Below are 106,809 nucleotides of genomic sequence, written 5' to 3'. Positions count from 1 at the left end.
TATCTACGGTTCCTGGCGGACCAGCGCCAAGTGGTGGCGGGTGCGCTTTGGGATTATCATCACATATGGCTACAGCAGTGCCATATGTCGAGGTGGATGGAGAGAACGCTGAGGCGAGGACTTGTGTTGCAGTTTGCACAACCCCACCCTCCGTTTTCCGGTTTGGTACAGACCCTATTGTCAGGGTCAACAGCAGTGACAGCTCTGGCCGACGGGATCCAATCTCTGTTGGCGAAGCAAGCCATCGTTGTGGTCCCAAAGGAGGACGCAATGCGTGGCGTTTCCTCCCGGTATTCTCTGGTGCCCGAGAAATCGGGGGGGGGGGGGGGGGTGTCAGACCCATACTGGACCTGTCCCATGGAAGGTTCAGAATGTTGACCGTCTCCCACCTGTTAGACGCTGTCAGGTAGGGGACTGGTTCACCTCCATAGACCTGTAGGATGCGTATTCGCATCCCGATCTTCCATCCTAGGGCTTACCTACGCTTCCTTTGCAGGGCTTAGCATATGGGTACCAGAGGCTGCCGTTCGGCTTCTCTCTGGTTCCCCGCATCTTCACCAAGTGCGTGGAGACCGCGCTGGGGCCTCTGCGTCATCGGGGGTTACGAATTGTATTCTACCCTGGACGACGTTCTGGTCCTTGGCCGGTCAGGGTAGATTGCCAGGTCTCATACCAGGCAGGTGGTGTCTCACCAGCCTGGGTTTTGCTGTAGACTGGAAGTAGAGTACTTCTCTTCCGAGTCAACGGGTGGAGTACTTGGGCTCAAGGTCTATATGGGCATCCCTCTCAGAGCAGCGGCGAGTGGTTGGTTCTTGGCGCGCTCAGGAGGTTCCGTCCTAGGACGGTTACGGCGCTGTCCATGATGCCCCTGCTGCTGTGGTCCCTCTTGGCCTCCTCTTCATGAGGAGGATACAGAGGTGGTTTTTTCCAGTATGGAAATGGACCCGGTGAGAGACATGTGGAAGCGGCTGAAGGTTCCCATGTCAGTACTGGGGGACCTCGTCTTCTGGGGAGGGTCTGGTGCCCTCACCTGCGGGGTCCCCTTGGGCAGCAGGCTATCACACGTCATGGTCTTCACTGACGCCTCCCTCATGGGATGGGGGGGACGTGTTGGGCCAATGCAGTAGGGGGCAGCTGGCAAGACCATGCTGCCTGGTCTGCGCTACATTCAATGTGTTGGAATTGAAGGCTGTCCTTCTGGTCCTCAAACGGCTCAGCCACCTTGTGGTGGGCAAGCATGTTTTGGTCAGGACGGACAACACGACGTCAGCGTCGTATATTGTCAGACAGCTAACAATATACTCGTTATCACCATACATAACGCTTATATTGAAACACGTTGAGATTAGGGCCGTTCTTTCAACCTGAAAGTGCACTTTCTTCAACCTCGAAGTAAACAAATCACAGAACGGTAGCCAGTTAGTAGGTATCAACGTGAGCTCCCGGGACGGTAGCTAGTTAGTTAGCACCATCCAGGTATCAACGTGAGCTCCCGGGACGGTAGCTGGTTAGTTAGCACCATCTAGGTATCAACGTGAGCTCCCGGGACGGTAGCTAGTTAGTTAGCACCATCCAGGTATCAACGTGAGCTCCCGGGACGGTAGCTAGTTAGTTAGCACCATCCAGGTATCAACGTGAGCTCCCGGGACGGTAGCTAGTTAGTTAGCACCATCCAGGTATCAACGTGAGCTCCCAGGATGGTAGCTAGTTAGTTAGCACCATCCAGGTATCAACGTGAGCTCCCGGGACGGTAGCTAGTTAGTTAGCACCATCCAGGTATCAACGTGAGCTCCCGGGACGGTAGCTAGTTAGTTAGCACCATCCAGGTATCAACGTGAGCTCCCGGGACGGTAGCTAGTTACCCCCCACCATCCAGGTATCAACGTGAGCTCCCGGAACGGTAGCCAGTTACCCCGCACCATCCAGGTACTACTATAACGTTAGCTCCCAGTCCAAGAACGGTAGCCAGTTACCCCGCACCATCCAGGTACTACTATAACGTTAGCTCCCAGTCCCAGAACGGTAGCCAGTTACCCCGCACCATCCAGGTACTACTATAACGTTAGCTCCCAGTCCAAGAACGATAGCCACGTAACCCTCTGCTGGCGCGTGCTGTGCACTACAATCAACTCAGTGTCAGTGTAATAGCAGTCTGTGACGTCACGGTATTGAGAATCATACCGGCGGGATCTCGGAATACCCTGGTATACCGTCATACCGCCCAAGCCTAACTCGCGCTCCGTCTTCTACCGCGGCTTGCGCTGGGGAGTGGCGTATGGTCGAGTGTGGGGGCAGAACATTGTTCAGCCACCCTCTCGTGGAAAGTTCCTGCTTGGCGCTCGGCGTCTCAAGCCTGTGGAACGTTCTCTGTCTCCGAGTGGGACCTCCAACTGGTCCTGGGCCGGTTGTCGGAGGCCCCGTTTGAGCCTCTTGAGCAGGCGCCATTGGATCAGCTGTCTTGAAGACCGCGTTCTTTTTGGCCATCACCTCCGCTAAGCGCGTGGGTGAGCTGCATGCTCTCTCGGTGCGGCCTGAGTGCCTGTCTATTCGGCCGATAGCGGTGCGACTCTGAGGCCTAATCCAGTCTTCGTGCCGAAGAATATCCGGAGCTCTTTTCGCTCCAGGGATATTGTGGTTTAGGCGTTCGTCCGCCTCCTCACGCTAGTGAGTTGGAGGCGGGCCTTCACCTGTCGTGTCCTGTCCGTGCACTGGGGGTTTACCTCAGGACTCGGGCTCTCAGGGCTTCCGTTCGACTGTTTGCTTGTTACGGTGGCCCTTGCGCGGGTGAGGCGCTGTCCAAGCAGCACCTGTCACATTGGTTGTGCGGGGGCGTTGCCTTTTGCTGCACATTGGCTGGACAGGTCCCCCCTCGGGCTGCTGCCCTGTTAGGGGGGGCCTCGGTGGAGGACATCTGTGCTGTGGCCTCCTGGTCCTCCCCGGGTCCCTTCGTTAAGTTTTACCTCGTGGACATGACTGGGGGTTCTGTCTCCCAGGCGGTTCTGAGGTCTGGGACCTCTCCTGCGTCCCGCCATTGGTGGGCTAGCAGGGGTGTGTAGGTGTGTGCCACGGGGTGATTTGTCACACGTGGTCCCGCCTGTGCTGTGCGTTTTTCAGGGGTCTCTGGTTCCCCCTTTTTCGCACTTTGGTGGAGTTGACTGCCTCCCCCCCCTTCGTTAGGACGGGCGGGTGGACGGGGCTCCCCTCCTCCCTGGTTGGGGCTTATGGGCCCTCAGGGGGTACACTTGTCTGCTCTGCCCCATATCTCATAATGGCGAAGAGCGAGACGCGATTGGCCAGTATGATAATATAACGAAAGGTTATCCTATAACCTAGTTATATGAATACTGGCTGAGCGTCTCGCTCTTAGCGGTATTAGAGGTCCCTTGGTTGGGTTTTCGGTGTTGGAAACTTTTTCTGAGGAAGGTAGAGTGTGACCATGTCCGGCGTCATATAGAAGGACGCGGGGGCGTGGCCTGGTCACGTGCATGTGAGTGCAATTGTTTGTTCGTGAGCACAGTAGGTGCTAGGAGATAAGAGATATCTCATAATGGCGAAGAGCGAGACGCTCAGCCAGTATTCATATAACTAGGTTATAGGATAACCTTTCGTTCTACCAACAGGTCGAAAAGTAGCTTGCGGTAAAAAGGCTAATTAACAAATTCCAATCTGGCTTCAGAACATCCCATTCCACTGACACATGCCTTCTCTATTTGAACGACCACATCAAACACGAGGTGGTGCGAGAAAATACTGCGGCATGGTCATGCTGGACCTCCAAAAGGCATTCGACACTGTCAATCACTCCATTCTGATTGATAAGCTAAAAGCAATTGGTTTTGATCAGTGAGCTGGATGCAATCAGATAACAGATGGTGGCGGTAAACGGTACACTATCAGTTCAAGAAATCTGCTTGTGTTTTGCGTCGTGCCGGAGGATGTCACAGTAAAATCTTAACTGTCTACGCTAAGTCAAGTGGAAGCAAGATGGCGCCGCTGGTCTTCGTCTCATGAAGCAACGCGAGGGAAGGACCACGGTGTAAACCACAAGATGGCGCCGGTGTTCAAGACTGATTGATTGATTGATTGAAAAGTTTATTAACAGATTGCAGAATGGGTACAGTACAGTACAGCTCAATACATACAATTGTTAAGAGGATGCAGACCTGAGAAAGACTTTCGTCTTGTTTCCATCAGGGTCCTCCATTTTCAATTCATCATATGACACACACGACATACAGATAGACAGTACTGCTACATCTATACATTTATGACATACCAGATTTTCAAATACAGTACGGTTTGTGATACTAAAAAAATCCAGAAAAAGAGTGTATATACATTTGACATAGAAACTGTGCATTGGGGGAGGTGGGGTGGGGCTGTACATTGGAGGGGGGGAGGGGACACTGTACATTGGAATACTGACCTACATTTGACATAGAAACTGTACATTGGAGGAGGTTGGGTAGGTGGGGTTGGGTGGGGCTGTACATTGGAGGTGGGGGGGGGGGGTTGGGTACTGTTACATTGGAATACTGACAAAGCCATGCTTGGTCTTTATTGTACAACTGGGTTAGGACATTTGTAGGGGCCAGTTTTGAATTGCAGTCTCCCGTAGGTGTTCTTTGAGAGTGTTTTTGAAGGTGGGTAGTGATTCACATTCCTTTACAGCTTTGGGTAGGGCGTTCCACCATTAGCGGCTCGTGGATGCTTCGCCACCAGGGGCGCTATACCAAACATTTTGCAAACATGTACAAGGCACGCATTGGCGAATATTATCACCATTGCCATCGATCAATATATGATCAGTCAGTCAAATGCAACCACGTTTACAATAGCCCAACACAAACACGCACAGCTCTCTCTCTCTCTCTCGCTCTCTCTCTCTCTCTCTCTCTCTCTCTCTCTCTCAGATGATGTCAGATCCATTCAATAATAAACACATTTGTATGTCTCTTCATTTTAAACAAGTTACCATTCATTGTCTGAGTGGTTATGCCCCACATGCGGCGAAATTAGAGAGAGAGAGAGAGAGAGAGCGAGAGAGAGAGAGAGAGAGCGAGAGAGAGAGAGAGAGGGAGCGAGAGAGAGAGAGAGAGACTCACTGTTTAGTTGACACGTCCAGGGCAGGAGGGCTTGCCTTGATAAAGTGTATAATCCACTGTTGATGTATTCCAGACCACTGTCCACTGTGTCCAGACTGCATCCGCCATATAGCTTGTTAGCCAAGTGTTAGCTTGTTAGCAGCACCACACAACACAAGTACTTCCTTCCTTTGTCCATTTCCGCGTCGAACAGACTGCAAACTACCTGGTGTTCTATCGCCATGCTCTAAGACAAACTCTAACCTTAACCAACTTTGAAAGAGTGCCTAAGCTTAACAGTCTAAAGAACTTGCAGTCACGGCACGCTCTAAGACAAACAGCTGCATGCATCTCACAACAACACAACTATCTCTACCACCAACGGACCAACCTAGGAATAAGCTAGAATTGGAACATTAGAAATTGGATTCGGCCAATCAGAGATCGTCTCTGTGAAATTCTGCTACGGAAAAAAATACTGGCGTCGGCCAATCAGAGAGCATCTCCGCGAAATGCGGCTACAGAAATTCTTGACGCTACTGGCTAGACCGCTTCAAATCGCGCCCGGATTCCAACATAATAGTCATATTTCAACGCACAACGCGTTACGCACTGATTGGCTGTGACGGATACAGCGATCAAACCGTGACGCGCACTCAGAGCGCTTTCGCGTCTAGCCCGGGCCGAGAAATACAAACAAAATAAAAAAAAGTGAGTCACTTCCTGTTCAAGAAAACGATTTTTTTTTTTTTTATATAATAACGTTATATTGTGCATTGGAAACACAAACATACTTAAAATGAGTAAATATTATTAATTTTAAACATGTTTATATTATTTATAGGGCTATAAAACAAAAAACTAAAAACTTATTTTTCTTCTTCTCTCATATAACCAGGGTAGGGCCTGAGGGGGGGCGGCGCCCGAGCGCCCCTAGTGGTAGAGCCGCCACTGCGTTCCACATTGTTGTGGCATAATTGCGAAACGTGTTTAGTCCCTTGTTTGAGCCGAATCTGGGTTTTACATGATTTGTGGAGCTCCCTCTGGTGTTGTGATCGTGGTATGCACTGACCTTTGGGAAGTATTTTGACATGTACATGGGTACCTTGGTCGTGTAGTGTATCTTGTAGACAGACAACGTTTATCAACAACAGCATCTGGAAGAGGGCATCTGCGTAACGTTCTAAACTCACGTTCTTCACTATTATATTTGCAAAAGCCATATGGTTGGACACTTGTAAGAAGTAGTGTTTTTTTTTTTTTTTTTGAAATTATCTTTTTATTGATTTTCACCATGGTCCATATAAACAATATCTTGATTTCGCCTTCTGCTGTACAAATTGCATCAGTTGTTAATAATTATTACTTAACTTAAAAGTTGCAGTGCAGAAGTATCATTACGTGCGTGAGGACCCATACAGTCAATAACATCCTATACTTTTTTTTTCTAGACAAACAAAAACGATAACAAAAAATAATAAATAACAAAACGCAACAAGACAAAATTATATGTTATGGTACCTCTCCAATACATCTGCATTTACCATAAAGAAAACAAATAAGCAAATAATATGTTGGGGTGCATCTTCCTGATACTCTCCTCCATTTACACAAGTTTCACTTAACAATTATCCCGAATGATCATTTCTATACACCTTAAACAAATGAAGGTCGTAACGGTGTAATGTACATTATCCATCTTTCCCATTTCTTCCTAAACTTATCCTGTTGCAACCTAAAAGAAAAAGTAATTCTTTCCATCTTAAAAATATCATAAATAATATCAATCCAATCATCCACTGTAGGAATTTCTGTTCTTAACCACTTTCTAGTGATGGCTTTCCTGCTGGCCGCACTTAATATCTGAAATATATATCTATCCCCATTTTCTAATGGCCTGGCGCCGAAGTATAGGCTTTCCAATTTAAATGGGATGTCCCCCTGGAATACTTTTTCAAAGATTGTATGGACCTCCCTCCAGAAAGGCATCAGCAAGGGACATGACCAGAATATGTGGTAATGATTTGCCTCTGAGAGGCCACACTGTCTCCAGCAGTTGGAAGATTTGGTATGGTGGCTCCCTTGAGCTGGAGTACTAAAGAACCTAATCAGGGATTTCCAACAAAATTCTCTCCATACTGGTGAACTTGATGTTTTCCATTGTATTTCACATAAATCCTCCCATTCCTCTTCTGTTATATTTAGGTTTCCCTCCCTTTCCCACTTCTGTTTTACATACAATGAATTACCTTTCGTCTGTTGTAATCCCTTATAGAGTCTTGAGATGGTTTTTTGGTTCGAGTTCGAGACATAAGCCCCTCTGAAGACTTTTAATAAAATATTTTCAGAAAGTGTTTGTTTACTTTGCTTCAGTAGTTGCTCAATATGGTGCCGAACCTGAAGATATCTGTAGAAATCTTCATTTTTCAAACCATGCTGCAACTTCAGATCTTGAAAGCTCTTCATTGACCCCTGATGTAAAAAGGTACAATATGCTGTTAGGCCTAGAGTCTCCCACCCTTTAAACCGTACGTCCATTCTTTTGGGTACGAACTCTGGGTCATACGCACACCATCTCAAAACTTTTATGGCTTCTTTTGAATTTTTTGGGGCTGTTACCTTACTCCACAACTTAAGTGGTAAACTAATCCATGGATTTCCCATCTCCCTTAAATCATTCATCAAAGCCTTATCCCCAATTGCAGCTTGAATTGGATACTCTGCTGTTACCGCCATCTCAATCTCCTTCCACCTGGCAAAATATTCTGGACTACACCAACACGTCATTGGTCTTAATTGAGCTGCAATATAATAGTCCTTCAAACATGGAAGTGCAACCCCTCCCCTGCTCTTTGCTAGTTGTAGACTCTTGTATCTAATTCTAGGTCTCCGCCCTTGCCAGATGTACCTTGAAATAAGTTTATCCCATTCCTGAAATTTTTGGTCAGGTAGGTCTAGAGGGAGGGCCTGGAACAGATAGAGTAATCTCGGCAAAATATTCATTTTTACCGATTCAATTCACGATCCAAAATTCAGAAGAGGTATTGCATCCCATCTCCTTATGTCTTCTTTAATCTTTTGATTCAGGGGGAGGAAGTTAATGGTGAACAAATTTGACAAATCTTTTGGTATATTTACTCCCAAATATCTCATGGATTCTGCTTCCCATTGTAATTTAAATTTCGTCTTTATATTTCTTGAAGGGCTATATTTAAAACTAAGAATTTGCGTTTTCGTTACATTCAATTTATACCCTGAGAATGACCCATATTGTTCTAAAAGCAAAAATAACTGTTTAAGTGAATGTTCTGGGCTTGATAAATACACTAATACATCGTCCGCAAATAAGGAAATTTTTTGTTCTCCCCCATTCATATCTATCCCTTTAATATTTGTATTCTGTATAATCCACTGACTCAGGGGTTCAATAAAAATTGCAAACAATAAGGGACTAATTGGACAACCCTGCCTAGTCCCGCGTTCTAGTCCGAAGGAACTAGACACTGTCCCATTTATCTTAATTCTTGCTCTTGGTTTATCATAAAGAGCCTGTATTGTTTTAATAAAACTGCTATGGAAGCCAAATGTATCCAAAACCCTGTATAAAAATGACCAATTCACACAGTCAAAGGCTTTTTCGGCGTCCAGCCCCACCAACACTGCCTCTAGATTATGCTCTTTTATATGATTAATTACATGTAAGGTCCGTCTGATGTTGTCTTGCGTTTGTCTTTTGCGGACAAAACCTGTCTGATCTAGGCTGATGATTTGTGGTAAAAGTCCCTCTATTCGCTTTGCCAGTATATGCGTAAAGAGCTTATAATCTTGGTTGAGAACACTTATCGGCCTGAATGAACCACACTCAGATGTATCCTTTCCCTCTTTTGGAATCAGTGAGATTACCGCTTCCCTCCAGGAGGGGGGTATTTTACTCTCCTGAAGGACCCAATTAAAGGTGGATTTCAGCACCGGCATCAGCGAATCTTTCATTAATCTGTACCACTCTGAAGGAAATCCGTCAGGTCCCGGGGCTTTACCTGGTTTGAGATGAGCTATGGCCGCACTAATTTCTTCCTCCGATATTTCAATTGCGAGCTGATTACTCTGTTCACTGGTTATTTTTGGAAGATGAATTGTCTTAAAGAACTCCTCCATCTTTGTTTTGTCAAATTGGGGTTGGGAATATAATTTCTTAAAAAATTTTTCGAAACAGTTTTGTATATCACTTAGTTTGTGTTGCATAAGGTTAGTCAGAGGGTCTTTAATTTTATGAATTGAATTCTCCGCCTCAATTTATACGCCAACAGTTTACTTGCTTTTGCCCCCCCCTTCATAGTATTTCTGTTTTGTAAATATCAACTTTCTTTGAATATCTTCTGTATGAATCTCATTTATTTCATTCTTTTTCTTATTTATTTGTTCTCTAATTATCCGGTCTACTGTGTCTTTATGGTTTCGTTCCAATTGTTTTAATTCTGATTGTAAATCGTCATTTTTTTTTTGCCGAGACCTCTTTAAATGAGCACTGTATCCAATTATTTTACCCAGCAGAACTGCTTTACATGCATCCCACAGTATCGGAGGGGAAACCTCTCCATTGTCATTCTGTTCCAAGTACTCTCTAATATCCACCTCAATTTGATCCTTCATATGATTCAGGGCGAGGGTATTTAATCTCCACAGAGTATTTCTCTGATCCTGTACTAGATTCATTTTTAAATAGACAGGGCTGTGATCCGAGAGGTCCATAGTGCCTATTTCACAGTCACCAATCATGTGTAAGTCTTTACCAAAAGCAAAGAAGTAATCAATCCTTGAGTACATCGAATGTGGGTTGGAGAAAAATGTGTAGTCCCTCCTTTGTGGATTCAACTCTCTCCAAACGTCTATTAACCCAATATCCTTCATTGCGGTATTTATTTTCTTGTTTGTCAGTTTTGGCTGAGTTATGCGTGTTTTGGATGTATCAAGATTAGGATTTAATCTAATGTTGAAGTCCCCCCCGCAAATCAGGACCCCCTGAGTCTCTGCTATTATCAAATCAAATAGAATCCTATAAAATTCCCATTTCGAGTTAGGTGGGGCATAAATGTTTAGTAAAGTTATCAATGTCCCGCCCAAATTTCCTCTTATCAAAACATATCTCCCCTCCGTATCTTTCTTTTCAAATGTGAGTTCAAAACAAAGTTTGCTGGAAATTAGTATCGCCACTCCCCTCCTGTGGCCCGCCGGATATGAGGAAGAAAACTGGTATTTAAAACCCATTCTCTTCAGTTTTGCATGCTCTATGTCTGTAAGATGCGTTTCCTGCAAAAAAGCCACTTCCACTTTATCTCTTTTCAATTTAGTTAATATCTTGCTTCTTTTGATTGGATTGAGTAAACCGTGCACATTATACGTTACAATTTTAACTGCTTGCATATTGTCCAATAGAATTAAACACAATTATCGATAGTGAACTCACTTTATCAAAGTTAACCCCCCTGGGGCTGCAAAGAACAGCAGCCACCAAAAAAACGTAAATGAGCAAAATCATAATACAAACATTAACAACAAAAATGACTTCCATTTGTGGGGTCTTCCTTATGACCCTAATTGAGCCCCGACTGTAAGAGGGCTTTGAGGGATAACCTCTCCCCCCTATTGGTGGGAGAGGGCCTTCACTTGTCAGCATTTTCCAGTCCATGCTGCTGTCCATTAGGTTATGTGCAGGCTAAGGAAACAGCCCCGACCACACATGTATATTCGTTAGTTATTGCCCACAGAGTACTCTTCTCATTTGCAGTAATTATTCACAGTCTGTCCCGAATGTCCTAGGCTGGGCTCGGAGTTTTTAAAATATATTGAAACTCAATCTCTCTTCGGTGGGCTCACCAGATAAACGTCAATTTCCATCACTTTCCATTCTACTTACAGTCACTCTGAGTCCTGGTCCTAACGCCTGAAAGCCTGGAGTTTATCTTTGTAGTTTCCCCTCCCGTCAGCAGCTTCTTTGTTCCCCGTTTTCTTGCTCATGCTCCACGATAGGCGCTGGACCTGCTCCAACAGAGACGCTGGTTGTTTGATGACGGTCACTTGGAGCCCCCTCTTGGCCATGTCGCTGGTCGCATCCACCGCTGATCCATATAGCACCATCCCCTCCTGGTAGAAAACTCTCAGCCTGGCCGGGAACGGAGTTTGAAAACGAATATTCTTCTCCTTCAGCACCGATTTCGCTTCGCCGTATTCCCTTCGCCTTGTCAAGACATCGGGGGCATAGTCATGGTCAAGGTTTACCCTTCTCCCGAAAAGTTGAAATCCCCGCTTCTGCCATGCCTGTTTCAGTATTTCTTCTTTCATCCTGTAGCTGGCCAGTTTGACTACTATGGACCTTGGAGACACTTCTGGTGGCGGCTTCTGCATCATGGCGCGGTGCGCTCTTTCAACTCGTATTTCGAACGTGGCCGGGAGCTCCAGGTGTTCTCTAAACAGGCTTTCTACATAGGAAACCATTAACGGAGTTCCGTCTTCTGCTCCCTCTTTAACTCCGTGGATTCTAATGTTTTCACGCCTGGAGCGACCCTCCAAGTCAGTCAGTTTAGCGTGCATTTGTATCTGGAGTGACAACAGTTCAGATACCGCCCCCTCCGCCGCTTGTATCCGTGTCTCAGCCGTCTATTCTCTCTTCCGCCATCTCGATTCTAGTGTTAGTTTTCTTTATTTCTTCCCGAATCCTCTTCAGCTGCTGGCTGTTGTCTTTCCTGAACTCTCTCAATTCTTTCAGTATGAGGTACTCTAGTACTCTAGCGAGGCCTTTAACCTTGAACTGGAGAGCCTGGACTGGTCAGATGAACTCAATGGTACACTGGTTGAAGAAACATGGCTTGGTTTCAAAACCAAATTCTCAACAATACTAAACGACATGGCCCCCCTAAGAACCACCAGGGTAAAAAATCGCGCTGAGCCGTGGATGCACTCCGAAATACTGGCCGCTATGAAAACCAGAGACAAAAAATGCTCTGAGTTTCGTAAAAGTCAGTCAAAGCTTACTAAAAGCACGAGCAGTGAACTCCAAGCCCACGTGACTGAACTCAAACTAGAAAGAAACAGACTAAGAAACGACGTAAACTCCATGATCAAAACTGCAAAAAAGAATTTCATCAATGACAAAACTGAGGAAAACAAAAACAAACCACGTGAACTTTGGAAATTACTCAATAATCAACTAGGATGCAGTAAAAAACTTAAAACCAGATTCTCAAACATAAACATAAAAACGGACAACACGCTCATCACAGACAAGCTGGATGTAGCCAATTACTTAAACATTTTCTTCACAAACATAGCCACAACACTGGTAAACAAACTACCCTCCCACTCAGGGCTTTATGGGGTAGAACACATAGTAGCTTACTACAAAAACCTAGGGGTCCGCAAGGACGACTTCAAGCTAGAAATGGTAACAACAGATGAGGTACTCAATAAACTGAGCGCCCTCCAACCTAACAAGGCCACTGGCCATGACAACATCCCCTCCAAATTCCTCAGAGACTCAGCAGCCGCCATCACCCCAATCATCACACACATAATAAACCTCTCCATAAAACAGGGACACGTCCCCAAGGACTTCAAAATTGCGAGGGTGACCCCTCTGCACAAAAAGGGCAGCAAATTAGACCCAGGCAACTACCGCCCTGTTTCTATTCTCACCTCCATCTCGAAAGTCATGGAAAAAATAGTCTACGAACAGGTCGAAAAGTACCTAGCGGAAAAAAATCTAATCTACGAATTCCAATCTGGCTTCAGAACATCCCACTCCACTGACACATGCCTTCTCTATTTGAATGACCACATCAAACAAGAGGTGGACGCAGGCAAATACTGCGGCATGGTCATGCTGGACCTACAAAAGGCCTTTGACACGGTCAATCACTCCATTCTGATTGACAAGCTAAAAGCAATTGGTTTTGATAGTCTATCAGTGAGCTGGATGCAATCCTACCTTGAGGGCAGGGAACAGATGGTGGAGGTAAACGGTACCCTATCCCCCCCTCTCACAGTGAGCTGTGGTGTTCCACAAGGAAGCATACTAGGACCGCTACTGTTCCTAATTTATGCAAATGACATGTCGTCAGCTTGTGACTGCAACTTGTTCCTGTTTGCGGACGACTCAGCCCTGCTGGTCTCTGACAAGAACAAGTTACAGGTTGAAAAAACCCTCAGCTCTGAACTAGGCAGAATCTGCATATGGCTCGCTGATAACAAACTATCATTACACATGGGCAAAACAGAGTCCATTCTCTTCGGTTCAAATAACAAACTCAGCAAGACCGACGGCTTCTCAGTTACAGTGGGTGACAATATTGTCACAAGGAAAGATGAAATTACCTACCTGGGTTCCATCCTAGAGGCTAATCTCTCCTGTGACAAAATGGCATCCAATGTAATAAAAAAAGTCAACCAACGAACTCGATTCTTGTACCGGATCTCCTCTCTGGTAAACAAGAATACCCTGAAGACTCTGGCAGGAGCACTCATTCAGGGGTACTACGACTATGCTTGCACCTCATGGTACCAAAGCACCTCAAAGGCGCTAAAAACAAAATTACAAACATCTCAAAACAAACTGGTCAGACTACTGCTTGACCTTACTCCTAGAACCCACCTCACCCCTGCCCACTTTGACAACCTAGGATGGCTTAGAGTAGATGACAGAGTACAGCAACTTGCAATGGGCCTGGTCTACAAGATACACTACACGACCAAGGTACCCATGTACATGGCAAAATACTTCCCAAAGGTCAGTGAATACCACGATCACAACACCAGAGGGAGCTCCACAAATCATGTTAAACCCAGATTCGGCTCAAATAAGGGACTAAACACGTTTCGCAATTATGCCACATCAATGTGGAACGCCCTACCCAAAGCTGTAAAGGAATGTGGATCACTACCCACTTTCAAAACCTCTCTCAAGAGACACCTACGGGAGACTGCAATGCAACACTGGCCCCTGTAAATATCCTAACCCAACCCCCTCCAATGTACAGTCATTTACCTAGTATGGTCTTGTCAATAGTCCAATGTACAATTTTGTTTGTTTGTACAGAGTCCCCCCCCCCCCCCCCTCAATGTACAGTTTTGCTTGTTTATACAATGTGCCCCCCCCCCCCCCCCCCCCCCCACCCACCTCCAATGTAAATTACCCAGTATGGTTGTCAATATCCCAGTGTACCCAACCCCCCCCACCCAACCTCCTCCAATGTACAGTTTCTACGTCAAATGTATATACTCCCTTTTCTTGACTCCTTCTGTATCACAAACAGTACTGTATTTGCAAATCTGGTATGTCATAAATGTATAGATGTAGCAGTACTGACTATCTGTATGTCATGTATGTCATATATGTCCTGATGAATTGAAAATGGGGGACCCTGGTGTAAACAAGACGAAAGTCTTTCTCTGGTCTGCATCCCCTTAACAATTGTGTGTATTGAGCTGTACTGTATTGTACCCATTCTGCAATCTGTTAATAAAGTTTTCAATCAATCAATCAATCAGGTCCAGGCCCGCTCCGCCTGTTTGTTCTCCGTCGCCGTCCAGCGTATCATTATCCTCCGTGTCACTGCTGGTCGGTGGGTCATTCCCCTCCATAGCCCTGCTCGCCTCGTGAGCTAACTGGTCTTCTCGTTCTGCCCCACGTATTTCAATCTGCGTTGAGTTCTTTGTCTTTCTAGGCATTCTCAAGGCGCCCAATCTTGCATCCAGTTGTCTCAAAACTTTTAGTTGATTCGAGTCGTATTGGGCTACTTTTAACTTAATTGGTCGAGAGCATGTTTTCCTATGCTGCCATCTCCTAGCTCGCTCAACCGGAAGTCCTGTAGAAGTAGTGTTCTAACAAAGGGTAATTTTGTAAACGTATTAGAAGGGTGATAGGAGTGAGTCACAACCACAAGGTGTCGCCCTTTTTCCATGTGTTTAATTTGTAACGTTTTGAAACACCGTATTCTTCTGTAGTTTAGATCCCCATTCATGCATGTATTGAAATAAGAGCTTTGAGGTTTAAAAGTGCAATTTCATTTATCAACCTTATTTGATATATCAAAAAGCAGGGTAGCCGGACCAGCACTCACAGGTTCAATGTTTTTTAATGGCAGCCTGAATAAATAGCAGACATGTTTCGGACAATGTCCTTCTTCAGTGATATGGCTAGCACTGGAAATACATTCAAGGTGATAGTTAAATACACCTGGCAGGTAATTACATGACATGACACGGCAGGAAATTACATCACAACGCAGGTGTGCCTGTGCAATGTGACCAAAGGAATGACCTATCAAAATAGAGTCCAATCATAAATGATAAATTATACATATATATAGATATATCTATATCTAACACTATATTATAAACAATACAAAACAAAACAAAATTACCAGAAACTTGATAACATATAACATGCCCATTAATTTCTAGGGCTAATTGAGCCACTTTACATATTTAATTAAATAGTTTCAAATTATACATTGGGCATCCTTGTGAAACATGCCTCTAGTTTAGCAACAAACAACAACTTTAATAAAACCAGAAATAACAAGTAAGTGTAAGGAGGTTAGAGGAAACAGGTTAAAACGTTCTCTTCATTCATTCCTCTAGGTTCGATGCAATTGAACAGGTGGATATAATAACATTCACGTTGCAACAGCAACTTGTGTCTGTCTCCACCTCGCGCTGGCCTGAGTACTAACTCTAGTCCCATATATTTGAGATCGTTGGCGGTATGTTTACACTTAGAGAAATGTCGAGCTACCGACAACTTGACATCTGAATTTCTCACAGCACATTTGTGTTCACTTATTCTTGATTTAAAGGCTCTCGTTGTTTTGCCCACATAAGAAAAATTGCAAGGACATTTTAGCAAATACACCAGATTGGACGAATTACACGTAATCCGTCCTTTGACTGGTATATTTTTCCCCGTTTTAGAATGTGCGAAAAATGTATCTTTAATCATGCCCTGGCACTGTACACAGGATTGGCAGGGAAAATTCCCATCTGGGATATTGGACATAAAATGAGAAGGTTTCTTTAAGGGCAAATCAGTTTTGACTAGGAGATTAGATAAATTCGCTTGTCTCTTATAAAAATAGTTAGGCGAATGCTGAAACGCTGTCCCTATAAGAGGGTCGGACTGCAGAATATGCCAATGTTTATTGACAATACTCCGTGTGTCTCTCGTGATAGGGCTGTAAGTAGACACAAAAGACACTTTGTTTTATCTTCTTTCTTTCTGGGGGTGAACAACGTGGCCCTATCGATATGTTTGGTTTTGTTAAGGGCTTTGAGTGTCAAATCGGCACTGTAGCCTCTCTCGTGGAAACTGCCTTATTTGATACATATAGAGTAAAGGGGAATTTAGCCTACATTAAATAAGTCAACTAGCCTGGCATAAAATAAGTCAACCAGCCCAGTTAAATAAGTCAACTAGCCTGGTATAAAATAAGTCAATCAGCCCAGTTTAAATAAGTAAACTAGCTTGGTTAATTAAGTCTACATTTATAACTAAGCAATTAATTAAGTAATCACACTTCAAGTAATAATAGTAAGGCTTATACACTTATTAGTCTCGCATATTAACTTGACATTTACACATAGTCTTCGACATGTCACGTAAAGGAGAGATTACTGAGCTAGAACAAGAAGATGACACAATAGCTCAAAAGGAACAGATCATCGAACAGGTTGAAGAGGAACCCAGAAACACAGAAGATTCCCAAGAGCAGCCCGAAAGGTGTAAAGACGGCGACACTGCTGAAAGGAATACAAGAAAAAGTGGAAGAATCATAACTCTGACAGAGAATGAATGAATGAATGAATGAAAACTTTATTTAACAGATTGCAGAATGGGTACAATACAGTACGGCTCAATACATACAATTGTTAAGGGGATGCAGACCTGAGAAAGACGTTTGTCTTGTTTCCATCAGGGTCCCCCATTTTCAATTCATATAGACATATATGACATACATGACATACAGATAGTCAGTACTGCTACATCTATACATTTATGACATACCAGATTTGCAAATACAGTACTGTTTGTGATACAGAAGGAGTCAAGAAAAGGGAGTATATACATTTGACGTAGAAACTGTACATTGGAGGAGGTTGGGTGGGGGGGGTTGGGTACATTGGGATATTGACAACCATACTGGGTAATTTACATTGGAGGTGGTTGGGGGGGGGGGGGGGGGGGGCACACTGTATAAACAAGTAACACTGTACATTGAGGGGGGGGGGGGAGGAGACACTGTACAAACAAACACAATTGTACATTGAACTATTGACAAAACCATACTAGGTAAATGACTGTACATTGGAGGGGGTTGGGTTAGGATATTTACAGGGGCCAGTGTTGAATTGCAGTCTCCCGTAGGTGTCCCTTGAGAGAGGTTTTGAAAGTGGGTAGTGATCCACATTCCTTTACAGCTTTGGGTAGGGCGTTCCACATTGATGTGGCATAATTGCGAAACGTGTTTAGTCCCTTATTTGAGCCGAATCTGGGTTTAACATGATTTGTGGAGCTCCCTCTGGTGTTGTGATCGTGGTATTCACTGACCTTTGGGAAGTATTTTGACATGTACATGGGTACCTTGGTCGTGTAGTGTATCTTGTAGACCAGGCCCATTGCAAGTTGTTGTACTCTGTCGTCTACTCTAAGCCATCCTAGGTTGTCGAAGTGGGCAGGGGTGAGGTGGGTTCTAGGAGTAAGGTCAAGCAGTAGAAGGGCAGAGAGATGCAAGAGGAGAAAATTGTAGGACTCCAGCGAAGGTTCCAAGCCGTATATAAGAAATGGAAAAATAATGTGAGAGACGCCAAGGAGATACTATCACTAACTAAGACTGGGGAACTCGAAACAGTCATTACTGATATCCGTGGTTTCTCCGCTGACGTCCACCGCGCATATGAAGAATTACGACAAGTTGACACGCCAGATCAGGAAACCCGTAGGAGAGTCGATCTGTGCTCCCAAACATCCCTGATCATCTTCAAAAGAGCCTCAAGCCGACTGTATGGAACACCTGAAGATGAAGATGACTATCCTGAAGACAGTTCTCTATTCACAGGAAGCAACAACTCTTACTTCTCTAACTCAAAGAAGACCTCTGTACGTTTGAATGGGTTCACAGTAAGAGTGACAGGGGCGGAGCTAGGGGGTGGCTACCTGGGCTCAAGCCCCGGATGTATTCTGAAAAGCCCCGAATCTATTTAATTTTTTTTTTTTTTTTTTTTTTTTTTTACAATTAATCATTGTTACATGAAAATATGTTTGCACCAGATTTAGCAGAAGCTAATTTCCATCTGTGGTCTATCCAGCTGCTAACTGTATTTGAGTGAGTTAAGTCTTGGTGTTATGGTAGACTCAGACCTAAGCTTTAAATCACAATCAACAAGTTGACAAAAACGTAATTCTTCCACCTTAGAAACATAGCTAAAGTACGGCCATTTATAAATCAAAAGGACGCTGAAAACCAGATCCATGCCTTTATCTCAAGCCAACTCGACTACTGTAATGCACTCCTTACCGGCCTCCCGAAAAAATACGATGATAACTATTTTATTGCAATGCACTATTGCATTATTTTATTCTATTTGACTAACTATTTTATTGCACTGCACTATTTTACTTTGTATCAGTGAATCATAGACACCTGGCCATAAGAGCATTCGGAGCATCTCTGCTCTCCCACTATTGAACTTGGGGGAGCAAAGGTATGATCATGCTCCACCACTTTTTGATTATATGAAAAATATGATATATCCCCCCCCAATATATAAATCTAACCATAACTACGTTATGGTTAACTGAGTTTTATAGTGAAAAGAGCAGCTTTATTGGTCAAGATTGAAGGCTCTATATTGCAGGAGATTGCACGTACAGGTTGATTAAATTCAAAAGAAATCTGTCGTGGAGGGGGGCGTGCCTGACCCCCTCCAAACCACCCCTTGCCTGCAAAAAAAAAAAAATTATAAAAAAAAAGAAAAAAAAGGAAAAAGGGGGGGGGGGGGGGGGCCCATCTGGGCTAAGCCCCGGATCTCCTACAATCCTAAATCCGCCCCTGAGTAAGACGTCAAGAAGCTGCTGCCGATGTCGCTGCAGGCCAAGCTGTTCTCAAGCTCACAAAAGAGCAAGACCAAGAACATAGTGAAATACAGCGGCTGGAAGAGGAACATACAGCCCTCCAAAGAACCCTGGATGAAAGGAAAAGAAGGGTACAGCAACTGGAGGAAATAAAAAGTCTAAATGCAGCCCAAGCGAGAATCCAAGTGTACAACCAAGTGGCGACTACAGAAGAAGAAGAGAAGCTAAGCATCGAAGTGGATAGTGAGAGGAGAACAGTCAACCAAATGCCTGCTCCTACAACTCCTCCTTCCCCATATGTGCTCTCTGCACCAAGAACTGTAGTCCCCCTCCTGGGTGAAAGTACTTCAGAGCTCGTCAGGATCCTAGCTGATGCAGTGAGTTCAAACAGAATCCCCATTCCTGAACCTGTAGTATTCAAAGGGGATCCATTATTATACAGTGACTGGAAACTATAATTTCAAACTCTGATAGATCAGAAGAACATCAAGGAAAATGAAAAGATCTACTATCTCAAGTTTCAAGTTCAAGTTTCTTTAATATTTGTCATACAGAAGTACAGAATACTTTTATACAAAATGCTTCTTACTGTTACGCTCCAGAGACTGTGCAAGACAAGATAAGTATGAAATAAAATAACATAGTAAAATTAGAAGTAAAAAAATGAGGTCACAGTGTTCAGTTTAGACATATGTACAATGTTCGATGCAGAATAGACGTAGTTACCATACAATATACAATACTGTGCAGTGTACTAATATACAATACTATATAGTGCAAGTATGTAGATGGAGATGCAAGAAAGGCGATCGATGGCTATTTCCTACTCGACACAGAGAACGCTTATGTTGCAGCGTGGAAGCTTTTGAACGAGAGATATGGAAACCCATTCACTATCGCACAGTCCTATAGAGAGAAGCTCAACGAGTGGCTCAAGATCGGACACAAAGACAGCCTCGAGCTCAGAAGTTTCGTTGATTTTCTCCGCAGTTGTGAGGCGGCTATGATTCACATAAAGGCCCTGGAAATCCTGAACGACTGTAATGAGAATAGGAAGATTATCTCCAAGCTTCCAGACTGGTTGATGGCCAGGTGGAGTAGAAAGTCTGTTGAAATGGAAGATCGGAATGACCATTTCCCAACTTTCAGCCAGTTCATCGCGTTCCTGAATTACGAAGTAAGGATCGCCTGTCACCCAATTACCTCCATGCATTCAATCAAACAAGGCGAAGCAGAGCACCCAAAGGACAGAAGGAATAGGACCGTCGGAGCAAAGGTACTGGCTACAAGCTCCAACGAGAAGACGGTCATGACATGTGTCTTCTGCAAGAGGGATGGACACACCTTGCTAAAATGCAGAAGGTTCATGAAAGAAGGAGAACAAGAAAAAACCTCCTTCGTTAAAGAGAAGAGGCTGTGTTTCGGTTGCCTTAAGCCTGGCCATCTCTCAAAGAATTGTAGCAAAAGGAGTGAATGCGACGTGTGCCACAAGCGACACCCTACATCACTGCACTCGGATAGAGCCAAGGAATACAGGAAACCTACACACGTCAGAGAAAGGGAGTACCAAGATAAAGAGGAAACTAAATCGACGCCTCCTGAAATACCCACTACAGCGGCTACGACTCACAGAGCTATCGTTGGTAATGTTGGCGCGATCACCTCTGCAATCATCCCAGTCTGGCTCTCGTCAACAACCTGCCCAGCAGAAGAAGTCCTTGTGTACGCGCTGCTGGACTCCCAGAGCGACTCGACCTTCATTCTAAGGGAAGTCGCCGACACGTTGAAAGCCAACAAAGACCAGATCAAGTTACGACTCACCACGATGACTGCACCCTCTACAGTAAACTCTCTAAAAGTGAGTAATCTACAAGTCCGTGGCTACAATACAGGCAAGACGATATCCCTGCCACCAGCCTATACAAGAGAGTTCATCCCAGTCAACAGAGCTCACATTCCAACGAGAGAAAAAGCAAAGTCCTGGTCCCACCTGGAGCACCTTCAGAAAGACATAGCACCTCTGTTGGACTGCGAAGTAGGCCTGCTCATCGGGTACAACTGCTCCCAAGCGCTTCTACCTAGGGAAGTTGTATCCGGCAAATCGAACCAGCCCTACGCACAACGGACGGACCTAGGATGGAGCATCGTGGGATGTGGAAGTCCCTGTGTTGATTTCGGAGATGCCATTGGAACGAGTCATCATATAGAAGTAAAACAAGTGACACCGGATGTTGAGTCTTCAATCAACCTTCGAACAGAAGTACACTATGTAAATCGGCTCAAAGTGAAAGAAATTACCCCTACAGAAATACTAAATGCCCTAGAGTCCGACTTCTCAGAAAGGTTCAAGGAAGATAATCCCATCTCACAAGATGATCTGAAGTTCTTATCAAAGCTGAAAGAAAACATCACACAGAAGGAAAACGGTCACTTTGAGATGCCCCTGCCGTTCAAAAAGGAACAACCAGAGTTACCTAACAACAAGATCAGCGCGATTCACCGCCTGAAAGGTCTCGAAAGAAGACTGAACAAAGATGGAAATTATTACAAGGACTACTGTACCTTTATGGAGAATATCATCTCCCGTGGTGACGCAGAAAGAGTCCCTGAGGAAGAGATAGACAACAGCCCGGCCTGGTACATACCTCATCACGGGGTGTATCATCCGCAGAAACCAGGAAAAATACGCGTCGTATTTTACTGTTCTGCCCGCTTCCGAGAGACTTCCCTCAACGACCATCTGCTCACTGGTCCTGACCTAACAAATGCACTGGTTGGTGTCCTGTGCCGCTTCCGAAAGGGCTCTGTCGCAGTCATGTGCGACATCGGAAAGAATTTCCACCAGTTTCAAGTAAGAAAAGAGGATCAAGATTATCTACGCTTCTTATGGTGGGAGAATGGCAAAATGGATACAGCACCATCAGTCTACAGAATGAAGGTCCACCTGTTTGGGGCAGCCTCGTCCCCAGGCTGTGCCAACTTCGGCCTAAAACATCTGGCAGCGCATGGAAAAGGCCAGTTCAACAAGGAAACCAGACGCTTCATCCAAAGGGATTTCTACGTGGACGATGGTCTGGCAAGCGTGGAATGTGAAGACAAGGCTATAAGACTTGTCAAAGAGTCAAGAGAACTCTGCAGCACTGGGAGGTTGAGACTGCACAAGTTTGTCTCTAACAGCAAAAACGTCATGGCAAGCATCCCAGAAGAAGAATGTGCTGTAGTTAAGGAACAAGACATGGACTTAGGAGAACTACATGTGGAAAGAGCTCTTGGAGTAGAGTGGTGTGTTACATCCGACACCTTCCAGTTCAGAGTCCAAGTAAAGCCCCATCCACTGACAAGACGAGGTGTGCTCTCTACCGTAGCCTCCATATATGACCCCCTGGGGTTTGTGGCACCCTTCGTCCTCCTCAGGAAGCAAGTTCTCCAGCAGATGTGCAGAGACAAAGTCGTCTGGGATGATGAACTACCATAAGCCCTAAGACCTCAGTGGGAGTCATGGCTCAGAGACCTCCCCAACTTGTCCGAGACACACGTACAAAGATGCTACGTACCTTCAGATTTCGGCGACGTCAAAGGCTACGAACTTCACCACTTTGCAGATGCAAGCATCACAGGATACGGCGGATGTTCCTACCTTCGAACAATCAACAAGTCTGATGAAGTCCATTGCTGTCTAGTAATGGGAAAGGCAAGAGTTACTCCAACGAAAGTTACAACTAGGGATGTCCCGATCGCCTTTTTTTGCTCCCGATCCGATCCCGATCATGTGATTTTAAATATCTACCGATCCGATCGTTTCCGATCCGATCTTTCACATTAGTAATTAATTTTTACGCATTTTTGTCAGAAACTGGCGGAGCAAGACAAGCCCCTCTGTTGCCTAATACTAGATAGTCCCTCGAGGGGCGCGAGCGCGGAGGCTCTTGTTATTACATTCACCCTGAGAAATGTGCTTCTGCTTCATATGAGAAATATTAAAAGTTTCAATATATGTTTGCACATTAGTATACATTCAGTGTTCGACTTACGTAATGATCCATTCTGGTCTGAAACGCCGACGATAATCCTCAGTCACAGCAAATAATTGACGTTATCCTCCAGGTGAAAAGTTAGTCTGAAAACTTCGCCTCCAGCCTGCTGCTTCATGAGTTTTTCCTCCACGCGGAATCATGTCCTCCTTGCAAACATTGCAACTGGCTTGACTTTCTATTTTAAAATGCTTAGTTCCAAACCTCTGACATTAAGTCTAGCTGCTCAAGTCAGTGGATAACCGTGTTTCGAGAGCGACGTGTTGTACTGTTGTTGTGATGTGAGCGTGTAGCCGGTCTAAATTAAAGGGAATGTGTTTGTTGCAACGGTGTAAATTAAAGGGAATGTGTTTGTTGTGGACAATTATTCTGCTCTGTGTGACAATAAATACATTAATTATGATATATTATATGTAATTTAAAACCAAAACTAAGGCCTCCGTATGAGTTTAAGACATGGACATGGTCATGTTTGTTGAATATAATTTTTTTTTTGACTGCCGATTTTTATTATTATTTTTTCCCGATCCCAGATCCTCTGAAAAGCACGTGATCGGTGCCGATCCCGATCACGTGATCGGATCGGGACATCCCTAGTTACAACAATACCAAGACTCGAACTCGCTGCAGCAGTTGTTGCCGTTCGAACCAGCGACATGCTCCGGAATGAGCTCGAAATCCAAGATCTACAAGAGTCCTTCTGGACAGATTTCCAAGTTCTTGGCTACATAAACAACAATGCTAGAAGATTTCAAACCTTTGTAGCCAACCGTATCGAAAGAATTAAGTCAAGTACAAAACCTGAACAGTGGTTCTATGTTGCTTCTGAGGACAACCCCGCGGATCACGCCTCTCAAGGTTTGACTGCAGATCAACTTAAGTCCTCAAACTGGTTCACTGGACCAAAGTTTCTTTGGCAAAAGGGTCCACTCCTCAGAGAATGCAAGAAGGGAGAGGTCAACGAAGATGACCCGGAACTTCGCAAGGCTCTTGTGTGTAACACTGAGACAAAAGAAGAGAGATCTTTACTAGACAACCTGAAGAAGTTCTCTGACTGGACAAGAGCTGTAAAGGCAGTGGCAAGGTTAAAACGAATAGCCAAAGAACATAAAGGTCTAAAAGAACGCACCAACGAAAATACAAGTATCGAAGAAAGAAAAGAAGCTGAGCTTGCTATCATTAAGCTTGCTCAAGAAGAGGTCTTCCTGGCTGAGATAAAAGGACTCAAGCAAAAGCAGGAACTTGTCAAGACCAAAGGACGTAAGCTACAAAGGCTAAGCCCCTTCCTGGACGAAAACAGGATCCTCAGGGTGGGAGGGCGTTTAGGCCAAGCGGAGCTACACCCACACATAAAACATCCGGCGATGGCGAGCTCCCGTAGCTCACCGCGTACCTCGGCGCTATTTCTGCGTCGGGCACAACCGTGCTCGTCACGGATCTGGGGTACACGAGTTCGATTCCCGGACCCGCCGTATTTTCTCAGAGTGTCTTCCCCTACTCTACATCCCATTCAACCTGTTTCTGTCGGTCATGCTTGACCAGAAAAAGCGATAAACGCTAAAAAATGAAGTTAAAAAACAAAAAAAAAAAAAACATCCGGCGATACTTCCACAGAAAAGCCACATCTCATCCCTACTCATCAAACACCACCACGAAAAGATCCAACACCAAGGGCGTGGAATGACCACAAACGCACTCAGAGCTAATGGATGGTGGATTATGGGATGCAGCAGCGCTGTTTTGTTGCACCTCTACAGATGTGTCAAGTGCCGAATGTATAGACGACCCCACGAAGAACAGAGAATGGGCGACCTACCTCAAGATCGGATGGAAGCAACTCCACCTTTCACCTACACCGGGATAGATTGCTTCGGCCCAATCTGCGTAAAAGAAGGAAGAAAATATCTAAAAAGATATGGACTTATACTCACTTGTCTATGCTCAAGATCCGTTCACATAGAAGCGATTGACGATATGACTACAGATTCATTCATCAACGCACTCAGATCATTCATTGCGATCAGAGGAAACGTTCGCCAACTCAGATGCAATCAAGGAACCAATTTTGTTGGCGCAAGAAGAGAATTTACAGAACTCATGAAAGGAATGAATGAAGAAAGACTGAAGGCTCTGGGATGTGAGTTTCTCATGAATCCTCCAGCGGCAAGCCACATGGGCGGTGTATGGGAGAGGCAAATAAGAACGATAAGAAGCATATTGACTACCATACTGGACCAGTCCTCACAAAGGCTTGACAGCACCTCTCTCCGGACGTACCTGTACGAGGTCATGTCCATAATCAATAGCAGGCCGCTCTCCGCTGAGTTTCTGAATGACCCATCCGGACCTGACCCTTTAACCCCGAATCACATTCTAACGATGAAATCTACAATCATTCTGCCCCCACCTGCAGTGTGCGAACCATAGCATGGTCTTTGGGTGAGCCACGGCGCGCGGACTGTTGGAGGATACTGTGATCGCAGCCTGCAGCCTGTAGCCTGTAGGCCTTGTGTATGTATGCATGTATGTGACAAATAAACCTCTTGAATCCTGTCATATTCAATCAGTTTCAGTAACTACAGAACACATAATACTAGACAACTCACTTGTTGAGGTCCGGCCATCTGGACGGGCTTCCACGGCACGGTCACCGGGCGCTGTAATACTAATAATAGTCCCTACCGGAGCAGCACCAAGCAGGTGTAATTGTAACGGCGTCGCCTGTATGATCCCACGGCCTGCCTCCTGCTGCTCTGTCAGCTTCACTGTCTTCGTGAAACCAAAATTGGTTAGGCTTACTTGTTTTCGTTTAGACATTATGCATTCCTGAGTGACCTTATTTACAGGCTGTCAAAACGATCACTGTGTCAACAAGTCACAGCCACAGGTTACAAAGTGGGTCAAGTTTGATTTGTACCGTGCGTGCGTGCAGCAGGCTGCAGCGCCGCCGCGCTCCGAATGGTAATTGCAAGAATAGCATGCATGTTGCCATATTACGTGTGAATTAGTGCGCAAATCATTAATCATACATCCAAAATAGCATACGTTTATTATTATAGACAGTGATGATACAGAAAAATTTGAAATGCATGGCAAAAGTAGCATTTATTTTCAGTAATTTAGAGACCCCCAGGGGAGCTTTAGAGACCCCCAGGGGAGCTGATGTCTGATCTAGGGGAGCTATAGCGGACCGAGCTCCCCCCGTGGATCGCACCCTGCCCACCTGGACAATTCATCAAAGAAGATTTGTACCTACAAAAGAGGTGGCGCCGAGTTCAGTATTTGGCCAACGAGTTTTGGACAAGATGGAGGAAGGAATATCTTCTCAGCTTACAACAGAGACAGAAGTGGTGTAAAACCAGAAGGAACTCCAAAGTCAACGACATCGTCCTTCTCCAAGATGAATTGACACCACGCAACGAATGGCGACTAGCAAGAGTCACTGAAGTCTACCCAGGACAAGATGGTAGAGTCAGAAAGTTGAAGCTGCTAGTAAGCCACACCACATACGATAGCAAAGGGAAAGCTACAACCAGTACAGTGTAGTTAGAGAGACCAATACACAAGATCATTACATTGATAGAAGCAGACTAGAGCACTAGTGAGTTATTTAACATGAAGTTATTTTTGGCATTTACACATTTTCTGCTTGCCTTTACTCTAAAATAGGAGTTTTTGTTTTGTTTTGCACTGGAAAGAGATCCTTACCTGGTTGAATCCAATTGATCTCAGAGACATATTCTTTGAAGTATCCACAATAAGAAATTCCACATTCTATAAGTATGTGCAATAAGACATTCCACATTTATTGGTATGTGTAATTGGTGGGAGTGTAACTGCAGCTATGGTTAACAGTTGGTTAATATAGTTATTTATGTTTACAATTTATATGCTTATTTTTGTATAATAGTAATAATACACTCAATCGCTTTTCACTGTATTTCTTATTTGTTTATATAAGATATATATTAGTGGTGCACTATTTTTCTATTTTGTTTGCGCAATTACCACATCTCACGAGAGTTAACACACCTGGTATCCGGTGACGTGTTTCCGCCCTCTCGCTCTCTTGAGTTGGAACCGTGAACTTGAATGGTAATGGACTTACCTGGCGTTCTAATAAGCAAAGAACAATTCATCAAGTCAACTTAACAAGATAATCTTCCAAGAAACGGACAGAAGACATACTTCCATAACGCATCGATGTTCTCATATACTGGCACGCAGCCAATAAGGTATTGATTGTTGTAGATAATAATTGTGGTATATGGTACAGTGACGTTCTGACCATGGGTTTTAATGAACTTGTAATATTAATGGTATCTTTTGTATGCATTTGTATTTCATGCCGATTTTACGGTTTGGATGAGGTTGGATGGAGCATCTTCATTAAAATCAGTTCAAGAAATCTGCTTGTGTTTTGCGTCGTGCCGGAGGATGTCACAGGCCTGGTCTACAAGATACACTACACCATTAAGATACACATGTACATGTCGAAATACTTCCCAAAGGTCAGTGAATACCATGACCACAACACCAGAGGAAGCTCAACAAATCATGTTAAACCCAGATTCGGCTCAAACAAGGGACTAAACACGTTTCGCAATTATGCCACATCAATGTGGAACGCCCTACCCAAAGCTGTAAAGGAATGTGAATCCCTACCCACATTCAAAACCGCTCATAAAGAGCACCTACGGGAGGCTGCAATTCGAAACCCCCCCACCCCCTCCTAATAGACAGTCTCCTCCCCACCGCATGTATATATTCTCTCCCCACCATATGTATATTTCTCTCCCACCCACCCCCTCCTAATGTACAGTCTCCTCCCCACCGTATGTATATATTCTCTCCCCACCGTATGTATATTTCTCTCCTACCCACCCACCCACCCCCTCCTAATGTACAGTCCCCTCCCCATCATATGTATATACTCTGTCAGGATCTATGGGTAACAGTACTGTATATTTGCATATCGTATATGTCACAAATGTAACAGTACTAAATACCTGTATGTCATAATAATAATAATAATAATTTAGGACCTGCTCCGAGGTCATCAATTGGCACACATGCGATGCATGCATGCAATTCGTATCTGCGATTAACCCATCCCGTCGTCCTTCCCCCCCAAGGGCAGCCGGGAGCAGACAGGCGTCAACGTGAGCCGCGCCAGGGGACCAATCCAAGTGCTCCTGTCCGTCTTCGTCAAGGACGCCACAGCGTTAGCGATCTTGTTGTTGTGCATGTTTTTCCATTGGGTTTATCTTATCGGGGGGGAAACCCTTGCGAGCACGGGGAGAACATGCAAACTCCACACAGAAAGGCCTGGGAGATACCCCACCTGGGTAACTGGCATCATGGAAACCTGGTCCCCAAGCGGGAATCGAACCCTGGACCTTCTTGCTGTGAGGCGACAGTGTTAACCACTACACCACCGTGCCGCATTGCATGTCATGTATGTCCCTATGCCATAAATGTCACTATGAATTGAAAATTGGGGACCTTGATGTAAACAAGACAAACATCTTTCTCTCAAGTTTCAAGTTCTCAAGTTTCTTTAATAGTTGTCATACAGAAGTACAGAATACTTTTATACAAAATGCTTCTTACTGTTACGCTCCAGAGACTGTGCAAGACAAGATAAGTATGAAATAAAATAACATAGTATAGTATGTAAATTAGAAGTAAAAAAAATGAGGTCACAGTGTTCAGTATAGACATATGTACAATGTTCGATGCAGAATAGACGTAACTGAGTTACCATATAATATACAATACTATGCAGTGTACTAATATACAATACTATATAGTGCAAGGCAGAAATGGGATGAGGTGCAATTTAGGTACAATTTACAGTAGGTGTACGAGTTGTAGTGCAAATCCTTTATCAATAAATATAAAGTGTGTTTGTGTGATCTAAAGTGTGGAGAGTGGGTGCTGCAGTGTGTTGTTTGTTTAAGTGAGTGTGTGCGTGTGGGTGTGTGTGCTGTGTGCATTTTATGGTTGTTGCATAGTGTTTATTGTTCGTTTAGCAGCCTGATGGCCTGGGGATAGAAGCTTCTTCTGAGTCTTTCTGTGCTCGCCTTAAGACTCCGGTATCGCTTGCCTGACCGCAGCAGTTCAAAGAGGCAGTTGTTCGGGTGGCTCGAGTCCTTAATAATTCTCTTAGCCTTCCCCCTGCACCGCTTGTTGTAAATGTTCTGGAGGGTGGGGAGCCCCCCTCCAATTGTGCGTTCGGCTGAACGTGTCACTCTTTGTAGTCTCTGGTCTGCATCCCCTTAACAATTGTGTGTATTGAGCCGTACTGTATTGTACCCATTCTGCAATCTGTTAAATAAAGTTATATTATCGTACTTGGCTTATCGCGTCCCGCTCTTAAGCCTATCGAGATATACCTCATCTCATGTACCTATTGTACTTACACAACGAATAAACTAATACACCCACACCTGCCGGGTCCCGCCCCTACGGAGGCGTAGCCTATAAGATAGTAGGCGTGGTCCCCAATACACCCTTCCTCTATTTTCGTTCCCAGCATAGCGGATGCAATGCATTTTATGTAACTAGTGTTATGAAAAGATTAGAGAAATTACGTAATGTTGAAAGCTTACCGGAGGTTTGCTTACCCATGGCATCTTCGAGGCATGTTTCAGCGACACAACGGGCCTATGTTGATGTTTCCTCATCTGACGACAGCAGATCAAGGGGCAGCGTACATGGTTTGGCTATCGGGCCGGCTTGTACAACGGTGAGCCCTGTGTCATTAGGCATCAATGTTGGTATTGGTAATGCTGTGGAGTATGTTTCGGCGCCAGGGCCGGGGTGGCTTGGTGAACGTTCCACTGCAGTGGACGTTTTCCTGGCAATCCTGGAGCACGCTGCTAACGCTAATGCTACTAATGCTACTACTGCTAATGCTAATGTTGACGCTGAAATGGGTCGTTGTTCTAATGATCCCCGCCGCGGGACAATTCCGCTTTTCCCTCCTCTTACCCGCTTCATTGATGAAGGTCAGTCGGTTGCTAATGTGGGGGGTTTCGCTGAGTCCTATTTACCTTTTTTACGGGTAAACGGGCTAACAACTGGGTGCAGGCCGGGTGTACCGTGGCTACATAGCCAGGTAGCTTTAATCCTGTGCCCAGGCGGGGATGAACGATGTCCCACCCGGCCGATGCGAGACCGCATCGGCTCGGAGGGTGGCAGTATGGACGGATGAGTGGTATACTGCTGCAGGATGGTTTGTAGCGGCGGCCAGTGTTATGGCTCAGCTGGCTAGTTTCCTATCCACATTGGCGTCGGGTAGTAGGGCTATGGGTCCAGCCGACATTATAAACATGTTGCATGTTTGTGGTGTTATAGAGATCTTGACTCAGTCGCAAGCTATAACTGCGGGGAGGATTAGGATGCTGTCAACGTTTGTTGTTCGGCATGTTTGGTTGGAGCACTCTCCTCTTGGGGAAGAGGATAGGTTTTCTCTCCTCACGACTCCTTTTTCCACGGAAAGGCTTTTTGGTCATTCTGTGGAGGCGCAGGCGGTTGTTGATCTGGGTTCTACATCGCCTCACGCTGTGCAGCCAGAGGTGGGAGCACGGTCTCGTCAACGACTGTGGCGAGATCCTCGACAGGCGGCTATGTTTCCCCCGCCAGTGGTGCCCTGGGCGGAGAGTCAACGGGGTTCCACAAGGCCGACAGCCTTGGCGGCCGAGGGATCAGCCATTTTGGGTGAATTCGGTTTGGATAAAACAAGCCGTCGTCACTTTGCCGCCAGCAGCCCGCTCCCCGTTCAATCCTCTCTCTGTTACCCACGGAAGCGGGGCTCTGATCGTTCTCCTTTGGCTGCGGGCCGCAAACCTTCTTTGAAGCGCATGCGGCCCCATTCTTCACTTCTCATGGGAACAGGGGCTGACACCCAGTTGATGGCTGAGCCTGGGTCTGTCCATGAGAATGTTGTGCTGTCGCGTGGCGCCTGCACCACACGTTGTGTGATGGGTGAGCCTGGTGTTACGGCTGCCACTAGCTACAGTGGTCAGCAGGGGGACTCGAGGCCTCTTCTGTTGAATGCACAGCAAGGGTTACCCCGGCCTCGTCTTCGCCAGGCGGGGTATCGCGCTGATGCCTCCCACTCCCGTGAGAGCGGCAGTGGTCTGCGAAGCAGAGGCGAGCATGATTTGGGTGGTAGCAATATCACTGCAGGGCTTCGGCGTGTAGGAGTCCATGGGGTCCTCATGCCTTGCGTGTCTAGCTGCGGAACGACTCCTCAGCGTGTGCTAGAGGGATGTTCAAGGGGGGAGGTGTGTCAACCAGTTTGATGACGGCTTCTCCCATATCAAACCGGCCCTTTCCGTCGGGGTCCCCCCTTGGGTGCGTCGCACAGCGGGAGGGACCAGGCCAACTATCTACTATTTCTTGCGGCCCAGCGTCAGTTGATGGCGGGTGCGCTGTGGGATTATTTTCACATATGGCGACAAGAATGCCATTTGGAGGAGTGGATAGAGAGAACGTTAAGGGAGGGGCTTGTGTTACAGTTCGCACAACCCCACCCTCCGTTCTCAGGTTTGGTGCCGACCCTATTGTCAGGGTCAGAAGCAGTGACAGCCCTGGCCGACGAGATCCAATCTCTGTTGGCGAAGCAGGCCGTCGTCGTGGTTCCGAGAGAGGATGCGATGTCAGGCGTCTACTCCCGTTATTTTCTGGTGCCCAAGAAAACAGGGGGGGTCAGACCTATACTGGATCTGTCCGCGTTCAATCGTATGATTGTAGCGAGACCGTTCAGGATGTTGACCGTCAAACTCCTTCTGCTTGCTGTCAGAAGGGGAGACTGGTTCACCTCCATAGACCTGAAGGATGCGTATTTTCACATCCCGATTTTCCCTCCTCACAGGAAATTCCTACGGTTCCTGTTTCAGGGCGTAGTGTACGAGTACCAGAGGATGCCGTTCGGCTATTCTCTGGCTCCCCGCACATTCACCAAGTGCGTGGCGACTGCACTGGAGCCTCTACGTCGTCGGGGGATACGAGTTCTATTCTATCTCGACGACATTCTACTCCTCAGTCGTTCGGAGGAGGTTGCCAGGTCTCATACCAGGCTGGTGGTGGAATTCCTCACCAGGCTGGATTTTGCTGTGAACTGGAAGAAGAGTACGCCTCTTCCCAGTCAACAGGTGGAGTACTTGGGCTTGACGCTGAGGTCGAGGCCCATGATTGTAACCCTCTCGGAGCAGCGCCGGGTGTCTATCAGTCGCACGCTCGGGGGTTTCCGTCTGGGAGGGACGGTCACGGCGCTGCAAGTGATGCGTCTGCTCGGTATGATGGCATCTGCTCACACGGTGGTTCCTCTTGGCCTTCTCTTCATGAGGAGGATACAGAGGTGGTTTTTCTCTATGAGAATAGATCCGGTGAGGGACAAATGGAAACGGTTGACGGTTCCTTTGTCGATATGGGGAGATCTCGCCCATTGGAAGAGGCTGGGTATCCTCACCATTGGGGTCCCCATGGGCAGCAGGCGCTCACACGTCGCGGTCATCACCGACGCCTCTCTCAAGGGTTGGGGAGGGACGTGTCGGACCCAAGCAGTGGGGGGCAGCTGGCCGGCGGTTCATGCCGGTCCATCTACCCCGCACATCAATGTGTTGGAATTGAAGGGGGTCCTTCTGGTCCTCAAACGGTTCGGCCACCTGGTGGTAGGCGAGCACGTTTTGGTCAGGACAGACAGTGTGACAGCAGCGGCGTATATCAACAGGCAGGGTGGGACTCGTTCCATCCACCTGCATCGGGTGGCGGTCGAACTTTGGCTATGGGCATCTCACAGGCTGCGCAGTCTGAGGGCGCTCCACATTCCTGGTGCAGAGAATATGGGCGTGGATATGATGACTCGGGGCGGTCCTCGTCACAACGAGTGGGAACTCCGCCCCGACATAGTCAGACAGATCTGGGATCGGTTCGGGGAGGCCTCGGTAGATCTGTTTGCGTGCCGACACTCTCACAAGTGCCCTTGTGGTTCTCGGTCAGTCGAGCGGATCATCCCCCCTTGGGGGTGGATGCCTTCTCGATCTTTCCATGGCCGCCCGGTCTTCTGTACGCCTTTCCTCCTGTACATCTGTTGGGTCAGCTGTTGGAGCGGATACGGAGGGAGCGCAGGACGGTGATCCTGGTCGCGCCGGACCGGGGCACGGCAGTGTGGTTCCCGGTCTTGATCCAGCTTCTGGTCGCTCCTCCTTGGGTTATTCCTTGGTCGGCGACGGCCCTCTCACAGCACAACAGGTCTCTGTTCCAGTACCCGGTGTTGAGCCAACGCCTGCTGGTGTGGCTGGTGGGAGGGTGAGTCTGGAGAGGATGGACCCTTCTGTGGTTGATACCATCCGGAATGCACATGCTCCCTCCACTGTCGCGCTTTACGCGGGCAGATGGCGTATGTTCCAAGAGTGGTGTAAGGCGGGGGGCCGGGACCCAGTCTCCTGCCCCCTGGATGCTGTCCTGAGTTATCTCCAGTCTCTCCTTGATAGACTGTCGGCTTCGACGGTGAGGGTATATGCGGCAGCTATATCCTCCTATCATAAGGGGTTTGAGGGGACTGTCTTGTTCAGCCACCCTCTTGTGAAGCGTTTCCTGCTTGGCGCTCGACGCGTTAAGCCGGTGCAACGCTCTTTGGCTCCGACTTGGGATCTTCAATTGGTCCTCGGCCGGTTGTCCTTGGCCCCGTTTGAGCCGCTCGAGCAGGCGCCGTTGGGACAGCTGTCCTTCAAGACCGCGTTCCTGCTGGCTGTCACCTCCGCTAAACGCGTGGGTGAGCTCTGTGCTCTTTCGGAACGTCCAGAGTGCCTGTCTTTTCGGGCCGATTGCGGTGCCACTCTGCGACCTAATCCTGCTTCATGCCTAAGAATATCCGGAGTTCCTTCCGCTCCCGGGATATTGTGGTTCAGGCGTTTCGTCCGCCTCCTCACACTAGTGAGTTAGATGCGGGCCTTCACCTGTCATGTCCGGTCCGCGCTTTGGGAATTTACCTCAGCCGCACTCAGGACTTCAGGGTTATCGACCAGCTTTTTGTCTGTCACGGTGGTTCTCGTGCGGGTAAGGCACTGTCGAAACAGCGCCTGTCCCATTGGTTGTGCGAGGGCATTGCTCTCTGCTACACGTTGGCTGGGCAGGATCCCCCTGGGGGCGTCAGGGCGCACTCCACTCGTGGGGTGGCTGCCTCTGCCGCTCTCCTGGGTGGGGCTTCGGTGGAGGACATCTGTGCTGCAGCTTCATGGTCCTCCCCGGGCCCCTTCGTAAGGTTTTACCTCATGGACATGACCGGGGGTTCTGTCTCCCAGGCGGTTCTGGGGTCTGTGGCCTTTCCTGCTTCCCGTCCTTGGTAGGGTAGCAGGAGTGTATGGGTATGGGCCACAGTGTGTTAAGTCACACGTGGTTCCGCCTGTGCTGTGTGTTCAAGGGGTTCTAGTTCCTCCTTGTTCGCACTCCGGTGGAGTTGACTGCGCCCCCCCTTCGTTAGGGAGGATGGGGTGACAGGACTCCCCAAATCCCTTGATGTGGGCTTTCGGGTCCTCAGGGGGTACAATTGTCGGGCCTCGCGTCCGCTCTTACCCCATATCTCGATAGGCTTAAGAGCGGGACACGATAAGCCAAGTACGATAATATAATGATAGGTTATGTATATAACCTAGTTATATGAGTACTGGCTGAGCGTCCCGCTCTTAAGTGGCCCTGAGTCCCCTTGAGGGATCTTTTGACTGGGAACGAGATTTTGGCGAGGAAGGGTGTATTGGGGACCACGCCTACTATCTTATAGGCTACGCCTCCGTAGGGGCGGGACCCGGCAGGTGTGGGTGTATTAGTTTATTCGTTGTGTAAGTACAATAGGTACATGAGATGAGGTATATCTCGATAGGCTTAAGAGCGGGACGCTCAGCCAGTACTCATATAACTAGGTTATATACATAACCTATCGTTTTCATTCATTCATTCAAACAGTACTGTATATTTGTATATCTTGTATGTCATAAATCTCTGGATGTAACAGTACTGTTTATCTGTATGTCATGTATGTCATAAATGTTACGATGAATTGAAAATGGGGGACCCTGATGTAAACAAGAGGAAAGTCTTTCTCTGGTCTGCATCCCCTTAACAATTATGTGTATTGAGCCATACTGTATTGTACCCATTCTGCAATCTGTTAATAAAGTTTTCAATCAATCAATCAAAACCCATTCTGCAATCTGTTTTAATTAAGTTTTCAATCAATCAATCAAAACCCCTCCCATATGCCAAGTTCAAGTTTATTTATTAGTTGTCATACAAAAATACAGAATACTTTTATATGAAATGCTTTTTTCTGTTCTGCTCCTGAGAGTGTGCTAGATAAAAAAATAAAATAGATAGTATAAAATAGAAGTCAAAAGTACATAACAAGTGTAAACAAGTGTTCAATATACAATATACAATACAGAGTAGAAAAAAATTAGTAACTGAGTTATAATGCAATATACAGTACAATGCAGAAATGGGATGAGGTACAACTTAGGGTAAGGTGCAATGGGGTATGAGTTGTAGTGCAAATCTCTTTACCAATCAATATAAAGTGTGTTAAAGTGTCTAAAGTGGGTAAAGTGGGTGCTACAGTGAGTTGTTTATTTAAAGTGAGTGTGTGTGTGTGGATGTGTGTGCGTGTGTGCTGTGAGTGTATTTGATGGTTTGTTACATAGTGTTATTGTCGTTGAGCATCCTGATGGCCTGGGGATAGAAGCTCCTTCTGAGTCTCTCTGTGCTTGCCATGAGACTCCGGTATCGCTTGCCTGACCGCAGCAGTTCAAAGAGGCAGTTGTTTGGGTGGTTTCATGCCCAAATCCAAACCATGCATCAGACAAAAACTTTTTTTTTTGATAAAGCGCAACACCAATAGGAGCATTTTGCCTAGAGATCGCAGTTTGACGATATTAGATAATCTTAAGCACTCTGCATTAAAAAAAAAGTTTGACTCAACAGAAGTATTTTCCGACCTCAGTGGGGTCATAGGCCCTATGCCTAAAATTAAATTGGGAACCCCTTTTTATAAAGGGGAAAGTGAAATATTCCATATTAGCTATTTACTGTGCCCTTGCCTTGAAATGGTGGCTTGCTATATGTGTTTTCAAATGTTATTGATTAGTAAAAGCCTACAATCAAAGGGCCCTGGTCATAGTTGGGCAGGGGCTCCTAGATGGGGTCATTACGTCATCCGCTAGCGGGCTCCAAAGAGCTTTGACCTGGATCTCCTCTTCTCCTCCTGGCAGAGAGACGGCGCGCCGGAAAGCAACGGGCTAGTAGTCGAAAACGAAGAGTAATACAAACTAAAGTTCAGTAACTACATTTGTACCCACCGTGTCTGTTTCGAGAAGTTGCCGTTATTTGCAAACGCGGGTAGTTAGCCGGGGTAGCTTTGCAAACACTTGTTTTTGCGAGCGCGTCGGCCTTGTCAACTTGGCTAACGTTAGCATTAGCATCAGTTAGGCCTTCTAGCTGTGGCTATATTTCGCTGGCAAAAGCAAAATAAGGTAAGGGGGATATATTATTTTTACTTGCATACGTGGATAGATCACATCTTTCAACATATATGTTTTCCAACTAAGATCTGACGGCTCTTGTGTTGACCAACTTACTAGCTAGCCTAACATACCAGATAATAACATTAGCTGAGTTAGCTAGCATGTTAAGTGTTTGCTATCTTGTCACTGGTGTTGTTAGCCTGCTAGCTCAGTTGGCTCACTAAGGTTAGTGAATTTACCATGGGTATTTCGCTTGTAAAAAATAAGATGACGCCAATTTAACGTTTTCAATGTGTGATAACTAGCTAGCATCTGGGCACTTAGCTAGTTATAAGTTGTTCAGCTCTTGCTAAATGAGCGTAAATAACGACAGCTTGTTTCTAGCTACGAGAGCTAACGCCTCCCACCCAGCAACACACTGAGACGCCAGTAGCCAGTAAAGTAAACACTTGTGTGTGTGCATGCTGCTGATACGGTCCATGCCCTACATCCTAATTCATAACCAGTATAATTGTGCAGTGTTACCACACTCATTCAGTATTCTTAGGGTGAATTGGTCTAACTACGCCCGTTTGACTGCTGGCATTAAGCCAAAGAGTGGGGAGATTTATCTTGTGCCTGTTTTCATAGCGTCAATAGGAGAAAGGGGTGCCATGGGGCTTTCACATGACCCAATCTCTCTTTCTTTTAAGAAAGAGCGAGGCGGACTCTTTAATATTCTAGCACTCTTCCTGAGCTGGTGTGTTTTCTTGTTGTTTTTGTTTTGACAGGAATGAGTGATGACCTCCATTGTGGTGTCAGATGGTGGAGGGAATGTGGTGGAGTATGTCACAGTGATGGAGGAACATCATCAGGTAATAGGCGTGTGTTTGGTGCAAGCTGCAATGCCTATAAATTACCTAGGTTGATTTGTGGAACTAGTAAACCAAGCGTGGGCTGATATGGACCAGAGTGCCACAGGAGGACCAACGTGCCTGTTTTGGTCCAAAAACAAAAATGTCTGGTCCAAAGGTCACAACCTCTCCATCGTTGTCAAGGAAACTTTATTGTTTTAATGTTGACTCGACCTGAATAATTTATAGACCCTGGCTTTCTCTATTTCCTCTAATGAAAGAAAGCATCTCCCCATATCCAATAGCTCACTTTGAGCTTTTTAACCATTGAACCTAGTTTTAAAGCCGAAACATGTTAAGAGGCAATTCTGGTGATGGCATTTTGTACTTTTATTGTCAATTTACACATGACAAGTGAAATGTGCCTTTTCGCATATCCCTATATCCTAGATGTGCAGTTTAGCAGATATGGTGAGCACTTGATGATTTGGTTATAGTTGTAAAGCTGTTGCAGCCCGTAAGGGTGGGAGTCTTGATTATTCTCACAATTTGATTTTGATTCTTGGGCTCACGATTTTATTTAATTTGATTTTCAATTCATCATGATTTATCTTTAGACAATTTGAATTTTATTATATAATCTAGATTACCATTAAAGGGGAACTATTTTACTATTTCTTTCACTATTTGGGCACTTTTACACAATTCCTGTGAGTCTATGGAACACCTGTAAGTTTTTTTTTCAAAAAAATTAATTGTTTTGTATTTCTAATCAAGTACTCAAAAACAGCATTTTTCTACCTCAAGATCTTAAGCCGTTTTGAGGCTGGGCTCCAACCACTGTGTGGCCTGGTGGCAACTGCCACACCAACTGCCACATAATTATGCAGCTGAGAAATCTCTGACATCACAGATATGCACATTTTCAGATGACTCAGTTCAGTGAGGGTGAATATTGTGAGAGGAGAATTGGAAGAATACGGCAATTAAGGCTGTCCCCGAACCCTGTTTTTAGGGTTTGAACGTTCACCACAGTTTTTCGAACGGATGTTCGAACGTTTTTTTTTTAATTAATTAATTAATTAATTAATTAATTAATTGTATTGTCATCGATTTTACGGGGGGTGGCATAGCCCCTTACGTGACTGCGTCCTGGCTTGCAGATCGCAGTCATGTAAGGGGCTAGGGGCGGCATTGCATAGTCTATCGGTGAAAAAAAATGTTGTTTACAGTGGTGGCTGTTCATGTAAACAAAGCACTCAGAAGAAAATAAAATGAAAAGACAGCAGTCAAACATACCGGTAATATCATATAACACACTCACTTTTAGTTGAGTATGCTATACACTGCGGTCAAGTGAGCCATTTTTCACTTTTGTGTGGTCAAACCAGCCGCTCCAGCCACTTCACCCAGGCGTTGCGCAATGTTTACTCCACAATGTTTTATCTCCAGTTCTTTTGTTTCCAAGACATATCCCAGTAGTTCCCACTCGTTTGAAATCGTACTTCAGAGTTAGGTTGTTGCAAATGGTGGATATTTTGGCCAGAGCCGCACGGCTCTGAGCACTGCTATGTTGTGTGTAACCCGCTATACCGTCCCCACCTCCCGGGTCGTGTTGCGTGTGCACCAAACGTTCCACCCAAAAACTATTTTTTTTGCGAACGTTCGAACCCATTAATTAAAGTCCGAATGCCAGGGTAACGAACGAACGTTCGAACGTTCGGGCTCAGCCTTAGCGCCAATATGAGAATTAGAGACATAGATCCTAATCCTATTAATATAAGTCCACATAGCCAGGAAACAATGCTAAACACTGAAAAAGGCCATTTATAAGATAGTTCCCCTTTAAAGGATCATATGGGTGTCACTACTTGTCTTTGTTGGATTAACCTGGATCATTCCCCCTAAATTGCTTTCTTTCTTAGATCTCCTATTTACATTGGCTCCATATTCATTAAAACGTTACAAAATTGACCTTTAACATTTTAAAACTTTGCACTGTTGAGAGCCCTGTTCAAGATAGACATTTTGATTCTCTTTCCAGCCATATTACTGCATCTAACTCGGAAGAGATTTTATATCGATGCCAAATTTGAACGGCTTGTAGTAGAGTAAAACGGTAACAAAGGTGACTGCATTATAGTTTTCATAACAGTGGATTACCTATGCCTAGCAACTTTCAAGTCTTGAGTTTTTCCATATCTTTTCATGAATGACAGTGAAGGTAGGTGTATACACCTATACACACAACTTGATACAACATGGAAATTGGCTTCTTCAGAATTCCTTGTATGTAATACTTGCATAAGGTGGAAGTGGCCATTCGTAATACCAGAAGAAAACAGTTGATTCACAGCTGTTTCCACTTGCTAGCTGTGCAACCAAGAGTACAGTCAGTTATGCGATGCATAGCCAAAGTGGTTAGACATGCTAAGAAGACAATCAGCAGTGAAGATGAATAGGAGTCAAACTCTGAAACTGCCACATCATTAATTAAACTGACATGTGCAATAGCTACATTGTCCTCTGAACTCAATCTGTAGGATTTGACAAGCTAACGATTTATACTTGATATAAGTATATTATGGTCATGAGAAAGTTGAAACAATATCATAAGACTGAAAACTCAAATAAATCTCTTTGTGAAAGACAGAATCTAGATCTTTTTTTTTCTTCATTGGATTTTTTCATTCATCAAGAGGGACTAACTATATTTTGTTTTTGAATATGTTCATTAATAAGAGGGACTATTTTAGTTTGTTCAATGTTCATTAATAAGAGGGACTATATTTCCATCGTTGAGTTATTTTCCAGCTGTTTATTTCCCTGCTTTTTTTGTCTTCTCCTGATCTCATCTTGTTCTCCCGTCTGCAGAGTGAAGAGCACCCCGGTGAGGAGGAGGAGGAGGAGGAGGAGGAGGTGGTGCAGCAGGAGATAGAGACAGTGATCATCGAGGGAGGCGTAGATGAGGAGGAGGAGGAAGAGGGGGTCGTGTTGCAGGAGGAAGACTGCCCAGCGGTGATCGTGGAGGAGGTGCCCTGTGCCCAGGTGGAGCAGTGTTATGCTGCCCAGGTCCTGGTATATGATGATGAGACATACCTGATGCAGGATGTGGCGGAAGAGCAAGTGATCACTGAGGTGGTGGAGACAGGTGAGGCTGTGTGTGTGTGTGGTGGAGACGGGTGAGGCTGTACTGTGTTTGTAGAGACTAGTGAGGCTGTACTTTGTGTGTGGAGACAGGTGAGGCTGTACTTTGTGTGTGGAGACGGGTGAGGCTGTACTGTGTGTGTGGAGACCGGTGGGGCTGTACTGTGTGTGTGTGGAGACAGGTGAGGCTGTAGTGCTGTACTGTGTGTGGAGACAGGTGAGACTGTACTGTGTGTGGAGACAAGGTGAGGCTGTACTGTGTGTGGAGACAGGTGAGGCTGTACTGTGTGTGGAGATAGGTGAGGCTGTACTGTGTGTGTGGAGACGGGTGAGGCTGTTCTGTATGAGGTGATGTTCTGTATGAGGAGAAAAAGAGTGAGTAACCAAGATCCTCCACCATCGTTGTGTCGCCTCTAGAGCCATCTTTCTCTCCTTCACGTGAAGTTAAATCTACTTTAAGTGAAAGTGAAACTTGAGCTACTCTGCTGCACAGACCTGTAAAATAGCTCTGCTGTCTGCACAGACTCTTTCAGTTTATAATATTGTCTGACTGAAGTATTGATAACACGCATAGTATTTTACAACTGTTCTTTTTTTATTTGATGAAAGTTGGGCGCTGATATGCGAAAATGTACTAAATGGGTTTTATTTCTATACATGGGGGGGGGGGGGGCATACACTGCTGTGGGCGGTGAGCAAATAAGGTACTTGGTGGATGCCTGAACACAGAGTAACACCGGTATCACTGACTACTGCAGCAAGCTTACCTAGTAGGTCTAAAGAGTGTTAAGTAAGGGATAATCAAGTAGGTTTGTGTTAAAATTCAGCCGAATGCGCTCTGGCATCAGTGCGCTTACATCAAACACCATGAATTGTTTTGTTATGCACGTATAGTTATTGTGCAATTACACATGCAGTATTATTCTTTTGGGCGATTATTCTTTTACCAAGTTAAGAGCTAGCAATGCATATTGGTATTTGGAGAGGCAATTTATTCCTTGATTTGCATAATCCCTTCACTCCAAGCTAGTTTAGCTCAAAACCCCGTCCCCATCGTTTTTATTCGCTTGCATGTCGTCGCCTCACACAGCACCAACTGCGGATCTCACCATCTCAGCAGCATCCCCTGTTGGGGTTGGTTGTTAGTCAATGTTGTAAAATATTACATGTTTTTTTTTTATGAATGATATTTGAGGAGCTTAACACATTCCCTGCCACGTAATTTGAGCATCTTATACCACTCTCTGCCAGCACTGTAAGCTTAGGGAGATGTTCACCTTCTTTGCAGGGCTATAACTTTTTAAATTGTATTGCTAAATTGACATTACTATGGCCCATTCAACATCGATTATCTATCGTTCAGGATGTAGGAACGTTTTACTTTTTCATTCATAGATTCATACGAAAATACCGTCTAGAATATAAATATGTTTTTATCGTTTTCTGCAGTAATTCCTAGAACGTGAGATATAGGCATAAACGCATATATAGATTATCAAATGCCGTTTGTTGGCGATACACGCTATATTAAAATTTTCAACTGTACATGATTCTAAACATTATGACTGATCATGCGCGGATGAACGGGGGGGGGGGTTGTTTATAATTCTGTAATCGTCGGTAAATGCTTTATGTAGTATGGGTGATGTATTGAGCAGAGCAGTTTGCATGGATAATAATAAACAAACGCGCTGAAAATGACGTCAGTGTCCTCTTAACCGTTCGACGATGAGACTGGAGGAAAAAGATCCCACTTATTTGACGGCAATCTCCTAAATCCATTTCCGGTTTGTATAATTATAAACAACGGCCAAATCGTATTGATTATTGCGTTATGGCAGCGATCGCTACACACGGACGTGTGTATACAGTCCCGCAACAATATGCGAGTGCCGGACGCATTTCCAAGACGCACCGAGATCGACTCGTCCATTTCCGGTTTGGCAACTCGCCGATCATCCACCAGGGGGAAGTATTGAAGCGTTGCACAGTTGTGCATGCTCCCACTGCATCAGACGAGGCTCCGTGAGGGAATTATGAATAACATGGCGAAAAAATTAAATATGATCTCAATAACGTCGTACGCCGTGGATTGGCAGAATTTGCATGAACTTGAAACACGTCGTAAGCCGTTTCCGGCGTGGGATGTGTTAATAATAGGGACTTTCATGATTTTCACATTTGTGCTTGTTTTATAAGGAACGTATAAAAGTGTCATACTTCTTGCGGTTTTACAGGCTGTCGGTAGGGCTGCACGATTTTGGGAAATCTAATTGCGATTTTTCTGACGGATATTGCGATTGCGATAAAATTTGCGATTATAATATATATTTTTTTAAAGCAGCCCCACAGAGGTTTATTGTAAAATGCGGCTTGCATCTGGCCTACGCATGGGTCTTTTCGGGACACCGAGCCTGACAATTTTTCTTTTTACCTGGGAATCGATACCGGTACCCAACGGTACCTTTTTTTCTGTACTTTACTCTCCCTCTCTGAAGTCTAAACTTCACAACACACAATCTAAAACCCCTTACCTCCCTCTCCCAAACTGATCTTGTATCTCAATGGGACTTCCTGGTTAAACAAATGTAAAAAAAGAAAAATTGCGATTCTTTTTTTTTTTGCGATTTGATAATTGCATCATTCCAAATCGCGATTTCGATTTAAAATCGATTAATCGTGCAGCTAACCGTGGAGTCACTTCGCTGTGTTCCATTAGTTCCATTAGTGGGGAAGGGGGGATATTAGTGTACGGTACTTTACCGAAACACATCGGTACTAGTACCGAGTATCGTTTCATGTGAGATACCGTAAAAAAAAGAATCTTGACATATTTATTTTTTTACACTTCTTTTCATGTCAACGTTCACACGCACAATATAGGCTTACCTAGGATTTGACTTGATGCAACAACAAAGCAGTCGGGGCAATGGCAAGCCGAAAACGGTCGAAAGTGTGGTTATTTGAAGTTTGGATTTTTTTTCCACAACTGAGGTAGGTAGATTACATTTTTAGAGACTAAAGTACAGAAAAAAGGTACTGTTGGGTACCGGTATCGATTCACAGGTACCGGTACCGTATCGGTTCAAATGTGAACGGTACCCATCCCTAGGAGGGGATATATTGACGAGGCTTGACAATAGAGGTTCAAAGATAACTCCACATTTATTGGCTGTTGGTTTATAGTATATCATCAGGGCTTCTCCTTCCAACGCAGTGTTACTGTTGACTATTTACTTCCTTGTGTGACGTCACTTCAAATACGGCTACCAGGACACTCAAATAGCAAAAGCGAGTCGAGTCGATTAGGTACCATGCAGTGAAAAGCGGCATAAGAGATTACTTCATAATGTTTCATGCAATTAAAAAGTAAATATATATTTAGTACACATGATTTATTTATTTTAAATAACAGTGACTTTTCCTTTTTGATAAAGTCTAGTGCTGGTTGAGCATATTCATACTTTATTTTGATGGCCTTTGTCTATAATGTGGCCACAAAAATAGAAAAGGTTTAATTATTTTGTTTGTTTGCACTAAGTTAACACTTTTGGTGCCATGGGTTAAATTCATGATATACCATAGATTGCCAGCTCTATTTGTCTATGGAGAAGTACCCCTTCTTTGCATGGCTATAACTTTTTAAATTCTATTGCTACATTGTCATTATTAGGGCCCATTCAAAGTCCTATATGTATTGTTCATTGTGTAGCAACGTTAAACTTTTTCATTCACATATTCATAGTAAAGTATGGACTAATGTATAAGTATGTTTTCATCTCTTTCTGCAGCTTTCTCCAGAACGTGATCTATAGCCCCAAATGCATTATATTGATGATGAAATACAGTTTGATGGCAATCGGGGCGATATAAAAAATTTCAATTGGACGTACTTCTAGAATGATCTACGTTAGAGCTGCCGCGGTATCGGTATTACCGCGGTATCGCTGTTACATCATGCCCACCGCAGCGTTGGGCTGAATACCGGCATCACCGCTGTTTTTTATTATATTATTATTATTATTACGCTCTCGTTGGGCTTGCGGCTCTGCAGATATACCCTACTTCTCTGTCGAGATTCCAAGCGACCCTATTGGGTACCAGAAAAGTCACATGAAACACTGCAGACCACTGATTGGTCAGAAGAGATACGCGTCACATGCTGGATCATCTTGCAGTGCTTTTACTTCCTGAATCTCAGCCATGAGCCATTGATCAGAGCTCAGTCACAACACGGCTAATAGTACGTTAGCTCACACCGGAGACCGGAGTAAATTACCGACGCCGTCGCTCCTCAGGGAACGAGGCATAATGATTTTACTGCAACGAAATGTTATAATAAAAGCCCTTCGTTCTATACACTTGTCTGATTGAAAACTTTATTAACAGACCGCAGAATGGGTACAACTCGGCACGCTCTGAGCAAAGAAAGGAACTTAGATATTAATTGAGTAACGCTTGCCTTGCTATGGTCCGGTAAATACGAACGTGTAACTATACTAACGTTAATGCCACAAATCGAATGCCTTTGTAATCATAAGTAGTAACGTTATAATAAGAAGAAGAAGAAAGGGTCGGGGGGGTAACCGGCGGGCGCGCCGCTACCACCCCTGCTCGCGACACCGAGGGGAGACTTCGAATCCGTGTTTCACTTTTAATAACGAATGCGTGCATGCCGAATCCCAAACAATATTCATGCTGCAAAGTCATCCTCTAAAGATAGACATTTAGACTAGAGGCAGGCTATATGCTATAAAGAGTAGACTACAAAAAAAATGCATTCAAACTTTTTTTTTGTGTGTGTGCGGTAATAACCGCGGCGGTAGGAAATATTTTGCAAATTTGTGCGGTAAGGAAAACATCAATACCGCGCAGCTCTAATCTACGTATGATCTGATGATGACCGGATGGGCGGGGGATCGTTTATAATTCCGTGGGCAGCGTTATATCATTCATCTAGTGTGGGTCATATGTTCATCATAACAGTTTATATGGAACACGTTCAAAAATAACGCTGAATCTTACTGGATCTTCCTCGCGCCGTTGGACGATCAGCGTGGTGTAGACCGTTTTCGATTATGGGATGTTTATCCTGATTAACCATTTCCAGCTTGTATAATACTATATACGTCCAAATCATGTTGTTTATTGAGTTATTGGCAATGGATCGCTATATATTGTGACGAGCCAGAGTGCCGGGAGCCAAACCGAGTGCCCGGAAGTAATATGGCCGACCAGCACAACCTCCACAGCACTTCCTGTTTGGCGATTGCGCCGATCGGCCACCAGATGGCGCTCCTGAACCTCCAGAGAGCTCAGTGGGTCCTCCTGGTGGATCTCAGGCCAGCGGAGGGGAAATATGAATCCGATCACAGATTTTTGAAATATTGATATTAACACTTTGAGTGCCGGGACACGTCTTCTCACGTCTTTGCTGGCCATGCTAAAGTTGCCCGGGGACGCTGTACAGCGTCCTTATATCAATATTTAAAAAAATCTGCGATCGGATTCATAATGTCCCTCCGCTGGCCTGAGATCCACCAGCAGGACCCACTGAGCTCTCTGGCGGTTCAGGAGCGCCATCTGGTGGCCGATCGGCGCAACCGCTTAACAGGAAGCGCAGTAGAGGTTTTGCTGGTCGGCCATATTACTTCCGGGTAGGGCTGGGCGATATGACGATATTATATAAATATCGGGTACAGTTCATTAGCGATACACTTTTTAAACATATCGTGGATATCGTGATGTTTTGCCCAAGAGGATTGTGTCGCGTCAATCTGGTCCACACGTTGAAACTTTTGAACAGCGTCGCCCCACACACACACTACTGCATCAAAGTTACTACTTATGATAACAAAGGCATTCGTTTTGTGGCATTAACGTTATATAGTTACATGTTCAATAACATCAGCGTATTTACATAGCAACGTCCGAGGTCGACCTAGATATAGCAAGCATTAGTCGTTCATATCTCAGCCTGTGCTGACTCAGTTGTGCCCATTCTGCGGTCTGTTAATAAAGTTTTCAATCAGACAGATGTATGGAAAGGCTTTTATTATAACATCCGTTGCAGTAAAATCATTATGCCTCCAGTCGTTTAGTCATCCTGCGTAGCTAAAAGCTAAACGTCGGCCGCGGGGAGCTACTACTGCTACCATTGTTGTTGTCATTGAGCTCTCCAATGGCGGAAGTAAAAAATTAATACGCGCTTGCCGATTGGTGCTAAGAACAGCAGGGCGGGTGCAAGCGGTGTGACGTAATTGGCAGACTCGACTGTCAATCAAAATGATTCTGTTTGCTGTCTGAATGAATTAAAACGTTATTAACAGATTGCAGCATGGGTACAATACAGTACAGCTCAATACAACAACAGTGGACTGGAGGATGCAGACCAGAGAAAGACTTTAGTCTTGTTTACATCAGGGTCCCCCATTTTCAATTCATCATATTTCATATCTAAATCATATAATATCTCATTGCTAAATATATGCAATATATAATCTAATAATCCAATAATCTAAATCTAATATATAATATAAAAATGCTAAATGCATGGGTATTTTATTTTGTCTTTAATGTTAGCTTGCAAACTCAAATACTGTCTTGGTAAGCCTCATAATGAATTGTTTGGGGAAAAAAAGAAAAACATTGTGATGCGTATAGTGTATTGCCGAAAGGTCAGAAAATATCGTGATATCATATTTAGGCCATATCGCCCAGCCCTAGCGTTGTCTAATGTTATCTAGCTGGGTAGCTACTGATAGCTCCTAGGGGTGGAACGGTTCACGGTTTGTGTCTCGGTTTTCGGTTTGGTTCGATATACGTTATTTTTTATTTAAAAAAAATGTAACACTCCAAAAATACCATACATCAGCATAAGATATATTATATAGCCTAAAAATTAGGGCTGACCTTCGAAGCTTTTTTTGGCAATCGAAGCTTCGGGGCCGAGCTTCGATTTTAATTTGAAGCTTCGAGGGACAAAAATATTATATTAAATATTAAAAGAATATATATTATTATTATTATTTTTTTCTTATGTTGTGGGACTTGTACAGCACTTTGGTAAACTTTGTTGTTTTTAAATGTGCTCTATAAATAAAGTGGATTGGATTAATTAATTAAGTAGCCCCTTTCGTGACTGTGATGCAGCCAACAAGGTTTCACTCGGCTGCGCTGCCTGGGTGCAGTGGGGCTGCTCTCACAGCCAACAACATGACATTACATAATTATGTTGCAACCTTCGTCTATCAAGCAAACAATTATATTATATTTAATTTATAATTATATCAGACAATGCACCTACAAAAGCAGATGATTACAATTAAATTAGCCAACTTGGTAACACATTAGTCATAGCAGCATAGGCATAGCCTTATTAATGTTTTGTGCGGCGTCGCCGTCGTGTACAACTCCAAGGGATATTCCCTTAGAGATGCATTTTGGAGGCAAAAATAATCCCAACTTCTCAGTTATTCTCAAGGACGTAGTCATGCAAAAACTGAAAGAATGAGGCAGTTTGACATCAGGCACATTATGTTGACAGTGACGGTTAGAGCTAGGAGCGAGAGGGGAGGCATTGCTGATTTAAACATGCTTCTCATTTATTTGGTAAAAAATAATAATGTTTGGCACACAAAGACCGAACTGACATTTGTCAAAGTAGTAACACTTTGGGTGCCGGAAAACGCTTTACAGCGTCATTCCCGGCCATGCTCAAGTTGCCGAAGGACGCTTTACAGCGTCTTTAACACTTTGGTTGCCTAAGGTTAAATTAATGATATACCATAGATTGCCAGCGCTATTTGTCTATGGAGAAAGTCCCCTTCTTTGCAGGGCTATAACTTTTTAAATTCTATTGCTACATTGCCATTATTAGGGCCCATTCAAAGTCCTATATGTATTGTTCATTGTGTAGCAACGTTAAACTTTTTCATTCACATATTCATAGTAAAGTATGGTCTAATGTATAAGTATGTTTTCATCTCTTTCTGCAGCTTTCTCCAGAACGTGATATATAGCCCCAAATGCATTATATTGATGATGAAATACAGTTTGATGGCAATCAGCGCGATATAAAAAATTCCAACTAGACGTACTTCTAGAAGTTACTACACGTCATCTGATGTTGACCGGATGGGCGAGGGGGCGTTTATAATTCCGTGGGCAGCGTTATACCAATCATCTAATGTGGGTCAAATGTTGATAATATCAGTTATTATCGAAGACGGTAACGTTACACGCTGAAACTCACCCCAGTCTCCGCGCGCCGTTGGGCGATCATCGTCGAGTAGAAATTTTATCATTATGGGATATATTATTACCCGGTCCATCTCCAGCTTGTATAATGGTATATACGTCCAAATCATGTTGTTTATCGAGTTATTGGCAATCGATCGCTATGTAGTGTGACGAGCTAGAGTGCCGGAACCTATACCGAGTGCCCGGAAGTAGGGCTGGGCGATATGGCCTCTAAATGATATCGCGATCTTTTTTGGCCATATCACGATACACGATATATATCGCAATATTTTGACATTTCCTCTAGTCTAAAGCACTTAAAAATGCTTGATTTAACCCTTTGATGCATACAGTCACGCCAATATGATGATTATAATAAGTCCCTGCAACATATGTTTGCATTATTAAACCATGAAGATGCTTTAAAAAATAATTTAATGAAAATGTACTAAGAGTAGTCTACTGACACACGAATAAAAAATGTATTTACATCTAAGACCATTTATATAAAAACTTTTGGGTGCCTTTTTTTTGCACAGTACTGTGTTTTCTATCCACTTTAGCCAAACACACACACACACACATATATATACACACACACTACTGTGAGAAAATAATAATCACACACACAAAGGGATAATGGCTTATAGCAGACTTAATGATTTTAGAATATTTCAGATAATGAAATTAAATGTTTATATCATCAACTATCCAGGTAGTACCCAGTCATGCACAACTTTAAGTTCTCTGCTCAAAATGTCATTAAGTACATTGCATGATGTACTCTTTGCTCTGGTCTGGGTTGTAGTAATGTTCTGTCCACACCTCTACACTTTTTTTTTTTTTTTTTTTTTATACTTTATTGTGTCAAACAAAAACATTTTATATTTAGGTATAGTAAGTGTACCCACATACACATACACAACTGCACCTGTCCATACCTACATACGTACATACCCACACAAATGTACATACGCATATTCCAAATCTTGACACTTTTTTATTTTTTATTTATTTTTTTACCCATCACCCATACAAAAAACAGGAGACGAAAACACAAACAAAGGGGCGAGCACCAGCATAGATCCCGGACCGGCATACATCCAACATCCATCCCTACCCGTCTCCACACACACACAAGAAAAACAACAAACAACAACAACAATAATAACGGCAAACAAATAAGAAATTAATAGAAAAAAGAAACCAACCAAAAAACAAAAAATTTAAATAAAATAATAATAATAAGTAAAAAGGCTTGAATTTTCATTGTAGGTATACAGTAGCTGTAGGCCTAAGGGGTGTTCCCCAACAATTGATCAGTAGATCATCACTGTTTCCTGTTTCTTAAAATCTTCCTTAAAGACTGATCTGTCTGTCAACTAGTACCCCTCCATAGTTTAAAGAGACCCCATCTTTTTCCCAGCATATTTTCATTCTTATTGATTTTGTAGGTTACCTTTTCCATACTATATATGTCCTCTACAGTTTCTAACCATTTGTTTACTTTCGGGGGTTCAAGTTTTTTCCAAGCTCTTGTAATTTGTTTAAGTGCTGCAGCTCTCAAAATAAAAAAAAGTATAGTTCTTCTTTTTGTAGGTTTTTGGGGCGTGTTCCTAAGAGTATATCATGTTTTTCTATACCCACTTCCTTAAACATCTGTTCCATTATGTCTAGAATATCTGACCAGTAGATTTGAATTTTTTTACATGTAAAGAAAATATGTGTATGGTCAGCATTCTTCACCTCTACACTTCTGAGCCTGTTCTGGTCTGGACACCTCTACGTCTCTGAGCCTGCTCAGGTCTGGGTTGTAGTAATGTTCTGTCCACACCTCTGAGCCTGCTCTGGTCTGGGTTGTAGTAATGTTCTGTCCACACCTCTGAGCCTGCTCTGGTCTGGGTTGTAGTAATGTTCTGTCCACACCTATACTATATTATAGTGTAACGTTTGTCTACTTAAAATAGCTGAACAATAGAGATGGAGACGGGGAGAGGGAGAGAGTCTCAGCCTCAGCCCCTCCCTGCCTCACTGTTGGAGCTAGAGAGCAAACATTTAATATATATGACCGTCATACACTTATTAACATTGGACTACAGTTTACGCACCGCTTGGATTGCTCTCCTGACCGGCTCGGTCTGGCCGGCGGAGATCCTCACGCAGAACCAAAACATCTCCCCCAGGCATAAGAAGAGACAAAGGGGGAAACAAGCAGGCGTTCGCAATCGCAACAGACTCGTTCCTGGGGTCACCGGCCACCGCTCCCCAGCATCTCGCTGGCCAATGTCCAGTGCATCAAGAACAAACTAGATGCCATCAGGGCCAGGATCAAGTTCCAGAGGGACATGAGGGACTGCAACGTCCTTTTTCACTGAGACTTGGTTGACGTTACCAGACCACGCTATCCAGCCCGCCGACTCCTTCTCCGTTCACCACAAGGACAGAACAGAAGAGTCTGAAAAATCAAAGGGTGTGTTTCATGGTGAACAACAACTGGTGTGACCCAGGGAACATGAGACTATCGGACCGCTGCTCGGCCAACCTGGAGTATATATCCATCAAGTGTCGTCCATTCTTCACGCTGGTCATCCTAATCTGAGTTTACATCCACCCTCAAGTCAACACTGGGGCATCGCTTTCAGAGCTTCACGATGAGCTAAATAAACTCCAAATAGCTAACGTAGATGCTGCGATTGTGGTGGCTGGAGACTTTAACAGGGCAAATCTTAAAGTTTTACTACATTTCTACCAGCATGCGACTTGTCCCACCAGAGGCGAGAGTACATTAGATCACTACTACTCGCAATTCAAGGATGGGTACAAGTCACAGGCACTTAGTCTATTCCGTAAATCGAACCACGATGCCATCTTTCTCATTCGAAAATATAAACAAAAGTCTCAAGCGCGAGAAACGCGAGAAGTTAAGCGGTGGTCTGTGAACTCTGAGAACCAGCTCCAAGCTGCACTTTATTGCAGAGAGTACAGAAGACATCAATGATTACACATAAACGGTGCTAGACTTTGTTGGTACTCTGGTAGAAGAAATAGTCCCCTCCACCACAATTAGTTTTCCCAGACAAAGCCTTGGGTAGACAAATCGGTCCGCAAAGCTCTGAATTTGCGCACCTCAGCCTACATCGTGATTCGTCGGGCTCGTGACGGGCAACATCGACAAGCACAAGGCGGCGCGCTACAACCTACAGAGAACAGTGATAGAGGCAAAGGTGTGGTACAGGCTGATTCCAGAGGTATGTGGCAAGGCCTCAGAACCATGACAGAACCATGATGTCTCCTTGGCAAATGACCCCACTACTTTCTATGCACACTTTGAAGCTGTAAATTCCAACAACAGCCTACAGGCCACTACAATAGAAAGTAGAGCCACTGCCGATGCAGACTCAGTGTTCAGGTTAACGGAGCATGAGGTGAGGAGGACCTTTAAGAAAGTGAATATCAGGAAAGCAGCAAGACCGGACGGCATCCCCGGACAAGTCCTAAAAGTCTGCCGACCAACTGGCCCCGGTATTCACTGACATATTCAACCTGTCCCTAGAACAGTCGGTCATCCCCACCTGTTTGAAAAAGTTCACTATGGTCCCTGTACCCACGCCCGTTTGCCTCAATGACTATTGCCCTGTAGCTCTCACTTCCATAGCCATTGAGTGCTTTGAGAAGCTTGCATACCGCCCCAACAGGTCCACGGAGGACTCCATAGCCCATGTGCTGCACACGGCAGCATCACACCTGGACAAGAGGCAGGGGAACTATGTGAGAATGCTATTTATTGACTACAGCTCAGCATTCAACACCATAGTCTCCTCCAAGCTTGTTGTCAAGCTCAGAGACCTGGACTTGAACTACGTCCTCTACAAGTGGGTCTTGGAGTTCCTGACAGGAAGACCCACAGCCTCTCCCTGAACGTCAGCAAAACCAAAGAACTGATCATGGACTTTAGGAGGTCTGGGGCAAGGAACTACAGCCCCCTCAGCATCTATGGGGCACCGGTCGAGAGATTGAACAACTTCAAGTACCTCAGAGTCCACATATCAGAGGACTTGACATGGATCACAGTCACCACACACAAGGACAGTGTAGTGAATGTCCCAACAACCATTCCGTGGGTGAACTCATTGAGATAGTTGTCAATTACTTTATAGTTATTACTAAAAAACAGTATATATAAAACGGTAGCTGTAAATTTTTTTTTTTTTTTTTTTTTTTAATACTTTTATATAATATTTATTTTTTTAAATTTTATGTATCCACTGGTATCGGATCAGTATCGGTATCGGCCGATACCCAAAGCTTAGGTATCGGATCGGGAAGGAAAAATGGTATCGGATAGGGATGTCCGATATTATCGGCCTACCGATATTATCGGCCGATATCGGCATTAAAATGTGATATCGGAAAATATCGGTATCGGTTTAAAAAAAAAAGAAGAACAAATTCAGATTTTATTTATTGTCAAAAGTATGCATAATGTTGTTAATTCCACAACAAGAGATATGTAATGTTAATTACCTGAAATTATTCCATTTTTTGGGGGGCGAAACCCTGCATATATCGGTATCGGTTGATATCGGTATCGGAAATTAAGAGTTGGACAATATCGGTATATCGGTATCGGTAAAAAAGCCAATATCGAGCATCCCTAGTATCGGAACATCTCTACACACGACCGGAGGTGGGCGTCCCACTCTCCAGGACATTTACACACGGCTAAGAGAATAGTCAAAGACTCTAGCCACCAAAACAACTGCCTCTTTGCACTGCTGCCGTCAGGCAAGCGCTACCAGAGTGTCATGGCCAGTACAGAGAGACTCAAAAGGAGCTTCTATCCCCAGGCCATCGGGATGCTCAATGACTTTATGCAACACTAACCCATCCATCTACATTTATTGCACACACTCGCCTAACACTCACCTTAACATTCACTTTCAACACTACACCATATTTTATATCTATTTATTACAAAAAGATTTGCATGACATCCCTACCCCATTCTTGATTTTTTTTTGCATTTAGGCATTCATTTGTACTTTAGTTTGTATATTTTGTACTTTAGTTTGTATATTGTATATTTTGTATAGTGTTTGGCCTTTATTCTTAACTTTTTACTGTATGAAGCACAATCTCATGGGGCTCATACAGAACCAAGCATTTCACTGTAATATACATTAAATGTGACAAATGACACAACTTGAACACAAGAGTCAAATCAAGACCGCCCTTTGCTGGCAAGTGCTTATGGGTGCGCTAATTTAAGGCCGTCCTTTTTGGAGCAGCTTCAATAGGGAAGGGAGGAGTGTGCCTTTTTATAAACAAGGAAGTAGCATTTGGAACCAGCCTAACAGACAGTACGTCCTTTATTGTGTGTTTTTTAAATGTTTTATTTAGAAATGATGACTAAGAAGTGAACCTTATTATACAGCGCTTTAGGGCTGACCTTCGAAGCTTTTTTTGGCAATCAAAGCTTCGGGGCCGAGCTTCGATTTTAATTCGAAGCTTCGAGAGAGAAAAAAAAAATTAATTATAATATATATATATATATATTTTTTTTATCTTATGTTGTGGGACTTGTACAGCACTTTGGTAAACTTTGTTGTTTTTAAATGTGCTCTATAAATAAAGTGGATTGGATTAATTAATTAAGTAGCCCCTTTCGTGACTGTGACGCAGCCAACAAGGTTTCACTCGGCTGCGCTGCCTGGGTGCAGTGGTGGTGCTCTCACAGCCAACGACATGACATTACATAATTATGTTGCAACCTTCGTCTATCAAGCAAACAATTATTATATTTAATTTATAATTATATCAAGACAATGCACCTACAAAAGCGGATGATTACAATTAAATTAGCCAACTTGGTAACACATTAGTCATAGCATCATAGGCATAGCCTTATTAATGTTTTGTGTGGCGTCGCCGTCGTGTACAACTCCAAGGGATATTCCCTTGGAGGTGCATTTTGGAGGCAAAAAAAAATTATTTTACACTTCGATTTTTTTTTATGTTCGAAGCTCATGCCATCGAACGAAGCTTCAAAGCTTCGAAGTATTTAAGACAGCCCTACAGCGCTTTGTTTGTTTGTTTGTTTGTTGTAGTATTAATTTATCTGCATATGTGATATCTTCTGCCCCATCCAGCTTCATTCACATCCTCCCTTTTGTTCTCTCTCACTCTCAGTGGAGATGTCTGGTCATGATATGGTGTGTTTTGACAAGACCTTTGAGGCAGCAGAAGCTCTTCTACACATGGAGTCTCCGGGTAGCCTCCATCATGACCGCCACACGGGTAAATAAAAGCCATATTCCTTTCAGTCTTCACTGGATGGTTATTATATTATTATGTACAGTTAGTGATGCAGCTGTCCTAGGATGGGATGTTTTGCCACCACTCTGCTCTGGCTAAATCTGCCCATATGTGTTGGGTAGGGTTGTGCCGTTGGACGATGACTTTGTAGATTGATAATGGTGCTGCACGATTAATTGAATTGCAATCTAATCGTTAACCTGTGCAATCATATAACCGCTTTGGTTGAATCCAAAAGTCCATTCATAAACTTTGTATTATAAATTAAGACATTCTGGGGATGTCTGGTCATGGTACTATTCTCTCGGTGGCACATGTTATTCAGGAATGTAAACAAACATGTCCCCACCCACCCGGTAGGAAATCAAAATAACTATGGGAGCCTGTTGGTTCAAAAAGGGTTATGTGATTAATTGTTAAGATTTAAAAATTAGTGGGCGGTTAGGTGGCCGAGCGGAGATTGCGTTCGTCACCAACCCCGGAGCTGTGAGCTGGATTCGCCTGTTCGAATCCAGCTCACAGCTCCGGGGTTGTCACCAGCTTGGCTGGCCGTCTGCACTAATACAATTGGCTGTATTAGAGGGTGGGAGAAGCTGGCGGGGTGGGTCCGGGTCGTTGTAAACAGCGACTCCTACAGTTCGGTCGGGGCGCCTGCTAAGCGCGGATAGGACTTGAGGGGGATAGTGTGATCCTCCCACACGCTACGCCCTCTCGATGAGAATCCGCGCTGCCAGGTGAAAAGAAGCGGTGATTGGCTGGACGTGTGTCGGAGGAAGCACGTGGTAGCCTCCACTCTCCCAGATGATCTGACTGTGGGGGGTAAGTGCGCAGCGACCAGGAAGGGACTGGGAATTGGCATACGACTAACATTGGGATGGGAGAAAATCGGAGGAAAATGGAGGGGGAAAAAGATCAATAAAAAAAAATAAAAAAATAAAAATTAATCAAAACTATTCCTTAATATTGGCTGCTCTATTTCATTTATTTATATATATATATATAAATATGTTTGTATCCATAAGGATCATCAGTTTGTGACAGGATTAGCTTATCCCTAATTATATACTCTAGATTGGATACTGTACTCGGTGGCGTAACTCTGTTGATAGTGGCGCGGGGGACAGATTTGGGGGCGTGGTCAGTGACGTCATAGGGGGGGGGGCACCCTACCTCGACAATTTTAGCTCTTAATGTATCTATCACATTTATCTATCACCAATCACTTTTTTTTTATACGATATTTTTTATTGGGGTTTACAGTACACATTTCAGGTTTTCATTGTCGTCAATTATTCTTAGTTCCTTTTCTCCACAAGTGTATACAAGTATACCCACATACCCCCTCCCATTTTCTCTCTCTTAGCATCTTTGAGTCTGTTTTTACTGTTGTCATATAGAAATAATATGTACATTCATTGGTACCTCCAGTAAAATAGCTTGTACATAAATAAAAAATAATTGAAAAGAAGAAAAATTTAAATAAAAGATAAAATAAATAAATAAATTACATCTTTATACACCTTCAATGACGTGCCTCCGCTCTTCCCCGGGGTCCGGGTCACGACTGACCACGGGAGAGAGCGGGGGGACTCATCCTATAGCAGCTCTCCTATATCTTCCCTTCTCAGATAGTCATTAAATGGTTTCCATATATCCTCGTAAACCTATATGTTGTTCCTGAGGATATGTTATTCTCTCCATTGACATGCATTGTGCCATGTTCTTAATCCAAGCACCGATTGTGGGTGCGTCTATTTTCTTCCAATTGAAAGCTATTGTTCTTTTTGCCTGCAGTATAGCAAAATCAATAAATTTAAATTGTTTGGTTCTCAGGTTGAGATTTACTGGATATAGGTGTAGCAATATCATTTTGGAGTCTAATGGGATATTCACTGACAAGATATCTTTGATTTTATTCACCACCTCCCCCCAGAACTTCTTGATTTTGTCACATTCCCAAATACAATGTATAAAAGTTCCCAGAGCCTCTGTACATTTAAAGCAACTGTCTGGTGTGTTGCTGTTGTATTTATTCAGTTTGACAGGGGTTATGTAAGTCCGCATCAGCCATTTGTATTGAAGTAGTTTTAAGCTAGTGTTGGCTGTTTGTGTCTGAGCCTCCTCGCATGCTCTGTTCCAGTCCTCGTTTGAGATCTCCTCTCCCAAGTCCAGCCTCCATGCCTCCAATCTAGATATTGACGTCTCATCTGAACCAGATACAAGCCAGTTATAGAACATTGATAACAGACCTTTGCTATTGCAGTTCTTGATGATAATCTTTTCTAAAGATGAAAGTGTAGGAATTACCAGTGAGTGGTTTTGCAGAGAGGAAATGAAACTTCTCAGTTGCAAGTATTTAAATAAATGCTTCCTTGGGATGTTGTATTTTATTGATAGTTCCTCAAAAGACATCAAGACCCCCTCTTTGTAAAGGTCAGATATTTTACTTATTCCTTCTTTTGTCCATAGTTTGAATCCGGCATCCAGTTTGCCTGGTTTAAATGAGACGTTTCCCCAGATTGGGCTGAATTGCGACATGGAGTTGTTTATTTTCATAAATTTCTTTACCTCATACCATACATTAATCATGTTAAGCACTATGGGGTGTGTAGTATGTTTTCTTAAATATTTTGGCTCAGCTGAATACATGTATAAATGTAGTGGTAGTTGCATTGGGTATGCTTCCACTTCCATCCATGGTGGAAGGTCTTCCTTAGAAAAATAAAACATTACAGTTCTCAATTGTGCAGCCAGGTAATACCAATGAAGGTTAGGACATGTCAACCCCCCTGCATCAAATGGAAGGTACAACATAGATAGGCGGACTCTAGGACACTTCTTACGCCATATACATTTTGAGATGAGAGACGCAATCTTTCCGAACATTCCTACCGGTGGTGCCAAAGGGATGTTTTGAAATAAGTATAGGAACTTTGGTAGTATAGACATCTTTAGTATGTTTATCCTCCCTATCACAGAGATGGGCAAGAAGAACATCCATCTCTCTATGGATTTGAATACGGAGTCTATCATAGGTTCATAATTTATTGATGCTATATTTTCTATTTGTGGTATTATTTTGATGCCCAAATAGGTGAAACTGTTCGAGAGCTTGAAAGGGAATTCTTGTTGGTCAGCGGTTTGTCTCTCAGTCATTAAGCAGCATAAGTGATGATTTTGAGGCGTTCAGTTTATATCCGGAGATACTACCGAACTGGTAGGTTCTCGCATTTAGTATTGGTTTTGCCTGGTTTTGGGAGCAGAATAATCAGGGCCTCTTTCATTGATGCGGGTAAATAGCCATTAGCAAAGGATTCTAGGTACATTTAAAAAAGGGGGGTCACTAATTTATCTTTCAAATGTTTATAAGTCAATTGAGAGGCCGTCTGGTCCCGCTGTTTTTCCAGATTTTAATGCACCTATGGCCTCTGATATCTCCGTTATGTTTAATTGTTCGTCCAGGGTTTTCTTTATTTTTTCAGAAATTTTGCGGGTGTTAAGGTTATCAAGAAATTGTTTGTATCTTCACTAATGTTATATTCTCAGGGCTGTACACTGCGATGAGATTATCGCGAATTGCCCCTTTAATTGGCCGTTGCGATTGGTAAATAATATTTGGGGGCGGGCTTGCGAGTAGTGATTTCAAGCCTTGCATTCGCATTTCACTCCTAAATTATCCAAGGCTGAGCACTCACTCTGATAGACTGGCTGACTGTCTGATTTAGCTATGACGAAAAGTAAAGTTTCTTCATAGTTCATTTCTTCATAGAAAGTCACAGGCACCTGGAATCGCGTGCCTGTGACTTTAAATTCCCTTATCGCTGCCAGGTTTTCCCGACCGTTATAACGTTAGCATGTTAGCATGTAGCTAATGGCAGACTATTTGATTCCTTAAGGCAAGCCAAGGGCTCGAAATTGCCTGGGTTTTGGTTATATACTCCCGAAATGCTCCCGCTGTTTGGCTACTTCTATGTGCAGTGAAAACTACTCGAAATGCTTTAGAACCTAGTCATTGATTTAGTTCAGGGTTAGCCGCGGAGCTAATCAAGCTCACAGAGAGATAAACAGCTGACAGCAGGTAGTACAGGTACAAATACAATAAAACAAGGGGTGGGGGCTGTTGTGTAAACCTTGTACTCTTTAGTTCACATATAATAAGAGACGGAGTGTTTGTTTACTAGTCGTCTGTACTCTGTAAGCCAGGAAGTACCATGGTGCAACATACAAATGTGTCCGTGTAGCAACACAAGCCAATACCTTACAGGACAGGGGGAGGGGGGGGGGGGGGGGGGGTGTGTGTGTGTGTGTGTGTGTGTGTGTGGAAGAGAGAGGGAGAAACAGAGAGCATGATTTAGTGTATGTCTTAGAGCTGTGTTGCAGTGTGCAGCAGATACTGACTATGAACACTGTTAATACACCGTTATCAATGAAAGAAGAAATGTTTGCAGCTGTGGTAATACGAAGTTCAGTTGGTTCATTATAAAAGATACAAACCTGCGCACTTACCCCCCACAGTCAGATCATCTGGGAGAGTGGAGGCGTACCACGTGCTTCCTCCGACACACGTCCAGCCAATCACCGCTTCTTTTCACCTGGCAGCGCGGATTCTCATCGAGAGGGCGTAGCGTGTGGGAGGACCACACTATCCCCCTCAAGTCCTATCCGCGCTTAGCAGGCGCCCCGACCGAACTGTAGGAGTCGCTGTTTACAACGACCCGGACCCACCCCGCCAGCTTCTCCCACCCTCTAATACAGCCAATTGTATTAGTGCAGACGGCCAGCCAAGCTGGTGACAACCCCGGAGCTGTGAGCTGGATTCGAACAGGCGAATCCAGCTCACAGCTCCGGGGTTGGTGACGAACGCAATCTCCGCTCGGCCACCTAACCGCCTCTCAAAATTCTTTCTTTGGATTTAGGTGCCTCCATATATCCAGTTTAGGTGCCTCCATATATCCAGTAGGTTCAGCTCTTTTATAAAATAGTGTAATGTTTTCCTGCATCTTGTGTGGGTGTTATCCACTCCGAAAGATCTATCTTCCGTTGGGTCGAGGGTGCAGTTAAAGTCCCCAGCGATAATATATTTGCCTGGTAGTGTTGAGATTTTTAGAAATAGATTATTATAAAAGTTAACGTCATCATTATTTGGTCCATATACGTTGATTTAAATTGAGGTGTTCAGAGAGAAGGCGACCTTGTATAATCAAGAATCTACCGTTAGGATCCTTTATCACCTCTTCAATTTGGAATGGGATAGACCTGTGTATTAGTGTCATTACACCTCTAGCATTGGTAGAGTATGAGGTTGAGAAGACCTGTCCTGGCCACCTCTGTTGTATTTTAGGTGTGTCGTTCGCTAGTAGGTGTGACTCCTGTAAAAACACTATCTTGGCTTTTAGTTGTTTTATCCTGTTCATAACTTGTTTTACTTTAGTAAGCTTTTGAAGGCCTCTGCAGTTCCATGAAATATATTCAATTAAGGTATCTGCCATTTTGCATTAGTTCTTTTGTCTCCCTGAGACTGTTGTAAAGATTCAGATGGCATGGTGTAACGATACAGAAATAAGAAAAAAAATTAAAAATAATAATAATAAAGTGACCACTCGGGCAACCCTTAACCCTTACTAAGTAGCTTCCTTTTCGAGCTCGAAATATGTCCACATCGCTATTAGGAATCATATTTCCTTTACCTCTACTTTATACTACCTGAGGTGTGTGACCGTTGGTACAAGAGAAATCAAACATGAACATCAAACATAAATCAAGTGTGAACCGTTAAGCATTGGCACTACAGTACAGATGGCTTATGTCCACATAGAATAGTAAGCTACTAATGGTAAACTTTTGGTAAACTTTTAGAGAGCTGTTTAGCCTTCAAAATAAACGTGTGAAAATTTATATATAAAAATATATAATAACAAAAAACATATACATTTCACTTGATTCTTTTTTTTTCTTTTTTTTTAACTAATTTGTTGATACTCAAAAGTCAACTGATTAACTGTCAGAGTCTTGTTTGGTGCCATAACATGTTGGAGAATATAACTTAGAAAGGCCTAAGTAATGTTATGTTTACTGTGGGTGAAACAGAGGATATGTGTTACATCACCTATCTACGTTGAGGGACACGTTACAGCAACAGTCAGTTGTGTAGTTTACTCTCCGACAAAGGTAAGAGAGGGGGAAAAAAAAAAAAAGTGATAGTGCCGAAGCAACGGTTCATGTTATCTGTTGCTTCTGCTAGGCTAACTGCATCAGCCAAACGGCTAACGCTGCCATGTTATTTATCCTGTCGGCTAAGTAGGCTACTGGTGGTAAACAATTATAAGGTTGTATGCTTATTGTGGATGGCACAAAAGATAGGTTATATAGTGTTCGTGTTTACGTAGCCTACTCACCCACCAGGACAAGAAGTGAAAGTTTAACAGTTTTCCGAGTGTCATCGATAGTCCATTCTAGGTTAACTGGCTCAGTTATACAGCTAGCACAGCCAGCTAGCCTACTAGATAGCTTGTCGGCTAACCTGCCAATACAACCAGCTATGCGATCTTTTGGTTATTTAGGCACAGTCACCGTTTTCAGATAGTTTTGGGTGAAGTCGGTTGCCAAAGCTGAGTCTTCGAATCTGTGTGTCGAGGTGTCCGGTAGAGTTATCCTCAGAACTGCAGGATAAACAAGTCCATACTTCACTCCCGGGCAGGTTCGCAGCAGGCGTTTCACCTCTCCAAAGCTAGCTCGCTTCTTAGCTACTGCCGTTGTGTAGTCCGCGAAGATAGAGATCCTTTTCCGATCGAGGAGCAGGGGAGACCTTTTCCCCGCTTGCTGCATCATATTGTTGCATACGTGAAAGAAGTGTACCCTGATGACAAACAGTCGTGGGGGCTCTCCTTCTCGGGGGCGGCTCCGCAGGGTGCGGTGAGCCCGATCCAATATCTGCTTCTCCTCCAGGCCGAGTAGCTTTTGGAGCAGCCCGGCTATGTACTCCGTTGGTCGTGGACCCTCTGCTCCCTCTGGTACACCTAGCAGACGGATGTTTCTCCGCATTCTGCTCTCCATATCTTCGCATCTGTTGTCTAGGTATTCTACCCTAGTTACCAGTTCAAGTTCAAGTTTCTTTATTAGTTGACATGCAAAGATACAGAATACCTTCACATGGAATGCTTTTTTCTGTTATGCTCCTATGAGGATCATAGGACGCTTGGATCATACACATACAGCTCATTACAGTAATATTCCACAATTATTACATTTTAGATAGTAATAATGGTACAGAGCCTTGAGACAAACATATGCATATTCACCACCGCAAACAGACTGGCAGCCGTCAATTTATCCCAGCCACGTCACTTTAAATTTGATTTGAATAGAGTGGAATATAACTATATTGATTTGAGTGGAGTGAGTTTTAACAACTCCGTCCAAATGACTGAATGCATTATTAGTCCAAGTGTCCAAGTGTCTTATCAGTTCATTTTGGTAGATCCTGTGCGCGGTAAACGGATCCAAAATCATCTTATTGCAGTCCAAAAGCTTCGATAATCCAAAAATGACCGTCTTCAAGTTGGTAGCCCGATTATGATGTCCCAATAGGCAGAGAGGGTTAGCCTTATTCTGCTTCTTGAAGAAAATATGCAATCCACTGATTAGATCCATTTAGAGTTGATTTGAGTATAGTCCGGCCACCGGCACGAAGCAGAGCATAGCAGCGTCGGGCTCCATGGAGCAGTAGAGGCGGCGGTAGGAACGGCCTTGAAGGCCTAGGGAGAGAGGAAAGAAATGCGACTTGTCTCTGCAAGAGGTGGGAGGACCAGGGAGCCAACGGTGGTTTCCAATTCGCAAATGCGGGTGCTGTTATCTGTGGCGCCGCGTTCCAACTCCGATATAACCTCTCCTTGCGTATCGAGTTTGTTTTGTACTTTCTCAATCGATTTTTTTTTTTTTTTACTTTATTTTTTAGCGTTTATCACTTTTTCTGGTCAAGCATGACCGACAGAAACAGGTTGAAATGGGATGTAGAGCAGGGGAAGACATTCTGAGAAATGACGGCGGGTCCGGGAATCGAACTCGTGTCCCCCAGATCCGTGACGAGCACGGTTTTCCCCGATGCAGAAATAGCGCCGAGATATGCGGTGAGCTACGGGAGCTCCCCCTCAATCGACTTCTTTAGCTCGTCTTTGACTGACGGCATCTCCGATCTGAGAGAGTTTGAAAGGGAGTCGATTTTAGCAAAGATATCAGTCTTAAGAGAGCCCATCATGGCTTGTAGTAGTCCCGCAGTTAGGATCCCGGTTTCATCGCTGGCCTCCGTGGTGTCTGGTGGCGGGCCTCCTTTTCGAGTATTCGGCATTATAAGTTATATTTCAGCACCGATATCAACAATAGTTCATCAAGTTCGGTTTAAATTACTGTTCAAACACCTACTCAACATATGTGTTCAGTTTGATAGGAGTATAATATATAAGTTTAGTCACACACTCAGGAGCGGTGGGGAAGCGTGTCTTACATCCTCCTCCCCCCCGAGAAGACTAATCACTTTTAATCAAATTTAATTACAGGTACAAAACGTTAATATAAATCAAACTCTTATGCACTGGTACATAAGTTATATAACAAACACATTTAATAAAACTCTAACCCTTATGGTCATGCCTGCATCGATTGTGCAATAATACAATACTAAAATACCTGAGAGGGCACTTGTTCCTATGTAGACTACCATACAATTTTAACTCTGTCATTATTATACTTAATGTATCTAAACTATATTATACAAGAGCCACATCTGTTCTTTCCTTAAAGTTACTTTTTATATACCTCATTCCTTTAAAGGGGAACTCTACTTTTTTTTGGAAATTAGCTTATTTAACATCTTCCCTGGAGTTAGACAAGAAGATGCATACCTTTTTTGTCTCTGTGCGTGCATTTTAGCTTTGGGAATAGACGCTCCGTTAGCATAGCTTAGCTTCATCACTGGAAGTGAGGCAGGACAGTAGCCTTACAGTGCCTTACAGTGTATTGCAAGGTCTGACATTGACCAAACTTGATATGCATGACCTTGGTGGGCTCTAGGTCAACTCCTGAAAAGGGGGTCAATGTCAGACCTTGCAATCAAAAGTTAGGGGGCGCACTGAAATTATGGCAAGGGTTATTAGCCCCCTAACTTTTGATTGCAAAGTCTGACATTGACCCCCTTTTCAGGAGTTGACCTAGAGCCCACCAAGGTCATGCATATCAAGTTTGGTCAATGTCAGACCTTGCAATACACTGTAAGGCACTGTAAGGCTACTGTCCTGCCTCACTTCCAGTGATGAAGCTAAGCTATGCTAACGGAGCGTCTATTCCCAAAGCTAAAATGCACGCACAGAGACAAAAAAGGTATGCATCTTCTTGTCTAACTCCAGGGAAGATGTTAAATAAGCTAATTTCCAAAAAAAGTGGAGTTCCCCTTTAAAGTGACTTTTCCATTATTTAAAGTGACATTTTCACATTTAAACTCATCCAATGCTTCCAAAGACATGTTGTCTCCGATCATGGGCAGAGATGAATTATTCACAGAGTTCTCATGTCAAAGGCATCAACCCTTTCTTGATGTATATGACAAACTGCCACACTGTTCAACCTTTTCTGCTTCATGGAGTTGCGAAGCCAGGTCCTCAACCGCCGGAGTCCGCTGAAACTCCTCTCAGCTTCAGCAGAGGATGTGGGAACAACCAGCAACAGCCACACAAGGACCTCCACCTGATCAAAAAGACCTCTGACTTCAGGCAACATGCCTCTCAGGATGTCTGCAGCTTCTGTGCTTGATGCATAGGTGTTATCTGATTTGAACATGGCTAGCTGAACATCCAGCATCCTCCTGTTCATCTCTGGATACTTGTCCACAATGTCATCACTTTCTCCCCTAATAAGCACACCCTCCAACTTCTGAAGCACTTCAAAGCTTCTTTGATTAAACCGCTCTCGGAATTGCAGATCTGCTGTATCCAGTATTTTGAAGAACTCCCCTCTGAAGAAGTCCACAGAAGTTGCTGGGACATGTGCTGCAGCTTCACCAGTTAGACGTTTTGGAGGGTTGCCGATACGAGGCATTTCCATTGGATCGATGTTTAGTGAGGTGACCAGCTTTGCTGTGTTGTCAAATATCTGTGAATGAAAAACTTTATTTAACAGATTGCAGAATGGGTACAATACAGTACAGCTCAATACACACAATTGTTAAGGGGATGCAGACCAGAGAAAGACTTTCGTCTTGTTTACATCAGGGTCCCCCATTTTCAATTCATCATTATTAGTCGGGATGATTGCAATGAGTTTGTATCTTGTTTGCAAATCTTGTTTGCAAATTCAGGTTAAAGACAGCATGCAGATTTAAGCAGCATAATAACAGACCAAGACTAGCAAAGCTATAGTCATTACTGAATGATTTTATTAGTATTCTTACAATGTGTTAATCAGTGAATAACATTGAATTAAAACATGATTATTTCTTGCTGATGGACTCTGTAAACACGCATTTGTCATGTCTTATGAACAGTGTTGGGACTAACGCGTTACAGTAACGCCGTTACTTTTGGCGGTAACTAGTACTCTAATGCATTACTTTTGAAATCCATTAACGCCGTTACTGAATGGTTCGTTACTGCGTTATTTGTATGTAGATTGTTAGCGAGCGGTAGTGATCCAGTGCAGTCCTCCTGACTCCTGTCTGTGTGTCACTTCACCTGCGGCTGCGGGGACACGCTGTGCTGTGGGCGTGTTTTGTTTACTCTTTACTGTCATGGCGGCGCCCCCGGGCCACTACTCACATGGATATTTTCACTATTTCTCTTTTGTCGAGCACAAAGAAAATAACGTTTTAGTTAAATGTAATTTGTGTTTTGGCTCAAAGATCATATCTACTGCCCATGCTTCAACGAAGCTAGTAGCGGAGTCTAACGTTAACGACCAGGACTCATCCGAAGCCACCCGCTTTCAGGGATCTACAGTAGTTAGCATGATACCAGGCGACACACAGCAAATGGGATGGGACACTTTTTCCAACTACTTGGAGAGAGAATATACAACATGGAAATGAGATAAAGAAAATGTTTGAGGGGCTGGACTAACGTTACATCTCGACCACCGCAGACTTTGGTGAGTGCAGTGATGTGAATGCAAATGAATGGAAACTCAAGTTGATCAACGGATTTTGACTGTACGAATCTGCCAGGGAATCTCATCAATACTAATCAAACAATATAAATATAGTCCTTTCATGCACAATTGATATCCTAACTGTAACTGAGGGGTACAATTCCCTGACTGTATTGTTAGATATGATACTTACTACCACTACCTCTTGTACTTTAGACTCTGGCCACCCAGTACTAGGCATAAATAATTATGGTAAACACTCCCACGTAGATGAAACGATCCAACACAAATGTACCAAGTCGAAAGTCTGCGTTTAATAATAATTAATACATAGCAAAAGGTATGTAGAGCAATCACTTAATTACATTTATGATTTGAAATAGGATGCACTTTTATGGCAAATGAGTATTCGTTGGTATATCAATAGAGAACGTCCAATCTCTGGTGGCGCAGGCGGTAAATATACAACCTGGAATATTTAAGGAATAATAGCAATGATACTTTAATGATTATAGAACTGGATACACTAGGGGGGAATTCCGGTCGCTTGTAAGACAACTGGAGAAGGGGGGGGGGGGTAGAGTCTGGCTGTATCCGTCTGGCCGAGGGTATCCTGGGAGAACCCACGGTTGTGCAGCTCGGTGCCTCAGCGATCCTCGATCCACAGATGAAAGCAGTTGGACTCTCTGTGGGCCGGCTTCCTCCGGTCCACGATGGAGAGACGTGAAGCGACCTCGTCGTGTAGAGCGTCTCCTCACCTGTCGTCCTCTCCGGGGGGGGGGTTTCCAACACACGGCAGTGTTGGTCTTTATCCATAGAATAATCACTGTATACAAAGCATAATCCGTGCCTGGGAAGGCGGGCTGTCGTCGGTAGAATAATCCGGTATGCAGGTCCACTCGCTCGTCGGCTCTGGGGCTCCTCGGGTGCAGCCTCACATGGGGTCGGCCACCCTGGATAAGCAGCCAGTTCTACCCGAAACGATGGGGGTACTGACTACGATAGTATTCTCACCGCACGAAGCACTACATATGAATAGACTATTATTAGCTTAATAGACTACGTCCAACTCGACGATATAGTGCCAAATATGACTATTCAAATATTAATATACACGATGTCTCAATACCGATGGTAGGCCGAACTTGGCCTTACTCCCACACGTGGCGTCGCGGGGAGGCTTTACGTCTGTCACTCTATTGGAGGGTAAGAAACTGGACTAAAAAGAAAGTCCTACTTTAGTAGCGCAGTATATATACGCACTATGAACAAATAGTACCACTAGTGGTGCAATAGCCAGATTCCTACGCGGAACTAGGACTTGTTCGTACATGTTGAGCGGTACGTTTGAACTGGGTCTGGGGGGTATGGCAGCCTGGCACCAAGGTCTCGACCAATAGTAGAATGGAGACTATTATGGGATGTTCAGTAGGCTAGAATGGATATTCAATGCATATTGTACAAGGAATATACAAGGGATATCAGGGAATATTAGAGAATATACAAATACAATTAAATATATATATATAAATAAATATATATATTCGGTTTAATCTGGCCCTTCACAACAGCCACCCCCTGATTGGTCCCAGACCTAATCAGTTAAGCAGAGACAGATTAATCGCGTTGTCTATTTACACATAAGCAGGCCTGTACAGTGCGACATATATATCGCACGTGCTACAGCAACAGCGGTCTGTGCGATGGATGGATTTACTTCAGTAGCACTGGTGCGATAGGGATTCGGTTCATATAGATACTCTTATTTTGAAAATCCTGTAGCGGGCCGGGTCTCATTTCTGCCCACGCGCAGCTCCAGCTAGGCTCCGAAAGCTAGCAACGTTCAGGTGCATATGATAATCTTATTTTGAAAAAACTCTTGTGACAACTCGACGAGTCATATCCGCCCTATCCGTGCGCCTTCTGCAAGCAGAGCAGCGCGTTGGTCGGTTCACTCGGTTGGTGCGCACTGAACTGCTGCGTTAACACAGCAGTGTGCCTACACGTCCCGAAATAAGTCCGTGGTGGGTTTTTTTCTCGCAACGGGTCAAATGCATCTACATGTTTTGCACCGTCGCCATTCCTTTATGCGCACATCGCCCGAAATTAACGTTTATGTACCATTACAATCACTACAACGTTAGCAAGCTAACAAGCTAATCCTGATCACAGGCAGAGCCAGCAGACACAGTGTGGGCTGGGGAAAGGGAAATGGGGGGCACTCTCTCCCCTTCCCTGTGTGTGTGTGTGCGTGCGTGCGTTTGGAAAGATGATGAAGTCACTAGTAGTCAGGACAGGAGTATATTATAGTAAACTGAGGATGGACAGATAATGTTGATATTCAAATATAAACAAGTTTCGAGAGTGGAAGTTTGAAGACAGACTAGACTACAATATGATGCAGGTGTGGTGAGTTGAAACAGTGTGTGTGAATGAATGAATGAAAACTTTATTTAACAGATTGCAGAATGGGTACAGTACAGTACGGCTCAATACACACAATTGTTAAGGGGATGCAGACCTGAGAAAGACGTTTGTCTTGTTTACATCAGGGTCCCCCATTGTGTGTGTGTGTGTCCCAACCGACCCCACTTCTATGTTTCAATAAATTATTTGCATTTAAAACTATTAACGCTGACTCATTCCTTCAGTCCACTCAAAATTATGCTAATATTCCTTATGTTGTTTATGATATTAATTGAAAATAGCATATGAGAGTATCATAGTAATAATAACACATGGCGATATACTAAATGACAGCCAAGCATGGCACTGCAACTAAATAACACAAATACAATAGGCACATTTGTGACTGTTACAAATATAACACGTTTTATACTTGTGCTACAAGATTTTGGCCTGTGCTACAAAACTATAAACCTCTGTAGCACCAGTGCTATGTGCAAAAAAAGTTAACGTACAGCCCTGATAAGGGTTTGCTGTAGGGGTCAGTCAACTTCACAAAGTCATAGGGTTATAGGGTCATGGTCATCATCGATTGTGTCTGGGAGTCGGGGCAGTTCTATGAGCCTCGCCACGGGACGGGTGTAAGTGCGACCCTGGACAAGCACTTCAGCTGCTCGGACCTTGCCGTCGGCACCGGTGATCACTTTGCTTACGCGGCCGGCCGGCCACATAGCTCTGGGCAGTGATTGATCAATAATCATGACGACTGTTCCTTCTGTCAAATTGTCTCTCTCCTTTACCCACTTCTGGCGGGTCTGTATAGACGGTAGGTAGTGCAGTAGGAATGTCCTTTGTTGTGCACTCTCTATGGTAGTACAATCATCTATGTTGGGGTCTGCGGAGATAACAGTGCTCAATCCACAGAACATAGGTTTCTTATTCTCAGCCTCCTCTTGACTGGCTTCCCTCGGGATAGGCGTGGGCCACTCTCCTTCCGGGAGCTTTAGGAATGCTGGGCCGTCACTGTAGACATTGCGACGGGTGAGGTCATCTAGGGGCATTCCCCGGGTGATGACGTCAGCTGGGTTCTGTTTTGTATCAACGTAGCGCCACTCTGTTTCTCCGGTTAACTCTTCGGTTAAGTCTTGAATCTCGGTGACTCTGACTCCCACGAAGACTTTGTACTTGCATGAGTCCGATTTGATCCAGGCGAGTACTGTCGTGGAATCTGACCACAGGATTGTTCTAGACACCGGTATGGTGAGCTCACGTTGGATGAGCGTGGCTATGTGCGCTCCGGCTAGGGCTGCGCAGAGCTCTAGACGTGGGATAGATTGTTGCTTGCGTGGGGCTATTCTCGAGCGGGCGAGGACAAATGCTGTGTAGATCTCTCCCCCCTCTTCTTGGGCCCGCAAGTAGGCTACTGATCCGTATGCGACCTCTGAGGCGTCACTGAAGACGTGTAAGTCCATTTTACATGTCTCTGGCCTCACCGTGGGTGGGAAGTAGCTTCGGCGCATATTAACGCCTGGGAGTGAGTGGAGCTCCATCTCCCACTCTCTCCAGGTGGATGCAAGGTGTGCGGGAATGGGGTCGTCCCAGCCCTGGTCCTTGTCCCACAATGCTCGTACAATCATTTTTGCCCTGGTGGTGTACGGTAGAATACATCCTAGCGGGTCATATTGTCGGGCGAGTGTTGTGTACACACTCCGTCTGGTGGTCGGCGCCGCCGCCGGCCTTCCCTGCTCCGTAGTCAGGGGCTTGTGTCTGTAGTGAAGCGAATCTGTTTTGAATCGCCACACCAATCCCAGGGTCATCTCCTGGGCTTCTCCCGGGATTGTAGCCATCCAGGTCTCGCTGCTGGCTGCCTTGTCCTCGGAGGAGAGGCTGTGCAGTACTTGCGGATCGCTGCTGGCCCACTGCCTGAGCTCAAAGCCGCCTTTGATCAATGAGGCGCGGAGTTTAATCAGGAGAGCCTCGGCTTCTTCCTGGGTTGAAAGGCTTTGTAGACAGTTGTCTACGTAGAAGCTGTTCTTTACGCTGTGTCGGACCTCTTCGTCCGCTGCTGGGTCCTCTGCTACATGTTTCTGTAGTGCAAATGTAGCACAGCAGGGGCTGCACGTCGTTCCGAAGGGGAGGACTTCCCATTGGTAGATGGCTGGGTGCTCATCTCCTGGCTTCTCTCTCCATAGGAACCGTAACAGGGGCTTGTCCTCCTCTACTAATCTCACCTGCAGGAACATTCCTTTAATGTCCCCGCTGATGGCCACCTTTTCCTGGCGGAAGCGGAGTAGAACGCCGAGTAGGGAGGGGCTGAGTGTGGGACCGGGCAGTAACTCTTTATTCAGATTTTGGGATCCGATCTGGTAGCTGCAGTTAAATACTATGCGGTCTTTACCGTTGTGATGGACCTTGTGGTGAGGCACGTACCACGATTCAGTGGTCTGGTCAGCCTCTTTAATGTCCATCTTTGTGACGTGTCCCGCTGTGATGAGCTTCTCAATCTCGGCGCGGTATACACTCTCTTGGGCGGGGTTCTTGGCTAAGCGCCGCTCCGTGTTCAGCAGGTACCGTTCTGTGGCATCTGTCTTGGCGTGGAAAGTAGGCATTCCTTCTCGCCGCAGGAGTGGCGTGGCGTATCTCAACACGCCGTTGACCGGGACTCTCTTGGTCCCTGTCTCGAGGAGGTGAATGGCGTAAATGTCATCTTTAGAGCGAATGTCTTTCTTTCCGTTCTTAAAGGGCATTTGTTCCAAGGTCCATAGCCGCTCTACGTGTTGCAGGAGTGCGGTTTCTCCCTCTGTGACTCGGGAGTGGAGACATCTAGTGGCTGTACTTCGGTTGAGAGATTTGGCGAGCGGGCCTTGGAGAGTCCATCCCAAACGGGTCTCGACTGCTGCAGGACAGCCTCGGGGTCCGGTATGAACCCGGTCTATCGGGACAATGAGGTCTGCATGGTCGGAGCCTATCAACAGGGTCGGCATAGCATTGTCTATGAGCGGGATCGGTAACTTGCGCAGATGTGCATATTTCTCCATCAGCTTGGCGACGGGGTATGTGTACCGCGACAGTCCTATTTCTTGGCTGGTGAAAGCGTCTGTAATCTGGTACCGTCGCTCAGGCTGGCCGCTTGCTGCGATAGAGAATGAGACATTCTCGCCCTTTATCGTCTTCAAATCTCGTCTTATTGTCCGAATTGTCATTTGGGTTTCGCTTCCCCGCAGCCCTAGCTGGGCCGCAGCGGAGGCGAGCAGAAGGGTCTTCTCTGACCCGTCATCGAGGACGGCGTAAGTGTCCAGGACTTTATTCTGGTAGCTTAGTGTCACACGCACTACTTTTAGGAGTACTCGGGCTCCACTGCTGCTGGCGGGATCGATGTACATGACGCTCGCTTTGCTGCTGGATGGTGCGGGTGAAGGGCGCCTTCTGTTACTGTCGTGAAGTATGTCCAGATGGGCTCCATCGCACTTGGTGCACCTTTTCTTTAAGCGGCATTCGGCTGCCATGTGTGAGCGCGCACAGCGAAAACAGCGCTTGTTGGACTTTATCCATTGACTTGCTTCCTCCGCGTTCAGCTTGGGGAAGGAGTCCCATTGCGCTAGCCAGTGTTCTTTCTCACAGTAGGGGCACACTATCTTCCACTTCTCCGTTCTGGAGGGGGTACTGTGGCTCCTGCTGCTCGGTACTGACTCCGATTGGTGCATCACAGTCACCGATCTTCTTCCATCATTTAGTCGTCTGGTTCCTTCTCTGGAGCCAGGGGTGCTCCGTCCGAATGTATCTAGCCGTAGGCTGCTGACTTCTCTCGCCAGGAAGTCTGCTAGATCGAGGAGGTTCGGTTCGGGGCCATTCGGGTCTCGGTGGTCTCTCTGCCGCCTAAAACGCTCCTGTCGAGCGGGCGGCAGCTTCTCCAAGATCCTTTCCACATTTGAGTTGGCGTAAAGTTCATGCCTCCCCTTCTCTCTCTGCGCTCCCAACATCCCTACCAGGGACTGCACTCTGATGGACAGGTCGTCCAGTGCTCGATTGTCTATTGCTGGGGGTAAGCGGTCGATGTGTCGGATCTCCTGGATCACGTAATCCCATATGCGCCCATACCTCTGGTCCAATGCTACCAGCGCTGCTGTGTATGGGGTGGTGGAAGTCGCGTAGGCGAGCGCTATATTATGTGCGCGGGGTACCTTTAGGTGCTTCAGTAGGATGGCGTATTTATGGCGTTCATCCAATACATCCACCAACATGGTCTCCAGACACATGCGGAGTTCTGTATACTGGGCCCGGTTCTCTTGGGTGAAGTCGGGTACCGTAGGCGTGCCAATGTATGACGCTGACTGTGGATACATCGGCGAGCGTTGGGGGAGAGGCCTCCTAGGCGAGTCTCCTCCCGCTCCTTGGTATGGGCTGGTACCGGCAGTGTACCATGGCCCGCTTGTCCAGGTGCTGTTCCTCGGTGCGGGTCGTGCGTCGTGCTCACCCGTGTATAGAGTCGGGGGTCTGTAGCGCAGCTCCGCGGGAGTATAGCCTGGGCTGTACCGGACCTCCTGGTCCGGTAGAGTACTGTGCTGTCGTCGGGCGCGGTTCTCCTCCTCTTCCTCTTCGTCTTCAGTTAGGTCATCCAGTGCTTGTAGTCTCTGGTTTAGCCTCTCCACAGGATATGCTGCTCCTTCCCGGTTGCTAGGTCTCGCTTGGACCGGTGGGGGGAGGTGGTCTGTGGGGGGTATAGACCTCGTCTGTTGGTCAAGTTCAGGGTTGTTTACTCGGCTAGGGGATGCCGCCCTGGAGGTGTGTCTAGACGAGTTCCTGGAGCCTCTGGCGGAGGGAGAGGGTGTTGTCCGTCTGATCAGCTGTTCTATTAGTTGCGCTTGCTGTCTGTCGCGCTCTGCGTCCCGTAGAGCACCAGCAGCTGCTCGCTGGCTGTCTGCTCGGTCTCGGGCCACATTCTCTTCCATCTGAATGCGTCTTATTTCTAGACGTATATGCTCTTCTTCGCTCCGCTGCTGGATCTGCAGTCGGTCGCGTTCAGCAGCGGCGTTCAGGCTGATGAGGAAGGCCTGCTGTAGGGTCCTCTCTGCCTCGCTGGGAGAAGGCGGTTGTATAGGGGAGCCTTCCCTCGGGGTACTCCTTGCGGAGCCTTGGAGCTCTATCTCCACGGTGCTCTCCCCGTCTTCTTCCGTGCCGAGTTCTCTCTCGGTAGCGTTGTATTCCTCCCGGGACTCATCGGGGACTACTTCTTCAGTACTGGCGGGGTGTGAAGTCATGTCTGGTTCCCACTGGTCCCCACCGTGAGCTTGGTCAGTTACATTAGAACCCGTAGGGGCCTCTATGGTCGGGGTAGTCTGGGCGTTGGGGTTAGACATACTTTTACTTTCTAGTTTTACCGCGTTTACTGTTAGTAGAAGACTAGGTTGTTGACTGACAGCGTAAGCCTCTAAGTACTGAGGGAGCCGTCGTTCGCGCCGTGGGCGTTGGTTAGGAGGATCGTTTCGTGGAGTGTTCATCATAGGCCATTTCAATATTAATAACACTATATTAATATTACACTAATTACCATCCGGCTCGAAGGACCAATTGTAACTGAGGGGTACAATTCCCTGACTGTATTGTTAGATATGATACTTACTACCACTACCTCTTGTACTTTAGACTCTGGCCACCCAGTACTAGGCATAAATAATTATGGTAAACACTCCCACGTAGATGAAACGATCCAACACAAATGTACCAAGTCGAAAGTCTGCGTTTAATAATAATTAATACATAGCAAAAGGTATGTAGAGCAATCACTTAATTACATTTATGATTTGAAATAGGATGCACTTTTATGGCAAATGAGTATTCGTTGGTATATCAATAGAGAACGTCCACTCTCTGGTGGCGCAGGCGGTAAATATACAACCTGGAATATTTAAGGAATAATAGCAATGATACTTTAATGATTATAGAACTGGATACACTAGGGGGGAATTCCGGTCGCTTGTAAGACAACTGGAGAAGGGGGGGGGGGTAGAGTCTGGCTGTATCCGTCTGGCCGAGGGTATCCTGGGAGAACCCACGGTTGTGCGGCTCGGTGCCTCAGCGATCCTCGATCCACAGATGAAAGCAGTTGGACTCTCTGTGGGCCGGCTTCCTCCGGTCCACGATGGAGAGACGTGAAGCGACCTCGTCGTGTAGAGCGTCTCCTCACCTGTCGTCCTCTCCGGGGGGGGGGGGGGTTTCCAACACACGGTAGTGTTGGTCTTTATCCATAGAATAATCACTGTATACAAAGCATAATCCGTGCCTGGGAAGGCGGGCTGTCGTCGGTAGAATAATCCGGTATGCAGGTCCACTCGCTCGTCGGCTCTGGGGCTCCTCGGGTGCAGCCTCACATGGGGTCGGCCACCCTGGATAAGCAGCCAGTTCTACCCGAAACGATGGGGGTACTGACTACGATAGTATTCTCACCGCACGAAGCACTACATATGAATAGACTATTATTAGCTTAATAGACTACGTCCAACTCGACGATATAGTGCCAAATATGACTATTCAAATATTAATATACACGATGTCTCAATACCGATGGTAGGCCGAACTTGGCCTTACTCCCACACGTGGCGTCGCGGGGAGGCTTTACGTCTGTCACTCTATTGGAGGGTAAGAAACTGGACTAAAAAGAAAGTCCTACTTTAGTAGCGCAGTATATATACGCACTATGAACAAATAGTACCACTAGTGGTGCGGTAGCCAGATTCCTACGCGGAACTAGGACTTGTTCGTACATGTTGAGCGGTACGTTTGAACTGGGTCTGGGGGGTATGGCAGCCTGGCACCAAGGTCTCGACCAATAGTAGAATGGAGACTATTATGGGATGTTCAGTAGGCTAGAATGGATATTCAATGCATATTGTACAAGGAATATACAAGGGATATCAGGGAATATTAGAGAATATACAAATACAATTAAATATATATATATAAATAAATATATATATTCGGTTTAATCTGGCCCTTCACAACACTAACTATTCTAACGTTGCAATGCACGATTGATATCTTAAACAACGTTGCAAGACGGTTATAATGAAACACTCCAGCGACATCAAGGCTGTTCCTTCAACCTAAGCGGCGATACAATTAGGCATGGCACATTTCTTATTACGTCGGGACTCGGGACAACATTTGTGTTTGTGTCAGATTTGTGTTTGTATAGACCACATTGCTTAGCAGAGTTCAGTGATGTGAATGGAAACTGTCAAGTTGATCAACCGATTTTGAGTATCTGTAAGGGCGTGGGAGCAATCTTTTTATTTTTTTTAAGTAACTAAATAGTTACTTTTCACAGTAACGCATTACTTTTGGGTGTAAGTAACTAGTAAAGTAACTGAGTTACTTTTGAAATGAAGTAACTATAAAGTAACTGAGTTACTATTTTTCAGTAACTAGCACAACACTGCTTATGAACCACGATTATTTTCAAGAGAAACAAACAGGCAAATAGCCTAGCTTAGTCAATCTGGACAAATACATTAGGCCTATATTAAAAAAGAAAATCTGCTAAAATGCTGTTACTTGCTTTCCTGTTTCGTGGTGGGGCCGTCACTGCTGCTGGTTTAGCTCTAGGAGGCGCCGGTGACAGCGTAGCAAAACTTAGTTTGCTTTGAAGAAGTAGCTTTCTCCTCTTGGGCGACGGTGCCATCCTTGCGTTGTTGCATGCAGGTAGGACATAGCACTGTCTTATCTTATCTCTGTTTATACCATGTATGTGATGACTTATTTGAACACACACCTCGGCTGATGACCCGAGCTATTATTATGCAAAGACGAGTACTGTAGCGAGTGGGTACTTGGCCCGTGCAGGGCAAGAATGAGACCCCCATTTACTCATCTTTGCATAATAATAGCTCAGGACAGGTAGTCAGAGACTCAGCTCAGAGACAATCAGCAATTTTTCGTGTGTGGTCCTAGTGCTGGTCGCCGCGGTCGCGTGTCCGTTTATTATCCATGTATTATCTTTGGACGGTAAAAACGTGGGGGGGACAATAACTGCATTCTGAAACCATGCCGGGGACATGTCCATAAACATTCTATAAAAGGCATCTCTCTTTGTCTGTCTCTCAGTGGAGGATGTAATGATGGAGACGGTGGTGGAGGTGTCTACAGAGTGTGCTCCCATGGAGGAGGAGGACCCCTTCCCCATCACTGCAGAGTGCGAACCTGCAGCCAAGAAGAAGAGAGGTCAGTGGACCAGAGGCAGAGAGCTTCCACAAACATTACAGCACATGTTAAAAAAAATAATAGATATCTAACCCTAACTAACCTTACTGTCATGCACTTGTCCTAATAAACTAACCTACACTGTAGCACTCAACACTTTGATGAACATTGTTACTCAGCTGATAGAGTTGTGCCCTGCCTGATGACTTGTCGTACAGAACTTGTAAGTCGCTTTGGATAAAAGCGTCAGCTAAATGACTAAATGTAAACACCCAGGCTACAGCACACGTTAACTCATTCACTCCCAGCCATTACCCTTATCCCGTTCTAACTGGGCCAAGCTTTAAGGATAGGTGTGCGTCACCTTGTTTGTAGAGCTATATCTATATTCTATATTATAGCTATGGAGACAATACTATGGTAATTTGACAGTCAGTATTCTCGGTCGAACTTGCAAAAAATTATGAATTTCTTCATGTATACGTTCACGCATTATCCCGTGGTGAATATTGTATAATTTCAGAGTGATCCGGGCTAATTCCTGAAAAGCTGAGTTATAGTGCGCTATGTGAATTCTGTTAAAAGCATTGGCGTTTCATCACTGGACACTAAGGCTGAGCCCGAACGTTCGAACGTTCCCGCGGCGCCCGCTCAATTATTCAATCATGGCAGCTGCAAGAAGTGGGAAGACGTCACCTGTGTGGAAACACTTTAAATTAACGGAGGATAAGGCAAAGGCTGTGTGTCAAATGTGCGACAAGCACTTGGCATTCCACGGTGGCACATAAACTGGATCTGGACGGCGGGCCCACCTCCTCAACCACGCAGACACTACTGCAATTTGATACCAAACCAATGAGCGAGAAGAGAAAGAAGGAGTTATTTAGAGCCATATGAAATCCGCGTTCACGGAATCGCGGACGGAATCGCGGAATTAACCAATAAAAATGGAATCAACTGCAAAACATGGAATATTGCAGAATTTGGCCTAATCTGGACTGAAATTCCGTTTTTGGGTGGAACGTTTGGTGCACACGCGACCGGGGAGGTGGGGACGCTAGAGCGGGTTACACACAACACCGCAGTGCTTAAGCACCATGCCCATCACACCATGCCCAAAAGATCCACCGTTTCCAACAACCTAACTCTGAAGTACGGGCCGTGCGGGAGAAAGTCTCCTTTTACATTGACTATGCCACAGCTGTGGCATTCACAACAGACGCTTGGACGTCGGTGGCGATGGAGGCGTACATGGCAGTCACCTGTCATTTTATTTCCAACGAGTGGGAACTACTGGGATATGTCTTGGAAACAAAAGAACTGGAGATAAAACATTCTGGAGTAAACATCGCGCAACGCCTGGGTGAAGTGGCTGGCGCGTATGGCATACCCAACAAAAAGTGAGTGCGTTATATGATATTATGTTTGACTGCTGTCTTTTCCCTTTATTTTCTTCTGAGTGCTTTGTTTACATGTTTACATGAACAGCCACCAATGTAAATTTTTTTTTTCACCGATAGACTATGCAATGCCGCCCCCGTAAAATCTATAATAATAAAATTAATTAATAAAAAAAACGAACGTTCGAACGTCCGTTCAAAAAACCCTGGCGAACGTTCGAACCCTAAAAACAGGGTTCGGGGACAGCCTTACTGGACACGCTACTATTTCCAAATCAAATGTATATAATAGGTATTATGTTTCATCATGAAAGGGGGGGGGTAGTTTTTTGATGCTTTGATCGCCAGTAATGGCATTCGTTTTGAACACCGCACACACGCTGATCAGCTGGATCGATATGAAATCATTGTAAGATCAAGGTGGAATTGACGTCAGATAGTCCTTACCTTTGATCAAGGTTATTCCAAAAAGAATATTCCAATTGTCTGATTGCATTTTCCAGTATTATTGATGTCCATCTGGTCCCCGACATAATCCGGCACAACACATGCATCGAGTGTCCTGGACACATTTCAATGTGATCGGGTGAACCGCTAGGCTTGCCTGGACCAAAATTCTCCGCCCGGAGCGATTTAGATGTAACACACAGTCTGGAACAGGGTTTACTGCACTCTCGATACTGCCACCTAGCAGTATCTGGCCGGTACTGCACCCTTGGGGTCCCAGTATGCCTTTTAACGCTAACATAGAGGTCCGTGACACTGAATAGAATATTAAAATCGAAAAACTGACCAAATAACGTATACGTGATTTGCGTTCAACGGTTGTCGAGCAACGGTTGACAGCGCAGATTGAGTTAAAGATGCAACACCCAGGCTACAGCACACGTTAGTTTAGTTTTCGTTTATTTATTTAGCACATTATTTAAAAAAAAAAGAAAAAGTGCTAGGAGGGAACGAAGCCCAAAGGGCTTGTACAAAGTTCCACTCCCATCTCATTGTCCATAAACAATATGAACAAATTACATGTACCGTACTTTTCGGACTATAAGCCGCGGCTTTTTTCCCCATTTTTCGACCCTGCGGCTTATATAACGGAGCGGCTTATATGTGGACAAAACCCGAAAATCGAAATATTGCTTTTTTTACTGCATTGAAATGTTATTTATCTGTTCCCTTATTTGCTAAACTTAATACAACTTGTAAATGAGTTAATGTTATTTGTCCGACAGTATTGTGTCCCAATGGGAGTCATGCTCTGTAGAGGTGGGAACTTAAAGCTCAATATAAGAACGGCACCACCACTCACAGAATCAAGAAAGAGCAATCAATCTGTCAATCCTTTCCGTGTCCGGGCCGGGTGAGGTTTCCCACGTTGAGTCAAATTCAGCCGCAGGCTCCACTCCTTACATATGGTAATTAAACATTAAAACACATGCGGCTTATAGTCCAGTGCGGCTTATATATGTACACATCATTCAATTTAGCTGCTGCGGCTTATAGTCGGGTGCGGCTTATAGTGCGAAAAGTACAAACATGGTCTACAAAATAAACTACAAAACAGGATCAGAGACATAAGGCAGACACTATAGCGAAAACATGGAAAATTTACATGAGTCGGTAACAAGAACAATTATTATTATTATTATTTTTTTTAGTACAAGAGGGCAAAGAAAGGGGAGAATAACATATTAACGGTATATAATGAGGAAAAGGAAACAAGCAGTCATACTAACAGTAGATGTAACACTGATGACACAGGAGTAACTTAATGTGACAGTGATTTATGATGAAATTAAATTCGATTTTAATTGTTTTTTGAATATGGATAAGGAGGTTGTTGACCTCAATGATGTTCCAGAGTTTAGGACCTCTAAAGCTAATGTTGAATTGATGGCTAGTTGTCCGACAGAAAGGTAAGTGGAGTTTATTGCTATGGTTTGTTGGATATGAGTGAAATTCTGATGAAAAGATGAAACTATGGAAGGTATCAGGAAGATCTTGCCTATTGTTAATGAACTTGAATATGAATGAGCATGTTTGAACGGTATTAAGTTTGTCAATTGATAGTAGAGAATATTTGCGGAACAGAGGTGCAGATGGTTCATATCTGGTAGAGTGGGAAATCATCCTGAGGAACCTCTTCTGGATTATGACTAATTTGTTGAGATATGATGGATATGATGCAGCCCAGACTATTACAGTAGTTAAGGTAAGGAAATAAAAAGCTGTAAATGATGTAAATTAAAAATAATAAAGGGCCCAGAATCCCGAAGAGGATCCTTGATTTGACAGATGAGCATCCATTGGATGACACAAACTGCTCTCTGTTGTCTAAGTAGTTAGTAAACCACTTGAGGGCAATATCCTGAACACCATATCTATTGAGTTTAGAGATGAGAATGTTGTGGTTGACAGCATCAAAAGCTTTGCTCAGATCTAGAAAGACACCAAAGATGCAACACCCAGGCTACAGCACACGTTAAAGATGCAATGCCCAGGCTACAGCACACATTAAAGATGCAACACCCAGGCTTGGTGTCGATCGTGTCGCCAACATAATCCACCACACATCGTGCATTGGGAGCATTTGGCGCTTCTCAATCCGATCGTTATAACCGCTCCATTTGCCCGACAAAGAAAAGTGCGCCGGATGACATTTGACCGTTGCGCAGACCAAGATACAAGGTATCAAAGGGTGCTCGATACCGCCGTCTAGCTGGATGCGGCCGGTATTGCACTTTGGCGATCTCAGACTCATTCCCTATGGTAACACCGAAGTCCCCGGATGAATAATTAATAAGAATATCGGAAAAAGACTTCCGGTTACGCTACAACATGTAGCACACGCATTTTGCAATTGCTCCGCTCCCACTAACGCTAATTTCGTTTAAAAACATTATTTGGACAGTAAAGAAAGAGAATAGACCACATCGTATGTATTGTTAAGACCCTCTACTAACCATATCAAAAGACAATATGGTTAAAGGTGGAAAGAAGGCAGAGAAAATAACTACGGCAACTTCAACGGCGCAGGACGTAAAAAAACGAGATAGACGCGTCCGAACCGTCGCTGGTTCTGAGCCGACGGCGACAAGCTCCGAGGAGGAGAAGGAAGAGGACAACGTACCGGGATCATCGATTACGGTCCCCGAAAGAGAGTCAATAGAGACCAACATAAAAGAAGGTACAGATTCAAGCTCCGTGAGAGGGAGAGCAGCCAGATTTATGGATTCCAACGTCACTGCATCTATCTACCATTTGCCGTCAACTGAAGTAAGCAGAAATCCACCCGATTTCAACACATTGTCTAACCTGATGGTAGAACAGTCTAACATGATGAAAGAACAGTTAGAACAGTCTAACCAGATGAAAGAACAGATGGTAGAACAGTCTAACCTGATGAAAGAACAGATGGTAGAACAGTCTAACCTGATGAAAGAACAGATGGTAGAACAGTCTAACCTGCAGATTACACACATCAAGGCGCTCGAGGCAAACGTCGAGGCTAAATTCGATCGCATCGAGGCTAAATTCGATCACATCGATGAGAAATTAGAAGAAGTCAAGAAAGCGTTCGATGCACAGTCAGAGCGAATCACGACAGTGGAGATTTCGGTGACAGAAAACACAAAAGCAGTCAAGGCGAACGAAGGTATCATGACAGTGATGGGAGAAGAGATGGAAAAAGTTAAAGATGAATACCGGAGGGAAATAAAATTGCTTAAAAACGAAGTGATGGAGAGGCAACTAGAAACCCATCGTTACCACAGGCGGAATAACATCCGCATTGTGGGGCTTGATGAATCAGTGAACTGCGATGACATCAACTTTCCAAACGAGTTATCAACGATTTTGAATAACTCCGATCCAAACAAAGTGCCAGAAGTGGAACAAGTTTACAGAATTGGTTCCCAGGGGCAAAATATCAACGGGCCGAGAGTCATCATTGTCACTCTGCGGAAAACTACAACAAGGGATGAAATCATCAAATATGCTCGCAACCAACGTGGGAAGCTGAAGTATGGTGATAAACCAATATTTATCTACGAAGATTTGAGCAGAGAGGCCATCATCCGACGTCAACCATACAAAGTTGTGATGCAAAAGCTGTACACAGCCGGCCACAAGCCAAGGCTAGCATATCCGGCGCTGTTATCATTCTTGGACAATAACGGCCGCAGGTCAGGTCCATTTACACCCTTTGATGCTGAGGATTTCCTGATTCAAAATGCAGCAAATAACCCAAAGCATGACGGAAATGCCGGAATCAGTTAAGCCTCTCTCTAAATATATACCAGTGTAGGAATGACTTTATTGTGTTCATCAATGAGGTCATTCCACCAGTGTTGGAATAACATTGCTGTGTTCATCAAAGTAGCAAACGATATGCAAGTCGTCTATAACAATGTTTACTGTGTATAATACGATTCATAATACATTATAATTTCAGTCTCTGGTCTCTGAGGGGACAAATAAATATCAATGCAAAAAGATCTATCTGGAATATTCTGGGTTTATCGCTCAAATGCCCTGGGTCTCTTAGATCATTCTGGAATGTAAAATAGTCTAGGCACTAGTATATTCTACAACCTTCTAGAATATAAGGCACCATGACAACGAAGTAAAATAGTCTAGGCACTAGTATATTCTACAACCTTCTAGAATATAAGGCACCATGACAACGAAGCATACAACTCTAACAATAACATTCGGTGTGCATACACATAGCATATATAAATTAAATGAAGTGCAATCAGCCCTTAATAATACTTTAAAATTATCCACACATAGACGTATGGGCACAGCAAGGTTATTCTAACAATTTAAGTAATCACTCCATTAAAGGCACATTGAAGCGCTAAAAGGCGCTGCTTTTCTATCTTATCTAATCAGTTAAATCGGTTCTAGTGGCTTCTCCACGTTGATAATTATTTATCTCTTATTCCTTATCTATATCTTTCCATTGATTTTTATTTTATTAAATTTTTTCTTCTCATCACCCTATATTTTTTAAATATAATTTAACTTACATTGTTCTTTTCCAATGTTCTTCACATTAAGGTGTCAATATTACTATATATTTTTTAAATATATTGTAACTTACATTATTCTTATCCAATGTTCTTCACATTAAGTGTCAATACTGATCTACAATCTTTTCCTTTTTTTTTTCCCTCACACGTTGGTGGAGGGTTCAAAGGAATATGTCGATAAAGGTTTATTCTCTTTTTATTTTATTTTTTATTTTTATCTTTAGGTTATTTATCACAATACTTCATTACAGTAAGGGAAGGTGCAAGACCAAAAGCGACATTCTATTGCAATAGAATGGAAATGTTAGATCCTATGGCAATGAGCATAGGAAAATTAGGATTACAATGCTCAGGTTGGGCAATCCGGTGGACCATGGGAGAAAGTCAATCGCGGAGGATGTGTTCTTGGAACACAGGCATGTTCGACTTTCTGGGAGAGGGGAAAATAGGGGATTTTTATTTGTATATATATATGTTTTTAAGCTCAGCTCTCAACGGGACCTCATTAATTGGATGTGCATCTATTGTAGCTTCATACTCCAGAAACATTACCAAAAACTACACGAAAACATGCATAGACTATGGCTAGTTTGAATATAATGGTATGGAACACCGGTGGGATAAACAAACAACACAAGCGCAAAAGCGTGCTTACACTGATGAAAAAAGAACATGTGGACGTGGCACTATTAAGCGAAACGCACATTTTAGAGGGAGACATAAATACGTTAGCGGATAACATATACCATAATATTGGTCACTCTTCTTTTGCTACGAGAACTAGAGGGGTAGCCATAGTCGTCAGACGCAAATTAAATATCGAATTGAAAGGGGTATGGTCGGATGCTGAGGGGCGCATAACTATAGCTAGGATTATACACAATAACAGGAAAATTGCATTGGCAGCGGTATATGCCCCGAATTTGTACGAAGTGGGTTTCTTCACTTCACTAACAGGAGAAATGTTAAACCATCCCGAGTACTCATACATAATAGGTGCGGATTTTAATGCCATTTGGAACCCAAGGATGGACAAAACTTACCTTTCCTTCTCCAGCGAACAAAAGAATTCATCTAAAGCATTAAAAGATTGGTCGAAATCAACAGGAGTAACTGATTTATGGCGTTCACTTAACCCCATGACCCGCAAGTACTCCTGTCGTTCGGCGAGACACAACACACTATCCAGAATTGATTACGTCTTTGCATCCCCGAGAATATTTGATAAATACGAAGTGGAAATGACACCCAATGCGCTATCAGATCACTGCTACTTAATCCTGAAAGCAACATTTGGTACATTATCTACCCGGGCCCCAAGATGGCGTTTTAATTCGATGCTGCTTAACAACAAGGAATTCATTACACAAATTAAAGAAGCTCTCACAGTATTCCTACAAGTTAATGCTAACTCGGTGCAAGATCCCAGAATATTATGGATGTCGGTAAAGAGTATGATCAAGGATTTCTCGGATAGATTTACCTCCATATTGCGCAAAAATCAAAACACAAAACTGTCTGAAATGGAAACGCTTTACTCAACGCTTTTTAATTCTTTAAAATACAACAACTCTACTAGACTAGATAACCAAGTTAACATTCTAAAGACCGAGATCAAAGCAATGTACAGACAAAAATCGGAATTGCAAATACGCAGCACTAGACAACAGCAGTACTTCCAAGGTTCTAAACCTAGTCACCTATTAGCCATGCGACTAAGAATTAATGCAAAATTTGCAGATATAACTGCCATTAGGAAACAACAAGCTCTAGTAACAGAACCCAAAATAATAAACGATACATTCAAAGAATTCTACTCCGATTTATATAACTCAGAAACGACCTTTGATCAAGACAAATTAGACACATATCTTAATCAAATTACTCTCCCTAAACTTACAGATGAAGACGCTAAACAGTTAGAAGTACCGATCACATTAGAAGAACTCAAGAAGGCCATATCCGGAATGAAAAACGGCAAAGCTCCGGGAATTGACGGTATCCCATCAGAAATGTACATTTCTTGCTGGGACATATTTGGACCCTTATTACTAAATATGATCTTATACTCAGTCAAAGAGGGAAGCTTCATCGAACACCAAAATACCGCACTCATTTCAGTTCTTCACAAAAAAGACAAAGACCCCACTGAATGCGGTAGTTACCGTCCTTTAAGCCTCCTCGGAACCGATGTCAAACTGTACTCTAAGATATTAGCCATCAGATTGCAAAAGCATATGACGTCTTTAGTTCATACGGACCAAACAGGCTTCATAAAAGGTCGCCTGATCAATGATAACATAAGGCGAATACTGCACGTACTAGATACAGACAAAGAGGACATCACACCTAAGGCGATACTATCCCTGGATGCTATGAAAGCATTTGACAGGTTGGAATGGTCGTTTCTATGGGCAGTATTGGAAAGGATGGGGTTAGGAAAAGGTTTCATTGATATGATTAAAGTACTATACAAGGACCCATCGGCCATGATTACAACAGGCACAATCATCTCCAAAATCTTTCCGGTATCACGCTCTGCCAGACAGGGTTGCCCTCTTAGTCCCGGACTATTCAATTTATCATTAGAGCCTTTAGCACAATATATAAGACAATCCCAATCCATAGAACCAATCGTAATCAAGGGCACACAACAAAAAATTAGTTTATATGCGGACGACGTAATATTGTTCATGCAAAACCCCAACACCACATTGCCTCATCTGCTCAAGTTGATTGAGAACTTTGGTGATTTATCGGGATTTAAGATAAATTGGCCGAAGTCGGCTTTCCTTCCACTTAACACCCCTGCAAAAAAAGATATAACCCTCCCAGGTGCGATACCGATGGTAAAACATTTCAGATGCTTGGGAGTGGAAATATTCCCCACCATAAGACAAACGGTGAAGCACAATTACACAAAAATACAGAACAAAATCAAGGACGACCTGGACAGGTGGGCAAAACTTAAAAACTCAGTACAGGCAAGGGTATCAATAGTTAAGATGGATGTATTACCAAGAATCAATTTCTTCAGCTCAATGCTTCCGTTACCTCCTCCAGAGGGCTACTGGAAAAGATTACAAACCTCCACATACAAATTTATTTGGAATAACAAACCACCTCGCATAAAAAGATCCACCGCACAGAGAAGTAAAGCAGACGGTGGCATGGCAGTCCCAGATTTTTTACAATATTTTAATGCCTTCACATTAAGACCATTGAAGAAGATATGGTTTGACCCCGAGGCTTTGGTATCTTGGAGAAAATTAGAAGAAAACATAGTAGCCCCACAGAGATTGAAAGACATAGCATACACTAAACTTTCAATCAAGCATTGTGAGCGAGAATTTGGCCCAATAATAACCCATGCAATCAGGACATGGCGGGAAACTCAAAGGAAATTTCCTAACAATCAAGTATGGCATAATCACACTCCCATATTCAATAACAATGCTCTCTTAATGGGAAAACGACCTATAAGATTCCCTGTATGGGAAGAAAGAGGCATACACTCATTAGGGGATATTTTTAATAACAAGGGCCTCTGTAGTTATGTCGAAATATGCATAAAGTTTAACCTCACCGAGTCCACATGGCTTTTTTACATACAGTTAAAACTTTGTATGAGATCTCACGGTGTTCCATTACACATACCAATTGAACACCACAGATACCACAAATTTTTCTATGACAGAAATACATTGGGAGGTTTTGTATCAGGTTTTTATTCACAATTACTAACGTCCTCGTACGAAACCCTTCAACTAGACAATGTCTGGAGGAGGGATATACCAGACCTGGAAAATGACTTTGATTGGCAAGGAGCCTGGGCAAATGTCCGACTTACATCAAGGAACCCGGATCATCAACAAATCAATCTGAACTATATTCACAGGACATACTTGACTCCTATAAGGCTGTGCAAAATGGGGCTTATACAAAACTCCAAATGCTCCCAATGTACAAATGGGGACGAAGGAACATTTATGCACATGTATTGGGACTGCCCACCAGTTAAGGCATTCTGGGAAGATGTGTCCCAACAATTATCAATACTCGTATTTTGGAATATACCTGTACACCCCGCGGTATTGCTATTGAATGATGTTTTTGAGTTTGCAGTGAACCCACAACTAAAAAGATTGGTTTTATCGGGTATCACAGTAGCTAAAAAACTGATTGCATCACGTTGGTTTCAACCGGAAAAAATGTGCCGGAAAGTGTGGTTTCTTACATATCTTGATGTGATATATCAAGAAATATCAACAGCAAGAATTCTAGGGCTCAATGAATCCAAAATGTTAATGTGGTTAGAAGTGGTGGAGAGAATAAAAGCTAGCCTATAATGGTGATGTCTGGTTAGGAGTGAGGGATAATGGAGGTACTATCCAAGAGGGGGTCCGGGAGGGGGGGATTTGAGCTGGAGCATATGTGTGTAGGGTTTTAGAAAATAGGTATTCGGGGTATATTATATACTAACATTTATATAATTGTAACTTCGCTGGATATACACGGTATACGGTTAAAATGTTATTATTGACTATTTTTGTTTTATCCTGTTTCTGTACTTGCATATATTTTAACCACCTTTACTGAAAGTTTCATTATACATTGTGTGTTGAGTACTGACTTTTAATGAGTTTTGTTTTGCAATAATAAAAAAAATTAAAAAAAAAAAAGAATATCGGAAAAAAAAGGGAAAACTATCAAATAACGTGTGTATATATATATATATATATATACACGTGGTTGGCGTTCAAAGGATGGCGCCCAATAACGTATATAAACGTTGTTGGTGGGGAATGAGTTAAGGATGCAACACCCAGGCTACAGCACATGTTAAAGATGCAACACCCAGGCTACAGCACATGTTAAAGATGCACCACCCAGGCTACAGCACATGTTAAAGATGACTAACATGAGAAAACACTGCATCTCAATATGTGGAGTGAAACTGTGGAACAGTCTTAATGTGGTGTTAAAGCAATGTCCAAACATGAGACAATTCAAACTGATGTATAAGGAAATTATGTTCACAAGGTACAGGGATGAAGAAGGGACTTGATATTCACAGGTGTTTACATTTTTATTTTGTTTCTATTTTATTTTATTTTATACATATATAGTTTTTGTTTTTGTTTTGCATATATATATATATATATTTTTTTTCTTTTCTTTTCTTTTCTTTTTTATGTTTAAAATAGTACACTCATTTGAGTAGTGGAAAAGGGGTAGGATTAAATAAGTGTATACTTCTTCCTACTCCTTTTCGAACATGCAGATTGAGTTGTTTTTTCTTTTTTGTTATTGTTTGTTGTATTCATTGCATGTTCGAAATAAAGACTTCAAATCAAATCAAATCAAGATGCACCACCCAGGCTACAGCACATGTTAAAGATGCACCACCCAGGCTACAGCACATGTTAAAGATGCACCACCCAGGCTACAGCACATGTTAAAGATGCACCACCCAGGCTACAGCACATGTTAAAGATGCAACACCCAGGCTACAGCACATGTTAAAGATGCAACACCCAGGCTACAGCACACGTTAACGATGCAACACCCAGGCTACAGCACATGTTAAAGATGCACCACCCAGGCTACAGCACACGGTAAAGATACAACACCCAGGCTACAGCACATGTTAAAGATGCACCACCCAGGCTACAGCACATGTTAAAGATGCACCACCCAGGCTACAGCACACGGTAAAGATGCAACACCCAGGCTACAGCACACGTTAACGATGCAACACCCAGGCTACAGCACATGTTAAAGATGCAACACCCAGGCTACAGCACATGTTAAAGATGCAACACCCAGGCTACAGCACATGTTAAAGATGCAACACCCAGGCTACAGCACATGTTAAAGATGCAACACCCAGGCTACAGCACATGTTAAAGATGCACCACCCAGGCTACAGCACACGGTAAAGATGCAACACCCAGGCTACAGCACACGTTAACGATGCAACACCCAGGCTACAGCACATGTTAAAGATGCAACACCCAGGCTACAGCACATGTTAAAGATGCAACACCCAGGCTACAGCACATGTTAAAGATGCAACACCCAGGCTACAGCACATGTTAAAGATGCAACACCCAGGCTACAGCACATGTTAAAGATGCAACACCCAGGCTACAGCACATGTTAAAGATGCAACACCCAGGCTACAGCACATGTTAAAGATGCAACACCCAGGCTACAGCACATGTTAAAGATGCAACACCCACGCTACAGCACATGTTAAAGATGCAACACCCAGGCTACAGCACATGTTAAAGATGCAACACCCACGCTACAGCACATGTTAAAGATGCAACACCCAGGCTACAGCACACGTTAACGATGCAACACCCAGGCTACAGCACATGTTAAAGATGCAACACCCAGGCTACAGCACACGTTAAAGATGCAACACCCAGGCTACAGCACATGTTAAAGATGCAACACCCAGGCTACAGCACATGTTAAAGATGCAACACCCAGGCTACAGCACATGTTAAAGATGCAACACCCAGGCTACAGCACATGTTAAAGATGCAACACCCAGGCTACAGCACACATTAACCTGTCAAACTGCCCTCCAGTCAGGAATATTTAGGAGAATGACTCCGAATTGATAACTTTTTTTTCAATAAAATGGTCTAAAAGTGCGTGTGTGTCTGTCTGTGTGTCTGTTCATGTGTGTTTGAGTGCAGGTGGACGCAAGCCCAAGACCCACCAGCCTGCATCCAATGGCTCCTTTGACCTGGGGATCAAGAAGAGGCCAAGAGAGGGCAAAGGTGCAGCACTAGTACCAAAGAGACTAAACACCATGGGCCCATCCCAGTTTGCCCCTAAACACTAAACCCTAAACACTCTGAATTCTCACCAACACTCAATTCTGACCACCTTCATGTTTAAGCATATCGTAATATGAGGTGCTTCAAATCGATCAAGGGGGAGTGGCCGTTCAGACCTCGGACAACCCTGATATCACATACATTGCAGACACATTTTGCTCACTCAAAAGGAAAGGTTGAAGTGGTCGAACTGGGACAGCTGTCATTAATGGCTTCAAACATGGAGGCAGCCATACTTGCTACCATCATATCATGATGAAATAATGATGTAGCATAATACACAATTCTGTTGCACATATTAACACAGATTTCTCCAAATTATATCTGAAATATTGCAATATCATTTGAACGTTTTTTTAGTTGTAATTGTATGCCACATTTTACATCACTATGCAGTTCATTGTGGTGAAAATCATTTGGATTATTTAATGCTGCTCATATGTGAGCAGATACTTGTGCTATAGACCTTTTTTAATTGGCATTGCTAGGGAACAGCTTGGTCCCAAGTCTATTGCCCGTCAGCTATTGATCTTAGCAAACTGCCACAAGAAATAAACTCAGGCCCATTTAGAATGTATATACTGTATATTGAAGAAATCTTTACGATCATCTTGGTATTACGTTGGTTTCCACATATGTGACCTGGCACAGTCTAGGCTGCCTTGTTGTTAACCTCTTAACACATTCGGGGCCAACCACGGACATGTCTGTGTTTCGGATCCAACCACGGATATGTCCATGGCAAGGTTGTTTTGGCTTTTATTCCATTTTAATATCCTACTCAATGTCACCGAGCAGCACTGCAGATTTACCCTACTTGTGGAATTCGGAAAATTGCATTACCCGCCATATCCTCATAGGGGCGCTGTCTCGATAATGCAGTGTTCCCTGTTACAGGCCGGTGTTTATTTTTTATTTTTTTATGAATGGATTTTTCTGTTAGCTTATAGCTATGCGTGTAGCCGATCGCCTGAAATAGTTTTTGGGACGCTGAATTCAGTATGCAGTAAAGGATTATAGCATCAGCCAATGGACATATGGATCTACCAGATGGCGATCGATAACTGGGAAATCCTTTTTGCAGTCCAACCGGCCACAGGTAAGAGCTATTTGACGTCAATTACAGCCCAATCGGGCCTTGTTTTGATAGCCAAAACACTCCCCACTGAGGCTAATGCCGTTATTGGTAATCAATAATCAGAAACGACGTCCCCCGCCCCCCCCCCCCCTTTCATGCATTCATGGTGGACCATGATACAGATCAAATGCATTTTGATTTTTATCTCGAATGGCCGAAACGCCATTCGATTTAACGTTATTAGCTTAGCGCCCTGTATCTCGCGTTCCAAGAAATATCCCAGAACATTCTGCTATAACGTTCATATTCAAGACACTATAAAATGGGAACGTATTGATGAAAAAATTATTTGTTTAAGACATATTGAAGGGACTGTTTATAGTGTCAATTGACAATGAGAATGGACAGATAGCAATAATCTAAAGTATAGATTTAGCTCTACAAACAGCCTCACGCACAATGAAACCTTATTATGATATGCTGGCCGTATAGAGTGGGGCCCGTCTAATCCCTGTGGCCGTCAATGTGTTAAGCCATAGCCCTATTTTCTGAAAATCCACCTAAAAATACATACCTAAGTAAATGGAAGTGTCTATTACTAGGCTTGAGTAAATTGTAATGAACCAAAGGAGAATATACATTTTCTTTTTACTTATTTTATTTTTTCCATCTTTGACTGTGAATAACACCATGCTAAAATGTACCAGACATGAAAAATTCAGCACCTTCTTGAGATCAAGTGTACAAAAAAATCTAAGCAAATTAATAAAGGGAAGATGATTAAACAGAAGGTTTTGTAGATACAGTACTGAATTCTGCCATCATTCTGGACACGCTATTTAAAATATGATTATAGAGAATATCAGGCCTATAAATCACCTTATTATGGCCAAGTCGCACATCTATGGATCGGGCCAAATCTCCCCATTCCAATGCAGAGTTCAATCTGGATTTAGTATCACCAGGCGTGCAGCAAAAACGTAATGGAATCTACTGTAAGTACAGTTACTTTTTTTATAATGTAAATTTCTCCGCCATTTCATCAGATTGCAACGCCGTTTTTTTGCTAGACGTTCACAGAAGGGTAGAGAAACTAAATGCGTTCTAATTTATGGCTAACGTTCAGGTTTGTTCCCGCCGTGAGATATGATCCCAAAAATAAAGAGGGTGGAAAAAATAAAAAAAAGTCTTGATGATTGACAGGCTGGTGTGAGCTGGGAAGTGTAGTTTTGTTTTGGGTCTCTTCTCTTAAAAGACTACACTCAAGTTAGGTTGCGCCATCCTCGCCATTTTCGACTATGCCCTGAGATTTCTATAACTCATATTTCACTTAAGTTATAACACTTAAAACCATTGGTAAACAAACGTAATGCTGAAAATATACACTCTGACTGCTGTTTTGACAGGGTTAGGGTCTTTACTCTTTACTCGACATTTGAAAAAAAGAACCTCAACATTAATTCATACATTCTGTGGAGATGGATTTATGGCGTGATGTCTTATTGGTCCGGTACCGGACCGCTCAGGCTTAAGAGGTTAAGGAGCTCATGATTCCTCAGAAAACCCCAAAATGTTGTGCAATTCAGAAATAGCCCGAAATGGAGATATTGGCAATTTTGAGTGCTTTGAAATGTTCTCTATATGTCTCCTTATTTGCTAAACTTAATACAACTTGTAAATGTGTTAATTATTGTTAGATTGTCCGACAGTATTATTTTCCTCACTGTGTGAAAAAACTACAGTTGTGTCTGAGGGGAGTGGCTAAGTACTTTCTGTCTCAGGTGTCGGAGAGGAGACTCACCAAAATTCCGAGACAACAGGCCCAGTACTTTGTTGGCGTTGTGAAAATATGCAGAGAAACATTAATATCTTTGGAACCGTTTGTGTTCAATTGTATCTGAATCGGGAGATGATATTTTCTCCGTCACAATTGAAAGTGTATTTCGCCGTCGCTGGCTGGCAGTCGCATAGAATAATCTACTCCAGTACGTGCTCCGCAAGTCTGTAAGCTTGTGCATAACGGAGTATAAAGAGAAGGCTCTATAGCAGAGGTCCCCAACCATCGTGTCGCGCACAGGTACCTGGCCGTGGATCATTTGGTACCGGGCCGCAAAGAAAGAATGAAGTTGTTTAAAAGGAAAATACGTCTTTCGGTTATTTTACTTAGAAAAATTGCCACTTCTGCCCGCGCCTCTCTTTTTCGTTTAGGTCGCTTTCACATAGGGGCTGTTTGGTCCGGACTTTCGGACCAGAATTCGATAGTCCGGTTTTTCGGGTCTGTGTGAATGCACGTCGAACTCGGTTCGCGGACCAAACAGTCGAACTCTGGTCCGCCTGAAAACGTCGGTCTCGGTTCGGCTTCATCGAACCAAACGTAGGAAGTCACCTGATAAACCATCTTGGGTATATTATTACCGCGGCGCGCATTCACTGCAAAACAAGCACACTGCATCTATCTATCTATCACTGTGCATCTTGGGGTAGAACAAGGAAGAAAAAAAACACAGCTGTTATTATTATTAATATTACCGCGGCGCGCATTCACTGCAAAACAAGCACACTGCATCTATCTATCTATCTATCTACTGTGCATCTTGGGGTATAACAAGGAAGAAAAAAAACACAGCTGTTATTATTATTAATATTACCGTGGTGCGCATTCACTGCAAAACAAGCACACTGTGTAAACATGTCTTGTGGACAGACTTGGGGGGCTGAAGACCAAATAAAACAGCTGCTTGTGGGGAATGTGGGCACTCGCAAAAACAACGAGGTGTACAAGTTGTTTAGCGAGAGGATGGTGGTAATGTGCTTCAATAGAACAATGGATCAATGCCATGTCAAAACTCGGCTCCGCTGATCTGGAGGGCTCCGCAGTCCACACACAGACACACACACACACACACACGCGCGCACACAGGCTTGCAGCCACACACACATTTCCACTGTCCAATAGACAAGCGCCCTTTTCGACCGCGTGACATTGTTCAGAAGGTCTCGGTCCGCCTCACAGATATCTGTGTGAACGCAGGCGAACCAAATGAAGAATGCAACAATGTTGCAACTTCACCCCCAGAACTGCACAGAGTCCACCAAAACTATATGTGAAAGTGACCTAAGTCTCCTGCCATAATGCTCCCCTTCGTGTAATTTCACTTGCAGTTCGGGCTGTGGTTGTGGAGACATAATTCGAATCAGGTTTTTATGCACCCGAGTCTCCCGAACACAGAGCGTACATACACTGAGCTATGGTAACCTTCGCGCACCTACCCCCTACCAGTGAATGTGAATGTGAATGCCTCTCACCTGGAAAAGGTGTTAGGTGGGGCAGGGGTTAGATGGCAAAGGCCAGTGGGTATTTGTAGTTCTGTAGTTCTATGGAACACATCTGTACTTATTTTTTTCTCCAAAAAATTCATTGTTTTGTATTTCTAATCAAGTACTGTAGAGCAGCATTTTCTGCACTTCCAGATTCCAAGCTGTTTTTGGCTGGGCTCCGCCCATACTCACAATGCGCTTTGAGTGACAGTCATCCACAGTCTGCACTGGCAGATAACTTTGGGGGGAGAGATAGAGAGGGACTAATTAATTTCGCCGCGGGGGGGCATAATCCCACGGGACAATGCATTGGTAATTTGTTTCAAATTACAATATATACCCCTGTGAATATTATTGCATGGATCGTAATACGCGTGGGAGCGTGCGCTATAATATTTTGCAACAGGTTGACGGTGATACAAGCGAGTGCTGATACGAGAGAGAGAGAGAGAGAGAATGAGCGAGAGAGAGAGAGAGAGAGAGAGAGAGCCTCCTCCCAGTCCCATTACCTTCCCACCTGTTTTATATAGTTCTCTGGTTGATTCACGAATGTGTGTGTGTGTGTGTGAACAGCTGAAGGTCTCTGCTAAATAACCGCTTCTGCATTATTTCCACTCGCTGCTCATATAAACGTATCACAGTTGATTGTGGGCGTGCGGTGGCAGATCAGTGCCTATTCACGTCAGCGAGCGAGTCAAATCAGAATGGCTTGGTTCATTGGGGGAGGAATCTGCCAAAAATAGAATTTGAGACCTAGACAGTGTTGGTACAACCCCACATTGCTAGAAAACAATGCAAACCCCTGGAAAAGGCCATTTATAAGATAGTTCCCCTTTTAATATATTGTTAAAAAAATTTAAGACTGCTCAACAAGACCCTATTATCCGTGCCTGGTCACATATCGTATCAGACCGCTGTACTTTTAGATGAAAGCATAACGACAACAAAAAAAGATTACTAAATATTACATGTTTAAAAAAAAGAAATTATTTCACCCTGTCTAGGCAACACCACGTACCTGTGGGAGTTCCTGCTGGAGCTGCTGCAGGACAAGAACACATGTCCTCGGTACATAAAGTGGATGCAGAGAGAGAAGGGCATCTTCAAGCTGGTGGACTCCAAGGCTGTGTCCAAGCTGTGGGGCAAACACAAGAACAAGCCCGACATGAACTACGAGACCATGGGCCGTGCACTCAGGTGAGGAGAACCAACCCATGTTTATACTGGATTTTTGGAAAAAAATTATATTGTGAATTTAATCCTTGCACTGAAGAACATTTGGACAGCCCATGTATATGCGGTTTTAAAATCAATCTCAATCACTTGGAGAGTGAATGTGATATATCACCAGAAGGTCTATACTCTACTGTCTTTAACTCATTGACTGCCACGCTCTTTTCCCATCTCTACTCCCTGGTGTCAGTGTTTCAGACAGTTTTAACGATGAGCCATCGTACATTCTTTTTTTTATCCACTTTTTCTCATTTTTCAATTTTTCTCCCATCCCAATTTCGCCTTGCCAATTCTCCCTTCAATTCTCCCCTCCCCTGTCTCGAACATTGCTAGACTATGCCTCCCACTGGTCGGCTGCAGTGAGGACCAAGCCTTGCATCACGTGTCCCCTCCGGTCCAATCCCCACCCACCGGCTTTCCCACCCCTAACACTGCCAATTGTGTTAGTATGAACGACCAGCCAAGCTGGTAGCAACGCAGAGAGCTGGGCTCGAACCCAGCATCTCCTGCGTTAGTGGCGAGCGCCTTGCCCACTGCGCCCACTTAGCCGCCCGAGCCATCGTACATTCTATATTATAGCTATGGAGACATACTATGGCTCATTTGAAAGGCATATTTATACTCTCAACAGGGTACAAACCGTGTACATCCGTTCCTGCGCAATCCCAGGATAAAGAGTGGCCATAATTTTCTAGGAAGAGAGATATAGTGTATTTTGTGTGCAGCATGCGCAGTTCGTGCTTGTTGCTCGACACAAATAAATGTCCAGGTCAAGGGCCAATGCCTCATATGTTGATACATATATTGTTCTATTCACAAAACCACAATGGGTATTCTTACCTGCTTCTCGACTTGGCATCCATTCCTGCTCATCTGGGTCTGACTCTGTAATCTCGCTGTCTGTGTCGTTATTGCTGAACATTTCAGTGAAATATTCTGGCTCTGGAGTGCTCTGGCGACTACTGGGGCGCGGTGAACAGATAACGTTACATCCTCGGCCGGTTTGACATCTGTATCTTTAGTGATTTATGATCACAGTAACTTTAACCCACTAGTAAAGTAATTTTAGACATTTTCTAGACATTCTGGTTATTAAACTGTCAGATTTAGGCCTCCCCACAATCGCCTGCTCTTGGACTTTCTGACCAACTGGCCCCATACTGTGAAACTTGGCCCCCACCTCTCCTCCACCTGTACACTCGGCACCGGCTCTCCCCAGGGCTGTGTGCTGAGCCCACTTCTGTACTCTCTCTACACCCGGCAGTCCAGCCCACATCTACTTTTTCTCCCCATTTTCTATTTTTCTCTCATCCCAATTTCGTATTATCCAATTCTACCCTCCCCTGTCTCGAACGTTGTTAGACCATGCCTCCCACTGGTCGGCTGCAATGTGGACCAAGCCTTGCATCACGTGTCCCCTCCGGTACACGAGGAGGCAGCTGTCGCACCTTTTCACCTGTACAGCGCGATCTCTCAGTGGCGAGGAGTAACGCGTGGGAGGCTCACGCTGCCCCCGTTGCTTCCTGATTCTGCTGTACAGGCGCACCAACCGACCTGTAGGAGTCGCTGTCCACAATGTCCGATCCCCACCCACCGGCTTTCCCACCCCTAACACTGCCAATTGTGTTAGTATGAACGACCAGCCAAGCCGGAAGCAGCGCCGAGAGCTGGGCTCGAACCCAGCATCTCCTGCGTTAGTGGCGAGCGCCTTGCCCACTGCGCCACTCAGCCGCAAGTGTCAACACCTTCAAGTTCCTCTGTACCCTCATATCTGCTGACCTCTCTTGGACTGCAAACACAACTGCGGTCATCAAGAAAGCACAGCAGCATCATTGGGGAAGGGAGAAGAAAATAGAAAAATGGGGAGAAAAAGTAGATAAAAAAAAAAAAAAAAAAAACACAGCAGCAACTACACTTCCTGAGGGTGCTGAGGAGGGAAAGTCTGGAGGAGAAGCTGCTGGTGACCATTTACCGCTATGCTTTTGAGAGCCTGCTGATGTACTGCATAACAGTGTCGTACGCTAGTTGCACTGAAGCGGACAGGAAGGGGCTTCAGAGGGTAATAAATACAGCACAAAAGATCATCGGCTGCCCTCTCCCCATCCCTGAAGGACATTCACAACTCCCGCTGCTTCAACAGCAAAACACATATTAACACTTTCAGTGCCGGCCGTGTTCTCCTTTTTACCCCCTTGAATGCCGCCACCCACTTCAATGATGCCGTTAAAAATGCATAATCTATGTTTTAAATTATGGCTATGTGTCTAATCTGCCCGTCGCTTATCAATGACTTGTTTGCAGTCAACATTGTCGAAACGGATTGTTTTTTAATCTGTTCATATCCTTTTTATAGCATTTTGAAAAGCTATCGTTCTCTCGAAAATTTCAGGAAAATAGAAAGATTCCGTCATAAACGGCATTTATTGGAATATTCTCGAATACACTAGACCGTTGTCATTTGTCTATTTATGAATTGTTTTCAAATAAACGCTAGATTATCGATAATATATGTGTACTTATGCATAGGGATGCACGATATCGGGCCGATATCAGCAATTATGACGTCATCCCGATAAACTCGATAACCTTATTGATAACTCCGATAACATATAATAAATTTTTTGGTTAAAAGAAATCCGGTGTGGGTGGATTTGGATGAAGGGTGCTTGTTTTTCTTATAGCCTCCTCCCGTTTTGCCAGTACTGTGATAAAACTGATAGCGTGTGGTTTAGGAACAGGCAGTTTTTCACAAATCCAGCGCTCCCTTTCTTGGCTGTGACGTAGTCACGTTACATTCGGAGACAGACAGTCGATCTGCCAATTACGTCCCACGGCTTGCACCCACCTCTTCTTCTTACCACCAATCAGAAGCTCTCGTTCGTTTATTTACCTCCGGATTGTCAGCCATTACTCTACTCGGAGCTAACGTTATCTCCCCGCCAGCCACATTGACAAGTACCAGCGCTTATACATTACTGGCAAATGTCTTGTTGCACTTGTGGCAACGAGCGTTGTCAGCATCGACTTTAGTAAAATAGACCCAGACTTTTGAACATTTCGTTCTGTCCGCCATTATGAGAGCAGAGCTGTCTGTACTCACTCGGCAGCGCAGCACCCGTGTGAGTGAGTGTGTGTGTGTGTGTGTGTGTGTGAGTGAGTGTGTGTGTGTGTGGGAGGGGAAGAGAGGAGAGAGCAGGCAGCCCGCTCGCGTGTTGCTTTTTAACAGAGACACAGAGGCAGGAGAGATATAGACAACGGCCAACAAGATTAGTTTGCGACGTTTAAATTCCTCAAAAAAAAACTCCATAATTTCTCGAGTACCGATAGCAGTACCGATGACGTCGGAGCTTATAAATACTAAAAAAAAATAAAAAAAAATTGATAAAATATATATATATATATATATATATATATATATATACAGTTAAAAAAAATATTATAATACAATAAATATCGGTTATCGGCTTGAGGAGCATAAAGTTATCGGTATCGGTGTCAAAAAATCAATATCGTGCATCCCTACTTATGCACGCTATAGAAGCGAGCTGAGAAATCTATTCTCTTATTTCCTCAACAGCACACACACACACACACATATACACATACAGGACACGCTGTTTTCTCAGTGAAAACAGCTTTGATTATCCTAAAACTGGTAACATAGACTCCTTACCTTAGATCAGATGTTCTCCAAAAAGATTATTCCAATTCCTGATTCCAAACTACAAACTAATCCCAGGCAACATTCAAAAATGGTTCAGAGACAGGGAAGGAGAATATAACTTAAGAGGGAGAGGGAATCTTAAACAACCAATGGTACACACCACGCTGAAAAGCATGTGCATATTGGTGTGTGGAGTGAAGTTGTGGAATAATTTACCTGAATACATCAAACTGAGTAAACATGTGGCACAATTTAAAAAGCAGCTAAAAAGATACTCATTAGAGAAATACAGAAATGAGTAATGAGGATAAACAAAGTTATGCTATATTGTGTTATGTAGTGCTGTACTATATTCACTGCTGTCAAGTGAATCAAGTTTTTTTTTTTTTTTTTTTTTTTTTAATAAGTAAAAGTATATTCTATATTGTAATATACTAAATTATGTTATATCTAGTAAAATGAATGGAAGAACAAATATAAATGTAAGGGGGTAGGGATCAATAAGCTTAGCCTCCCTCTACTCTTTTTTTTGGACATGTCTGCTAACCAAACACATTGCTCCTTGACCTTTTGTTTATAATTCCTTTTTCTTTTTTTGTTAATTTTGGTTTGATGGAAGAAGATACCGTGATTTGTTTGGAGGAAATGGAGAATTACATGTTCAAAAATAAACTTTTCATTCATTGATCGCCATTCCAAATATCGATTGCGTTTATTGATTGATTATGGGCTGCTGTAAATATATATTCCAGGCTGCTTTCCATCTCGCGATCACTTCCCTCTTCATCAGATCCCTTGCCAGCATAGTGGAGCCAGTAGGCTCCCCCCCGCCCCCCCCCCCCACAGATCCACCAGTGTAATCGAATGGCCTGCAGTTACACAGGGATAGACGATAGGGGGCGGTATTTTCCCATCGGAGCTCCTAGAGGGGCTGCTGTACCAACGGGAGACTCGGTTGATGAAATATGAATTCAGAACGCTAATAAAAAAAAAATACGACAATTCGCGTCGTCAGCACTCAAAGTGTTAAAGGACAGCTCACACCCTGGCTTCCACCTGTTCGACCTGTTGCCATCTGGCAGGCATTACAGGTGCATCAGAGCCAGAACAAACGAAGACTTAAGGACAGTTTTTCCCCTGAGCCATAACCACCCTGAACTCTAAGATGCACTGATCCATATCACCCTCTTCTAACTCTTCCCCCACTACTGTGCATTTGAGTATTTAAGTGCAATAGATTCATACCTATACATATTGATATCCTGACAGATGGCAACTTTTTCGTGCTGTGTTACTGTAAAATGTTGTTATTTTGATAACTGTACTTGTGTGATTTATTGTGTAGCACCTTAAGTTTTAGTTCTTAATCTCGTTGTACGCAGTATAATGACAATAAAGACTATTCTATTCTCTATCTGTGTGGGATTGAACCAGCAACCTTTCTGTTACCGTATACTCCACCGCTCACCTGGTTCTGTCTTGTCTGTCTAGGTATTACTACCAGCTCCACCGCTCACCTGGTTCTGTCGGTCTTGTCTGTCTAGGTATTACTACCAGCGGGGCATCCTCCACCGCTCACCTGGTTCTGTCTTGTCTGTCTAGGTATCACTACCAGCGGGGCATCCTCCACCACTCACCTGGTTCTGTCTGTCTTGTCTGTCTAGGTATGACTACCAGCAGGGCATCCTCCACCGCTCACCTGGTTCTGTCGGTCTTGTCTGTCTAGGTATTACTACCAGCGGGGCATCCTCCACCGCTCACCTGGTTGCCTGTACGTTAATGCCAAGCAAGCAGTGCAAAAATGCTTCCGCATTCGTCACCGCACGCTAGTGCGGTAAAGCGCCCTTCTTTTCAGACAAATGCTACCGTGCGTGCACCGGCGGCGGCGTGCTCGCTCAGGTGCGTGCGTGCGCCGGCGTGCTCGCGCGAGGTGCCCGCGCATGCGCATGAGATCCCGCCTTGAGCGGAGCTCAATATATATAAGTCACCGCCCCTTATTCAGTATCTACCAATAGCTCAATTGGCAAGGACACATGGCTGTGGATCCTATGGCTTGTTTGCTGGCGAGTTCGAATCCCATCGAAAATATTTTTTAACGTGATTTTTTTTTAACGTGTATTATTTCGCCGGTTAAGGTTAAGGTTAGGCATTGTTTCGGAGTTGGTTAAGGTTAGAACGGTTAAGTTTAGGCGCTGTTAAGGAGCTGGTTAAGGTTAGAGTTTGTCAAAGAGAATGGCAATATAATTTCTATGGTTAAGGTTAGGCATGGTTTCGGAGTTGGTTAAGGTTAGAACGGTTAAGTTTAGGCGTTGTTAAGGAGCTGGTTAAGGTTAGAGTTTGTCAAAGAGAATGGCAATAGACAGCCTATTTCCGCGCGACCTGGGCGCTGGGCGGCGGAAAATGAAAGGCGCATTACTGCATGCCACTACGGTAAATTTTTGCACTGCTTGCTTGGCATAAAGCTACACGCCACCTGGTTCTGTCTGTCTTGTCTGTCTAGGTATGACTACCAGCAGGGCATCCTCCACCGCTCACCTGGTTCTGTCCGTCTTGTCTGTCTAGGTATTACTACCAGCGGGGCTCACCTGGTTCTGTCTGTCTTGTCTGTAGGTATTACTACCAGTTGGTTCTGTCTCGTCTGTCCAGGTATTACAACCAGCTCACCTGGTTCTGTCTTGTCTGTAGGTATTACTACCAGCGGGGCTCACCTGGTTCTGTCTTGTCTGCAGGTATTACTACCAGCGGGGCTCACCTGGTTCTGTCTTGTCTGCAGGTATTACTACCAGCGGGGCTCACCTGGTTCTGTCTTGTCTGTAGGTATTATTACCAGCGGGGCATCCTGGCCAAGGTAGAGGGCCAGCGGCTGGCCTACCAGTTCAAAGACATGCCGAAGAACATCCGGGTGATCGACGACGAGGAGGGGGAGGAGGGGGAGGGGGAGGACAGTGAGGGAGCGATGCCCTCTGACCAACAGGTTATCCACCTGACCGCCGACCCCGCAGCACCCAGTTCTGCTCAGCAGAGCTACATCACTGTCATTCCCACCAATGCTGGCACCAGGTCAGATTCCAAACCCATTCCCAATGTACAGCCATGTGAACGGCAAATTGCCCCTAATCTGATCTTCAGACATCTTGTAAATTAAACAACTTGGGCCTAGACTACACGGTTCAACATACTCATTCATTCAGTCATTGTATGTCATTGTTCTTTGCAATAATTCAGACATTCATATAATTTAAGTTAAAATATGAACTTTAATTAACTTGATATGATTTTAAACTGTTCAGAGACAATCCCACTATGGCTCAGTTTCATGGTAATTACCCACCTATGTGATTTATAGAATGTTGCAATGTCTCTCGTTTCTTTTCCAGGACCATCCGTGCCATGCCCATGGTCATGACCAACTCACTGGGTCAGGTTACGATAAACTCCTCCCCCATCTTCACCACCACCACTGGAGCCCCCGTAACTATGGGCAACACCAGTACCCCTGGTAAGCTGGTCATCCAGGCACTACCCGCCATGATGTCTTCCGGCTCCAAGGTGGGCGAAAAGATCACCATCATCACCATCCCGGCGAACCAGCTGGCCTCGCTAATGCAGGCTAACGCGTCAGGCCAGCTGACCCAGCTGATCCAGGCTAAACCCATAGCCACACAGATAGCACAAGCTGCTGCTAAGCCCACTACCACCACAATCCAGTTAACGGTAGTCAGGCCGGCGCCCCAGTTGATCCTGGCCAAGCCCTTACCCCAGCTCACTGCCCAGGTGAGCATGAGCAAACCCAGCCCTACACCCCCACCCCCATCCCCGGCTCCAACACTTGCAGTCACCCTGGTCCAAACAGCCACCCGGCCCCTGGTTGCCCCCGCTTCAGACCCCCGTCCCTCACCCTCCACATCCGCCACCACCAGTCCGCCCCCACAGCCAGCAACAGTGGAGCCAGCCTCCCCCCCCAAACCCCAACACCCAGTGCTCAGCACAGATGACTCTCAGCCCTCCACGTCCAGTCCGTCATCGTCCACCTTCGCCACGAGAGAGCCGGACACCCCCACATCCTGAGAGGTCAGCGACACTGGGGGCTCGGGAGGAGGAGAGGAAGTGACTCTGGACACTGCTGGGTAATTGCAGTGACCTCTCTGTACGTTCCCAGATCAGAGAAGGGGGGGCGGGGGGGGGGGGGGAGAGCGCTTCACTCTTTAATTGGTCAAGTCTGGAACCCCCTGACCTTTTGACCTAAAGTCCAATGAGGAGCAAGCTTTCAATCTGGAACAGCGCTGACATTATTATTATTTTTTTTTTTTTTTTGGGTGAAAGTCCCAAAGAAAGAAGAGGTTAAAAGGGACTCTTTACACACACACTTGCTTGATGGAATCCAAAACGAGATGAGCGGCCTTAGATTGTTACAATTCTTTTTTTTATCATCAAAATAAATATAGAAAAAGGAAGGGGGAAAAATTATATATATATATATATATATATATATATATATATATATATATATATATATATATATATATATATATAAATAAATAATAATAATAAAAAAGAAACCTGGCCAGATTTTGTTGTAAGAAAAAGAAAGTGATCTGGAAAAGTTTTTGATACTCAGTGGGTTTGTACCACAGGTTTGTCAACCCGTTGCTTTGTTTTTATTTCCTCTCGAGTTTCCTATCTTTATATTGTTTTGTCGAAAGCTCTTGGTTTCTACCATTAGCGCCCTCTCTCTTTCTTTCTCTCTCACTTGTTTTCATGCCATTTTTTTCTTTTCTTTTCTTTTTTTTTTTTTTTTTTTTACTGCTCACGACAAAGGGAGTGAAAGGAAGGATGTCTGTCGAGGAGATTGAACTTAAATAGTGTACTCTACTCCACATTCGAAGTATAACATGCTATTTTTCTTGTACTATCAAAAGTGTATTGAAGTAGATTTTACTGAAAAATGTATTCAAAAAAAAAAAAAGACAAACGTGATTTGAAACGTCTCATCCTGAGTGATTTTGTACACGCTCTTATTGCATATATCAGTCTCTAGTTTATAGAATGGTGCATACTGAATAGTAGTGTCCTTGTGATTGACTTGCCTATGTATCCTACCGTTTCATCTGCAGATATTGACCTTTTATGGCAGAGTCCTAATCTACCAATAACATGATAAAATGCATCATAATTTATATATATATATACACCATGTTGATACTTTAATATTTACACTAGATGTTTGAGAAAAACACATTCTACATATTTAAAAATGTGGAACTTGACTATGATTTGGATTAGGTATAAGATAAAAAGTGCTAAAATGCCAAAATATCACTTTAATACAGCTAAAACATTAGTGTCATAAACAATTGGTGAGAATGTGACCATGGTGTGGGTGGTCTTCATCCCATTTGTGCTTGTGATGTACAAATCGTAGTTGTCAGCCCAGCTGAAGATGGGGCCGATCTCCATGCTCAGGCCAAGCTTCTTGTGGTAATCTGACTGATTGTCTAACACAAATTTGGCCACTCACTTGCGAAAGCCAGAGGCGAAGCATCTGAACAGGCGAGCTGGCAGTAGGGGCCCCCCCGAGGGCTGACAAGAATGTACTCAACAGCAGCAACTGTAACCCCTTCTGTCTTAATCAATCAATGGATGATATGCAATGAAATGACAGTAGGAAGTCCCAGAGTCCCCATGCCACTCTTGTTTGAAAAAAAAGTTAAACTGAAACTTTGAGCCAGCATCAGGACCGACATGTAAACAAGAAAAAAAGACAAGGAGGAAAAAATAAAGAGACAGTGGTAAGTAGAGCAGAAAAGCAACTGATTAAGCAAATAACCGAATGCTGTTGTTTAGTAATGGTATAGCCTTAACACATCCATTGCCAAAAACGCTGTACAGCGTTATTGCCCGCCATGTGTTGACCGCCAACATTGCTGTACAGCCTTTTTGAGATCAATATTTCATTTTTTCGCCATGGCATTCATAATTCATCCACCCAACCCCCGGTGCTGCAGCGGGACCCTAAATGGGACTACAACGCCTCAATACCGCCGCCTGGTGGATGGTCGGGCGAGTTACACACTCAAAACCGGATAGTGTCATCGGTGCGTCAAGGAAATTCCTCCGGCAGTCACATCTCGCTACGGGACTACAGACAAACACTGGTGTGCATATGGATCGCTGCCATAACGCAATAATCTACCGTACTTTTCGCACTATAAGCCGCAGCAGCTAAATTGAATGATGTGTACATATATAAGCCGCACTGGACTATAAGCCGCAGGTGTTTTAATGTTTAATTACCATATGTTATTGGTAATATGTTATACGCTATTCTTGTGTGTTAACACCTCGCTAAGTGCACCCGCACAGACCACACCCAGCTTCTCGTTTGTAGTCTTTCCACCAGCATTGGGACACAATACTGTCGGACAAATAACAAGAATTAACTCATTTACAATTTGTATTAAGTTGAGCAAATAAGAGAACAGATAAATAACATTTCAATGCAGTAAAAAAAGCAAGATTTTTACATTTTCGGGTTTGGTCCACATATAAGCCGCACCGTTATATAAGCCGCAGAGTCGAAAAATGGGGAAAAAAGCCGCGGCTTATAGTCCGAAAAGTACGGTATATGATTTTGCCGTTTATTGCGCCATACAAACCGGAAATTGATCTAGGAGATCGGCGTCGAATAATTGGGATCTTTCTCCTCCAGTCTCATCGGCGCACGGTAAGAGCGCAGTAACGTTATTTTCAACCCGATTGTTTATTAATTTCACTGCAAACAGTCTGATCAATATATCAACCCATAGTAAATAAAGCCGTTACTGACGATCAAGGAATTATAAACGACCCCCCCCCCCCCCCCCCCCTTTCCTCCACGCATGATGAAGCATAATGTATACCGATCATATCCATTTTAATTTTTTAAATATAGCGTGTATGGGAAAGAAACGCCAATCAATCTATTATGCTTCAGGGCCTATAACTACTGTTTTTGGAATTACAGCAAAAAAGATTAAAACATACTTATATTCTTGAAGGTATTAACAACAATGTATGAATGAAATGAAATATAACGTTCCCACATCCTGAACGATGGATAATCGATGTTGAATGGGCCATAGTAATGTCAATATAGCAATACAATTTAAAAAGTTATGGCCCTGCAAAGAAGGTAAACATCTCCATAGGGTTA

The 106,809-nt window shown here is 44.1% G+C and overlaps 1 protein-coding gene across 2 annotated transcripts; it reads left to right on the top strand.

The window, feature by feature from the left end:
- The first annotated feature begins 36,498 nt into the window (after positions 1–36,498).
- On the top strand, positions 36,499–104,071 carry elf2a (E74-like factor 2a (ets domain transcription factor)). Of its 2 annotated transcripts, none has more exons than XM_084331226.1 (9): positions 36,499–36,772; positions 37,534–37,617; positions 40,471–40,747; positions 55,174–55,281; positions 76,936–77,052; positions 90,181–90,264; positions 95,725–95,917; positions 102,435–102,677; positions 102,995–104,071. In XM_084331226.1, exons 2-9 carry the CDS (start codon positions 37,543–37,545, stop codon positions 103,683–103,685), a joined length of 1,788 nt encoding a protein of 595 aa, XP_084187352.1. In that variant the 5' UTR covers positions 36,499–36,772; positions 37,534–37,542; the 3' UTR covers positions 103,686–104,071. The 2 variants fall into 2 exon arrangements, with proteins under 2 accessions (XP_084187352.1, XP_084187353.1); XM_084331227.1 differs by having other exon boundaries at positions 36,513–36,573.
- Positions 104,072–106,809: the final 2,738 nt, after the last annotated feature.

This window comes from Notolepis coatsorum, assembly GCF_963971535.1.
Source record: "Notolepis coatsorum genome assembly, chromosome: 16".
Lineage (NCBI taxonomy): Eukaryota > Metazoa > Chordata > Actinopteri > Aulopiformes > Paralepididae > Notolepis > Notolepis coatsorum.
The sequence above is the reverse complement of the archived record's forward strand: the minus strand, read 5'-3'. Positions and strand labels throughout refer to the sequence as shown.

Excerpts from the sequence above, each read along its gene's own strand:
- elf2a (XM_084331226.1), top strand. The coding sequence starts at position 37,543 with ATGACCTCCATTGTGGTGTCAGATGGTGGAGGGAATGTGGTGGAGTAT. Across the intron at positions 55,282-76,935 it reads CCATCATGACCGCCACACGG|TGGAGGATGTAATGATGGAG; the intron begins GTAAATAAAAGC and ends TCTGTCTCTCAG. Across the intron at positions 102,678-102,994 it reads CCCACCAATGCTGGCACCAG|GACCATCCGTGCCATGCCCA; the intron begins GTCAGATTCCAA and ends TTTCTTTTCCAG.